The 115043-nt window shown below is 43.6% G+C and overlaps 2 long non-coding RNA genes across 2 annotated transcripts; both read right to left on the bottom strand.

Annotated features, from left to right (window-relative positions):
• Nucleotides 1-6771: 6771 nt before the first annotated feature.
• On the bottom strand, nucleotides 6772-14314 carry LOC110355256 (uncharacterized). Its single transcript, XR_010474618.1, has 2 exons — nucleotides 7636-14314; nucleotides 6772-6958 (listed from the first exon to the last, which is right to left on the bottom strand). It is a non-coding gene; the product is annotated as an uncharacterized LOC110355256 (long non-coding RNA).
• Nucleotides 14315-14543: 229 nt separating this feature from the next.
• On the bottom strand, nucleotides 14544-114831 carry LOC110355258 (uncharacterized). The gene is made up of 8 exons (XR_010474615.1): nucleotides 114704-114831; nucleotides 112337-112530; nucleotides 111468-111637; nucleotides 103279-103352; nucleotides 82539-82909; nucleotides 80013-80192; nucleotides 56020-56142; nucleotides 14544-34494 (listed from the first exon to the last, which is right to left on the bottom strand). It is a non-coding gene; the product is annotated as an uncharacterized LOC110355258 (long non-coding RNA).
• Nucleotides 114832-115043: the final 212 nt, after the last annotated feature.

Raw genomic sequence — 115043 nt, 5'->3', positions numbered from 1 at the left:
GGGTCAAATTTATCTCATCTTGCCAGTCCATCTGCTCACAGCCTGTCAATGGTAAACACTTGAGAGCCACAGAGCAAGCGAGGCGGCAGACAGCGGTGAAGGACAGCATCTTGGAGTCTAACTAGATAGTGATATGGGAGCAAAAATAGCTGCCATGCTCTCCCCCTCCCAGTCATCTTCCTCCCGCTGTGCTCCAGGGTCAGGGTCAGGCCAGGGAAGTGGTGTGCCACCCTGAATACAGAGCCTGGACGAGGCCACCAGACAGCTAATGAGAGACTTGTTTGTTCCCTAAGGCAACGAAGAAAAAGCCACCACGCACAACTCAACACTCTACTGTACTTGCTCATGTTTCAGATGCCCCAGGGGAGCAGTTCACACCCATGCTACCAGCTGGTGAATGGTCATTTCTTTCAGCAAGTCACTCCAGAGCCTCTTGGTCTTTGCTTGCAACCCCTGGGCAGTCCTGCCCACTTAGCACCAGCCCAGAGCAACACAGCAGGATCTGTGGGGATCTGGAAGCTACCAGGTAAGGCACAAGACAAATGTGCTTCTCACTTCCCAAGGAGTTTGTACCTTCGAGGACCTCCTTGCCCATGTCTCTAGGAAGGACACCTTTCTTCCAGAAAGCAATGAGCCTCACTGCAGACATTACTATAATTCTGCACAGGCACACACATACTCCTCTCCAAAGCACAAGCTCAAGAGCCCCAGATCACCTGGCAGCTTGTGAAAGCAACCAGGTGGGAAATGTACATGGCTTCCGCATCCAAGAGCGGAAAAATTGCAAGGATTCCTGGAGGCCAACTGGTGTGCAGGGAGTCACCTCACAATTAGGGTAATCTAGGAAAAGAAGATTAAGCTGTCCTTGATGTCAGCTGACCAGCAACAACCTCTGAAGATGCATTAACCTAATAGATTGCGATCTGGTAAACAGACTTTTTGGTTTAAAATGGGCAGACACAGCACAAAGGCGACAGTTTGTCCCACGAGTTACAAAGGCATGTTCATGGTTAAACAAGTGGTCTGTGCTGTTGGGTCTTGCTGCCACAGTGGTGATGTCCTGCAACTAGTGAGGATCAGTTTCAAGTCAGTCCTTTTCTATGCAATGAGAAATTTCTACCTTGAGTCACTCAAATTCTTTCACAACAGTGTCATAACACTGCACTGGCTATTGCATGGCACCTGCTTATGTCCCGATGCTCCCCAAAACATGGTGAGGAAACATCATCATGACTCCCATGAAGCAACAAGGCTGCTTAGCATGCTACAAATACCCTTGAAAAGAAAAAGCTCTTTCACCCTGCCAGTGCTATGCAATTACTCTAATGAGCCACACGACTATAAGAAAAGCATTTACCTTCTCCTTCACAACCTTCTCCATATCCCCAATTAACTACATTAACAGCATAACTAACCCCTTGTCCCTGGCGTGTGTTAGCAACTGGCAGAGCCCACGTTTCAAGACATGCTTGATGCATTACTGCACAGCGGATCAGGAGGCAGACATTCTTATGTGCGTCAGACACCACATTTCTCCATCCTTGAAACTGATCCTGCCGGAGTGTGCTCTCTGCAGAGCCAGGACTTTAACCCGAGAGCGCAGCTGCATTTTTAAGTATCATGTTAATATAGTGTTGTGGTGGGGATTTTCTTCAAGGGAGGATGGCTCTACTCTGACCTTTGGCTCCAGAGGCACGCTTTAAAATTAAAACCTTGCTTCTTGCGTGACCCAGCACTCATTTCTCTCCATTCATACAATAGTGGGACTTTAAGAACGGGTCACATTCTTGTCTGCTAGTGTGCATGACACTCTCTGTGTGCCAGCAGAGGCCAAGAGAAGAGCAGTGCGTACTCTAGTATTTTTAACTAAAGAAGTCTTTTATAGATATTTTAACTCAGAAAACAGAGAAAGACCTTAGTGTTGTCCATATGGACTGGTGGTATCCCAGCTCTGAGCTTGGGTCCAGAGCCACAGCTCAAGAAACTACACTAAGCCAACAGCAGAGCCAAGTCAAAAGGCTCCTTTGGAGTAGGGACGATGGTGGCCTGGAAGAGCAGGAGCAGCACTGGGAGCCTTGCTCTGCTGCTGCCACACACTACTGCTTCACCATGGCAAGTCCTCTCCTTGCCATGAGCTTCTGCTCCTGCCCTGCCTCATCCATCTGGCAGCAGGCAGCCTGGAGGCACTGTGTGTCCATGGGGTCCACAGAGATCTGACCTGCCTGCTGTGTGTCCCCCAGCACAGCCTGTCTGACTTCAAGAAATGAGACTTCCTTGTGCTTTTAGTTGTGCTACCCTCTAGTGGTCAATCCCATCCCCTTGAAGCTCCTGGCAGAGGAGAGGCATTGGGCTGCAAACCTTCAAGCCCAGAAACCAGCTTGGTGCTGTGCAAGAATGACTTGCACATTTGAAAGGAGGCAGAGACCTGGCAAGGTCGAGTGCTAGCTCAGGCAGAGTGCACTCCACCACTCCAGCTCTGCTTTGACCTTAGGAAGGGGAAGATCCCCCTGCTCAGGCTGAGAGGTCTTGGCAAGAGCAGGGTGAAGCCAGCTCAGTATCAGGTGCTTGTGACACAGCAAACACCACCAAATTTGGGCTTTTGGTGAGTGCTCCAAAAGAACATGATTCCTTCCTCCTCCCTGCTTGCTTCCCTCACTGTCTCACACCAGACACTTCAGCAGCTTAGATGCCGAGCAGAACCACTCAACAAGTCAATAAAAATGGGTTAGAATTCAAGGAACATCCTTGCAATTACCAAGATAATTGCTACACTTCAGAACCAAACATTGCTTAATGGCACTAAATTATCTTGTGGCAGGGCCTGCAATGGCAGTGACTAATTGCTTAACTAAAGACTTTCTTCTTTCCACCCTGTATCAACATGCACACATGCAATTAGGCCATTGGTGCAAGGAGTAGATACCTTTTGTGAAAAGAGGGGTCAAGTAGCAGCCACAGCCATGTCTCAAAGCTCAGAGGACAGTATAATGTCTTACCTGAGACATTATAAAGATATGAAGCAGAAATGGAAAAGCCCAGAAAGGGAGAAGGGCGAAGGGGTTTGCTCCCTGTCTCTGAACAGGGAGCTCAAATGACTACACAGTGTGACTAGTGCCACTTTTGCAACTCTATACAGCCCCCAGGCTCAGCTGCAAGTCAGTAGCCCTTTCATAGTTTGTCAGTCTGGAAAGTTCATGGATACTAGCCATTACCCTTGTGAAAACATCAGTCTTGGTTTCTACCCCTCACTGCTCATGTTTGTTCCTCTCAACGCAGAGCCAGCCCCAGTGTCTCCTGAACACTGGGTACCCTGGATCCAAGGGCTGTGCCTCTTCAGCCCTGCTCATCCTTTCCAGACTCACATTTTTCAGGCACGTATTCCCAAGGCCATTTTGTTGTTCAATCACCAGCTCAAGCCCCTCTCATTTAAACCCCTCTTTGATAGACTTAATGCCATTTTTTCCTACAGTTCATCGTAGTTTCCGCAGCACTAGTAAACAAACTAGGGCTGACAGCCTGGCTCAGAGACCTCCTTGGGGGCCTTCAGCTTTATGGAAAATTCTGGGTTCTCATAATGTTTTGTAGGTTTGACAGTTTCAAATCATAGAAATAGTTTACTCTTGTCCTTCAAGTTACAGAATGGCACTGTAAAGACCTGAGACAAAGGCTACAAGACTCCCCAATTATACCCTTCAAATATCCTTTTTCCTCTTTACTACATTAACGGCTCTTATAGACTAAAGAACATAGTTTCCTCTCCAGAATGCCATGCTAGTTTGTCCTCTGGTTTTTCTCCCTATCAATAAAGTCTCATGATTGCTTTTTGGACTTATATTCTAGTTACAAGCCTAGGAAGGGGACAGACTCCAGTGGACTGCTAGGTTTTGTGGACTCAGACTGGTCACTTTGAAAAATCATAACTCAGCAAAGAAATAGTTAACATTCCCTAAAATTGAGGGCAGTTTTATAGCAGACACTTCAGTTTGCTAGCAATGCACCCTCTCTTTTCACAGGCACTTACATGGGCTAATTGTTTCACAGTAGTAACCTCACCTGCAATTAGCCACTGCTTCAAGTCTTTGATCTTTATAACTCTCCAGTGGACAGCAAGATTCCCACATAAAAGCCTTTTATTATTTTATTCCACATGTGGGAGTGACCCTATGCTCCTGTATGTATTAAAAAGAAAAGTCCTTACCTGATCTCAGAGATTCCCATTTTGTTGAGTGAGGCTGTAGCAGGGCAGAAATCCCACTTTGGGGGATGGCTCTCCCAGGTGCTAATGATAAGCGATTATAGCCCCAGCTTGATGGCCTTCACCTGCTCCCTGAGGGGACTGCTGCTCTGCCAGCATCCTGAGCATCAAGCCCATCCTGGAGATGGATTTTTTGGGGATGTGCCTTACTGATTTATTATTATTATTATTATTATTATTATTATTATTATTATTATTATTATTGCTATAGTTCAATTCACAGTTAAGGACGAGCACACATTTTCCCTTTCCAAGGAGGTTATGGTAGCTGATAGAGCTCAGCTAGGCACTGTGGAGGAGGAGACATCTACATCTGCTCTCCTAGCACACGCCAAAGCAAGAGGGTACACATGGCTCCTGAAGACCTGCTTGTCAGATTTTACCTCGCTGTTTTTTTAGGGAAAGGGTTGAGGCAGAGCAGGTAGCTCAGAGGCCCAAGCAATCAGTCTGGTCCCAAAGAAAACAAAACATCAGGGCCTTGAGGCTCTTAATTAACTCTATTAGAGTGATAATCATGCCCTGCCCAACCCCAGGGGAATGGAAAAAAACCCTCCAGTGCAAAATGAGCATAAAGGTACTTGGCTGAAATATGACTATTTTTACCACTGTCAGTGGTTAGAAGGAAGTATAGGATGGGGGAAGGGGGAGAAGAAAGATCCTCAGCTCAAGGACCTCTGGTTTAGCACCAACACGTAGGAAGTAACCTAGAAATCAAAGAGATTTCTGTGACATGCTTTTGCTTTGGTTTTTCACAGGACTGCTTTCAAAACATCCGAAAAATTTAGACTCTCTATCCTTTACAGTTCATCAATGAATACTAAAACATGCCCTTAATTACTTCCTTTTTGTCCATTAAAAAAAAAAAAAAATTGATTTGGCTTAAAAATAAATCTCTTGTGCATTTCCTTATGAAGGAGCTGATAGGATAGTGCTTTAGGAGAGCCAGCACTGCTTCCCTGACTCTGTGCAAGAGCTGGACTCCGGCAATGAGGCTCTGTTCCTGTCGCAGGAACGTGCTTCCAGACACTGGTCTGAGATCCGAGAGCGCAGGAGAAGCACCTGGTTCCCACAGCCGTCAGAGTCCAGCCAGTCACTGGCACAGAAGTTTCAAACACCTTTCAGAAAATTCCCAGCCAGGCGGTGGAGGTGATTTGGCACTGGGGAAATAAAGCCATGCTGTCCTGCACAGTTTCCCACTGAACGAATAAGCAGAGGGTTCTGCATATAATGCAATAAGCATGATTTTGCATATCTGTGTCCCATGGGTCTAATAAGACCTTCTCCTGCTATAGGATGCACTTCTGTCCCTTGGGTGCCTCTTGCTCACTCTCTGGATGTGGAGAGATCTGACAGCAGTCAGGGTGAAGCCACTTCTCATGAGGAGCACTCCAGGGCTGATGCAAAAGGACACATCTGGCAAGCCCTAAGAGGTGGTAGCTACTCTTATTGCTCAAACTCTATGGTTTTGGGGCTTCAGAGATAGTGCTGGTGAAGATGCATAATTAAGATGCAAATGAAGATGCTGAAGTATGGTTTGCCCCAGTAATAAAAAATAAATAAATCAAATAATCTCAAATACTGTGTACTCAAAATCATCAGTTAAATATTTCATTTGCTTTCTGGTTTTTGCACTTTCAGGCAACACACACTTCACCCTTTCAAACTTTCCTTTGCTAATCTGGGAACTAGAAATTCACTTTGATCTTAATGAACACTAAGATGGGGGCAGAGAAGTGCAAGTGATTGTCTGGTCCCAGTTTAATGCATAACTGTTCCCCAGCTGAACCACAGGCTCACCACTCTCCCAGCCTGGCCACAACAGCTCAGTTCAGTTGATAGTGTAGCTACTCTGCACCAGGGAAAGCAAGTTACCCTGAGAGCCTGGATCCTCTGCTGTGCTGGAGCTGGCATGCTATGTTGGGGAAAAAAGGAAAGGGCAAGTAACATAAATTTCCCAATTAAAAATCACTGAAAGCTGACACTGGAACTCACAGTCAGACTTTATTTTCAGCTTTAACCCCAAAATGTCACTTGAATGCCAGCCCTTCTGTGTTGTTGCTGGTGTCGCTGCATCTCATGGAGGGCAGACACGTCAGCTGTCTCATCCGCTCTCTCGTCTCTCAAGCCCCTTACCTTCACATGACTGGAAAAAAACTGTATCAGCCAGAAAACATGGTCTATGCTCCCTGGTACCTGCGGGTAGCATTCAATAACAGGTGCTGCAAGCACAGGGTTGTTGCTGCTCTGACCCTCGTGCCAGAAGCCTGTCAAGCAGCTGCTCTGTCTAAACTGTACCCTGCTTAACAGAGCACAGTGCCTGCCTTTTTTTCTTCTCCTCCTCTGGGAGCTCATATTTCTCACCTCCCACTGAACACTTATTGGAAAGTATATCCTTCACCTCTGGCCTCAGTGTCCCCTTCCCCAGGCTGGAAAGTCACCGATGAAGGGGGTGGAGAGTGGCAGCTTGTTCTCAGCTCATCAATCTATCACACACATTGCAAATCTCTGCAGCAAGCGAGCTGGCTCAAATCATTTATTTGCAAGCACAGAGGATGTTTGTGTTTGGTCGGATATGCTGGCTAAATGATTTCAAGCTGTGGATTTCATCTCATCACTAATCACAGACATGGGTTGAAATCCTGTTCATGAAGTCAGCAGTTAAACTTCCATTGACTTCCCTGGCAAGGTGGGACACTGGTCACCCTGAAATAAATAATAATCTAAATTAAATCAAAGGGCTCCACAGGAAAGGGTTATGCAAGAAGACATCATTCATATAATCTTTAACTTTAGTCCTGGTCTGTGCATTCAGATATGAAAGGGATATGTGCTTTCCTCTGTTACTAATAGCTGTGAAGGAGAAACACATTATTAAGAAGTCTCACAATCACAGCTAAGATAAATCCCAAAAGATTCTAAACAAGCCCCAAGATGCTCTTATAACATCAATCAGATCTTTCAGCTTAGCTAATAGCTTTGTTGTCACTCTGGAAAAAGGATGCCTCTCTTCTGGGCACAGAGAAGTCTCCACATGCCTCCTGCAGAAAGCCTTCTCAGGAGGGTCCTGCTGTCCTGCTGGAAGTGGCACTGGACTCAGGGCTGGTGGCACAGATTTCTACTTCCAGCATCATTCACTTCCCTTTTCACTCCATGCCAGCACAGAAAATGACTCAGACTCTTTTTTCTTGAAGGGTTCCCCCTCCAAACTCATTCAGATGCTCAACATGGACTACCTTCCAGGAATCAGGAGAAGCACCAGAGCTGTTTCATTTCTTGCCTTTTTTTTTTCTTTTAAATTAAATGCTACTGATTGTGCAGTAGGAGCTATGCATGAATGCCCAAACCCCGAAGTTAGACCAGAGAATCAGTTATTAGAGTACCTCTCTGCACATCTGCTGCACCCAGGCAGAATAGACTGACAGTTGTTCAGTGTCTGGCATGAAATGAGCAGGTGAGTTCTCAGCTCAGCCCAGCAGTATAGCAGCCTCTTTGAACAAAGCCTCTGTATCACATATAAGCTCACAAAGGAGAGACAGAGGGAGCAAAAAATTGAGGTAAGTGGAGGAATAGAGAAGACAGCATAGCAAAGAAAGTTCGTGATCGGTGCTTGTACTGGTGCAGCAATACACATCTGCGTTTCACAGCTTCTAGCCTGTGCCTTGGAGCTGCTCTTTTAGACCCTTACCCGCTGCTGTGCCATGTGCTTCCCTGTGCACAATGGGGCCAGGAGGGAACTTTTAAAGAAAAGCTGCTTAGCATTAATTACCATGCCCGTGCTCAGCAGGGCAGTGTGGGCATCACCACCCCGTCTTAATGAGGAACAGCCTCAGTGTTGCAACTGCCACAAAAATGCACTTGCTCACATCTGTCCATGGCACCTCACCGGCCTCCAGAGCCTCATTCCTGAAATTAGGTACTAGGGCAGAGTCTTTTGGTTTCCAGAACAGACAATGAGCTGGAGAGTGGCCAGAAGCTGTGCATATACCAAGCAAGGGCAGATAATTTGGAGTGAGGCTTTTTGCCTACAGAGAGAGCAGAATGCACAATAGCAGGTCTGCAGAACTCAGCTGGAGCAAAATTACCAGCAGATCATCAGCTTGATAGCATGATTTAGTGCAGGGAGGACCAGGCAGGTAACCATGATGCTGCTGCCAGGTGCTGGGGCTGCTGATGGCTGTGATATCCCAAGGAGCACAGGCTGGAGACCAGGTCAGTTATGGAGCTGGGCACCCTCAAGGGTTGGCAGCTACTGCCTGTGTCCCTTTGCAGCTCCAGGTGCTGGGGAGGACAGAGCACAAGGCCCCAAGATGTGCCAGTTTTTCCCACTCATTATTCACGTGGGCTGCACCCTGTGCATGGTGCAGCCATTCCTCCCTCAGAAATTGGGTGAGGAAGCAGGTTTTGCCCCATTGTGAGCTCCTTCTCTGCGGTGCACATGAGGAGCTGAACTATGCTCAACCCCAGTGTGGTAACAGTTGAACTTTGCTCACTGAGCTATGGTCAAGCATCAGGGACCCAAACCTGTGGCCAAGCTTCTGGGCAAGCCCGGACCAAAACTCTAAAAGAACTAAAGCAGAGGTGGGGAATAAAAAAAACAACCAAACAAAAAACCACCATATCACAAACACCCAAAAGAAAAATAAAACAACACCCCAAGCCAAGAAACAGTCACTCTGGTCATCTTCAGGAGCAGCAGGCCCTGATGGTTCAGGTGGGTCTGGGCTCCGCTGTCTTCAGCTCCATCACTGCCACAGCAGACAAATGAGCTCAGGTACTTGCTTGTTACTTCAGACCTTGCATATCCAGCACACTCCAGCAGGTACTGTCACACCACTATCATTATGACGCAGTAGTATCCTACCCCTTCTTTGTGCAGGTTTAAATAGCACTGGGACAGGCTCCCAAACAGCCGAGCTCAGCCTGTTAATCAAGGATCACATCGCACCAGAGGGTGTGGAGAGGCCCTTGACACCAAAATGTTTTGACAATCAAACAAACATCCCCAAGCAACTCTAAGCATCAAGCACAGCTGATGCACGGGTAGCCAAAGCAGCTTTGAACTGTGTAGCTGTGCAGCCACATAACAGAGAGCTCATCAAATCTTTCCTGAGAAGCCGGGTAAACTCTTGGGTTACTGCTACACATGAAGCCAGCTGCCTTGTCCGCACATCCAGTGCTGCTTATGTGGGCTCCAGTATGTGCAAGCTGAAGCCCTGTTGCAGGGCAGTGCTGTTACCTGCCTGGTTTTAAGGAATCACATCCACCTAGGGAGTAAAGTAAAGTCATCACCCTCTGCATATCCCTCCACAGAGCCAGCACTACCCCCCCTGGCCTTCCCCATGGCAAAGAGAAACACAGATTGCAGATACATGCTGCTAAACAGTTATCTGCAAGCACAAAACTCCACAGACTCACCACTGTAACCAGTAAGGAAAGGAGAGTTCAGGTTCACTAGCTAACACTACTGCAACTCCTGTTTAAGAGCAGATATTAATAGTTACTGCCCCGAATTTCCAACCAGGGTTTCTGCTCCATGGATGCAAACTAAGTGCAAACACATCATCCACCCATTGCTGAGACTCCCCCTTTCCCTTTGCTCCAGGTGGAGGTGGTGACTGGATGTGATGAGGTGCTAGCCTGAAAAATCTGTAGGTGTTGCAATTTAGTACTCAAAGGCTGCAGCTGGACTAGATTAGGTTAGACTAGGCTAAGCAGAGGGATTTTTTGCTGGGTTTCTCCAGCACCATGTTAACCACAAATCATGAAGCAGCAAGAAGACCTCAGAAAATGTTCACATCTGAAATGCTTTCTCACAGAGCAGGTCCAAAAAATAAAAAAATCCCATGAGGTCAAAAGAGAAATGAAAAGTCCTTGTCAGGGTCTGAGCTTCTACAACACGCAGAGTATTGATTTGACTCACCTTTTCATAGTCAAGCTACCAGATTTCCTGTTTGCCCCAGTCTTCGCGTATTTTTCAGCAACTGGAACTATGAATTAAACTCCTACACTAGAAAACAGTTGGTGGCAATGGAGGTGGGGTAATTTCATGAGCTAACTTTGACACACCAATGTGAGAAGTCTTGTGATCCAATTTTGGTTTAGATGTGGAAGACTAAAGTTCACCTCGGTCCTTATTTTGTCCAAATGGCTTATTCAGCTCAAGAACTTATTTTGCATCCCCATTTCCCCTGCTGCCCAATGGAATATGATGCCATGTCATAGCTTAGATCCTGCCTTACATTTCTCTAATGCCTTTCATGCTGGAGAGTCTTAGCATGTTTCACAAGCTGCTGTATACATAGCCAGAATAAGAAATGCAGCCACTTCTGGGGTGGAAGACAGCAATAACTTAATGTGCTGCACTAGGAGGAATAAGATTCTGTCCCGGAAGAGATACTTGTGCATAACATGTCATTAATGTCAATCTCTGAACACCCAACAAGCTGCTAGCTACAAGTTTAGCTACATCTGAAGGACTGGAAATATTACTGCTGGGACGTGAAGGGATTCCAAGCAATCTATTTCTGCTTAACCTGCTAGGCTGTTGGTAGCTGTTTCCATCACTTAGATACACCATAGAGCAATAATAGACAAATATCAATGTAGAACACAACTTTCTGTGCCTCCTGGGTGGGGTAATGCCTTATCAAAGAATGACTTTGAGAAAGGATCCAACACCAAGTGGGAAAGCAATCAAATTGCCAGAAAAAGTCATCTTCTCTCTCCCACATCTCATCACCTGCAGGTCTCTCTTCTTCTCACTGACCCAAAATGTGGGGCTGCAGCTGGCAGAAGAGGTAGCAGTGCAAGAAGGAGGCAAGTTCTGCAGGTTGGGAGGGAAAAGGCAGGGCTACAAGGAGGGAGTTGTGTTCTGGGCTGTGATTCTCAACAAGTTGCATTAGCTGCAGAGATTGAGAAGCACATGGCAGTAAGGGTGTGACACCAGCTGTGTCCTCCCAGTGTCTTCTGCGGCCCTTAGGGTCCTGCACATCCCTCCCCTGGTTGAAGAGGTAGCAGTGTGACAACTCAATTGACTATCACAGTGCACATTTGGTGCCTAAAGCTAGTGTGTCCCCACTAGAGTGTCCCCATGCTTTAATTCATGCTCCCAGCCCACCTCCTGCATCAGATGCCAGGCTCCAAGCATCCTGCAGCTTATGTAACACCTACCTGGAGCCATCTTCCACAGCCTACCCCCTCATCTCCACCCCCTGTCACAAACGCCTGTGTGCCAAAAGCATGTCCTTCTGGAGGGCCAAAGGAGAGGTTCCAGCAAGGTTCTTGTTGAAGTACCTGCTAGTCTGTTGCCTTGCAGTACTTGGGATGGTGCCAGTGAAAAGGCAGGTGATGTTTAGCAGATAGGAAGTTGACCAAGGGCACCTATCACCTGGCCACAATGCTGATACCAGCTCCTTCCTCAACTGAGTTTTAGTTTACTTGTTCTGATTTTAGACAGACCTAAAACTGACTATTATTAGAGAAGCAGAAAGAGAGGCAGGGCTTGGGGGGGGGAAATCCCTTTCTCCATGCCAGCCTTTCTTAATGTTATCCTGGAGCTAAAGAAGGGAGAGTGATGTGTCTTTCTCCCACACTCTGAGAAGTGCCCTGAGCACTGCCTGGGGCAGTGGCTGGCAGCTGAAGACCACCTGGTTTCCAGCCACGCACCCAGATGCTGCGATGTGCATCCTACCTCAGCCTGAACCACAGCTGCTGGCAGGAGGGAACACCCGGCCTTGCAGGGGAACCCTGTCTTCAGCTGCACCCAGCTCTGCGTTCAGGAAACCACAGCCCTGGTTTAGTGGTCTATCTGGAACATGGGTGAGTGTCTTTAAGTGCACTCACAGTGGGCAGACTACAGCTATTTTTTAAAAGGCACTTGCATTTTGGTGGGGTAGAGAATACAAAGTGATTGCCTAAAAAACAGGATCTAGCATACTGAAAAAAGTTGTTGCTGCCAACACACAGTACCCCTGATCCAGTTAATCCATCTCTGGCTCCCAATGGCCATGTGGCCACAACAACCTCCCAAAGCAATCAACTAAAAGTTCTGCATGCAATGCAGCAGGGTGCTGGGTACCACACAACATCTGGAGTTTGCTAAAATGTTAACTTAGTGTCCTTGAGCATCTGTGCAGAAATAAAAGGCTGCCTAAAGGGAGCAGAGCCTCTGAATACCCCCTTACAAGTGAGATGGACAATTTGAACTCAATGTTCTGCATGCAGAGCAACTCCATATCACAAAGCAGGGGGGACTGGGCATTCTGTATCACCACCACCATCTGGTCCTGCAGGTCTGTTCTATGAAGCAGCACAAGCACATGCACAACATGGCCTCACTTGTGGATGCCGGGCACAGTACAGGGTGGGCAAAATGAAAAGGAGCTGCTGCAGTTCTGTATCACCAGTACAGCAGAGAATTCTGACGGAGTCCATTCAGCCAGCCACTGTGCAAGCCTTCCTGAAAACACAGAAATTGTGTTATATCAATCAACACGGGTCAGAAACAAGCATTTATTTTACTAGTCACTGGCTACTTAGAAGCTCTTCCTATTTCTCTCCAACCTTAAATCATAGTTGTACTCCTTGCTTTATTGAGGTAAAGACTTGTCTTTACACCAGGGCAAGGCTTGTACTGATATAGGAATGAGACATCCACTGGTGAGCCCATGTACTAGCCCATGTTCATAAAGTGCTGCAGCTGAAAGGGGCTGACGCCTCACCTTCGCCAAAGCTGGTGTCTGAATACTGAGCTTGAAATCAGCAGATAAAGAGAAGAAAATCAGACTCATTCCTGCCTCTGCCTTTCTTTGCCACCATGCACCATCCCAAATGCTTCCTGCTTCTCAACAGCATCTTCCACTTTGTGACACAGTATTTCCTTTCATCTTAAAAAGCAGTGTGTGGGGCAGAGAGACAGCAAAGCTGTTGCCTGATGTCTCACAGCCATGTCTCTGTCTTGCACATTTCTGTGCAGTGCCAAAAAGCAGCGGGGTGGGCAGCCCTGGGATAGCCCCTCTCTTCAGTCCTGACTCTTCTCCCGGGCCACTTACAAAGTCAATGCTGGTTCAGACCAGGATATCTGTACCAGCCTCCAACAATGTCATTTCTTCCATCCCATGGACCTGTTGTTTTCAAAGGAACAAAGGGCCAAGGGATATATTTGTTGATGTGGTGTATGTTGGTTACTACCAGGATTGGCAGTTTTAAGGAATTACCACCTATCGCGTGTCTCTCCACGTTGCAGTGCACTGACCCAGACACAACACTGACAGCTGCAGGGTAAATAAATAAAAACAGAGTATTTTGATCTTGGAGGGGGAGGTGGTTTGGAGGGGAAAGGGGAGGGCCAGGGATGTCAGCCAGACAGAACAGGGTGGCCACAGCTGTGATGGGAACAGATGCGGCACAGGGAGCGGGGAATAAAGTTCTGCAAATGTAAGCAATGCTGGAAAGTCTTGGAGAATGGCATGCATATTTGGGACAGGTGGGAAGTGTTTACATTGAAATAAGAAGGACGATGGCCCAAAAGAATGCTGGTCACGTTACCTGTGACCCAAACTGACCGACCACAGCTCCCATGAGCCCAGAACATCTCAGACCACCAGTTCTTTGAATGCACGTAGGGTCCCGCACGGTGCTGTTGGTGTCTGGTCTTGTATGGAGCTCGTAGATGTTTTGTCCCTCTCACAAGCAAGATGACATTGCTCTAAGCCAGCCTTTATTCCAGCAGGTCTTTGTAGCACCCCTATGTAAACCTTGGGCCAGTATGTAAGGCAATATTGGGACCAGGCTCATCAGAAACAGTAAATTTGCCATGGTCTCCAGCACAGGTGGCAATGCCCAAGAACACTCATCTGGCTGACCCCAAACAGTAGCTCTTCCATGGCTGGGTCCCAAGCTGGGTATGGTGGTTTTAGTTTTTGGGGTTTAAGTCTAGCAGAAGCTACTTGTCACCTGATATATAAATGGTGAAACAAATAGAGTTGCACACTTTTCTAATTCTCAGAAGTGGCCCTGCTGCCAGGAGGAGCTCAGCGAGGCTCTTGCGAGGCAGGTAACCCGCTGCTGGCTGACTGAACTGCCATTTTGGTACAATGCAGTTGTGCCATGTGCTCTCTCTGCTGATGGTCATTGGAGATAAAAGGTTGCGTGGCTTGTTGCAGGGGATCTTTGCAATGCTTCAGTAAATTGCTTTCATCCTAAAGACTCATCACAACTAATGACGTGAACAAAATCCTTCTTTTCTCCTGGCACGTTATATCCTTTCCATGAAACATTAAGGGCTGTTTTTTCAAGAACCCTAGAGGTATCTATGATGCCAATTAAAATTAATGGAGGGTTGAGAACCCATCTCCCTAAGGTGCTGTTGAAAACCTAAGCTAAATGAGTTGAGCTGAGCCCAGCAAAGCCATACAGTGCAGGCCTGGCATAGCTGCAGGAGAATGCCTGTGTCACACCTATGTTACCCAAGGGTGGCAAGGAGATTTGTCCAAGGTCATTTCTTGTGGCAGTGGTACACAGAAGAGAGACCAGGGGCTCCACCTCCTAAGCCTCCAGTTTGCCTCCAAGCTTCCCTTTTGCTCCTGGCTGATTTCTGCCTTGTGTGACCCATGGGAGAAGAAATCCTTCTTAACTGCAGCTATATCACTGGAGGATGCACCAAGGCAACTTGCAGTAAGGTCTGAGCATTCCTAATCAAGTTGAAGAAAGGCTTACAAGCACTAAGTCATGTTGAGAGACATTCTCTGCATTTATTCACACCCTAGCCCCTAGATAAAAATAGCTTTATATGTTAAGTTTAGGACCACAGAAAGCCCAGAGGATAGCAAGGGATTATCACAAAAGGGCAGCAAGGCAGTCAAAAAGAGCCTGGGGGACATCTTGTACAACTTCCATGAAGGGAATAATTAATTCAAACTGTATACAGACAGCTCTGGGAGCGTCCACTCTAGAGATGTTCAAAGAGTCCTTTGCTGCTTTGGGCTCACTTTAAAATGAGTGTCCTAAAAAAACACTTCAGCTATGCATTTCATTTCAGTTATACAGGGTGTTTAAATGCCAAGGGATCAGGGAAAACTTTGTTATTAAAGGGCTGCAAGACTTTAATAAGGTACACAGTTATTAGAAAGATGTTGAGTCATGAAAAACGTTCTCAATAATTTGAAATTAATGTTTAGTGTGTGCTGTACCATAAAATGCTTAGATGTTGTGGCCATGGATACTAAAGAAAAACCCTAAGGCCATGACTACACGAGCAAGTTACCGCAAGGTAAGCTAGGGTGTAATTTTAAAGCTTACAATACACTTACAATAAGGTAACTTCCCATTTGCCAGCTCTTCTCCCAGGACCAGAGGAGGCAGCTGAGTCCTTGCTGAGCATGGCACAGGCTTCCATTGAGCGCTGCTGGCCGAGGGCATGCACATGGCTGGGTACAGCAGAACAGATACAGTGCAATAGGTCTATGCAATAACTGACCTTTTAGTATAAGTTATTTAGTATAATAACTGACCTCTCCAGCACAGATGCAAGGATGGATGGACTATGTGTAGCAGCCAGTACACCATGGAAATGGACACAATTAGATAATCAAGAAGCTAAATGGAAAGACCTAGAACCTAATGTGGGCATTCTGTTTCATTAGAATATGTACATTTATAAATGCTTGCAAATAATAAACAGGGCTCTAACTTCCCTATACCAGTAGCTCTATTGAAGAAGTAGGGAAAAATGATAAACTACCAAGCTTTCCCTCTTCCCTCTCTTTTCCAGAAAAACACAACTATTTGAAATCAGACTGCTTCTGGTGATCTGCCCTTTATTTCTATGTCTAGATCCCATCAAGCAAAATTCATTGAGTTCCACTTACGACTTTAATAAGACCAGAATTTCTACATGTAGTTGTTGTATAGTGTGCTCCTGATAAATCATTTAAAATCAGGGCTGTAGGACTCCCACTGGTTCGTGAGCACCTTACCCAAAGCAAAACTATAAATATAACTTGCTTATATACCAAAAAAACAAGACAGAACTACAGTATCTTTGCAAAGCCTGGCTTATGCTACAGAAATTTGGCAGACTTTGCACACCACTTTGTGCTTTTTAGTTGGAGAAAGTGCAAGAAGTTGAATGGGAATAAAAAGAAAACGTGGGGCTTTTTCCCCACATCAATTATTTTCTTCCTCACACTCCTACAACCCTTCCCCTCCCAACATGACCTTTCTGACAAAGGGAAGAGGGATGTGTTCTGGAGCTGTCACACCTGATGCCACACAGGAATATGTTGTGGTGGGTGCTGCTCAGCATTCCTCATTCTCCTCAAGGAAGCAGGGGGCAAGATGCAGATTCTAGCCACCACACTGCCTGAAATTACACAGAAATTATGGTTCCTTTGCTAGTAAGAGTGACCCACGTTTCTACTGTTGCCCACCTCTACAATGAAGAAATATTGTTCTGATGGAGTTGCACAAAATAATCCAACTGCCCACCACTGCTGTGATTGTCTGTAGGCATCTGTCTTCTTCAGGTACTCACTGTATCAGTGTCTCAAGAGTTAAACTACCTGGAAGAAGGGGATTTTAGTAGAAGATCCGGAGCGGCAAACATTATCAGCAGTGTTAATCTGTCACATCTTTCTGGGACTGTACATGCCACGCTCCATCACTCTGGCATGTCATGGCCTGCATTGTTACAAGATGTACCGAAGCTGTAGCCAGCTATAGTTTGGCATCTCAGTGAACCTTCTGATCCAAGAACATACAGGAAGGAAAAAAAAAATCATAATGCCATTAAAAAAAAACCAAACAAACCTACACAAGCCAACCCATCTCTATAAAAAGCAACCAAAACTAACTCCAAAACTTCTAAGCAAGTACTAAAATAGAATTTTTCAAACGCAACTATAGAACAAGTCTGTTTGAATTAAAGGTGAGCTAGATCCTTGAATGCACACCACTAAGGGATGCCATATGGCTCAAAACCTAGAGTTTTTCTTTTTTGTGTTTCTCTCATATTCAGACACATACAAAGAAAAAAAAAAGCCTAAAAACATTAGTTTTCCTTGTTCCCATTTCCTGCTTTTGGCAAGAACTCGGGCAGCAGCCATGCTGGCCTGAATACATCCCGTGTTATCTGTGCTTGGAAACGCAGCAGACTCAAGCTGGATCAGTCCTTGGAGTTGACACCAGTGGAGCACCCAGAGCCCACACCCCAGAGCAGACAATGGACTGCGGACACCAGATGAGAGCGAAGGCTTTTGGCTCTATTATTGTTGTTGACCTCCTGGAAAGGAGCTAGGGGGAGGAAAAATATTCTGGATAGGAAAAAAAAAAAGTCTCAAAGGAATGGATGATCTCACTTGTCCACACACACACACACACCCAGATGTAGAAATATATGTAATTAACTGGAAAATACTGTGTGGTACAAAGGTTTCTTCAGCTTGGGTTCATCACAGTTGGGTTAGTCAAGGTTGGTACCAGCCATAACAAAGAGCACTTCCCACACATCTCCGGCTAAGAGCCCTTCTACCACATCACAGCACTTTAGTCTGCATTTATATCTGTTGATAGGCACCTCTATGATTTTCACATACAGAAAACTAGACATGTGATACAATTATTAAATGGAATATTCACCAACAGAACATACGGGGTCTATGTACACACTTGTGAATAAAACCTCCTAAGGGGCACATCAAAGAAAATGCTCCTCAAAGCACAGCTTTGACCCTTACCAGCACACAAAGCAGCAAAGTCATTTCCATGCATTGCTGTGATGCCATATTACATGATAAACAAGTGCTCACTCTATTCCAAAGAGATTTTTTGTTGTTGTTTGGGCTTGTTTATTTTAAATGAAGCACCTATGCCCCATTTGATTGGGTTTTGGGTTGTTTTGTTTTTTTTGGCGTGTGTTGCTGTTTGCTTTCGTTTGTGGGTTTTTTTGTGTTTTGTTTTGGTTTGGTTTTTTGTTTGGGAGGGAGGGGGGCGGGAAGGGGAACAGTATTGTGAGGTTTTGTTCTGTTGTAGGAAATAGTATTAAGCATTCCCACATACTTTCCACTCAACCTGCAGATGAAGCTGTGTCCCTGAATACAGCTGGTGGTGCCCCTCCTTTCCACACTGGAGGTGCACAGGTTTGCGACATGGGCATCCTCAGCTCTAACCAGGACATACATAATCCTCAGAAAAAACAGTCCAAGAGCAAAACCAAACCTTTTCCTTGCAAGAAGCCCCCCACATCATCTCCTAAAATCTTGCAAGAGTCAGGATTGTCTTAATAAAATCAAGGAATGAGAGGGAGGAGAGAGAGAGAGAGAGAGAGGAGCTGTGCTACTTCTGCTTAGACACCTCCAGAAGCCACTACATTTGTAGCATCAAATGGGAATAGCTCACTACTTCCACTGTCACGCTAGGGTGGGAACTGGTATGTTATTTGTCTTGCACTGAAGAAGTAGGCCAGTGTTTCTCAACACGAAAGTTTGTCTGGATCCCAGACAAAGAGAGCTCAGGATCACCAGCTTTCAAATAACCTAACCCTTCACTCATCCCAGTCCTTCACACATTAAGGAAAACTCACCACCGCAGCTGCAGATTTGCATCTGGCTTCCCTGCAGAACAGTTAACTTAATCCCTGAGCAGAGATACTAATGAGAGAAGCCAAGAATGGTTATTTTTTAGGTAACAAGAATGCCCTAATCTTTACTGGCCTTACATGACTTTCAGCTTCTTGTTCCAAGCTCCCAGCTACTGAAAAGCTTGTCTGTTTTTTAAGACTCCAAGTCATTCCTTTCTCTGTGTCCAAGCTGTTCTTCCAATATCTTTTTAAATTGTGTGCTTGTTTCCATTGAGTGGACTCCGAGTGACAGGGAAAACTCTGTAAGAGAGATTGTCTTCCTGCATATAAATCTTACTTTGAAAGGAGATGGTATTTTTGGAATTCAAGGGCTGGTGTTTTTTCCCTGCAATATTGTTTGTTCTGCCATTTACAGGAAACCCGTATCTCTAGAATGAAGATACTTTTTCAACTCTAACCTGAAACAAGAGGCACGAAGCAAAAATCTCCTTTCCTAAACACAGTTTCTAGATGAAGGAGGTATTTTCTTTTAGTTTGTTCAGGCCTTTCTTTGTTTGTCTACATCCAGGTGTGCAGGATTTATGGTAGAGGATGTGTCATCCCCCTAAACAGAATACAGCACAAATTTGTATTTTCTGTCTCGCTTTCAGATGCCATGTCTGCACTATGCTTCCCCTAACTGTAAATCAGGAGCAATGTTACTCATGATACAGACAACTCAGATAAGTTTTGAGGTTCAGCTACGCATTTTAAGAGCTTTGACCAAACAATTATTTATTACTGGTTACTCAACAACAACAGCAACAACAACAAACGTAAGCTTGCAGGAATGAGTTAGGAGTGTCAAAGGAAACAAAGTTATGCCCTAAAGGCTTATGCTTTATACAAGCATGATGGCCAGAAAGTGCACAACATAATTAAGAGAAAATCAGAAAACAGCTTAACATCACAGGTAGTGAAGAGGTTTCATACATGTGCAACCATACTCACTGAAGCCAGCTCTTCACCCCTGATGACTTCTTGCATCCATTCCCTGGTCTATGCACCACTGCTTGGACAGACTGGCTGGTAGAACCTCTGCTGAATGCCTGTGTCTGTCACCATAGTATGGAAGTGGCACAGAGCTGGAGAACAGCTCACAAGCCCCTGGCCATACACTTAAAAATCTCCCCCCTGTGACTGATTCCTGATTCTGTGGGCTTTCCTTCATCATGGGGCCCAACAACACCCCAGCACAATAAGTTGTTGCAGGGTCTCATGCTTGGGCAAAGGAGTTACCAAGAGATTTGGGGACTTTGTGTGTAACTGATGGTAGCTCTCAGTAGTGTCTGATATCCAATGAAGAGAAAAGACAATCATTGCTCAGCACTGTGCCCAGCTGGTTGCACTAACCGTTGAGGCACATCTTCAGTGTCCAGTTCATTGTAAGGCAAAGAAGGAGATTAAAAAATTCAAGATAGGGCACTAGCTAATAGCTGGCTGTTCCTTTCTCACCTCCAGAGACAGCAGAAGACCTGAAAGGCATGGACAAGGGTAGAACAAATTAGTTTTCTCATCTGTTATTGCTTACATGGCCACAGTCAATACGAGAACAGGGAGAGGGGTTCATCTTGCCTTACAATGCAGGTATCTCCATCTGACCTGAGCGCTCTGTGCTCATGCCATAACTGCTGGAGAAAAATAGGCATATTTTCAGGGAAAATTAGCCAGGCTTGTTTGGGACATCAGGTTAAGGTGACTCAGCCACTGGACACACCTTTCACTCTCTGCTAGGTGTCTAGACAGTTCAGGTGTAGGTGTTGCCTTGTCCACACTCAGTGGAATGAATCCCCCTTGAAAAACCACATGCTGTGCCAAGAAGACCATCTGACACCACCTCAGTAAGCAGGGCAGAGTTCTACAAACAGGGAAAGGACGTCTAAACCTCCATGAGGATTTAGTGTGGTCACTCCTGGCCAACTTGCAGAGTCATGCGTGGGCTGCATGAAAAAATTAGTGCCCAAACCCCAGCTCTCTTCTGTTCCTGGGGTGTTTTGGCAACTCCAGTCCTCTCCCCTTGGAGGTCTGCAGAGACAACAAGGGATGGTGCAGTGAGGGGGACAGGCGTTGATGAAGCTCCCAATTAACCTACCTGATGGATGGGCTTCTCCAGGCAACCCTCAACATCCAGATGCAAACAGGCATACCACCCTCACTGCTCCACAGTCTCCAGAGCAACATCCGTGGGTGTGTACACAACAGGACCATCAGGTAGCTGCTTGTGTGCCACTGAAAATTATCACCACCTTTTATTCCTGGCACGAGGTGCAGAGAGATGAATGAGGCTGATATGAAAAATGACACCACCCTGCTATAATGTGTCTAATTCTCCAGCGTCATTCTTGAAAGCTGACTATGTGTCTACATACATATACACACACACACCTCACTGCCCTTTGTCACAATACCTCTCAGTTGTACCAGCACCACTTAACTTAAAAGGAGTTAAGAAAGCCTAAAGTCTGTACCTAAAACATTTTGAAGATACCATAATATCTCTTTTTTTTGTTGTTGTCATTGGTGATTTTTACTACTCATCATCCAACCCTAATTGTAGAGATGGGAAATAATCATCACACTTGTCTTTGGGAGTGGTCTCATGTAGCTTATGAGTGAATAGTGGTAAGTGAATGGTCTAAATGCAAACAGATACCTAGAGTCCAGTCCTGCTTCCATTTTCAGTAAAATCCTTGAGAAGACAGGTCCCAATAAGAACTCTGGAGATACCTTGAGTGAGAGAACAAATGAGGTCTGGAAGATCCTGCAGACAAGTTGCCTGGCCAAATACAACAAGGACTCCAAAGAGAGGATCTAATTAATGAGATTTACTGCCTCACACAGTGGGCATTCATATGAAAAACTCCACTCTCTATGAACCAGATACAGTGATTTCACTTAGTGTTTTTGTCTGATGGCCTGTAGGTTGCCAGTTCTCCAGACCTTGGAAAGCACTGTTAAACAGCTTATTTTGCTCTAGCCATCAAAGTTCAAGTGGCTGCATCTCTTTTAGTAAATGGGTGTATGATGATGACCATTAACTTAATCAAAGGACTTTTCAACCGCTAGGAACCTTCCCAGAGACACGAAGAAAGGGCAGCCCTGGAAGTCAAGGGACAATGAATGTACTGACAAGTTGGTAGACACGGATTTGTACAGAAATATCTGCTTGTGCATGTATGAGGGGAAGAGACAAGATGAACTAATCCCTTTCCTTGAGGCTATGCCTTTACTCTTTCAGACTGGCACGTGTCTCCTTTGTTTTCAATAATAGGGGTAATTTTATCTGAAATGTTGAACTGTAAATCCATCATACAATTAAAGAAATTCAAACTGTTTGGAACTATGGGAACATTTAAGGATAGATTATGGACAGAGATTCAGAAAATCAGACTCCATGTTTTCCATCGCTTCACTCAAAGACTCAGGCAGCTTACTGCTTTCCCAACGACTATCTATCTTCCCACCACAAGATAAGAGACCCACACACTGATTCTAGTGAGAATCACCAGTGTGCTGTGGTGGAACAAAACAGCCTTCAGAGAGGGATTTATGGTTTGGGTTTCCTTTAATTTTTTTTTGTACCCCTTCTTATCACTAAACAAAAGCTTGTGGTCTTTCCTAGATAATCAATGGTTAAACTCTTACAAAAACATATGCCTGGACAAAGCTAGTCTTATGCAACTTGGATTAAGCTTTTTTCCCACTGTAATTATTACTAAAGAAATATATCATTATATTTTACAGGGAAGCCTAAAACGCAACACACTTAGTTAAAAATACAGATGAACTAGTGTATTTCCAAGTCCTCCCACACTCTATATTTGAAAACAAAAGAAGAAAGAAACAAGTGTACTGAAAGAGGAGATTCATTCTTTCCTCATGGGATCACCAGTGACACTCACCTTTTCTTGGTTAGTGAGGGAAGGGGTGCCTGGGATTACTTTACAGTCATCTGTGTGGCAGACTCTCCAGTTCAACGCTGCAGTGATGGTGCTGATGGAAGCCTGGGTCCAAGAGGAATACAGGCTCTGGCATCGTCTGTGCCTCTCCATATTGGTGGCTGCAGGCCCAAGGTATCAGTCCTTGCTTATGGAAGAGTGAGCTTGGAGTTTCTGCTGTGCACAGCTGGCCTGAGCTGCCACACTAAATGATGGGAAGGCACTGTGTGCTGCCCCTTGGGAAAGTGCTGCTATTTCAATACTTGCTTATAGGAAAGGAAGAAGAAGGTGGTTTGAGCACAGCAGCAAACATGGGCTTCACCAGCAAAACAGAGGCAAAGATCAGGAACTAAAGACTGTTCAGATCCTTCTGGGTCAGTATGGTTCTTGGTGCACAGGTGAGCTGTATTTGACATTAACAGCAGAAACAAGAATCATTCGCACCCTTCTTCACAACAGTTCTTTCCCATTTTTTTTTTTTGTGATCTTTGGGTAAGGAATGCAATTACTTACACCACAGTCACTTGGGATAATATTTATTACTGATAGCCTTTTGCAGGGCAAGCTCAGGCAAGAATGATCAAATCTTTGCTTCAGGGCATTCATTGACTTACAACTGCAGAAATGCCAACAACAAAAAAAATCAAACGCAAAATGGAACATGAGTGTACAGGGCTTGACTCAGAAACCGTAAGGTTTGGTGAGACGTTTTGTTTTGGGGTGTACTTGGGTCACATTCTACATAAGTGTAAGAGCTAGCAACACATTTTGGATGTGGGGTGGTTTTGGTTTTGTTTTGGTTTGGTTTTTTAAATGAGAATTGAATTTCTTAGATAATAACAGGTTATTTTTTCCAAAAGCATCACATTGTGAAATTCGGGATAAAATTATGAGAACTGGCTACATAGTAACTACTACTCTCACTTCTGCATGCCGTGTTGCCCAAATGTTAAGTTGATTGAAACCTAGACAACTTTCTTCCCCTTGCCACATTTGGATTGTTAAACAAACCAAATATCTTCATATTTTGAGTATCACCCAATCTTACTTGAAACCTTTTGCCTGGCCTCGGTTTACTTCTTTGCTGGAATGAATGGGACAAGTACTCCACCCCTCCTTTTAAATAGACTTAAGCTGTATCATTTCAGTTACTTGGAAGAGGGTGCAGGGACCATCAGGAAAGGATTAACTGTAACAAAATCTTTGTGAGGTTAAAAACTGGACAAGCTGGCCATTAAATTTCTGCGATGGGCCATTTGCCTGTAGCAAACAAACCTTCCAAAAACCAGCCTAATTACATGTGTCTGCCTTAAAGGTGATGCATGAAGGTTTCTGTTGTTACTGGACCATGCCCCAATGGAAATGCCTCCATAAAGCTTTTAAAGAAGTCGCCAACTTGGATGGAGTGGACAAGTGAACTACAGACTAGGATTTAATAAGTGAGAGGTGTGAAAAGCCAGCAATCTGGCCCAGCATTCCATGGATTTCATCTCTGGCAGAGGAAGGGTTTGCATGTTTCCCGCCTGTGGCTTCTATTTTAGCCAGTATTCATTGCTGAGATGCTTTGACACAGCTGTGCTGGTTCATTAACTGCCCAGCATGTCACTCAGCCTAGCAAATGGCTTTGGGGCAGTGTTTTCCAATGACCTGAGGGAGGGGTAGGCCTGTGGGAGGAAAGGAAGGTGTTGGTCTAGGAGATATTTGAGAATCTTATGAGATACATTAAAAGTTAAGACCAGAGAGGAAGACTCAAGCAGGAGCAAGGCAGCTTCCCACAGCAAAAAGGCTGGGGCTTAAGCAGAGATTTTAGGAATAATCCTCAGCTGTTGAAACCCTACTAAGACATCATTGACCAACAAACAAAGATTGTGTTTTAGCCAATACCTCTAGTAGAGAGGTCTCTGCTCCTGACACTTTTCCTGCAGGCTCAGAAACAAACATTTTTGGGGCACTAAGTGGACACCAAGACTGAGGGAAATGGATCCTCAGAATCCCCACCCTCTTTCGCTCCTTGCATCCTGCTGTCGGACAAGAGCCATTTGCAAAATTAGAGCATGCTCAAGCCTTGCCCTTGAATGCTTCAGTGAGGAAGGTGCCCTGCCCTATTCCAAGAGCTGCGTCAGAGATGTGCTGAGCCATGCAGCTGCTAGTTGGGCACCGTTTCCGAAGAAACAGGGTCCATATTGTGCCACAAGTGACTCATGCTCAGATCATCCCACTCAGGAAGAGACAGAAGGAGTGGCCTCACCTCTTCCTTCAGGGAGGGCTCATGGCATGGGGGAGCAAAGCAGGTGCTGCAAGTGGGGAGGTTTGGGGCTTCCCACTGCCTTTCTCCTTGGATCCCTGTGCAGAGGAGAGGGAGACAGGCCATGAGGAACACGCTTTCTGCCAGCCCACACTGTGGCATCCACCACTGTGACAGCCCTTGGCCATGGGCAGCACGGGAGGATGGTCCCCGGCATGCAGCCCCAGCATGCTGGCGTGCCTCCACTGCTCTCCTCTAGCCTTGCTGTAACCACTGTGCTGCCCCGCCATAAGCCAACCTCCTTGCTTCTGCCTCACCATGTGTGTTAATACAACCCTCTGTAACTGCTCACTTCATCCTTCACATGGGCAGTTTCTGGAGGACCACTGTGGGCCCAGGTAGAGTAAGGGATTGTGGAGAAAATTTAGGAAATCCACATGGCACCATGACAAGCACAAAGTCTCTGTGACAATTGCCATGCTGGTACCAACCTTATCTCAATAACCAGCCATGGGCTTACTCATCCAAAACATTTCCCAAGGCATCTAAAACCACTTTAGAAAACACTGGGTTTATTTTTAATATCTGATTCAGGCTCAGGCAGCTCAGCAAGATGTGAAAAGAGACCCTAGAACTGTGAGTCCAGTCCCCTAATGTAGCACACCGACTCTCAGCACAAATCATTAGTACGGCTATAATTTCTATGCCCACACCTACATCTCTATAAGCACAGTTGCTTAAGAAAATAAGGACTCTGTAATGCTACTTCAGAGTAGCATCCTGGTCTGCTTGCCACTGGGTTGTTCTAGCCTTTGACCTATGCCATTACAGTTCATCAGAAATAGGTTTCCCTGGTAGTCACCTCCCTCGCACATGCCTGCGCCATGCAAGTTGCTTACGCCTGCTCTTCCAGGCAGTCATTGCTGGTCAAATTGCCCATTAGAAACACAGCTTGGCCCAAAAAGTAGAGAGATTGACAAAAACACATTTTACTGCTCTTCCTGCAAAACTCTTGAACTCCTGAAAGTTGAACACATGAAAGCAATCTGAGGTTAGTGCGTAATACACAAACCACATAAAAGAGGTAATTTAGCATTAGAGACGTGTTACCAGAAGCAGGTTGAAACTAATACAGATTTTGCATTCAAGTCATAAACTATACTGCTTATATCATCTTGTGAGGCACCTCTACTTAGTGTGGATTCAAGTACAAGCTGAACACAAAAAAAACCACCCTTCTCCTGCCCTGTGAGAGAGATGCTCGCATCTACAGGGCAGTCTCTGAATGGTGACAGACAATTCAGGAGAGACAGACCAAAACTCTTTTATTCTTTTCTATTCCCATTCCAAACCTACTGAAAGGCTACACTACCAAACTGAATCCAAGCACTTTGGTAATCCGATAATACTATTTTTTAGCACCAGCATAATATGCCTTAAAAATCTGATGTCAACAATCCCATTGGAGCACTATCAGGGAGATCACACACTCACTGTGCTGCCTACTGAGTGTGCTTCTGGCACGGAGGGATGAGTACAGAGATCAGCCTCTAAGCAGTATCAAGGAAACCCTATGAGATCTCTCTTCTGATCCTGGGGGAAGCCACACACAACCTAGTGTTAGCAACTTCTGTCCATGGTTGACTCCTCTAGGTTCAACCATGACACTACTATTTTTACAGACTCCAAAGCCCAGCCTCTCACTTTAAGCCAGGAAAAAACCAACAAATTTGACATATTTCAAACAAGATAGAGATCTGAAAATAGAGCTGTGTTGCACCTTTAAAAAGTATGTTGGCAGAGGACATGGGTTTACTTTGAAAGCTAGTTTGGTACGAAAGAGCTACACAGCAAAATGCTAAATCCCTTTAGAGAACAGAACGAAATAAAAGCAGACATTTCTTCTCTTAACACCTTGTCAGCAAAATTCTCCTTCCTGGGCAAGATTTTTTTTCTTTTGCTAAATTATTGTGCTAGTTTGCCAATGATGCTTTTGTAAGAAAAACCACCTAAGCGGCATAGCTGCTTTCTCATCCTGCCTCTCCCAACAATTCAACACTCCCTCCTGCAGCCCAAGTAGAAAATTCTTTGCCTTGGGGCCTGCAATGAAACTCATACAAGTTACTGGGAGAAAATGCTGTAATGATGTAGAATCCACTTCCCTCTTTCCTCTGTCCTTGTTTTGACTTTTTTTTTAACTTTTAAGTTCCTGACCTGGACTTTTAACTGCTGTTCCAACTAGAGTCTAATAAATTAGTTTGATTAAAGATATTTCTATCAATGTATTTTAGACTCAAACCAACAAATTGAGGGGCACTACAAATGTGAAGACCTACTAAGTCCTAGAATTATTCTAAAAAAAATGCCAGTGTGGCCAATGGTCTAACTTCCCTTCTATTCCTAATGATGCCTTGGGCAAACATGACAATTCAATTTATTTTGTGGTCGGCATTCAACTTATTCAGACTTTTAAAGAAAAACCTGGATGGACATGTGAATATTAATCAAAACACACTACTGCTGGGAATGTTTAGTACCTTCTTATAGCGTGGATAATCACCAAAGACTAAGGAAGAGAGTCTATGTCCTATTTTTAACTCTTTATTCACCAGCCAAGAATAGCTGGAAAAATAGCAAAGATATAGCACGCTGACCTTAATTAGGATGGTGATTCACTCTTTGCTCTCTGAACACAAACAGAACAGCTTGGAGCTGGAAGGCTTATCAGCAAAGAGAGTGTGGGTGAAGAGGTAAAATTCACTGTGCAGGGCCTCTTTTGAGGGAGAATATAAGGTTTCTCAAAGACACATTATCCCAAGAAACAAGCACAGTCATTCATCTGTTTTTTTCTGGAAACCTAGAGAAATAAAAGTACGGAAGATAATGGCTTTTGAAAGCCCGGAAATCCCAAGTTAACACAGAACTCTGTTCCTTATAAAAACAAGGCCTTCTTCAATATAATGATACAATATGTCTATCTTACAAAAAAACATCCAGAAAATAGAAAATTTATTTATTCTTCCCCACCTAATTTTTTGTTCCAGGTGAAATGCTCTTCCAGAATACCTCCAGAAAGGACATTTGTCTTGTAAGATTTAGCACAATATTATTTTTTGCTTTGATTTAATCAGCAATCTTTTCCTTGACTAAGGAGACACAATATTGACAGTACATTGGAGAAGGGAAAATCTCTTTCCAGTTTAATCGTTTGTGTTGTTCTAGGGTTTTCCATATGATACAAACCATAGGCACTTCCTTAAAGAACAGGAGATGCTTTAAAAGATACCATTAATTATATTTGTACTGTTGATTCACAGATGTATTAAATGTAATCATGATACAATATACCTTGAATATTTATAAACTGCCAATAACTAAAATAATTATTATGATTTACACAGTAAATCTGCCTTCAGATGAACTAGGGAACTGCTTCTCTATTTACCACATTCATATAGCACTTCGGTTGGTAAATAACATTTCCTTACTGTATTACAAAGCTCCTGGGTTTTGACTTGGAAATAGATTTCAAAACAGAAAGAACTGGGAAGATGACATGGATAATTTGGTGTACAGCCCCGTTTTCGCAGCCCAAGAGCAAACGCTCTTACAATGCTGTTGTAGCAACAGCACAGACAGCTGACAGTGGGTTAGAGCAGCTAGCGCAAGCACAGAAACTGCAAACACCAAGTTCACAGGTGAACCGCTCCGAAACTTTGACACAGTATCTGCCCTGAACAGTTTCCCCATCAGTCTGGGGTCCTGGTTGGGACTAATTTCTATGAAGAAGAGATGAAGCTTTTACAGCTGACCAATACTTACATACATTAAGGACGAAAATCACATGAAAAAATGTGCTCCGAGAGTGAAATACAACACTGACCAGAGAACCAGCAATGAAAGCTCACCATGGCTGTTGTACAAATCCTTCCCAAAACAGACACAGGTGTGACCTCTGTGATGAAAAGGCTGCTTGCTGCCTCAAAAAGCAGTGTATTCCCTCCTTAATCATTCATAGAAATTATACTATATTGGGGATTTAAAGAGAAAAACATTAACAAGGATTATCCTTTAAAGTTCCCTTGGGGGTGAGATTTCAAAAGCCCAGGTTTGCACAGGCAATTGAGTAACCACACTAGTCCTGATTCCCAAAAAAGGCCAAGAGCCCTGTCTAGGTGTCAGCATGGAGTGTCTGGTGCAGGACCACAACCAGCACAGCCAAGTGCTGAGCCCTTGTTGTGGGTGGAGAAAAGGAGATAATATCCAAAATATCAAAAAATAATGTCCAATAAAAAGAGGGAAAACTAGGAGTACAAAGTCAGCTTCAAACATAGCAGAGCCTGGGGCTTATGAAGTAGCTTCTGGAGAAAGCATACTGACATAAAAGTAAAGAAAAAACCTTGAAATAAAACATTTCAGATCAAGGCTTCAACAAACTTACCTTGCTTCTTATCAACCTAGCAGTGATACCTTTCTGTAGAAGGAAGCAAAGTGGCCTTTCTTTGTTAAACTCAGGGCTCAGAAATCAAAGCAACCCAGTAAAGAAGGGGGAAAGCCACAGTTCTTCTTTGATTTGAAGACTTTTAAGCAGTCCTAGAGAAGCAGACCAGAAAGTAGTGTTTTGAAAATGGGAAGAACCCAAATCCAAGGCTTAGACATCCTCCAAACTTGAGGTCTGATCACATTCAAAGAATATTTGGATTCAATGCCAACCCAGTGAGCAGTGAGATGTACCATGCCCATTTCTGTTTTTAAGGGCTGAGGAAGATTTCAGGCAGATTTCCTTCTCTCAGGGCATGCACAGTGAGGGCAGCAGAAAGGCAGACATCGACATTGCTAATGTACTCCTTTGCTGCCCAGGAGAAAACCTCTCCTTAGAGAGGAAGGCAGAATAATGGTCAAGGCCACAGGTCACTTGCACAGGCAGCGTGGTAGTGAAAACCCAAGTTCAGGCTTTGTTAGAGGGAACATCAGGGGTAGGACCTGGCACCAGACTCATGGTTCTTCTCTTCCCTGCTCTCCCTGGTCTGTTTCACAAATGTTGGTGGATCCTTCTGCCAGACTATGACTTCAAGCCTTTGAGAAAAGCAGCCCGACTCTAACAGTTCATTCAAAACCTCCTGACCAGCCCACTGCCAAAGGCTATGTGCTGATACGGGAATTGGAAATATGGAGAAATGGTTTTAAAATTAACATCTAGTCCCTGAAGCTTTTCATCCAATCAAACAAAATCTCACATACAAATACTTCCACAAATCCTTGCTTTTCCTATCCAATCCTACAGTAAAGCTGGAGAATGGAGTTAAGGATCCAGATCAGACAGCAGAATTTGGATCTGGAGGATTTTAGTTATCTAGATTATTAACAATTTGGAGTGAGAACTCCGATTTATAAATTAACAAAGCCAGAGAGGACAGCCAGGGTCAGCTAGGTTTGACTTCTGAAAGGATGCCAGCAACAAGGCTGCTCTGAATCAATACCCACATGAACCAGAATGTAACTGATGGAAAAAGCATCCAATCTCTACTTGCCAATGACAGAATAAATCACAGTCCTGACTTGTGCTCCAAGAATGGTTTCCGCTGTTAAAAGTTGAAGACATATACAGTATGAACTCATCCAACTTCTGACTACTGATTCTTATTATACTATTGCCCAAAGGAGCTTCTGTTTCTGAATTTCTCTTCCTTATATAGCTCACTTGTGAATCAGACTTGAGCTTTTCTTAACTTGCTGTTTGGTAAGATGAGATGGGCTCCACTGTAAGGCGTGTTTTCCAATCCTTCAGTCATTCTTGTGGCTCTTCTCTGAAAGATCTCCAGTTTTTCAACATCCTTTTTTAATTGCGGGTACCACAGCTGGATGGAGCATTCCCAAAACATTTGCACCAATGCCAAACACAGCAGTAAAGTGATCCCTGGGTATATAAGCTGGGAATATCAAGTAGGTGTCAGAAAGGCTCCAAGGATTGTTTTAGCCCCTTTGGCCACAGCACTGGAGCAAGAGATGACATTCAGCCAACTATCCATTCAAACCCTCAATCCTTTTCCAGATTCCTGTTTCTCAACATAGCCTATTCCATCTGGAACATAAATCTCAGAGTTTTAATTTCCTTTACCTGTAGCATCCTGAAAAGAAAAATTATTTGCTATTTCCATTATATCAAGTGATCCAAACTATTCTAAGCCAGTCTTTCTGTCATCTGCTAATGTCAGTAGTGTGAAGTTAATGTCTCCTTCTAGTCACTGCCACATCAAGAAACTCAAAGCAATGACTGGATCCCACTAGGAACATTGCTATTTCATGTGTTCACATCTCAAACCTGTTTACAAATCCCACTTAGAGGTCTGTAACTGAAACTGTTGGAATCCACATAACATTTCCTATTTCTTACCGTATCATTTCAGTTTATGAAAGAATATGTATGGGAGCAAGTTAAGGTTTTATAAGAAATTCTTACATCAACATTAGCATAATAATCACTTTTTTTAAAATGTCTAACTGAAGCTGACCCAAATTATTTTCCAAAAATCGATACTAGATGCCTCTTAATGTGTTACATTTCTTTAGTATGTGATTCGTTGTACAATTCTCCTTGAATTCCCCTTGACTTAATTAATATTAATGTTAATTATTAATGAACATAGCAATCTATTTAACATATTGATCTAAAATTAGATTTCTTTTGTCTCTAGAACTTCCCCAGTGTTGTAGGGCTTATTAGAAATCAAAATAAAAGACACAGGGATCTCTTCAGCTTTGTAACTCTAGAATATGGAGTTAGAAAAAAACAATGATTTGCATAAGTAACTTTAGAACCTGATTGTTGATATACTCCCAAGTACCAACACAGTAAAAATTATTCCATTATCCAGAGAAAACATTAATCCTCCATGTACTCACAAGGTACTAAGAAGCCTCTTTTTGTTCCATTATTGCCAGTTCTATCACAAGGAGTCAATCAATTGAACTCCTATGAATTATTCAGTTTAAATTCTATTATTTTTTTCATTTATATGATTTTCTGAGTGATAATAGTCTGATCAGACCTTCTGCAGGGTACGAGAATTAAACTCTGATCGGACATTTGTGGGCAAAGGAGCAGAGGCAGTTTTCACGCTTATGAAAGCAAGGAATCCAAGCATCCTGAAAACGTCTATAATATACCGCTTTTTCAGGCCACAAACCTACTGTGAGTGTTCCTATGTTTCTTTACTCTCTAAAAACCTGCAAGTTACCTTCTGCCTCACTAAGAACAGAATCGCTCCGCACTGGTTTGACTGCCGCCTTCACGAAAACACAGACTTCAGATCACCAGCATCTAGCTGTTGAGGGAGATGCTGTTTCAGAATTGCTAAGTTTGCGATTTTACTGAAGGTCATTTTCTCCTCCTCTGCAGGCGAGCAGGGCCTGACTGCCTGGTGCATTAGAATAAACAGATGCTATCAGTACCAGCAACAAATTATCTTCTGAGGCTTTGTAATTTCTAGAGACTAGCAGGTTGTGGCAAGCCAATTTACATTTAGGATGGAGAGGGAGTGAAACAGAGGTTATGTTGGCATTAACAAGTAATTCAACATAAGGGAAAAGGAACAATAAATTGAAGCTGGACAACTACACTATGAAAAAAGCTGTTATCTGTGCACCCATATCCTTCCTAGTGAGGTACACAGCAAACCAGATGCACACATATGGAGGTCTGGCATCTGAAAATAATTTGTGTTTTATGTTCAAGTGGTAAAAGCCCAGGGAGAGCATGTGCATATACATGTAAATGCTCCCAGAGAGTCAACTGTTCACATGAAACGCTCCCTTGCACTAGGACTTGGGAGGGAGCTGCAGTTGGCACCTGAGGGGGGAGCGGACTTGTTTGCTTGTTGTTCCCAGAAAAACACCTTTCTACAGCTGAAATCGCAAGCCCAGAACCAGAGTGGTGGCGTAACTGAGTTCAGGAATCCTGTCACTGTTTCTCTGCAAGAGTAGGAGACCACATGTCCCTGTATATTCTCAGATGTACAAATAGTTTAGCCCACAGTGCTATGCATATATATCTGCGCATGAACTGGCAGAACCCTCTGAAACACACGGAAGAAACTTAAAATGAGGAATGGAAGCCTATTTTCCTAAAACCCAACTTGGGGTCCCAGTGAACAAGTCTTACTCTGCTTACTTGACCCAGGCTACGCCTCTGCTATATTCAGAGACAGTGAACATATCTATTTGTGCAAGGAACTTCAAGATATGCCTTTATTTCTCAAGTTTATCTAGTATATTTCAGCAAGGTACCCTTTAAAGGCAAGTCCTATACCTCCACTTTTAGCCATTGTATCTCTCCACCCATTTCACATTGGTGCAGTCTCTACACCACTTTTTCATAACAATTCCCTCAGTGTTTTAGGAAGAATTCATTTCTCTGACTGGACCTGGGGACCAATGAAAACATCTGGTTCAATCTTATTTGCAGAAGATAGCAAACACCCATTTCAAAACTAGAAGAGCTTTATTATCATGGTAAAATATGCTGTTTCAGCATTCCTACATCAGAATGGAAAAATAAATCTTCCATACAGCTCCATGCAGGTGGCTGTTCCTCTGTCTGAACACAACATGATCTACCTCCCTTCCCATATGGGCTGGCAAAAATGTTTATCCCAGCATGCTGGGGCTTTAGCCATGTCATTTTCTACCACTGTCAAGAAAATATCTGCAGATATTGATGACTTCTGATGTTTCACTCACAGCAGTCCAGAGCTGCCTATGCAATAAGGCATTCATTTTCTTTTCCCCAGCCCAGAAAGGAAAGTAATCTTAACAAGTCCTGAAATACTTTAGTACAAATATGAGTGGGTAAGCCACCCATGCAATTCAAAGATACAGAAATTCATTTAACTTTTCTATAATATCGCATATCTATTTTTATTTTAGAGGAATAAACGAGAGTTAGTAATCAGTGACCTTTGCAGGCTACATTAGAGGCAAAGATTTCCAATAAACCAGCCACTCACATAGCATTTCAAATATTACTCTGTGTTGCCTGTCAATTTTTATCCTTTTTTTGACATGACTGTTTTGAATATTACTCCATATCCCCTCTCAATTCTTCTCCTTTTCTTGACATGACTTTTGATCATGACTGCCAGGTTCATAAGGAAGCTGTCTCAGTTTCTGTCATGAAACAAGAAATTTTACACACGAGGCAATTTGGTAACTCAGATTCAAGACAGTACCATCACCCTTTAGGTACCTATGGGTTTCACCTGCTGTCCTGATTGATCATTTTCCTTGCCTGCCAGAGTGCTCTGAAACTTCCACCACAATTCTTTGCCAGTTGTTTGGTAAAGGTCTCATGGGGGTCATCTGTAGACCAAGGGTATCAGTGGAGTAGGACCAATCCTCTCTTCAAATAATTCCAGGGAATTCTCATGCCTTCTCCTTTCTCCTGCTAAATAACCAATTCAGACGAAAAGAAAACTCAGTAAGATGACTCAAAACTAAGAGTTCTCAACCATTTTGAGTCAGTAGCCTTTCAAAATCTAGGGCAGCTATTCATGAACAGCTGAAAGCAATAGGTACAAATACAGCTCATTCTGTGAAGAGCCTATTTGATGTCTCTTTTTCAAATTGCTGGGTGAGCTGTAGCACAAGCAAAATTAAGCTGACAATTCTATTATTTAATAGGATTCAACACTTGAAATCAATGAGTCCAGCCTTTGGTCTCATTTACATGCTTCTGGACAGCTATCCAACCTGGGGTGCAGCATCTCATCTTTCTTGCATAATACTTACAATATTCTGCTATTGCGCTCTCAAATACTACCGAGGTTCCTAGATTTTCTATTCAGCTCAAAACAAGGGCAGTAATTTTTCTTTCTCCTAATATCTGTTTATAGTTCACGGAAATCCACATGTAATGGCCTGTAATTAGCTTCCAAGGGGCAGACCTATAGATTTTACTACAGGTAAATCACTACATCTCTCAACACTTTAAATGATGCTGGAAAAAAACAAAAATATCTCACCAAAGGAAGAAGTCCAAATATACTCCCATGAAAACTGGGCTAGCACATTTAGAGCACAAAAGTTTCCATAGCCAAAAACATTCACATCTGGATGCTTTTAACATTGTCAGCATGGCCAGACACCCACTTGTATCTGGGTGTTGTGCAATTCCAGCATGAAACTCAAACTCACACCATGAATCCAGAAGAAGCAGCAAAAACCTCTGCCATCACACCCTTTCTTGTAAATCTTTGGTCCTAGAGAACTTCTTCCAGTTCTAGGGTTTGGAATAACTTGTTTTCAGACCAAAGCTCTCTTCTCCAAACCAAGTCCTGTATCCTGGCTGAGTTAGATGAAGTTAAATCAGCATAAAACTAAAATAGCACAATGGAAAGTCAGGCCTACTGTTAAATCATGCTTCTATTTTTATCTGGCAAAGCACTTAAACATGTGCCTGAGACCCACAGAACCTAAGCACATGCTATAAGTTAGTCCTGTGTTTACATGCATTGTTAGGTCAGGGTTTATAAATCAAACTGATTTTGTGAATCTGGCTGAAATTTTGTGATTTAAAAAAAAAAAAATACACAATTCTGATCTCCACATATCCAAAGGGATCCATGGGCTCAGGAAGCATAAATCTGCACATCAAGCAAGGAAAGCTGAGTACTCGCAGTTGGACCAAAAGCTCACATAAACCCAGAGAAAGGAAAAGAAATATTTCAAAGAGAACCATAAGATGGCACAAAGCAAGAAGCAAAATTTGGAGCCAAGAAGGTTCAAACTTAGTAGAAAGAAATACAAAAATGGTGGTGCAGGTAAAGCAAATATTTACCTAGTCTGGCAGTTCACCTGCAACACTGTCTGAAAGCAGATATTTAACAGACACAGAATTCAGGGCATGCACAGAATGGTCAGTCTTCCAGTTTCTGGCCATCAGCAATCCACGGACTTAAGGCAACCTCCAAGCCCACAGAGGCCATTGTATTTAGTAGCCTCTGATAACTGGATCCTACAGGATTTTGGCTGATCCTATCTTATATTTACTTCATTTTGAAATTTCTAGTATCCCTCATCACTTCCACAATATAATAGTGAAAATGTACTCCTTTTATTCTATGCTACTGTCCTTCTAATTTCTTTAGCACCCTTAGTTCTTGTGTTACAAGGAGGAGGAAATAACCAGTTTCCATTCACCTCTCCCATATCACTCATGATTTTATGGGCCTCTGTAGTTTTCAAGGTTGAGGACCACTACTTTATTTAGACTTCCCTATTAAAAAAAGACACATTTCACACCTCTAGCTACTCTCACTGCTCTTTTCTACGTCTTTTCTACTTCTAATACAGGAATATCAACATCTGTGTCTCTCTCTTGTATATAATGCAGTGGCATAGGCTGTTTCTTTTCTTCTCAGTTTTTCCAAATAACTCCAAAAATTTCTCATTGCCATTTATAGGACTTCTAGTATAAGTCTGATATTACTGGAAAATCAGCAACAATTATTTTATTAATCATGTCTCTGAATATAGAAACCACAGAAAACGTATCTACCAAGAGGCATGAATGGTCCTGATTGTTTTCCCCTGTATTATTTATGTATGTTGACATTGACTTTCATCTCCCACTGTACTGCCCAGTCTCAAGATCGTTCTGCAAAGGACCAAAAAGCTGCATGCCTTTACTTTACAAGGGACGTGTTAACACATTTGCAACATACTGTATTTATGTATAATTTAATCTCATTTTTTCCTGATACAGAAGCCAGACTTGAGTAAGCTATAATTTTTTTAATCCCTGCTGAAACCCTTTTTAAGATTGGTGCCACTTTATTTACCTCCTCTGGGACAAAGGCTGACTGAAGGAAAAAAGCTTAATTCCAGAGTAATTTAAAGCATTTGTGTGAATATAATTTATGCTGATGATTTGTTATTGTTCATTTCATTGATCTGGTTTAAAAGCTCTTCTATTAACCATTCAATTAGAGGCCATTCCCTGGGCTCAGACCTTGGAGGATTTCCCCTTTGCTCTGCAGCCAGCGCCTTCTGCTTTCTGCCGTGACGTGGTCTCACTGACCCCGCTTGCTCCTTTCACACCTTGGTCATTTGCTGAGCCCACCCTTTGCAGACAGACTGCCAGATCCTGTTGCCTTTGGAAGAGCTTTTGTTATTAGTTTTCATGTCTTTTGTGAGTCATTCCTCAAACTATTTTAGTATGTGTTGTTGTAGTTTTACATTTGATTTGTAAGAAATGACATTCCCCTCTGTTTTCTTTGTTTAGGCATGATCTACACTTTATAAGGGAAACCTTTTTATTTCTAATAATTCCCGTTACCACACTGTTTAACTGTACTAACTTCTTTTTGTGTGTGTCTTGGGTTTATTTTGGGAACAGATGACATATGCTTTTTGCAATTTACAGGGATGCTACTTAGACTCTTAGTTTCTTTAAACTGCTTTTTAAATAAAAATATTGCCATGGTCTTTGGTGTTTTCTTAATGTTTGTAATTCTACAAAAGTATTGAATTTGACTGTGCAATGGTCACTCCTGCAGAGCAACTCTTTAGTGCAACAGCTATAGTTTAAACCAGGTCTTAGTCAAGAGCGTCTTCCTCTTTAAAAACGCCTGTTTAAAAATGCCGACTAAAATCTGCTCTTTATGTCCTAACTAGGACAAATCTTCTCCAGCCTCTTTTCTCGTATACTATCTTTCCATTGCCTGTGATCTTTCTTAGCATTTCATGGATATTGTCACTGCCATGTCAGCTGTTTAAAAGAGCAAGCTTATTACAATGTTTTGCTTGATCTGGCGTGGCCGCTTCCAATCCATAGAGAGTGGGTGGTAAATGATGATACAGATAACTGATTTATCTTATTGGACTCTGATTTCCAACTGTGAGTCACTCCTCCAATGGCAAAAATCTATTCTTGCCATTTCCACATAATAAGTATTCTTCTAGTACAGCTTTAAAGTGATTAGTTTCATTCAATAGTATTTCTGGAAGGCCAACACATTACAATTCACCCATCTTCACTTTATATACATTTAATATTTATAGAAAAGCACAGATACTTTTGGTCTTGGTCTGACTGCCTACCTGCGTGTGTCTTGTTTAACTGTGGATTTGCTTAGACTGCTCTATTTTATTTATAACCTGAACTTCACTGTTGGCTGTACTATCCTGCCATGAGGACACAGAGATTCTTGTGCTGGCGTGAGTGTGTTCTCCAGGTCCTCATCTCAAATAATTTTAAAGACTCCCCCAGTATCTGTTTTCATTTCCAGTGCCACTAGTCTGGTCACCCCTAGTTCAGAAGGGACCAACCTCCCCATCCGTTCTTAGCATCTCTCCTGTTTCTAAGTCTTCGCACACCACTTCCTTAGACAAACATTATATCTCTGCCTGTCTGGGACAAGTATTTCTTGAAGACTGTAAGAGAGTTCCTTTTCTTTACCATTCTCTTCTATTAAAATATTACATTTCGCCTCCTGGAGCTCTGCCTTGTGTTTTCTTGGTGCTCATACAACCATGACCAGACATGACACACAAAGAAGGTCACCAGCTCCTTTCCAGTATTTTGTCAAAGACTGCCCAGACACCACAAGTTACAAAGCCTCCAGAGCTGAGGCAAACCACCACATGCCCCTTCATGGCCTCATAATCCCAGATATCAGTCCCAGGCAGCACTGCAGCCTGCCTCTTCTTACCCAGCCGGACTGTCGTCCTTTTGCCATGTGTCATATTTAAGTGGATGCACAAAGTCACCTTCCAGAGAGAAACAGGGGTCACATGGACAGTATCTTTTGCACACATGTTTACTCATTCAGTCTGAAACACAATTTTATGATTTGTCTTGTCATCTCCTAATTCAAACTGCAGGAGCAAATCGAGCCAATTCTGCCAACCAAATCATTGTATATTCAGCACCCAGAAACAGAAAGCTTCTTTTACTGCACATCTAAAACCAGCACAAAACCAGGTGGAAATCAGTTTTCCAGAGAAGAAATGCAGTGTTTAAAATTCCTATCACCACAGTCCTCACTCTCCAGTGTTTAGGAAAGTTTTCTTCTATTTAGAAGCCAGTCTTGGGGGAACATTATTGCGGTTTTCACATTTATTTTATTTTCTAAAGGCTGACATTGGGTTTAATTTGCAGAGACCACACGGCATAGAGCAGATCAGGGAGTCTGGCACAGAGACAGGAGGTACCTTCGTCCCTTGGGCAATTAAACGTGAAAAGTAAAACCTAACAAGTCTAGCATTTAATCCTCTTTGCACCCCTTAGCCCCTTGCCAAAGTTAAGAAATCCTTCTCCTCTTAAAAAGAATAAAATATTTCAGAACACATCATCAACTCCTCCCTTCAGCCCTCAATACTGACAGTTTTATCTCTATACACAAAGCTTCTCCTCCTTTCTCCAGCTTGGCAACAAAACCCAAGCTCAATGAATATTTTATATGTGTGTGGTTAATGGAGCATTCTGGCTCCAGTCCATTAGGAACCTTACACAACGGTGTATTAACTGCTTCTCAATGTAACATTTTGAGTCTATCCAAAAGGGATGTGTGTTTGCCAGTTGAGCCAACACACTATTGTCGTCTTGTCAACCTAGTTCCTGTCTTCAGTTCAAGAGCAGGGTCCCCTGTCACAGCGATTTGCTACCATCATGCTCCCAACAGCAACCCAAGAAGATTAGCTCAGCTCCAAGGTCTATTCTTCCCTCTGCATTTTGAGGTTTGTATCTTGTGTGGGGTGGGGAATGCCTGCAGTCTTTTTCCTTCAAAGATATACACAGGGATAAGCAATCACATCACAGATTAACACAAGAGTAAATATAAAGCAGTTAAGATGAGATCTTTAATTTTGGTGGAAACCAGACCTCCATATTTTTTTTATCAGCTCTGAAATTTTGGCCTTAAATTCCACCTGACTGACTGTAAAAACAATAGGAGAATAAAAACATTGGACAAAGTACTTATCACCTTCTCACTTTAAAAACCTCCTCTATTCCTCAGACCCACCATGGGCAGAACAGGGTCTCCATCAAAACCTGCACAAAATCATCTCAGACAGATGGGCACAGATCATTGCCCTTAAAAGAAGGGACAGTATAATTCTACCCTTCACATAGATAATATCCATGATAAATGATAAAAAGAAGAAAGCTTTTGGATTTCTGAGATGAAAAGCCCTGTGAGATTTGGGGGTCCAGGTCTAAATTCTCACCTACACCTCCCCGACAATCTATGGAGAGCACAGGAGCTTCCAAAGCATGAATCATCCCAGTTTGAGGTATATGCCTAGAATGGGTAAGATGAATCGCATGGGCTGTTTATCAATCCTCACCAACCAAACAGAGAGCCTAGATGACAATCTTAGACTTCAGGTCTAAGTTTTAGATAACTAAAATCAGGCGAAATGATTCCCAGCCCCAAGGTTTGCAGACTCATTTCCAGACGAGCCGCAGACTCCGACAGACTTCGGGCAGAAAACAAGATAAAGAAAAGTGCTGATGTGGAAGGACTGATCTCATTCCTTCCCTGTCTGAAAGCAGAAAGATCTTATTTTTCAGAAAGCAAAGCCCACTCTTTGCTCTCCTATCATTGCTGAAACACAGTGGAAGAAAGGGGACACCATCATTTCACATCAACAGACCCCGTGATGCTTTCTAGAACATCTACATAGGGTAGTCACCATCCATGAGGTGTTTGGGTACTACAGGTAAGTAAGCAAGGCCCAGAGGAGCCAGGAAGAGACTGTTGGCCAAAAAATAGATGAGGTGAAGGCTTTTGATAGGCAGGGATCACCTCTAGACAAACAGTGCCTCCTCACCCAGTAGTGCCTGCATACCCATGACTGGGCAGCAGTGGCAGGGTCTGGAGCTGAAGGATGCAGGGAGGGGACTCAAAGACGCACGATTAAGGGAAGCTACATGCAAACTTTGGAAGAATTTCCTCTTGCAAGGATTTGGAAGAATAAGCAATGGTTTCTCCAAGAAAACTGAAAGGATCACCATGTCTCATATCACAATTGAGCAAGGACAGGCACTGCAGAAACATAATCAAAAGCAAAAAATCTGACTGACCCAAAACTCAGCTGCTCTGAATACAGCTCTGAAGTCAGGCTGTTTCTCTCTCCTAGAGGCACACACAGCACATCAGGCATTCTACCAGTAGATAATCCAGTTTCCAGTCCACTTTCTTCTCCCTCCCAGATACCTCCGCTTCCCTCCATACTCCTCCCTCATCCCTGCTCCCCCCTTCAGAGCTATCATCAATGGAAAGTTTTGAGAATTAGCCGAAAACAACCAAAGTACATAATTGACTGAAGAAGGGAAATAGCAACTTCCATCATCTCAGAAAGCTGCACCTTTCTCCTACTCATCTCAAAGCTGAATAAAGGAATTAAAAACATAGCCTGGGGCAGCCAGCAGAGATTTACAAGAAGCAGACATTAGTTCTCACTCTAAAGGCAGGGCGTGTGCTGTAAGCCAGAAGGAGCAAACACAGAGAAAGGGAGCAGGAACGTACAAAGTCTTTACCTTTAAAGAGAAGGAAAGAGAAGGGGAAAAAAAAAATAATCAACAAACTTTAAACCCTTCCGAATAAAACAAAGATCATCCTGGCAATGTGAAATGCTACCCTACTTTGTTTATTTATCGACACAAAGAAAGAAGAAAGTTGGCACCTCAGAGGGTATTAAATGCTGGTTTTTGCTGACTGAATGACCTCAGACGAAATATTTTCCATGACAAGAGCCCAGAAGACGCTGGCACAGAGTCAGACAATAAGATTTTCAGAGTGTATTTACATTCTATCCATGGCCCCAGGCTGTTCCAAACCCATAGGCAGGTGCTGCCTTTATCTGTTCTTTGCTCACCTGGCTCCCTAGCAAAATGTTCTGAGGCTTGTGGCTCAGCTGCCTTAACTGTTTGCTGCCTGGTGCTCAGAAAGCTGAGGAGCTTCAGAGACATCTGGCATCCTGGCAAATGGAGATGGCAACTCCAGACACAGTTTAAAGCTGACCAGTGAGTGGTGCATAAGGAGTTTTTCCAACAAGCAGAGGGAAAACAGTGGTGATGCAATGGTAATAGACAACTAAAAACTAGACTAACTCGTGCTGAAAAAATATGCTTTTTAAAAGAGAAAGGGAAAAGTTGGTTCTTTCAGGGATGCTCTGCATTCTCCATCTGTTGGGATCTTTAAGGTACATCTGTAAGACAAAAACACTCAAGATCCTGCAGAAGATTAGAGGAGACAGTGACAGTTACAACTTCTTGCCTTGAGACCCGTGCAGGACAATATGCCACTGTCAGGCAGGGAATGCTCACCAACCCACATCCCTGCATCAGCAGACAAATGGGAGGGAGTCAGGCTAAGCCACAAAGAACCCCAGGGTTGTGTCTTCCAGCTCCATGGCACAAATTCTCTACACCACAGGCTTCCAGCTACATATTCTCCCAAAGACCAACTCCTGACCTGGTCTTCAGCAAAACGAACTGTTCCATCCCTGTGGTGGAAACAGCCTCCTCTTCGCTCAGTTTAATTTGGCTTGTAGTGCACAACTCTTCTCTCTTGTGTAATAAGCCTCCAGGAGATGCTGCAAGAGGATACGCCCTTAATACCGCGCAACCAGGAAGAATGATAATTGCACTTTTAACAGCACTATGTACAAGGCAGCCACCAAAGCAGAGGAAGCATGAATTAAAGCAGGGTAAAAAGGAGGGGCTTTACCATCTAACTAATAAGTTATTATTCATGTGTTTGGAAAGCTTTCTTGCAGAAAGATAAAGAGAGACATAATGGGTAGTCAGAAGGAACATCACCTTGAAAAGGAAAGGCCTGTCTGCCATCTCACAGCTCCCTTGTCAAGCTGGGCTCAGCTTCTACCTGCCCCACCTTCAGCTCCCCTCCTTTTCCTATTTTCTTACCATGCGTCCTTGTTTAACTCATTTTTAACCCATTTCTTACCCAAGTCTGCTGCTCCCTGCCCATGTGTATGGCTCAGGTCTGGCTCTCTCGCACACACCTCCACACCAGTTCCCTCCAACCCCATTACCTTCACCAAAACAAGGGACATTTTTATTTTCTTTCATCTTCTCTTTCTCTCATTGCCATCTTCCCTACACGGTTTTAAAACTCAAATTCACTCCAGGCTTACTGTGTGCAAAGTGTGTCCCTTTTCACATCCCTGCTCCAGCCCACACCTATGCACACATCTGCCAGCTGTGCTTCTAACCATATTTATGTATTTGTCTGGCCTCACTGTTCACCCAGGTCACAAAAATGTGACCTTACTCTCCAAATTTATCACAATAAAGTTTCACTCATGAGCCCAAAACAATGTGGAGTTTTAAACATCTTCCCAAAAGTAAATTAACCACCAATCACTTGCATAATCTACCACTGTCCTTTTCAATTCTGTCCAGTTGGTTATGATAGTTTATAAACATCTTGCAGCCTCTACCATTTCTGAAGCTGTTTCTATGTGTGCTCCACAATGGAGCTGCACAGAACTTGCCACACTGAGAAGTACACCTCCAGGAAGCCTTTCCTAACATGCAGAAAAACAAACCAAAAAAACCCTTTATCCACACAGATCACATTTCATAAGGCTTTTAGGGGCATGACACATGGACGCCTATGAGGAATTTCAAAGAATCCTGATAGGCAATTCAGATCCATCAAAGTCACAGCAATTTGGGTATCCAACAAGCTGAGGCCCTGTGGAAGCTCTGTATGCATCTTCAGGAACCAAAATGCCTTTGGAAATTGGAATGAGGTGTTAAATGTTCAACCAGGTCTGTGGGCAGCTGGGTGGTGCCTGTCCCTGGGTAGGATCAGATGCACTAGGTAAGACCGGGACAGAAGCAGATGTCTCAAAGCTGTCCCTTCTCTGGCTCTGCACTCACAACCAGCATCATTACAGACTGATTTAAGAACAAAACAAACAGAAACCAAACAACACAATCAGTAGATCTGCAGCAATCCTGGAATGAAATATATATGCTATGAAAAACTCCTGTCAGCTGGAACAGCGAGGATAAAAATGGGAGAAAAGATGAGACTAACCAGGTATCACACATGGTATCTGCTGCCTCCTATTCCCAGCAGGAACTCTTTGAGTAATGCCTGCACACAATGTTGCTGCTACTGTCCAACTCAAGGACATCTTTTAAACAATGCCTCACTGATAATCCTGTGAGGATTTTCAACTCTGTCCTGTATAGCATTTTAATTACTCACACAGTTTCGGGAGCTCAGACATTTATGGAAGGTATTTTCATCCCACTAATTGTAGGTTTCCCAAAGGACTCAGTACAGTATATTATGTCCTCAGTGCTATTAAATGCTTTAGGAAAACTTCCAGACAGTTTTTGTGTGTGTGCGTGCATATGGTTCTGGGGAGGAAGAGGGCAAAATCAGGAAAAGGAAGACTTTTAGACCTTAACAAAGAAATAAATTATGGCTGTTGACGTTCAGGGGAAAAAAAAAATCAAAAAGGGAATATTTAAAATAATATTATAACAGCCTCATCTAATTTAGCAGTTCTGGAACCTCTATTTCCAATGCTAAGAGCATGCAGCTATATCCCTCAATGAGTAAAGTAATTTCTTTAGCTAGTAGCTAAAGGTTACATCTGTATCACTAATGGCATCCACCCTAGGGAGTGATTCCCAGCCTCTCAGGACAGGTAGCACAGAACATCTCATGCTGACACCGGCCAGGGCCAGCCTGGCTCTAGAGCAGACTGGCCATGCCCATAGTGTGTGGCACTCGGCCTTGTGACGGTAAGACACAATAGTTGCTTGTGTGTGTGTGTGTGCTTGAAGTCAACATGCCTAAAATAATTTGAGAGTTGAGCTGCAGCCCACAAAGGCAATGTTATTACAGCATGATGCTGAAGGACTGTGTTCCATGTCCTGCAGAAGCAGGTGGTGGGTGAGGGGGCAGTATGGCCAAGAGCATAAGGTCTGAGATAGCATGGAAGGATTACAAGGGGCAGCAGGAAGCCAAACCAGGCACAGAGCTGTGCTGCCAGCTTCAAGCACTCTTGCGGGTCTTCTCTTAGTGGGGTCTAGCTGGTTCAACCCAACACCACATAAAAAATGGGCTGGGAGGCTGAGACGCCTTGCAGCATAGACATATTTACTGCAGGTTGTCACCCCTCTGAGCAGGCAAATCATCAGAGAGACACAGACCCATAGCCTCCAGATGCATTAACTAGAGCTATGTATTTTGAAGGAAGGAAAAAAAAATATGGAGATTTCCAAGTGTAACTGTATAGCATATCTGAAAAACAATCATGTGCTACTGCATTCCCTGGAGTGGTGGTAACATCATCCCTTCCCTCCATGCCAAAGAAATTTAGACACAGCCCAATTTAAAAAAAAACTTCCATTCTAGTGGAAAAAAGTCTGCAACCTGGCAAGTCCCTGGACCAGCCGTAGGAGAGGGATGGAGATGTAGTGGGTGGGGGTCTGTATCTCAAAGAAGAACCCCGTTTTCCAACCCTTTCCTACTGGGTACAAAGTCCTCTAAAGTGAAGATAATGTTCAGTCTTGTTTTCCATGCAAAAGACTCACAAGTTCTGTCCCACAAATGAAGACACTTCTGCATTAGCTGAGCAGTGGTAACCCTCCATGTACATGCTCCTAGTCATGTGAAAGTTAAGGTTTGGCACCCTGGCTTATAACAGGGGCTGTGAGCTGATCAGCAATAAATTATGAGATTTCTGTACCACACCTGTGACCTTGAGTCTTCAGAAAAAAAAAAAATCTCCATAATTATGATCTCTGGACTGTTGCAGTAGGATGATCCCAGGAGGCAAGTCTGGTTTACTCTGGCTCTTAAAGAAAAGAATCTGCGTCACAAAACCCACTATCACAGTTGGCATTAACCAGGAAGCATCTTGCTAATTATCGCTGCAAAAATACCCAGTTGAAATGGCCCAGGGAAGCCATAAGACTCCCTACCTCCATAAGAAATGTCCACACTGATGTGAATTGGCTGCTCAGGACGTCAGAACATGCAGCAGCTGGAGAATGGACTTCCTCCAGCAGTTACTTTTGTAGTTATTTATAAATATTTTCCTATGACAATTAAAGGTGATGGATCCAGCATTGGCTGGGAATTAAAGTGAATGGAGCTTCACTAACCAAAAACAGAAATAAGGACAAGATAATCCGTTGGTAATGACTTTGTTTCCATTCAAAAAGATGACATGGACTGCAAGGACAGGACCACTGAACCAATTACCTGAAACTGACTTATGGGTCCTGAAAGCAATCTTATCCTGAAAGAATTCACTGACACTACCTGCAGCCCTGTACCCCAGCACTTTCACCTGGCATATCTAACTGGGGAAGACAAAGAAATATTGAAAAAATGGAACTTCTACATCCCCCGCAGGGGTACAAAACACAGAGCAAATGGCATGACTCAGATACTGCCTGGAACATATAATGAGGATATTAAACTAGATAGTCATTTTATAGGTTACTTTATTTTTAATTGGGAAAAAAAAGGAAAAAAAAAAAAAAAAAAGAAAACACAGAAGCCAACCAACCTACATATTTGGCCTTCAGATAAATTTTTGGTTTTACGTGACAGCTTTTTCCCCTACTTAAAAATTTGCATGAATACTGTCAAGACAGGACACGCATGGTAAAGAATATGCAAAATCCAGAGCTAAGCCCAGCTGCCTGCCTCTCCCACTGTGCTCTGCCAGGACAGCGGAGATCAGCCGGGCCTGGAACTGGGAGCACTCCCCACTTCTGCATGGCACCAGGGCAGGGACCTGGTCTCGCCGTGCACAGCCTCCCTTTTAGTGAACCTTTCTTGCTTAGAAAGACCCTGCAGACCCCAGTTTCAGTTCACTTGGCCCTTTTGCTGCACAATCACGTGCATGGGGTGTGTGGGGTGGGGGTTCCTTATTTTCCTATGGGAAGTGGGAAGAATAAGTCATGATGTGGCCTCCTCATCAGGGAGAAGGGAGCAGAAGCAGCATAGCAGGGAAGAAAAAGGACACTAGAAGGAAGGTGTCAATGTGAGGTTGTGTTTACCCACACAAGGGCACCTTGTAAGATTTCACACAGATTCAATTCAGCTGGTGTAAACTCCCGTGCAGACACTTAGTTGGGGTTCAGGGAGGTTTATTTCTGCTAACAGGATTAGGAATGGTTTAAGCTAAACCAAAAGAGAAGAAAGCACGCAAGCGCTTTCACAGCTTAGAAAATAAACAAACACACAGCAAACCTGCTTTTAGACATGGCCAAAGCAACCAGAGTTCCCTTCCCAGAAGCTCTCCTCACAGAGAGGATTTTATCTAATGCCATCGTCTTGGCTGCTTTTCCTGCTGCAACCCTACCTTACCACCCACTCGGTACAGAAAACTGCCGCACTTTACACCTACATACTGCTAAATAACTTACATCACTTCAGAATTTGGCCCAAGTAGCCACACTGGCATATGAAGAAGTGTACAAAACAGCTAAGCAAATGTTTTTTGCCCGTCTAGGATGGCAGTGGGCAGCAGAACGTGCCTGTGCTGTGAGAGCTGGGCAATGCACTGCAGTAGGAAGAGCCAAAGGCAAAGTGGCGGGAGGGTCCAGCCACTGCATCACATTCAGCACAAGAAGGCTATTGCTCAAACCACATTCCACCAAAGCGTCCAAAATCTCTACTGCTGGGAAAACACCTTCCATTTAAACAGTCCCTTTCCAGTGAGGACACCACAAATTAATTGAAAGGGCATTTGCTGCCTGCCCAAGTAACACTGCTGCCATCTGTACTGAGCTCTGCAGCGGTTCAGCTGGAGGTACAACGTGACTGAGCAGTGAAAGTAAAGTTTACAGCATCCTCCTGAAAGGGCAGGGTGGATCTCCACCTGCAGGGTGTGGTTGCCTTGAGAAGGAATTTGGTTGGACTTGGGGGTAATCGCAGGAGTCCCGTGATGTTCACTCTTGAAAGGTGAGGATGTTGGTTTTACATTTTTTCCAAAAGGTTAGGAGTTGTGGTGAGCCTAATCATTCTGGCATGTCAGCTTGTGCTATCTCGGGGGAAGAGCACCACCTTCTGAATTACCAAGTCAAATTGACTGCAGCAATCAACTTTTCCTTCTAAGTCCCCATCCAAAAAACAAACAGGCCCAACCCTGCTTAACTTATGAGATCATAGCCCAAGGCCCTGTAGCTCTCTGGGACATCACTGCCTCACCCATCATCTGCAAACATGGATGGTACAGATCTCTCCCAGATTTTACATAGACAAAAGCCTGACCAGTGACATAAACCCACTAGAAAGTGCCTAAAGCACCTCTCCAAGGTGGTAGGTAACCAGCAAAGCCAGGGAAGTAAGGACAGAGTGGTGGAGTCATCAGGAACATATACCGCACAGAGCTCTAACCTCTCCTGGCTGGCTTCCAGCAAAAAGCTCTTGCCCAAGCTGGTGCATGTCATTCAAAGGCTGCCTTTCGTGAACCCTGCCACACCAAGGCTTTGCTGCTGCTCAGCTCCACTCTGAGTAGCATTTTCATCTTCCCATCATTACTTCAGAACCTATTTGCATTGTTAAATCGCTAAGATAAATTGTTTTTCCCTTGATATCTTCAAATCGAAGCTGCCTGAGCTAGAGATCTTTCTTTTGTTAAAGCATGTTACTACCCTTAATGGGTTTTTCAAATGCATAATCCATACCTTACACTTCAGAAGTTGTAAAGCCCTATAATTCAGGCCTGGCCAAACACCTCCTGAAGCAAAAGCAGAAAGTTCCCTTTTTCTTTTTCTTGGATCTGGTCTTTTCATAGCACTGGTTCTCTGACCTCAATGCAGAAACCTTCACCACTGCTTAAAGAAGTAATTTTATTCATCCATACCTTACATGTGACAAGACATGTGAGGTATGACAAACTGCAGAGATCCATGAAAGGTCAAGCTGTGACTCTGAGCTGAAAGCAGAAGGTCTGAACTCTGACACAAGATAGGTCTTTAACCACTACATACCACTTTCCATTAGGCGCTTTGCATCACAAAGAACTATGAAACAAAGAAAGAAAAGGAGAAAAGCAGCTATTGATCCTTTCCTAGCTAGGGCAAAAGTGCTGCTGCCTGAAGTACAGAACAGGTACCTCTGATGACCATTTCACAAGTCTCACCATCTTGGGCGTTATGCTTGACAGACTTGTACCTCGGAATTATTATAGTTCCATTCAATAGTTCCACAAACAAAACAAAATGAAATAATTGAGAATATGTATACTACTTTCTGCAGGTAACAAATCTAGAAAGAGGTGGCATTATGTACAGCAGAGGATCAGAAGTCAAAATGATCTTGATGTTCTGGAAAAATCAGAGGGGCGAGGTTTAATTTATTAAAAATCAGTGCAAGATACTATGCTTGTAGAGGTATCATTCCTCCCTGCTCAACATAGGTAAGGTCTAGACCGGTGTGTTGCCTCTAGCCTCAAACTCACCCTTCAAGGAAGATGTGGATGGACAGCAGAGTCCAGAGAAAAGCAGAGGGCTGGGAAATGAAATCCAGCAACTGTGTGAGCTGAGGTGTCAGGGCAAGGGGAGAGCTGGTTAAGGGGAGCAAGAGGGACACCTTCAACTGTGCAAAAAAGACATGCAAGAAATGGGTTGGACATCAGGGCTTCCAACCAGCCCTCCTTCAGTGGCTGTATGATGATTTCACTTTTGATTCCTGGTGCCATTTCTGTAATTATTGTATGCTTTATAGTTAAGAAAGAAGCTTGAAAATATAATTTACACGTAATCTGAAGGTTAAAGAAGTTGAAGCTAACAAAAAAAAAACCTTGAAAAAAGTGTCTTATGTCATGATTTGGCTCCTGTTGGATGAGAAGATCCAGAATTTTTGATCACCATTTGGCAATGCTTACTTGTTTCCCTAAAGGGTTTTTAAATGGCACCAACATTACATCAACTATGTTACCTCCTCCCATTGTCTCTGTTTTACTGACGTGGGTATCCTGAGCCTGATGCTGCTTTCCAAAACACCTAAACTGCACAGGGGTGTGGAGCCCCGCTCAATATTCAGTTGCAACTTAGTAGCAAATTATTCCTTATTTTTCTGCAGAATTTTCTAAATATCAATCTGATTTGCTTTGCACTGACCTATGTAGGTCTTGCAGCACTCTTCACCTCCCAAATTTCACTCCCTGTACCCTGCAAGCATTAACATTCAGAGTAAGTTTTCCCCCCAGCTATGAGCCTGTCTTTCTTTCAGAGCAGTCTAATTTTCCTACCTTCATGCACACTTGTATTTCCTTAAAGAGCTTGAACTCCCATTGAATAGGAGAATCTAAATGGCAAGTGTTAAAATACTTTTTTAACCTATTCTCATTCAGTAGGAACCTCTGAAAACTGGGCATCATCTTCAGCCTACTCAAAAAGTTCTGCCCTTACCAACACCAGCATCTCATTTTTATCCTCACTTTCAGATCCTTGTAGACAACAGAAAAAAAATAGCAGCTTGTGTGGATCACATCTAAAACCACGTGCATAAGTTCAAAGATAATTAGCCCTTTAGTTGCTAAGTGCTGTGCAAAGCACACATTTAACAGCTAAAACTGATTTTAATCTTTGCTTAATTCTTTTGCCAGAGAGTCCCATTCATAGTGAGGCAGCTGTCTAAATATCTCGGCCCCTTGGGGCGAGGAGACAAGGGAGCCTCTTGCAATGCTCTTGAGTGACCCCAGCTGGTGTCACCCCCTGCAGCACCCAAGAGCAGCTTCCAACTCATTTTGGGGCAGAGGATGCCAGTGGGGCTAGACCCCCCAAAAAACGATTTATTTGTGAACTGCAGTGCAAAAATTCTCACTTTCCTCAGCTTAGGTAACGCTTCTTAAGTACAAAACAGAAAGTCAGGTGATGAGAATAGTAAATTTAGTGCAAAGTAACGACCTATTAGCGAGGAAGTGCATGGATTTACACCCCACTGCTTTCACACTGGCTAGGCATGAAAACCAGTCACTGCATCCTTTGCTCCATAACAGGGTCTCTCCCTTGGGCCAAAAAGGCCCTCAAAGGCAGGACAGTTGCAGGTTTGTTGTGCCCAGAACCACAAGACTCTTTTATTTTTTAAATCATCTTAAACAACCTTCTGCAGAATGTGGTTAGACATAAGTGCTTTTTACAGCAAGGCAGTGTACGCATATCCAGAGAAAGATGTCAGAAGAACAGAACAGCAACAAAAAAATAATGAATCTGCTACCTGCAACAGGCAGTAGCCTATACCAAAGTTTATCTACTCCAGTGTCTTAATACACTCCAACATTTAGGGTACTAAGGCATTACTTCACAACCAGATTGTTACCTTCACATGAAGAATATGTAATGTACCAAGATGGGAAGGAGCTGAACTAAGAACATTTGTGCCTGTGGTGTGATAAGAAAATATGCTTTGCTCCTTCCTAAAAATGCTAATGCACTCCTCAGCTGCAGACCAAGTATGGCTATCATTTTAGTATTAAAATGCTCATTATAGAGCTTATTTTTGCTTGACCATTTTTGTCTCTTATTGGCGCATAGGTTCTAAAAGATAGGGAGCGGCATAAAAACTGCATTAACTTCAATATGTTCCTGATGTTTAATCAGGTAAGGCTTTTGGTTGCAACCACTTGCTAGTTTGTTCCTCAGACCCTAGGAGCCCAATGCCCTCCTTGAGGAATTGAGACAAGATCTAGGAAACCAAGCTGGAAGAGAAGAGGACCCAGGTTGCAAGAGAAGTTTGGAAAGTGAACAGCCACCACAAGATGACGTTTGACTTTTGGGCCCATGGTCAGACTGTCTAAATATCAGTCAGACCCCCTAAGGGCTTAGGGGGAGTTTGAATGCTCTCCAAATGGAAGGGAGTTTTCTTCACCTACTCATTTACCTAAGCTGTACAGTTAGCTAATAGCTTGCACAGCACTTTGAAGCGGGAGAGCTCTAGACAGAGGAACATTATAATTAGTCATATAAAAACTATCATGAAGAAAAGGCTTTTTTTGTTTTTTTTTTTTTTTTTTTTCCCCACCAGGTTTCCTATAACCAGTATCTTCAGGTCCAAAAGACTATTAGATCACACAAGAATGACAGAAGCCTGATTTTGAATAGAGAGCGAATGGTGCTCAGAAATCACACCTCAGAAATGACAGAAAGGCTTGCCTAGAAACTAAGATTTAAAAAATAACAACAAATCCATCTGGGATGCTTCAGACTTGCCTGCGAGCCTTACAGTCACCTTCATAATAGTTCACACCCACACTAGGATTATACAAGCCCTCTTTTGCAAAATCAAGCAGAAAACAGAGTCTATCACAAGACAGGTAATAAAAACATGAGACCGACATTTTGACCCTCAAGATTGCTACCATTCCCAGTTTGAGACACCTTTTATCAGATTTATCATCCAGGATATTCTACTCATTCCTTCTCGTGTGAGGTTGATGGGTGCCGAGGGCCTCCTACAGCTCACTGATGGGCTTGGCACTTGCAGGATACAGCTTCAGATCAACGTTCTCGGGTGAGTGGATAAGAATACAAAATAAATCAAACCACAACCAAAAAAAAAAAAAAAAAACTGCAACCCTCTGGCGACCCAGAAGAAAGCTAATAGTCATTACATTCATCTGCAGGATGTGAACTTTCCCTGTCCTTAGTGATTTTTCTTATTAAGCAATCATCAAGCACTGATATGAACTTTTTGCAGGAAATGGGAGTACAATGCGTTCGTAAGAAAAACACCAATAGAGCAGGTAGACAATATGAGCCACTTGACATTTCAGGAAATTAAGTTATACTGTGATCCCAGCTTATGAGTTCAGCAAGACCCATGAGGGAACTCTTTGGAGACCTGCTGTGCTTTCATTTCAGACATGATGGCCACATATGGGCTAATTGAGGGCAGCAGCCACATATGCTCTGTCACAGCCATCCTGCTGCCCCTTCCTCTCTCCCTGCAACTCCTATGCTGCTCAGAGCCTGCGTGCACCAGCCAGCTTTGTCCTTTAGATGCTGAGCGTGCTGTTCTGGGAGTGAGAAAACAAAAACAAAACAAAAAGGATTCGGAAGGTCAAAAAAAACACAGTGAAAACAATAATAGAGTTTCAGAGAAAGCCTTTGAGATCTCTGCCAAACAGAGCTGAATGGTTTTTCTGGGATGCAAAGTTCAAAGCCTGAAGCGTCTCACTCCTGGATGACAGATCACTGGGAGTTACAGGTATTGCAAGTACAAGCTGAGGAGTCAGGGTCAAGCACTGAAGCTCAGAAGCTGAACATATTTATAGGCTGCTTTTGTCTGCATCATTGCCAAGAAGGCAAAAAGGAGGAGGTTGAGTAACGGCAGTATTTCAGCCAGCTGTGTGGGAGATGGAGAGACAACCATCCTGAAACGAAGGGAGCAGCCACCAAGGCTGGTGTTTGCTCAGCTATATTCCTGGGGGAGCTCCTACTGATAGGCACAGGGACAGGTGACAGTGAGCCACCTCACAGACACATCCACTTCTCCATTTGAGACAAGGCTGAGGCAAGGTGAGGAGGCTGTAAGCTTCCACCATTGGGCCTGAGTCCTGACAGGCTCTCGCCTGATAAGGTGGCAAGAGAAAGAGAGCTGCAGCAAAGACAAAACACCCTTCCTTTGTGAGAAACACAGAGAGAAGAGGGAACCCTGGAAGCTCCCAGGGACTGTGCCCAGGCAGCCCCTCTCCCACGCAAGCGTCATGCACTCTCTGCCAGCCTAAATCTGCTTTGGAAGACTAAGGGCTGCATGGGTACAAACACAATTCAGGTCCCCCAGGATCCTGGCTGCTGTCTGGGTTTTCCCATCTGAAATTCTTGGACCATCTTGGAAAGCTTACAGGATTGCAGCCAGTACTGCTACTATTCCCAGTTAAAGGTACTTCTAAGATTTTGCATAGGAAGCTACTACTTCCTCCTCTTGTTAATTTGGTGGGTGCTGAGGGTATCCCTTTCGGCCCACAGTAATGGTCAGCACTTGCAGGATATGGCTTTGGACTGATTTGGAAAGGGTGCCAGCCCTGCTGCTGCCTCACCATTGCCCTGTAGGCACAGCCTGGCTAAGAAGGGCTTCAATATCCAGCTCAGGCTTAAATCTGCTGTGTGACAACAGGTGAGGAGACAAAGCAGAGGCCGGAGGAGCTGCTTGAGATCACCCAGCTGGACAAGAGAGGATGAAGAAGCAATCAGTGCCTTCCAGCCCCCATCCTCCCAGCATAGCCCTGCTCCTGAAAGAGGAGCAGCCAGGGATGAATCAAACCCAAACTTCACCCAGTGAAGCATTGAGACTGTGAAACAACTCAGCTACAGACCAGCCAAAACCTTTTTTGGGAAGAGGCATTGAGAAACTCATCATCTTCCATCCCCTGTAACACCTGCTCCATCATTTGCAATGGGCTTATACAGGGAAGTCACACGAAGGTAAAATGCTTAATTAAAACAGTAATGCTGCAAACATTCATGTCCATGTAGGCATGGAAACCTTCAAGTTTCCTTTTTATTGTACAATGGGATACTGCTTTTCATTGGCACAATAGAAAATAGCCACAAAAATTCCACACACACAGCATCAGACCCCACGACCAGCCTCGACATGCAGAGCGTCAGTAATAAAACACACCCCTACAGGGATTTAGCACTTTGGCTTGTGCTCAGCTGGGGGACCTTGGGCAGGACTTTCACTCTTCAGACACTAAAAAAATATTAATTATAATCAGCTCTGTCATTATTTCTACCCCCGCATCCCCACTTCCCTGTCAGCAAAGGGGAAAGGAGCCATGTGTTGAAGGGATTGTGGGTTTTGCATGAACGAGATGGGGCCAACTGTATATGTGTGTGTGTACTGCATCTGCCCTGGAAATCAAACAGCAGCTTTAGAAAGGGCATCCTGGGAAGGGCCCTCAGGTGACAAAGAAATTCAGGGAAATATTCTTTTATTAAAACAATTACAAGAGCTGCTGCATGTACTTTATACACACACTCAGGCATACCCCCCTTCTTCTCCATTGCACACATCCCCTCTGGCCCAGACGCTCTTGCACAAACAGTGAGAAAGTAACTTTCAACTTAAATCTGTGCGACAGCCGAGGTCCTTCTCTTACCAACACACAATACATCCCTAATATACCTGTCCCCCTCACACTTACGGTTCCCAATTAATGTCCTGCCCTGTCCCACAAGAAGGCAAGTCTTCAAAGTGTGCCCTCAGGGGAGGTTTTGTGCTGGCACCGCCACAGGCACTGCCCACAAGAGGGCAGGTTGGAGAGAGCAGAGCGTCTGAAATGGCCAGCCAAGGCAAAGACTTCCCAGGGATTCCTTAAACTGTGTCCCTTACTATAGACTCCCTTTCCCTCCCTTTCTAACTGCCTTTTCCCACGAACTGAAACAGTGGTGTCCTGCAGCACCCTCTAATCAATGGTTAAGCGATGGGTAATGCACTAAAATATGACACTTAGCTCTCTGCCGATGAACGAGCTCTGTGCTCATTCATATGCATGGAAAAACAAAACAACAACAACATCCAACTCCCCATAAAAATTTGCAAAGCTTCTTCCACAATGCCTGGAAACCTCTCCCCTAGGGTCCTGGTTAGACTAGTTGCAAGGTACAATTCCTGATTTTCCACTATACCCTTCCACTGCATTATCACTTTCTCCTTCCAGCTCTACTCCACCCACATGTCTGAGCTATCTCGCTTTGGTCTTTTATCTGGCATCTAGTCTGGAAGCTTGACGGGGATGGTCTCCTTGTTAGCTGCCTATGTACCATCCACTGATGCAGAGCACTGATCCACATCTGAAGGTTTTAAAGGGGAATCTGTGAACCTGTAATACCAAGGGGACTTGCAACTGCTGTCTTTCATTGAAAAGCCTGCAGAGAGACAGGAAAATTGAGGTGCACTGGTCTCCCTTCCCCCTCTTACATATGCCCCCCTACTTCCCAGTTTACCTGCAATGCAAACAGAGTTTGGGAAGAGCTCCAGGTGGGACCGCTGATTGAGCCAGGCCATCCCTGGATGTGCTGCTTGGTGACACATTTCTGTGCTTCCCACAGGTGGCTGCAGGGCTTAACCTGCAAATTGATCCAGATGGACAATTACTAGAAAGACAGAGCTGCATGATGGAGTGGGACAGAAAGGAATATTGCAGAGGTACAAAGCTGGAGCCTAATAGAAAACCTAAGACTGTTAGCTTCATTTTCACCTTCGGTGCTGCTGGTTACACTTTCACCTGGCCCTGCAACCTGCCATGGACAAATAGGTACCAGAGGCTGCTCTTCAGGTCTGTTAGCATGACACCTTTGCTTTGTGCAGGTGCTGGCAACCACACTTGCATACAAAGCAGGGCAAAATCTACCTAGGCTGGAGAGCAACGCTCCAAGGTGATCACTGGAGGCTACATTTCAGCTCGTATCCCGCACTAGGGCATTGTGATGCTACAGAATTTATGGAAAACACTATCTTGCTCAAAGAAGGTACTTTCTTTATCCTTCAAAACTGGTCTGTCCATGAGAAAATGGTCCTGTCCTGCTCCAGCCAACTTTTTGTTCATTTGGGGTGTGCTGGGAGAAGCAATAAGGCATGCTCCTGGCTATTGCTGTTTGCCTCTGGACAGGATGCCTTCTTTCTTCACACAGACACACTCTATCCCTTCCAAGCAGGCTCTAACACCAGAAACAGAAGGACATTATGATCAAGGTCTAGCCTGAGTAACAAAAAGTTTGGAGTTTAAGCACTTTTCTAGTTAGACTTTATTGGGACAAACTGCTGCAACTCACTATGTCTCAACTTGTCCATCTAGAAACTGGAGGGATATAAGACTTCCAAAGCTCAAAAAAATCTAAAAGGGACAAGGGTTAAATAGCTGAGAGTTGCCAATAAACCCTAGTAACTCCTCACTTGCCTCATCAGCACCTGTCCACATGCAACTCATATCTACTAGCCTTGGTAAAAAGGGGTCAATAAGCAGACAGAAAACCTTTCAACCTGCAAGACAGCCATCATTCTGCCAGTGGAGGCTTGCAAAATACTCAGGCACTTTTAACAGCAGCACTTCGGCTCTGAGATTTGAAGAAGGCTAAGAGCATCTGCAATGGGTTCATAGTGGGTTGCATAAAGGTCTCCCAGAAACACGACACCTAGATGGGCAAAGCATTAATGTCTGTGAAATGTTTCTTTAGGGGCAGAAAACTGGCTGAAGCTGTAAAATATCTAGCTCAGCAGCCCAATCCATCGCCCAAAATAACAGGGTGGTGGCATCCGGGATCCTCCCCCACCAAGCCTGCCAGCAAATGCCCCAGCAATCCCAGCATGCGTTCACCCCTGTCATCACGCCTTGCTGGGCATTAGTAGTGGACAGCACCCCACCCCAAGAAAACATGGGGCATTCTTGGCACTTCACCCTGAAGGCAAGGTCATCAGACACGATGATGAATTCTTTGCCTGCCATATCCACAGTGGTATGCAGGGGAACACAACCCTCCCCCAAGCAAGAGCCAAGTTCAATTAGGGGTTGATTACTCCACGATCCTTCCTGAGGGGATCTTTCAAAGAGGGAGTTACTGGCCATGTGAACGAGCCCAGATACAAGAACATGAAGGCTTGTGGGGAGTTTGGCCAAGTGTCCCAAAAATATAAAGCAGAGTGGCATAGCCCATGAGAACAGATGCTCTTTCTGGTCAGAAGTACAGTGGAAAGTGGCACTTCTGATGCCCTACAACCCAGCATGCACAAGTCATCACCAATAATGGACACAGCAGAGCCTTCTGGGCATCCTTTCCAACTTGATGCTGACTTGACCATTGGAACAGAGAAACTCTGACCTTTTCCAAGATGATCCACCTGACACAAGGTTCAAATACGTGGCTGAGCAGAGCCGGGATCCATCTTCATTCTCCTTTGGGCACCCTCCATGGGACTTTGTATGGGTCCTGTCTTCTCTACACTTTAGTTCTCCATTGAAGACCACAGCCCTTTCTCATCCCAACAGAGGGTTATGCCTAAACTCAATAACACTAGGAGGACACTGATAGCACAGTGATGTCCTCATCCCAGCCAGCTCTGGGAAACGACCCTGCTCATTGCAGGGATGTTGGACTAGATGACCCAAAGTATTCCAGGATCCTATTATTGTTGATATCTGGTGAAGATTCCCCTCCTTATGCTCTGCAGCAGCACAGCAATACCATCACATGTGCTTCACAGATCTGCTGAGGTCCACAGGGCTCTGAGGAAGTCAAGAGGGCAGGACCAAGACAATGTGCAAGGCCTCCATGGTGCCTCTGTACCTCCATGAGCCTCAGGAAGCCAGGGTCCCACCTTGGCAAAGACACCCAAAAATGACACTACAGGTCCAAATGATATTTCCCTAGTGTGCAAAATGCATCTCAGTCTTATGTGCTGTCTGTCTTCTCCCTGTAATGGAAACTCACCCTGCTTCAGCCAGCAAACAACAAAAGAAACTGCAGAGGCAGCAAACATTAAGAAAACCCTGTCCTAAAGACTCCCGTCACAACATTTTCCCCACTGCTCTCTGGTTTGCAAATGAAACAAACTAAACTAAGCAACCCACAGTAGCTAAATTCCTTGCATCTCAGAAAGTGCATGCATCCCTGTGCCAAAATTAACAATCTCATGGCTAATTTACATTAAAAAAAGTGCACTAATTTCATTGTAAGCAAAGGAACAACCCCACAGCTGAGACAGGAGTAAAATGACCATAGTGGGACCTTCAGTGCACACTCAGCCTGGCACTCTCACCTTCAAAACTGCTAAGGAAGTACAAACATAGTCTTTCTGCAGCTGTCACACAGGTTATACACTAACCAGCTTCCCACTATCACTGCAGGCTTAGTGGCAGTGCAGTGCTAGAGGTAGCCTGGTAGCCTGGCTTTGGCTCTGACGATTCCAGAGCTGGGGGGATCATCTCCTTCAGGAAGAGTCTTAGAGCCACAGCTCCAGCTGGAGTCACAGGTTTGGCAGCATGCAGGCCAAGGACAAGCCCACTTTGACTAGGTCAGAAATCTCACCTGGAGTTTGGCTTCAGGGGCTCAGGATTTGAGGCCAAATCTTTTAGAACACCAGCCACTAAATACAGCCCTTTATAAGGATAGGCTTCAATGTGTCCTAAGGAAATGCAGAAGAAAATCCAGCCTTACAGGGAGGGAGGAGTATTCAGATAGACTTTTCCAGCAGTTGAGAAACAGACTCTAGTTAACCTGTACAGTTTTCCCAAAGAGGCAACACTGTGCTGGTTGAACTCAGCAGCTCCTGCCAGAGCCCAAAGCTGGGAGATTTATGCAGGTCACTCTTAACCGGCTCTAGTAACAACTTCTTTCAAGTCATCCATGGTCATGGCACGTTTCAGCTACCAAGACCCATTAAAAGAGGCTTTTCAATCTGGACTATAAAGAGCTGCAACCTAAAAGCATGTCCCAGAGCGTTAGCTCACCCATGTCACTCTCACTCCCATATCAGTATGGTGCTTCTCAAAAGCTACTAAAAAAAAGTAAAGTCCTCCTTATAATCACATCAAAGCATATTGATTTGGAATCAGGATGCTGAGAACAGATTATTCTCACATGCCCTAGCTCCTGCAGAGACCCATGTAAACCCACACGGCACCCCAGGGCTAGTGCAGAGACTTGGGAAACAGTCTGAATCCCAGGGGCCTTGCTAACTATCATAGACCATTCTCTCTGGTATCAGTTACAGCAAATGAATCAGGGAAGATGACACGTTAAAGAAGGGTAATTAAAAAAAAAAAATAGAAGTTTTTTTTTTTTTTCCTCTCATTACACATTCCTGGAGGTGGCATACTGCAGAGAGCCACTGAATTAAGCAAATGCATTCCAATGTTTTATATGTATTGATTATTTGACAGTCTCCTGTTAAATCAGTAGCTTTAAAAGCTCTTATGTAAAGGACATAGCTGAAATACATAGAGCTTGAGTCTGGATATAATCTATGCTGCCATAAATCAAAACCATGTCCACAGATAAGAACAGAATTAGAGTGAATACAATGAGTACACGAAAAATAGTCAAACCAATATACAGATCTAATGCATTCTGCTGATAGTGGTGGTGGGGAGGTTGTCTATTTAATCCACAGAGGTTTTGAGCATACAGAAAAACAGAAGTAGGTAATGTTAAACTAGATCCCACTGCAACTTGGGGAGGTTTGCCTATCAATTTATATGGCTCGGAGAATTTGCTTCTGAAGGAAATGTTCAAATGAGTATTGCCCAGGTGGCACTGTACAGTCCCCACTCTGCTAATCTTCAGGCTGGAGCAGCCAACAAATTGGCAAAACTAGTTTGGAGGACAGTCAGGGGAGAGACAGAAGCAGCACACGGTTACCTTGGAGTTATCCAGGGTTATCTACACATCATGCTGTACGCTCCCTGCTTCTCATAATTAGAGTGTCTAGACAGGAGATGATGCTGGTGAAGCAGCAAGTAAAAAGGTTTTGCAGAGTTTTTCAGAGGAGCCCAGCTAAAGCAGTGATTACAACAGAATGACAGACACAAGGCTTGCAGAACCCAGCTGAGATTAGAGCAAATTTTGACCTGAGTAAAGGTCCTTTCATAAACCTTCACATCCCCGAAAAGCTGCTGAATCAGAGTGTTGATGGCTCAAGCATACAGGAGGGCTCAGAGCTTCTGAACCGGCCTCAGACTGGAGGTTTCTGCAAAAGTAATTGCAGCTGTTTCTCAGCTTCATCCAGATGCTGGCATTTAGCAGCCTCAACTTGTGTAAACCAGCTTCACTCCACTGAAGTCAACAACAACTGACACCAGCTGAGAATCTGGCTCTTGGTGTGGTTTAAAAATAGTCTAAAGAAAGAGAACTTACAGAAGGATTGCCCAATTCCTCATGTCCATTTTCCCCTTGGGGTAGGACTGAATAAGATTTTTTTTTTCTTTTTAATTTAGCTCTGGTTATTTTTAACAGCAGCATTATGAACTCACATTTATTACAGCACCTTCCATCCTCCTGGAGCCAACCTGCCTTTCAGGCTTCACGAGGAATCACAGAGAACACGGACAGAGTGCTCTGCACAGAACAAGGATGGAGCCACCTCTGGATACAACACAGAGGATGCTCAGCACACATGGAAGTCTCACCACAAACACAACAAATCATCAAGGGGACTGAAACAATTCAGCTTCAGCATCGCAAGAGCAAGCCTCAGCCATTTGCACAAGGCAACAATCCAAGCAGCAGTTTCAAATCCTCCCTTGAACTGGCTAGGAGATGGACATGATGTTTTTACAGCCTTGCAGGGTGTTATGATCACACACTGTGGCCCTACATGCAAAGCACAAGGCCAGATTACCACATGTACTGCTGGGGGAAGGCAAATATGAATGACCTTTGAGAAAGGAAAAGTAGCCTGATCATTCCTACTGTGACAAACCAGGTCTCTGCTGGCACTTCCCCATCTCTTTAGCTCAAACATCCCTGCAAAGCCAAGGGATGTGGCTCTGAAGTCAATTATATGGCAAGTTCTGTGTGCAGCATCACCAGGCTGCGATTCTCCAAGACTTCAGCCTCACTGCAATGACACATACCAATTGCTAACCAGGGCAGGGGGTCATTGCTGCCACCAGCAGGAGAGAATTTTGCTTCAGAGGACCTTCAAAAAGCTCAAAGGTCTGAAATCTCTGTTTGGGAGCAGGTAGTATAGTCATCAACTTTTTTCAATACATGAGAGAAACTGGGAAGGTAGAACAGGAAAAATAAGTTGTCTCACAGGTTAAATCTATGCAGTCATGGCAGAGGTAGAGGGACACCAAGTTCTGTCAACACTGGTGCGTTCCATTTTTTCTGGACTCAGACTAGGAAACTAGGGCCTGCTCAGACACTACCATATGGGAACTGCTCGGAAGTGGCATCTTCCAGACAGTTCCCCTCAAGCCACCACAGAGCAATGGAAATGCAGCAAATAAAAGCTGTGGCCACCACCCATATGCTCCATGAAAGACGTGCACTCTGGCCTCTTAAAAAGAAAAAGAGAAAAAGAAAACCAGCACAAACAACAAAACAGATCCGTTAATGAAAAATAAAGCACAAGGCAAGGGGTGATGAAAACAAATAAAACTAAGGCTGTAAAATGCCTGGTATGTAAGATGTGTTGAAACTTGCTGCTGACAGCAGCTTGAGCAGACATTCACATGCAGCCATTCATAAGATGCGCAGTAATTACCTTCTCCGCGAGGCTGTATTATGACGATGTCTTTAAGCAAAGCACAATATCTCCAGCAACAGGACATAATTACAGCAAAGGATATGCCCCTTAACCTCCTTCCACTCCCTCAGCCAGCTCAGGGAGAAAGTTGGAAACCAGGGGCTCCATGGGGTGGGTGAAAGTCCTTTACCCTGTGCTACTGTACCCATCACCTAGAGCAAAGCACACTTTTGATGGGACAATGTGGTGGCATTGCAGGAACCTGACCTCTCTCCCCCTCAGCTTAGGGTGGAGACACTCCCAGCACTGTGGGACTATGACAGAGCTGGCAGCGGCCACCAGGCCACCGGAGGAGTTCGGCACAGCCAGCCCTGCTCTGAGCCGACACCTCGGTGGTAGATAAATAAATACCGAAAATAAACATGCGAGGGAATGACTCAGAACTGGAACGTCCTGGCAGGACTGTGAGGCAGCAGGACTTCCCACTTCCAGAGCGAGACCTTTCTGGTCCCAAATACCCCACCGCAGAGCCCTTTGGAAAGTTAGCATGCCCTAGGGAAAAAACAAAAAGGAAAAAGTTCTCAGATAAGGACTGGCACCATGCCCAGCATGGGCCATAGTGTCTCCAGGGGATGGATGCCATCTCCTGGTGATTACTTGGCCCACCTGCAGCAGTCAAAATGGTCCACCCAGCTCAGGTCCCCGGGACTGGCTATGCTTCTCTACTTCCACAGCCCTCCTGCAGAGAGGGACAGGAAATCTTATTACTGCAGCTGTTGGATTAACTCTTGTTAGGTCCAGAATTAGAGAAATATGGTGGCAATGACAGAGCCCTAGCAGCTGTGTGCTCAGACAATGGATCCAGTCTCTCATATTGCCTCCATCCACTCCTGGTACTCACTTCTCCAGATTTCTCTGGGACAGTGAAGTGGTCAGTGCAGGACAGTAAGAATTGTTGCACTGGGAGGCAGCTCAGTGTAGTAAAGTCCCATTTGCAGACCAGCAGATAGGGGGTTGTGAACACCACAACTTGCTCCTTCTAATTATTTCTATCATCAGTTCTAGAGGGCAAGCAGAGAGTTAATCCCTGGCTCTATGCCTTGCCACCCCAAACCTAAAGGGTAGGGCTGCCTCTCAGACAAGGCTCTGTTGTTTCTAGCCCACACATTGATTATCTGAAAATTATTATAAAAGAGGAGCTCAGCCTTCATTTCCCAAAAGCATCCAGAGTAGCAGTGCTCAGTGGCTTGTGCTGTCCATGCCAGATATTGAGACCAGGGAGTGTGAGAGGTTTTCAGAGCCCCTTTTCAAGAGCCAAACAAGTTTACTCCTATTCCAGGGTAGAGGATGTTTGTTTTTGTAGATGAGAGACTGGAAAGGTTCTTTCTCTTATATGAAACAACTAAAATTAAAGAATAACCAACATTTTCCTCACTGGTCTGGAAATTGCATTACAAGTGAGAGTCAGCTTGGTGCAAGTTTGCAAGCTGTGATATCAGGAGGAGAATTTCCCTTCCCATTTACAAAAGGAAATTAATTTTGCAACCACCGGATGGCAGTGTAGGGAGAGCAATCACAGAGCGTAGTGTTATTATTTTCCTTTTAAGCGTTCCAAAAGTGATTGCAGACACAGCAATTCATTGCTTATTAAGATCTCCCTGCATTACAACCAGGGAAAGGATCTAGGTCTTATTAATAAACCATGTTCTAGGATCTCTATAAGAAGACAGGCTCTGATTAGCCAAGATTGTTCAATAAATGATTTGGCTTGTCTGACAAAAAGAAATGATTGATTGGAAGGGAGAGTGCTTTAAATAGTTCACTTTTTATAGTAAAAACAAAGACTTTAGGTAGAAATACAAATAGTAAAAGGCAGTATTTCAGATTCAAAGGAAAATACTTCATGCACCAGACTGGCAGTATACACAAAGTTCAGTTCAGAGTTCAGATTCTGCAGGACTGAATTATAATAAGCTTGAAATTGCAGCAGTTTCTGCAGTTCCTGTTGTCAAAACATTTTGATAAGCAGGAAAATCCATTCTACTCTTGGACATGGCAGGACATGAGTTATTGACTGCAAAGAGAAAATTTTTGTTTCCTTTATAGCATAAGGTTCTAAATAATTGAGCTGAGTGTTAAAATCTAGGTAAACAATGTTATCGAAATCCACCGTATCAAGAAGACGATTGCCCCAGGCTAATAAGCGCTGGAAAAATCATCAGAAAACAGAAGTTGGGGAGCCAAGACACAGACTTGTCCCGTTGCCACTAGAGGGCAATAGCAAACAAGCGACAAAAAGCCAAAACAAAACAAAAACCAAACCAACCAACCAACCAACCAAAACGAACCAACTCGAGGTGAGAAGTTGATTGCGAGAAGCTGTAAAAAATCGTCAAGTTGTGTTTACGGAGGCGGGAGCCGCGGCCCCCGCGGTGCGCCCCGTCCCGGGTGGCCCCGCAGGGACCCGGGTGGCCCCGCAGGGAGCGGCGGGCACAGCCCGGCCCCGGGGCTCTCGGACCCCGGGCAGCAGAGGCAGGTAGCGCCTGCCACCGGCTCCGGGTGTTGGTTTTTCTGGGTGAGTCGGTGGAAAATATTCACAGATGGTTTTGGTCTAGAATACAGCCCCAAGTAGAAGAAGTGCTTCTCACGGCATGTGTTTAAGCATCAAATAGGTGGTCAAATGCCACTCTGGACAGATGACTGATCCAATATAACACAGCATTCAATTCCAGATGTTGCGGAGAGTGAGAAATATAGATGGAGACACTCCAGCAGCCTGATCTATTTGACTTACTGAAAGAAAAGTTTGGAGGCGATTCGATGTAAATCTATTAACATTTCTCAGGGGCAGGGGAGACTCTCAGAGATGCTAAAAGGCTCCAAAAAACTAACAAACAAAACCATAACTAGATCCAGAAGCTTAAAGTTAAAGCTGGAGAAAATCAAACTGGAAATAATATGAGCCTTTGAAAATTAAAATTTGCAATAATGCCAGTAGTTAACCACTTGAACAAATAATGTAGTGAAAAGTTTTATTCTCCACCCTTGGAGCTCTTAAACCAAGATTTGCTGTCTTCCTAAAACATGTGCTGTAGCTTAATAGTGAATTATTAGCCTTGATGCAGACCTTACAGGTAGAGGTCTCACCTGAATGAGGAAGAAGGTCTCTTCTTGTAATTGCAGTTTACAGACCCCAAGGTTCTTGTCGCAGAGAATTGTCTTTCAGCTGTAGGGGCTGACTCCCACCTTTGCAAACTCACTTCAAAGGCTGCGTCTATGCAGTAGTGACAGCACCTCCAAGGACTCTACCACACAAGGAGCAGAGGGGGTCTTTGGCTAATGTGGCAGTTTCTGTTGCCCAATTATTACCTGTCTCTTCAAAGAAAAAAGAGCATAAGCCAAAAGAAACTGTTCTTTATACCATACCTGACTGTTCAAGGCTAACAGCCAGATCATTCTGTAATGCAGCTGTGGTACTGGTTCCTGGGCTGTGGCACCAGCTGGGAAAAGACTTGGGTAGGAACTGATATGCGAGAATGATGAAGAAGAATTGTGGGCCAGTTTCAATGTTTTGAGCTTCCAGAGATGTTAGTGACACAGAGGTCATGTAGCACAGAAAGTAATGTCTGCAGCGCCTACCCTTTTCCTTCCCAGTCCTGGGCCACAGGGAGAGCTTTAGTGAAGGAAAAGTCATTTCTAGTGGATACAGCTCCTTGGAAGTTGCATGTTACACAGACACAGACCTGTGACTCAAGCATCCAAAAGCATTGTACCACTGAAACAGCCTCAGCCCAGCCCTTGTGTGCTGCAGGACAGACACCACCAACATAAATAAAAGCTCAGCCTTTCCAACCCAAGACACAGAGCAGTGCTATGCCAGCTGCAAACTGTTTCCAACCTAACCAAATGTCAGCATTTTACAAGACCGGGCAGTTTCAAACCAGGCAGCATGTGATGACAGTGCATTGGCCTTTCCAATAACTTGGGGGCACTTCTCTGCAGAAGCAGCATGGGGCAGTGCAGGAACAAGGCAGGTAGAAAGCAGAAGCACGCAGCACTTGGTGCTTACGCTCCTCTGCAGAGGAAAGGCTGGCAGATACTTCTGAGTGTCCTGTCAAGGCTGAAAGGTGCTGTCAGTAACCTGAGAGAGCTCACTGGGAACAGCGCAGGCACAACAGATGTGGCACGCTGCACCAAGCAGGGGATGATGGCCACATGTTCTGAAGTGAACGTGCTGGCCCAGGTGACTACCCTTGCCACACCTCCAAAAGCCTGGCTGCTGCAGTGAGGGGGAGCTCAACATGCTGGGCTGATGGCTCAGTTTTCTGAACTGGGGAAAAAAAAAATAAAGAAAGAGGGTTTGCTGTGAAAAGGAAGGTGATAAGAACATGTTTGGACATTGCACTGTTTTGTAGGGCACGATGTGCCCTGGTCCAACCTCCTCCAAGCATTCCCCCCATTTCACCACCTCTCTTCCAGTAACCTATGTAAGACCCCCATAGGTGTCTCTCCTGCTTGGACTCTCACATGTCTGCAGCCTACCCCAATAGTCACATCTGAGGGAGACTCCTGTTTAGCCAAAGTGATGAGCAATTACAACCCATCTTAGGATCAGCCTTTCTTCTTCTAGCATGTAACTGGAGCAGTTCTACAAATCAACAAGTTGCACTATTTTTCTGGGCAGCTCATCTCCAAAATAGAAGGCCTGGAGTGACATCAGCTCTCCCCCTTTCCACAGTCAATGACATACAGGGTGCACCTTTATGCACACTCACATAGATGCACAAAGCAAACACCATGACCTTAAAAGTAAATACTGGAGCCAAGACCATGTTTCTATACTCTCCTACTCAATTTGCAGAACAGGAGAGTGAAGGTTATGGGGCAGCAAGTCTGATACAAGCAGCTGTCAGACTGACAGCGCTCGTGGATGTAGGAAAGTGAAAGCATCTAGGTGGGAGTGCACAGCCAAATTAGGGGTCAAAGGGTTAAGAGAAGAGAGCCCATTATTCATCACTACCACTGTGTTCCAGGCATAAGAAACATTTGGAGCTAATTAGAGGGAGAGCAGAACAATGCACTAGAGAAAGCAACAATGCCCTGGTTCAACCCGGCAGATGAGCTCTGTGCTCAAAGCAAATTGGTCTAAAATGAGTATTGCTACATCTCAAAACCAGAAAGGTGTGACCTACTTCTCTGACCCTGGCATCAGCTGGCAGGAAGAGAATTGACAGAATGATTCTTCGTTCCCATCATGTGGAGACTGAGCATATTCAGTTCCATTTCAGAAATAAAAGCCAGCAGCATTTCCAGATGATTTGGGGTAACTAATAACACAGAACAGCACTCATTAACTAAGCTGGCTTGTATTATAAAGAATTCCAAGCCAACAACTAAATGGACTTGATATAAACACCCATGACAGTGTCTATGTGACTTAGGAGCCTCAACTAACAGCCTTAATATTTTCAAATGCAACGTATATTCAGCTTTTAAATTATTTTAGTGGGCTTTTGTTAAGACTTTTGCTCTTGAATGGCAGTTATTTTCAAAACTGAGACTACAGTACCTGAATGCTAAGCTCTATGCAAGATCCAGGAAGCACTTGGGACCCTCTCAGATGAACACTCCCAGGGAATCAGAAATAATTAGCTGTAGTTCTGGAAGTTATTTTCTAAAGCCACTTAGAAATTGCAGTGTCAAACCAGCTTGATTTTATTGTGAGCAGATTATTTGGGTGTTGTCTTTTAGTGAAGCCACTCTCAGACATTCAGCTTCCTGATCATAGGGTTTCTGCTCTGAGGGAGAAATGAATACTTCAAGTTTTGTTGTCTGGTAAAGGAGGGAAAATGTTGAAGGCTCAAAAGAAAATCATCTATTAGTGGACTTGGGGCTACAATTAGGTACCTTCAGGTACCCTGATTCCCTGGTGTTTGTCAACAAACAAATCTTGAAAACTCCTGAGTCCCAGAGTGTTCCAGTGAAAACTGCATGGGTGCTGCCTATATTAGGTAGCCACGAGACAGACAACTTCAAAAACTGCTGTCTACAGGTGGAAGTTAAGGCATCAACATTTAACAAATGACAACTACTCTTTATAAGAAATGCCCACCAAACATTTTCAAATCTTATACAAATCATCACTTCAGCTGAACTTGCTTGAAAGCCACTTCGACATATCTTCACAACATGCAACAAAGAGCAAGACCTGGAGGATGGTGGTAAGCTGTCCCAGGGAAGGGAAAATAATCACATGAGCCAGACTGACAGCCTCAGCGACTCAGCTATAATACAATTCACTTAAGAAAGAACAGGTCACATTTCGTCTATGTCACCCTCCTTTGCTAGATGGGCTATTTAAAAAGTAAAGCAAATATGCATGATCGCCAGGACAGACAAGTGCTAACTTGAGTATCATTGCTGAAAGGAGGTATTATCTCCAATGATCCAGGAAGAATGTAGATGGGCTTGACAGCATCAGAGGATCACAGCACCATTCCCTACCCACAAGGGACCTGCACTTACTGTTGTTTCTAGTTGGCACTTAGCCTCTCATTAGGCTAAGCAACCTGCAGTACATGCTGTATAATTACACTGCCATGGCACTACGCACCCAGCCATTACAAGATAATTTCACTGTAGTTACCAGGATGCTAAAGGCTTCAGTGTATGGATGGTAGTGCCAGGGCTGCCACTTACCAGACCAAATGCCACTATGATAATGTAGAGTTGCTGCCTAAAGAATTGTATCCTTATAAAAGCTAGCATCCCCCACCCCAAGAAGAGTAAGAAATGAAAGCAGGAGGCAAAAGTCAATGGCAGGGATAAAATGCCAAGCAAGAGAGAAGAAAGCTAGTCCTTGTGTTTCGGGAACTCCACAGATGTGAATTCCCAACTTTCTGCCAGAAACTCTTTGCATCTCAGAGTCTATCTGGTACAACGTTATAGACCCTGGGGAGCAGACATTTGAAGAGATACCTATATTGAGGATACTGTACCGACAAAGGAGGTGGAAAAAGTCTGTTGACAGTGTAACTTCTTGTTGTTAAACAACCAAATCAGCTATTGCAGGAATCTGAGTATATTTTCTCTGCTGTCCACAACAACTGGGTAATAGCAATGTTTTTGAGTACAGATTCCCTTGTGCCCATACCAGCTTAAATCTGGCTTCAGAAAAAGAGCTTCTTCATCCCTGCTTTGTCTGGTCTGCTCCAGCCATAAATTCTTGGGAGAGAGGACTGGCTGAGGCTCAGGGAGTGTGCAAACATGACCCAGCACTAGGAAATGATGCAGTTCAGGCATCTTGCAGCAAGACCACGTAAAAGGCAGAATTGGCACCTTCAACCTGGCATTTAGCAACAAGAAGGTATTTTAGTGACATCTGGAAAGAAAGGTCTCCGGCATGTAGTAGTGGCTGTCTGCTGGGTTGGAAGATTTTAATATTGTTTTAGTAAGACCAGTCTCTACAAGTGAGAAAAGCATGTACCAATTTCCTCTACTGTATTCTGCCTTCAGCTGCTCCACTAAGAACAGTTGATGCATCTTGTGTGAACTGCCACTTCCTGCAAAGGCAGAAAGTGATTTTAGGTTATGGACTTGGTCTGAGCATCAATCAGCTGTGAAAGGGGTTGGCCCTTAGTTCAGATCCAGCATTGGAGAAGAGTGGAAAGCATTCACTGCCACAACACTGTCACGGAAATGGATGCCTTGCTGTAATTCTAACCTAAGGTATCTTGTCCTTTCAACAGTCTTTTCAGGCACGTTGAATAACAACAGCATGAGAGTGAGACAGTGGCTGGTTCTAGCAGTGGTGCTGGCTCCTCCAGCAGCTATCCATTCTCTCACCTTCCAGCCACATTAACCTTCACTAACTCGCTATCAGGTAGAGACTTATTTTCTGTTCCTTTTTATCATGACAACTAGAAACATAACAAGTTTTTCAGAAAGTATCAAGAGGGGAAGCAGTATTTAAGACTTGGAAAAAAGGCCTTCTCTCAAAAGAAGACATTTCATGGGCAATGACTTGGGCTGATATACAGCCATTTAGCACAAAGTGGCTTTCCAGAGCACCTAAACCTGATCCTGACAGCATCTACTTCTGCACTTCTCAAATTGCTTTGGGAGACCTGAGAACTGTCAGGAATGGCAATAGACGTTATTCTTGTCTCCACTAAATCTAGGGTGCCACCTGCAAAGATTCTTAAGTACAGAACGTTTACACTCCCAGACAGGAGCAATGTGCCACCTATTAGACTGAAGAGTTGTCATTTGCCAGCTGATATAAATTTCTTAACTAGAAATAGGCACTGCAGAAAAGCACCAAGTTCCAGCAAAAAGAAGAACTCTGGCATCAACCCTTATTGTTTCCTTTAAAGAAACTGCTAGCGGAGACCTTTAAAGTGAAATCAGTAATGATTCAAGTTCCCATATTCCCTTGCCAGTTCTCAGCAAATCACAGATTTACTGACGTTGATGTGTCTGTTACTATTATTATCTTGTCTAAATAAATAAAACAGTAATAACTTCAAAAATGTATCCAGAACTTGTGATCAGTAGGTCTCCAAGTACTTTTCAAAAAGGGCAGTGTAATTATCTCATTTTTATGCGTGATTATTTGTATTTTAATAGTAGAATAATTAAGGAACAGAGAGAGGAATTAACTTGCTCAGCTGGCCAATGAAATACCAAGGAACAGAGCCAGATATCCTGAATCCCCATCAAATACCCTCCAGATAATGCTCTTGCTAATATAATCAATTAGAAACATATCACCCATCTTCAAAGAATTTCACAAACACTGAACAGACATCAGTGTTAAACCACACTGTGCATCTCGGTATCCCATTGCACCACCTGCTTTGATCATCTTTGCTCTGTGCCTATAATTCATGTAGTTAATAATTCCCATTCTAAGAGGACTGAGATAACTGACTTATCCAGCAATCACTTCAGAAAGAATATCATTGGAAATAGGTTTGAATTCTAAATATACACCTAACTCTGGATGAGCTAGACCAAATACCATCTCCATGTGAAGTGGTGCTAGCACCAAGGGCAGCATAAACCAGCTGCTTGGGCATTTGTCCTGCATCCATGCAACTCATATGCACCCCTGTGCCCCATATGTCTCCCAGCCTTCCCATGCTTTCTTTCTAACAACCAATCACCCACACCACAGCCAGAGCCCATATGTACCTTCATGACATCTCAGTCAAAATCCAGAAGCCTGAGAAGTTTTCTCTGTACTCCGGACAACATGGACTTTCTACGGCTTGGTCAAACACTCCTGTCTAAAATAAGGGCATGCTGCAAAAGCATAGTAAAATAAACCTGACAATAAAAGACCACAGCTAAAATATAACTACTTCTGCTTAATTTCCTGATCATCAGATCAGTGTCAAATGTGTAGCCTTCATAGAAAGCCATTCACATTAGCTTGCTTTACATCTTGTACTCTGTAGTAACTGAGTCAAAATGGCAACAAGGCAACTGTGACATCCTCACCATCTGTCACAGGACTACTCGTCACAAGGGAAGGCCTGCTAGGTCTGAGCATCAAAAATAAAATGGTCTTAGTCACCAAAAACAAAATGTTGAAAGCTACCAAAAGTGATCTCAAAGGTCTTGAGCTGTTATAACAGAACTCGATGTGAAAGCACAGGGAGCCTTGTGGGTTACTACCATCATCTGTTGTTTTATAGAAGCTTCTAGCACGTTTAAGTGGATTCCTTGTTGGACACATGTTACTTCAGCAGCTTTCTTGAAACTACATCAAATTAGAAGCAGTGTTATACAAAGAAGAAAAAAAAATGGCTGATTCTGTATGAAGCATTAGTATCAATAGCTGACACAAAAAACAGAGATGGAGGGGAAAAGTGTGGAGCTACTGGTAGTCTCTCCCAAGCTATTAGAAGGTGTGAGAGTTGTGTGAAGACCCCAGACCTCACATATTCCACTGCTCTGAAAGCCCACAAACTTTAACACGAGTAGCTTTTCATGTCAACAGCAAAATGCAAACCCAAGAGCATTTCACATGGTTTCAGCCTCCCTAATATTCCTCTTGCACAGCTCTGATTTGACTGTATTGATCATCTTTGCTCAGAGGAGATAAAGCTGCTTTCCACAGAGAAATGCAGAACAAAAGAATTAGACAGAAAGGACCGTAATTAACAAAACCAAATATCTAATAGCAAGTAGGATTCAGCTCTGCAAGTTACTGTCTTTACCTTTAGCCCGCAAAGCATCTCAGATCTGCCTCCCAGCATTGGATTCAAAGCCAGTAAATAAGGGTTTTATCATATAATCATTACACTTGGGGTTTTAACCATCTGAATATTAACCTCTAAAATGAAGGCTCAGTTATGAATGTGCTTATATGTTTGATTTCATACATTCATGTGATTTGACTGATAGAGGTGGAATATTATGTGGCTGAAACCTTCAGATTAGTTTTTGGGAGTATGTAGCAAGCTGGAATTGGCAAGATCCAAATCTGAGCACAGGGAACTTGCCTATCAGAACATTGCTGCTCACAGCACTGCGCAGGCTACAGTACAGCAACAAAGAGTCCTTAATTAGACAGTAATGATCCCATGGTCTTAGCTCCATTCCTCTATACATCACATATTCTTTACAGATTAGTGGCTTTCAATGTTGCCTTTTTGCTTCCAGAAAGCCTCTCTGCCCATCCCTTAGGCTGGTACAGAAACTAAGGACACAGCCTTGAAAGGTGTCAAGCAACTTCTGCCTCAGTGAAGGCAGCAGGAGTTTAAAATGCTTAGAATTGAGCCCTTGCAATAAATGATTGACACAATGAATGGCAGTGATTGACCAAGCACACCCTAATACCATCCTTGTACAATCCCATATTACATTTACCACCATCAAAGAAGGTGTTGCAGCTGGTCACTGTAAGGTAATTTCAGTCGCCTCACCTCTGCTCTGATTCCTAAGCATTAGGGAATAAACCACCAATATAGCAAATTAGAAAGCAACATACGTTAGGAATTTGCTGCAACTCCAGCCCTCAGTGACTAGCACAGCTTCAAGTGTAAACAAACAAAAGCTGCAATTCGCGCCAACTGTTTACTCTGTTTTTAAGTCAGGGTTAGCTTTGCCAGTACAAATTATGCTTCCCTTTGTCTTCAAGAAAGCTGGCCACAGACTAGAGGAATTGAGACAAATTTTTTTGTATTAAATAGGCTGTCTGATTAGATAGATCCTTTTACACCAGCTTTTTCTTCTCCATTAATGACCAGGGATTTTACAGTATTTATTATATCCCTTGTCTTCCACCATTACTCAAATATAGACTTAGCCTGTATTCTTACTTGAAGCTGGGGGAAGAGAGATTCAGCTGCTGGTGCAAAATCACAGCATGAATGTCAGTGAATGAGATCAAACTACTGGGCAATTCTTCACCCTGTTAATGTAAGTCATGAAACTCCCATTCAAATCCGGGGTCATTAAAGCAGAGTGTTTATCGTTTTCTTGGCTGTACACAAGTTGAGTATCCCAGATGAGTTTCCATCTCCCAAGCAATTCCCAGCATCAATGGACTAGTGAATGGTGAAAATAAACTGTTAATGGTTTTCCTTACCCTGGCAATGAAGAACTTCTTCATGGGATGTTGCTTTGCACAAGGGCTTGCACAGAGAGTGGGTTTGGATTCACATGCAAGGGCATGGGACTCCCAGTCAAGTGAGAATCTGAAGCTTTTCCATGACCATCTTGGTCATGTTTCTCTTCCAGTTGCCCCATCTGGAACTCTTGCTTGTTTTTACCATCTAACATTTCAACAGCCTAAAAACAAGTAAAACAACCCCTTTAAACAAGCAAAATGTTTGATCAGATCTTTTATATAAATGAAATGCTAGTGTATGCCAGGCATCTGAACTTGGTAAAAATAAATGAGTGCTTCAAACCCACTATTGTTCTCAAGGTCCCTGACCTTCAAAACATCATTCTATTCTATTTGTAAACAACATAGACATGACAGAACATGTGAACACCACTTCACCCTTTGGAAGCAGCATCTATCCCAAGACCTCAGAGTGTTCTGCAAATATTAGCTAAGACTCTCATGCCTCTAAAGAACTCCTACTCTTCTGCAAATATTAGCTGAATCTCACCCCACGCCACTCAGTTCGTAGAAGGTTAGTGCTATTCTCCAAGTTAAGAAAGGTTGAATGCTCTGGTGAAGGTTATTCAAGAGTTGTGTAAAAGGCTCAGGCAACAGGAATTCAAGTTTCTAAGACTTTCATGTATGCCTGAACTTTTGGAAACTTTTCCAGAGTATCATCCAAACCGCTTTTGGTAACTCTAATAACACCAGACTCAAATCTAAACCAATCCAGGTTTAATTTATACAAGAGAAAGTAACCAAGAAAGCTAAAACACTAGGTAAACCCCTCAGCTCCTCTCCCCCACAACTTTTTAAGTGCCATAGTCATTTAGCCTTTTGTGCATAACCAGGTAAACCAAGGAACAGGAGGCCTGAACTTGAGCTTAGCAAGGAACAAAAAGTAGCACGGGGCCTGAGAGCAATACACCACACAGCTTAAGTGAGCGGTGATGAATGTCAGTTGAACTCACTCAGGTTTCAAGCAAATACCAGTTTAGCAAAGGTGCACTGGTACAGCTGGACCGGTTGCTAGCTGCCAAAGATAATAGCATGGTCAATTCCATGTGGTAAACAGCCTAAACTTCCTAGGAGGACTCATTGGAGGCAATTCATTTCCAAGGCACAGAAAACGTGCTTGGCTTTCGCTAATGCCTCTCTTTTGCATATTTTGTAAAACTAGCCATGGATATTTATTTAATGGAAGTTTTCAACACATCTTGTCAAAGGGCATCACTCCAAGCTCTGGATGAAACTGCAGTCTACATTGATTTTGATTCCCTCTGAGCTATGCCTCCATCAGAGGGTAGGGACACCTTCTCTCTGTGTAGCTTTGGGTCACTCAGACTTCCCAAACAGCCCATCTACTTCATGATTATCACAAGAAGTAAGTCTCACAAAGCTGGAGACCCACAGCATGCATGTTACAGAGTTGAAATACAAAGTAAATTTTCCAAATATGCTTTTCTTGCCTGTAAATCACAGTCCGTTTCTATTAAGGAATCAGCTAAGAAGAATATCTTCTTAAAGGAGTAATACTACTCCACAGCTATAAAATCATACCCAGTATAAGATGACAAATACAATACCCAATCTGTAATTATAGACGATGTGTTAGAGTTCCTCCCCCAAATCCCCTGAATTTTCTAATTTTTGTGCAGTCTTCAGTCTGCATCGAACCTAAACTGAAAGACCTGAGTGATGTTGACACTGGAGAAGGCAACGATGTGAGATTAAAGTTCTCCAGATGGTTAGTTTATTGTTAGATAGAAGGAGCCAGTCCACATGGGTGTTGGCTTTTGGCCTTTTTACAAGGTATTGTTGACTTTTGTGACCATTACACAACAATGATAATGAGCATCCCCAGAGCTTTCCAAGCACTGCAGGAGCAAAAAGAGAAGGCCAGCAAACAACTTCATGACAGCCTACAGGTATTACCTATTTCCCTCAGTAGGATGGAAGCGTACTTAAAGCCACAGGTAAAATGCAGAGCAAAAAGTAAGAGGTAGGAGCCTGAGCCAGCCAGCCAAATCCAGAAGGAAAAGAAAACCTTAATCAATAACTTGGGGTTGGGTGGGAAGGTCCAATGCAAGTGGAGTGATGGATTGTTTCCTTGAATGTCTTTGGCTCAAGACTGGGTATTTTCTGGAGGTAAAACAGAGGTCCCAGCTTTTGGTTGAAGGGTAACCATACAGATTTTGGTGGCACAACTTATGGAGTTAATCAGACTAGAACAGCCAGTCTCAGTTTTTGATACAGCAGAAGTGGGGAAGAAAAAAAAAAAAATAAGAGGTCTGAAACCCACTTTCCCACTTATTCTATGACTCAAATTGCTAGAAGAAAGAAAGAGTTCTTCAATCAATAGAAGTGATTTTTCAATCAGCAGAACTGATGCACAAGCCAAAAGGGCTGAGAAACACTCCTGCTCTTCATAAGAAGCCTGCAGGACTGTCCTCAGAATGGCAGCCAGATTCCGTCTCCCAAGAGGTCTACTGGAGGTCGTGCTCTCTGACCGGTAGCATGCTCACTTCCCAGGCACTTTGACCTTGCCTCTTGGCTATTACGTGTCCTGCTCCCATCCCCTCACCACCTCTCTCCTGAAGCTGGGTTTGCAGTTAAACACAACGCAACCCTGAATATGGTTACCAGTTTTCATAATTTCTGGAGGCTTGAAATGCTTCTGAGGCAATACAGTGGGGCAGGATCCCATGATCCTACAGTTTCCTTTTCTCCAGAAATAAATTATAAAAGCTGTTAAAATGGAAAGTCTTAATATCCTTGCACTGCCCTGCTGCAGATGGTGCAGAGAGGTGCTCAGCTGGAGCTGTCCTAGCAAAAGGCATATGCAGAAGGACAGACAACATGGTTGCTGTATCGCTCCCCCTTCATCGCACAGAGCCCCAAAGGCTCCTCATGTGACTCCCTGAGCTGAAACTGTATCTGTGGGCTCCAAACTCCCTTGGCAAGTCCCTTACCCTCCCATTCACACAGGTTACAAACAGCACTGCCAAGAGGCCACAGTAGCACAGGCAGGTTCCCATTCTGCAGGATACCATACAAATGTGAGCTAAGACACTCCCTGCCCTGAAACACTTTACGTTTAAGCAGAAAAGAAAACCAAATGATAACAAAATAAAGGGATAGCCTTAACGAGCACACACAGTTAATTCAAGAACCTGAGCTTTTGTTGCAGAGCAATGCAAGGTTTACTACTGATGCTGCTGTTGATATTTCTAACAGACCAGCGGAGGCACAACACACCTGGTGTGGCTGGTACTTCCCACAGGCTCTGCAAACATCCGGCGAGCACTTGGAACTCAGCAACCTTGTCTTTGATGTTGGATGTCAGGATGAACAGAGGATGAATCTATCTTCGAAGCGATGTCTTCATCCCTATCAACTTATGCCGCACAACAGACTTCTTTTGAAGTCTGTGCAGCTACATACCATTCTCATTTTTGCTTTCCTGCTGCCCCAGCCAACTGTCCATGAGGAGGTCACATCCCCTCTAACAACTTCTTTGCTTTGCAGCTTGCTTCTGCTCATTTCAAAGGAGCTGCCAGTGTTATGTTCCTTTCATAGAACCCCAGGCAATTTCTAACCTCAAAATTAAGCAAAACAAAGACCTTTGAATGTTTTCCAATTAACCTGAGATTGACACTAACATTTGTCTTTCGATCTTCCCACTATTTGAACAATTAGATTTTTCCTGCATGCCCCAGTTGCCTGGCCTTTTGCAGCATCAAAGATCTAAGCAATTCCTTTCTCAAAGATCACTCTGGTTTTAAAAACAGAGGCCCTTTTCTGCTAAGTTCACTTCTACGTTGCTCTTCTAGGTTGTGTCATTTAGCAGCCGAGATCAGAGAAGCCTTGCAGCAGCACAAATCCAGGGAAGATATCAAAGAAGAGACAGCATGGCAGGTTTCTCATATACTAGCATTGGGGGTGAGTTAACACTGCTGAAAGCCTTCAGGGTTGCATTCTGCTCCTAGTCTCACAGCATAAATATCCAGAGAAATGCCTTGCTGTCATGACAGAGGGTTAGTTCTAAATGTCCAGAGCCAGCAGAGAGCATAATTGCAATGCCATAAAAAATGTCAACATTTGTAATTCATGTAAGAGGCTGGAGGTAGCAGGCACTGTCCCAGTCTGGTGCTTGCAGGAGCACAGTGGCCTTTGAGAGCTTGCAGGCACCATGGCCCATTAGCCAAACTTCATTTGGGCTGGTGGTGATGCTGCAACACGCAAACCCTCTCAGTCAGCTAAAAGAGCAGTTCTGCCAGTAAAGTCGCAGGAGGTTTCTGCGCACCCTGGAGCAAAGGGCAGAGGAGGCTCCCAACACATAGTGAAATAGCAGCACTCCCTGCAGATACACAGACCACACAGCACCAAGGGAATGGTCAGCACATTAGAGACAATGTTTTTATACCTTTTATCACCCACTGTTGCTTAGGTAAGGCACATCTAAAAGCTATTGGGCAGATTGCCAGTGTGTCCCAACTGCCGAGGTGGGGAGTTTCCAAGCACTTTCTGTCCATTAGCTTGCAAACGTCCCTTTAAAGAAGGTAAAATATTGTCACCCACACTTTATAGATAGGAAAAGTGAGGCACAGAGTGCCAAGTACCCCAGTTCTCCCTCCTTTATAAAACATAAACAACAATAATCCTTCCCCCAGTTACTGGAGCCAAAAGGCTATTTCAGAAAAAGCGAAGCTGCCTTTTGCCTGGAAACAAGTAGCCAAGAGTAGCTGCAGGTAGAAGCCTGAAGCTTCCTGCAGTGCCTGACACGGTTTTTCTCTGAGATCGTTTCCTCCAGCACATCTCTGGGGTCCTTGTTTGTACTCAGGAAAACATGCTGTGCTCTGTATGCTCAAGGAGTTCACCTTCAATAAATAATCCAAACAAAGGGAGCCAGTGCTGGCACAGTTGCACGGGTTGCTGCAGGGAGAGTTTGCAGCAAAGTCAAACTCACGTTTGCTGGTGGCTGCTGCCACTTGCTGGGAAGGAATCCAGCCCCCAAAGGGGAACACTTAGGGATATCAAGAGCAATTTCACCCCCATTAGTTAATATCAAATATAAAGGACACTTTCCAGCACATAGCAGGCATTGTCTCCTTCAAAGACAGTTAAGAAAGATCTAGGTTTTAGGATCCTTAAATGATAAAACAGGAGTCTACCATAGATGCTCCACCTGGCCTTTTGCTAAACAACAGCCTACCTCCTCCAGACTCTCCTCTGCAAAGCCTTATGTTTCTCTACCTGGAAAAACCCAGGAATAAAAGAAGTTTCCTCTCTTCCATGAGTCAAATATGCCAGCGACAGCAAAGCATATAACAGAAGTTATAATTGCCTAGAAGAGACAAAAGAAATTCTCCCTTAAGGTCTCCACCACCACTGTGCTCCTACTACAGTTTCCAAATGCCAGAATTTCTGACAAAACCTGGATCAGAAAACAACTTCACTGCTAAATAAGTGCTAGCAGAAATAGGAAAACAGTCCTGCACACCGTCAGACTCCCTGAAAGACTGAGCATGCCAGCAAAGGCAGCACAGACTCTCAGAGCAGTAAATAACCAAGTAGGCAGAGCAAACAAACATTTGAAATTCCATATGGCAGAAAACCTCTCTTTGGAAGGAGGGGGTGAAAACAGTTTTGTCAGAAAGGAGGAAGTTTTCTCCCCTTCCCTTTTCCCCACTTCCCCAGCCCTTCCTTCTCTTGTTTACTTTGTTTCCCTGTTTCTAACCAAGTAAAAGAAAATCTAGTATTTGTGGAACTGGGCTCTTTCTGTTTAACTCCAGCTGTGCCCACAGCCCACATACTGGCTTGGTAAAATTTGCCCAGTCTGACAGAGTGGTTTCTCAAGCTTGAAATAAAACCATAGTGACTTTTACACTACTAAAATGACTGGCCCTTGGTGGGACTAGCAATTATCTATGAATTCCAAAGAAAAAGCTTGTTGCATGGCACAGCACCATGTCTGAGGATGCAGGGGATTTCTGAGCTTTTTGCTCTAGCTCTTCAGTCTCTTTTGAAATATGGCAGCAAGGGGAGCTCCACAGCAAAAAAAACCCACCTAAAAATAAAAAATAAAAATAAAAAAAATCCACAGAAAACAGCTCAAAGGATTTTTACCTGTCACAGGTGTGGGGTTGGAGGGACCTCACTGTTAGTCTCAGGACAAGGAAGAAGCAGCATCCAAATTCAAAGAAAAGCTCCTGCCAGGAACACCAGCCATTAGGTTTCTTGAGGGAGGTGTGCTCTGCTGTGGTCCCCAGCACAGGGTAGCCGTACCACTTTCTTGATGGGGAATACCTGCATGCATAGACCCAGAGATGAAGAAGGCGGCAGTTGGTTTCCTTATGTTCGATATGGGAGGGGTGGCTGCTTTGGGATCTAACACCCAGCTCTTGTCAGAGAGGGTCTAGGGCCTGCAATTTTGTTATCTAGTATCAGAAAGTCCCCTTGTGCAGGGACCATAGGAGCAGATGCTGACCACAGCCAGGCAGCATGAAAACAAACCTCAGCACAGAAAGGCAGGACACCATGAAATAAGAGTCCTTGGGAAAGGAAATACAGAGAAACCAAAGCTGAAATCTTGGTGCTTCTAGGAGATGTAGAGAGGCATAACTGAACAGGATGAGACATGGCCAGCATAGGGTTGCACAAGGGCAGGCTGAGGGTCTGAGCAGGGCCAGCAGCCTGGGCCAGCTGGGGAAGGAGCAGCAACACCTCTCTGCAACCAAGGGCTGCTTCCAGGCCGGCAAGCAAAACCTGTCAGTGCCAGCCACGCTGCTGCTTTCTATTCGTCTGCTCTCTGAGGTCTGGCAGACAGACTCGCCCTTCGATGTCCTCCTGGTCAGCGCCCAGTATAACACCAAGGGCTTCTCAGTCCTGCTTGAAGGGAGAGAACAAACCTTTGCCCAGGAGAGCAGGGATGAGGCAGACAAGCCTGCCTTGCTTTCATGTGTTTTCAGACTGAACATTTTGGAAGCAGTTTGCCTCGGACTGAGTCTCTGTCTGGGATTAATTCAGCTCAAATTTGTAGTCACCGCAGGCAGCAGGGAAGCTGCAATAGCTATTAGAGAACAAGCCAAAGAAGTAAAAGCATGCAGGGACAAAAGAGTAGCCCTTGCCTTTACCTAAAAACAGAAAGGAGGCACCAAGATCCAAATTAAAAAGCAACTACTAGTCACCAGAACTAGCAAGTCACTGCGGGCTGGCCAGCAGCAGGACAGCCGCCCCAGCCACAGCCTGTCTGCCAGCAAACGGCTCTGGCACCGCAAGCGCGGCACACCCTGCTCCGGCACTCAAGCCCCAGCCGAGCAGCCCAGAGCCGACTGGTAAGGCCAGCAGAGCTGCGAGCAGCCGTGAACTGTGGGGATGGAGAGAAGCGGCCAGTTTGCCTCCTCCTGCAGTCATTGCCGGTGAGTGCTTCTGAGATGTTGGTGTTGGTCTTTCTTTGGCTGGTGGACTTGAATGGCCAAGAAACGCAGAAAGAACAAACTGCAAAAAGAAATGAAGCCATTGCATGGTGGAGACAGGAAAAAAAATGCAATGAGACAGTTCAGCACCCAGCAATATCACCCAAGACGACTGACAGCCTTTCTACCCTTGCACACACAGACACCACTGTCAAAGCCTCAACGTGGTGGCAATTTTCCACCTGAAGGCTGGAGGTGGTTTCCCATCCACTCATCTTGTCTCCTTTGGCTTCGTGCAGGCACCAGGCAGCGCCGAGCCCCCGTGGTCCCTGCCCACATGCCATCGCCTGCTCGAACAGGAGGTGGCAGCAGATGGTCACCTATAGCACCCGGGAGCATCTCCCGGAGACACCGTGGTACCCGGGAGAGAAATCCTCCCCGGCGCCCAGGGACGGGGCAAGGAAGGCAGGAGGTGTTCCCTGAGAGCATCAATCCTCCCTGGGGTGCATCTTCTCCCCATCCCTGCCCGCCGGCTCTGCAGCCCCCATCCAGTTTCACACACCACACCCTGGAAGCACTTTGTCACAAACTGAGATTTTTTTAAAAACAACACCATATTGAGAAAACAGATGGCAGCAGCTAGGAAGCTCTGATTATTATTGATTAATTCGGGATTATGGTTGGCAATAGGAGATATTGGGAGCAGCAGAAATTAATGCAGATGTTACCACTGGAAGGGGAAAAAAAATCCCATGAATCAAAAACACAAGGAAGGAGAGAGGCTCAGGTGTCCTCTTGCTTTCAACAATCAGGATTCATGCTCAGATAACATCACAATCTGAAAATGTTCGTCCCTGACATCATCTGTCAGACTTCACTAGAATAAAACTTTTTGTGAAGTATTTATTTATTAATATTATTATTATTTAAAATAGCAACTAGAATTATTTTCCAACATTTTGAAATTTCCATGTCCATCTGCCAGCTAAGAAAACACCAACAGACAATGAGACCAGCTCAGATGAAACAGGGAGTCCCTAGGGCTACCTTCCTAAAACCTCTAAAGCCTGAAAAACTGCTGGGTTTTAGAGTTCCTACAAGTCATCTTTCCAGAGCTGCAAAGGAAATTTGAGGGTTTGGTAATAGTGTACTGAATCAATGACACAAAACAGCATGGACACCAGTGCAAGGAATGGACTGGGACACCCGGTTGTCCAGCCACCAGCTTGGCCCCTACCTTCCATCCCACCTCCGCAGTCGGGTGCCTGGGTCACTCCAGACTGTGTCCCCATCCAGATGTCCATTTCACACAACCATCCTCCCGGCAGGGTGCTGCAGGCTTAGTTTGCTCCTCTAGCGCCAAAGGAAACTTGATCTTTCAGGGAAAGCAGCTGTGACAATTGAAGTTGCTCCTTCAATCAGTGGGTTTTTTTTTTTCTAATTTTTGTGTGCTGGACCTTGCATTTTTCACGTAATATCTGCCCTTCCAACAGGAGAGGTTCACGCACTTCACATCTGCCAGAAGTATCACCACACAGAAACCAGCAAGCAGTCTTCATATCCTTCTCCCAGAAAACAAACAACAGACTTGCTTCTTCAGAGAAACCCCTAGGAAACATAACGGATCACAGAATGCAGTACTGAATGGCAACTCAAAAAGCCATTGACACCATCCCCAGCATCCTAGGACATAGTCATCTCCACTTAAAAAATTTCTGGGTTATTTTGGGCATTGACTTTGGGGTTTTTTTGGCAGGTAAAGGGCATGTTTGTGTTTGTTTTGTTTGTTTTTCACAGTCTCCAACAAGGAAAACTGTATAACCTTGTTCAGAAATCCGTTAAAGATTAACTCCTGTTACCCTCTGAAAATACTGTCTCATGTCTAGTCTTGATCACATTTTCTGTTTCAAAGTAAGCCCAAGACTTGTGGCCCTATCCACAGGCAATGTGAATATTTCTACTTTACAGTATCTGTTTATGTGTTTGAAGGCTATTCACAGTTCCCCATCTCTTCACCCTTTGGAACCCTTCAGGTAGAGACAACTTGATGTAATGGCAACTCACATCTGTTCAAATTTATTTACTTTCTTAGAACACTTCAAATATAACAAATAACAGGAAATAGAGGGACAGATCTTGAACGCAGCAGCTCTTCAGTAGTAATCCAAAAGTGGCATTGTTTGTTTGGGTTTTGGGGTTTTCTTCTGTTTGATTTTGGCATTTTGTTGATGTTTTGGTTTTTTTTTTTTTTTTTGTTTTTGTTTTTTTAAACTAGATGTACAATCTGTTTACCAAAGACTGTATCAAAGAAGATGTAGACTTGCCTGCTTTACAGGTTACTATGGAGACATCCTTTCTTCATTATTCTGTAAACAGACAATGTTACATGGAATTGAATAGCTTTTATTTTTGGTCATTCAAAAATTGCCCATGATTAGAGCATTTCACATGTTATAAACTAGTAAACACCTCTGGTGAATTGGTTTGTTTTATCCCAAGTTTGGCCAAGGGGAACTCAACTGACCAAGAGATGAAGGTCAGAGGTATATATTTTACAGCCTTATAATTCTTTTGAAGTCCTATGAGAGAGCTGATGGCTTCAAAGTTCTGGAAAACTTTGATATCTGTCCCCAGAATAACACAGGCAAATTCTATCAAACATTAATAATCACACCCCTTTCTCCTCAAGCATGTTTCAAAGGAATTATTGTAAATTACTTTGCACAGCGTCAGAGTAGGAGAACTGAGAGTATCAAATATTTGATATCAGTAGCACTGTTGATTCCCAATGGCCTTCAGGTCACGACTACTACACATTTTTATTTTAGATCGTTACAAGTAAGCTGACAGCCCTTTTCTGTAATAAACACCATGGCAACACCATTATCTACAACTTATGTGTCTCTAAAAATATGCCTTCAAGTTTCCCTTTTTAATTTCACGAGCACTCTCCAAATGCCCAAGGTGGAGCATCTCTTAATCTTGGCCCTTAGTCCTGCTTCCTTTGTAACAACTTCTTGACGGTTCACCACAGTTTGCAGAAGATACAAGAACTTCCATCTATTTCTGTTGTTTATAGTGCAGTTTTCTTCCTATAAAGGTTTCCCAGAAATCAGGTCTAGAAATAAGACAGTCAAAGATGCAGTAACGAGTCAGGATACAAACCAAATGAAAAATGGGCAGCAAAAGAATAGCAAGTGATAAGTAAAAGCAGGATACGTAACCCATCAAGAGAAGTGGCTCTGTCAGGAAAATCTTCAATCAACCAAAATCTGGGTCCCAAGCCACATATACAATATCCCTGTTGGGCAACATCCTTTTGGAGAGATGGACACAAACAGCACTCCCACGTAACCAGGGCTCACTGATGTCAAAGGCACACAAAGCCCAAGCACTTGGGTTCTTCAGAAGTGCTAAGGTCACCAAGCTGACCAGCAGTGACAGGACAGAGGAGGTTTTCATCAGACACCATGAGCGCATTATACCTCTGCAAACCAGACCTCTCACTTTTCAAAGCAGGAATAGCATTTAGGGCAGGTAGCTAAGTCATCTGAAATTAACTCTACCAGACTAAATCCACAAGTATTTGAGGGCTGAGAGCTGTAGGTATTTCCCCAGCACACAGTGGTATCAGTGCCAACAAAACCTTGAGCAGAACCTCGGAGTCTTTGTCTGTCGTTGTCACAAGACACCAAAACACAGGAGCATAGAGGGGTGTAGCACAGCATAAGGTGATGGAACCTGAGGATACAGGTTAAAAAGAAAGAAAACACCCCCTCAAAAAAGAATATTCCCTTCTTCCCTTTCCAGTGGCAAAGAGTTTCTGCTCAGTTATTTACTTTGCAAAACCACAGTTATTCCAATGCTATTTTTTTTCTTGCATGGAAATATGGATGATTACCAGAAAAACAAATAATTGGGATGGAGCCCAGTTGGATATCACTGAGGCAACTGAGTATGCCTTGTGGAGGAGGAGAAGAGAGAGTTACACAGTTAGGAACTGTCTGTTGTCACATTTAGGATAAACATGACAAGCAAGAGCTGCTTGTCCTCCTGCTACTGAGGACAAACGAACCACTCACAGTCAGGAAAAAATTGTCATCCACTTTTTCTCAGGAATGAGGTTTAAGAATCTGACTCAGGAAGTTACTTGGAAATACCCCCTTTTCTACCCAAATTCACGTAAGCATATAAACACACATGCTTTTTCTTAAATTCCATCATATTTTTCAGAATTTAAACCTGTGCTAAAATACTTTCTTGAACTGCTTTTTTATCTTCCTGGATTAAATTCGGATTAGTCACCTCCTGGGGGAGATGAGATGTCTCTTGGTCTACCCACTTCTCACAACAGAGCTTACCCTCATTTTCAGTAGCCACAATAAAAAAAAATACTGCAGTAGCTCAAACTCAAAAATGAGACCCTCCTAGGTCAATCCTCACATTTTTAATTGAAATACATAAGGAAGAAAGATGAGGTTGTGTTGAGGCTGCCATAAGCACACCTATTTTCTGTCCCCATGTAGAGTTTTCTCCGTGTGAGCACACATTAAATTTTCTGGTCATCTGGAATTGAAGAAGGTCCAAAGTCTACCTCATCAGCTCTCTGGTCGAGGGCCTTCTCCTATCTACAACAATTCTTTAAGAAAAAAAACTTCATTAGCCAACAGCTTGTTTCTGTTTTTCTCACAAATCTGCCTATAGCTGTCCCCTTCTAAGTCTGTCACAGCATTATGGGTCAAGACGCTAAAATATTCACAAAGTGATATTGCAGATATGAAAACCAATGACAGAACCAGAATCCAAGCTAGGTAGTAACACAGTTTCCTATGTCTTAGCTCTACCAAGAAGTATAGAGAAGTGTAATAAAGAAGGAAGCAGCAATATACAACAGGCACATTATTCTTACTCAAAAATAATATTGCCAAGGACCTTGGCATGCTACAGTCACCCATAGCTTCAACCATACAGGGTTGAACCTTGCAGGGTGGACCTTTCCCTCCACCTCAGAATTCCTGAACTACTGCCACTACTTCTGTCTCCAGCTCTTCTCAACAGCCAGATACAGCCCTACGTTGAAATAACTTCCACTCGTAAGAAACTGTCAGAGAAAAGTCTAAGAAAAAGCAGTTAAGATCAAATGCACTCAGTGACTTTTACTTCTGACATTAGCCTGCAACCCTAACTCTGGAATTCTTCACACATCAAAGGCTCAGGGCACTAAGCACAAATTGATGGTTTTACAAGTAACAAATAGCACGAGTGTGTATGAGTAGAACAGATGCTTGTGGTCCTCAGGGTGGCACTGACCAAAGAGATCTATGAATAAGCCAGCACTGTGAGCTCATAACTCAGATGCCCCATGTCTCAGCTGGGCCAGAGCAATATATTTCTTGCCTCAAACACCAGTCTCTTCAGATCCAGCTTGTATCTTTTTCACTAAGGCTGTAGCCCTGAGTGCCTCAGGGAAGAAGAGCCAAGGACATCCATCAGAGCCAACAGTGAGAAAACACTCTGAATTATTCATAACACTCAAATAGCAAAATTAAAATTAAACTACCTTACATGACAATGGGAGATATGCTAACACTGAAGAAATTCCAGGGTTACTTTTATGTGCTGTACGGTGAGCTAAAGCTGGAATGAAATACTTAAAGGCTAAAAGGCTTGCCCGTTTGTTATCTCTGTGGATGGATATATTTCTTGTTTCGTTTACATTTATATCAAGTCTTTACGTAACTGTCAGCTTCATACCCAAGGCTATCTTCCTGAATCAAAATCTCTCCCATACTGGTAGCAGAAGAATAGACTGCTTCTAGCTTTTTAGCTTGTTAATAATGAACTTGCTCTTGTTTGATTCTCCTTGTCCCCTTCTCCCTGTGAGATATCTGCCTTGGGAAGTACATGGCTTTTGCATCAGTGTTCAAGTCAGTTTTCTGTACTTGCTTAGATGGCTGTCAGGGCTAGTTTTTGAGGTACGGTCTCCCTTTGATAGCTCCCGACAAGCTCTGCTAGAGGAAAGCCAGTTCCCAAAATATATTTCTCTCACACTTGTTTTTCAGGGTTCTCCACTCTGCAAGGACTGACAGTGTGGTAACGAGAGGCACTCCAGACTGGATTTAATGCTACCATATGCTAGACAGAATGAGAATCCATACTGCAGGAGAGCAGCCGGTACATTTCCACATTGACAGAAGCCTGATTGCAAATTGCATTCAGTCTCAACAGCTCAGTTCACTGCACACAGATGCCATGGGGGACTGTAAAGTTCGCAAGATGTGGGGGAGTATGGCTGAATTTTTCAAAAAGAGCCTTGGCTGATCAGATGCCACAGATATTTGGAGCTGATGCCATGGAAGAATGTTGCTGCTGCATTTGTTCTGCCAGAAATAAATAATAAGAATGATGTCATGAGCTGTTAGTCAAATTACAAACTCTTGCTAGGCTGATGGTTGTCTGCTGATACAAATGGCAGTATCGGCACTGTCAGATGCTGCTCTTATAACTTGACAGCAAGCACATAAATGAAGTCAGATAAGAGGAATTCACTCTTTCAAAATAGGTCAGCATGCGATGAGATGGGTTTCCAGTCAGAGCGTGCTGGGTGTCCCTGGGCTGGCTGCAAAGTGCATCTCCTAGATGTTAAAACAGACTTCATGAAGCTGAAGGTACAATGAGACTAAATGACTCAGGCAGGTTTTTCTCTCAGCTGATGTATCCACTCAGAGCTGGTAGAGAAAGAAAGCTCTTCTCTGCTTACTTGGGCATGATCAACCATATTGACTCTGTTGCCCCTGTCCAGGGCCTGTGCCATAGAAGTACTCAGCTCATCCTAATGGGCATTTTGAAGAACAGGCTGAACAGGGAGACCAAGGACTCTCTACTCCTGTCCAGAGCCTCTGGGGCACAGATGCAGGACAGGGTGGTATGGAGGGTTTCATTCTCCGAAGCTCCCAGACCAGCACCAATGCACAGATAAGTGGAGCACTTTTAAATATGACATGAAGCCATAGTTGCAGAAGTAGTTACTACATGTAAACACAGCCCTTGTACTGCAGGATAAATGCTCTTCTCCATGTGAATAGAGCAAGATCTCTTCCTCCTCTGCCCTGTTCATTGAAAACCATCACAGAGTTAGGCTGCTTAGATCAGTATTGGTAAATGAAGTAGACAATCTTCTCAAGGCCCCTTTTCCACTCTGACATCTCTATGAAACATTCCCACACTCCTGAAAAATAAGCATGAGCTTTCTTCACCCCCACTGTAGAGCCAGCCTGCAAAATTCACTGTTACAGATAGTCAACAAGTCAAACACTGCAGCTGGGTCATTTTATAACTGTTAATAATCCCTGTAGCTTGGAGACTAAAGAGAAGTGTGATCTAAATCCTGCTCTCTAGGACATGAGCCAATCTTCACCAGGGTCAGGAAGGAATTGCTCCCTCCCCACATCGCATAAGGGATTGCACTGTCTGCCAGCAGCACAGCAGTGTCCTGGGGTTCATTTTCCCCCGTCTCCCCCACCATGTGCTACCAGAAACCACAGGGGCAGACAGGAGTGTGCTCCACACCACGCTTCTGGAGTTTCACAGATGAGTGACCCTCAGACAGAAGATCCAGGGCTCCAGGCCACTCAGACATGAAAGCATTTGCATAATTTCCTAAAGCCCCATATCAGTGAGGTGGCAACAGCTCCCATGTGCTGCAAGCTGCATCATACAGTTCCAGGAATAAAGTGTTATGGCTCAGCAGTCCCCTGTGGCATTAGCTTTACATTTCTGAGCAACAGCTTCACTTCTAGGCAAAAGGCATTTTTCAGACTCTTCCTCTAAACACATTCTCTGGGATCAAGCATGTAAATGAAGAAAGAGACTAGCCAGTTTCCCACAAGGTCTCTTAGTAAAGCCCAAATAAACAAAAAAAAAGAGATCATAGAAGAGCTTGGGATTTCAGACAGTAAGAAAAGGAGAAGCATTCTCCAGCTCTGCCCACACCACAAGCAGGGTGGGCACTACAGACTGATTGGCAGAGGGCTCTATGTCTAGGGAACTAGGAGGTTTTCATGGGGAGCAAGAACTTTCTACACAGGTTTATCGAACATCAGGCTTCTCCAAGGAAGTCCTCTTTTCCTATCTGCAAAACATTCAAAGTGCATTAGTCACTTGTCTAGGGATGTCCAAGAGACCAGGACAAGGCTCTTAGTGAGAGCTCAGCTCTCAATCCCAAGCCATAATACAGCAATAGGAATTGCTTGGAGAATGCAGCCAAGTGCCTCGAGTTGTTTGAACAATCAGCAAGAAGCTTTACAAAGAAAGGAAACCCACTGGACAGGGTAGCTGCTGAGCTAGCTGGTAGTGAGCCATGGAGCTGGCGTCCTCTTGGGTGTCCATGCAGCTGAGCAAATCAATTTAGACCTGCAAAGCAGACATGAAAGTTGCATCTGGTTCCCAGATGGAGCTGGATGATCCCATGAAACTTGTTCTATGCTTCCAGGCATCTAAGTTTCATCCCATGAAGGCAGAAAATCCCCATGCTTTTGTGCAGCTCTTGGTTTTAATTTTCACTTTTTTGTTATATAAATTGTTGATTCAGGGTTTCCTTCCATTGCTTGGACTTCTCTATGAGGCAACTAATTCCCTTTTGCATGCCAACATGGCTGGTTTTGTTGTGCTCATGCAGCACCCTCTCTTGTGTGCTGAGCAAGCCAAGAACTAGAATGATACCAGTACTAGGTGTGTGCAATATTGAATTTAGTGGTCAATTCTCATCATCAGGTCTTTGACTCAGTCATGCCTCAATGCTCAACCATAATCACAGCTATCAGAGCTCCAACAATGCACTCAGAAGTATCACCCTAAGGAATACCAGCATTTCCAAGAGCAGGAGCCTGTCCTGAATTCCAGAGGCATGAGGGAATAGTAATTGTATTGATGAAGGTTGTAAAAGAATTGTTGCTCAAAGCAAAGTTATGAAGCTGTAATGATCTATGTCAGAGAGAGTGCAAGATTGACTCTTTTCTTATGGATATGATCAGAGAAAGCCAGGGCACTAGTAGCATGATCTGCAGTAAGAAGACCTCCTTTAGTTTATGCATTAACAGAAAATAAAGAAGCTGAAGAGTCTGATCTCCAACATGGAAACTCTCCTAGTGATGGGATCCATAATTATTTCCTGCAATGAGCCATGCTTCCTCTTCCCTGCCCCACTCATCAGTCTTCCCTGTGTTTATGTCAAGCCTTCCTCTGTCTTCTCCTGTGAAGGACTTCCCTCAAGACCTTCAATTGCTCCTGTAGATCTTACAGGCTTGGTCTGAGCAGCCAAACCATGGAGAAGAGCAAATGGCCTTGACCTGTTCATACCACTACAAGCAGCATAACTCTTGTTTCTGTCAGAACAGGAGCCTACAAAAGGGCTTTCTCTAGACTTAAGAAAGATGTGTCTAACAATCATATAAGGGTGTTTTTTTGGTAATGCATCTACTAGAAATATGAGAACTGTGTAGCCTATATTCAACTTTTCAAGAAAGATATTAAGATATGGATTTTCCACACTTCAGAAGAAGGCTCTGAAATCTAACTCAAGTGCTGTGGTTGAGAATATCTACCAGGTCCTAGCCATGTCTGTCTGATTGACACATCCCCATTCCTAGAGCCTGGCCTTGCAATAACCCCCTTTGGCTGGAAGAAACACCAAAACCAGACCTGTCCAGCCTCATCCATATTCACATCCCAGCAGAGGAAATATCAGGAAGCAGACACTGAACACACCAAAACTGCTTTGGTGGTTGGTTTTGGGTTTAGGTTGTTTGTTTGGTTTGGTTGTTTTTGTTGTTCAGGGTTTTTTTCCTTTTCTTAGCTTTTTTGTTCGTGATGGTTTTGTTTGTTTTATTTTTCCTCTTCTCCAGTTTTTGAAAAGAGATGTATAATTTGGCAATACATTGCTTCCTATAGACATGTCATGCAAGGCATCTCTTTAACACAACAGGGACCTTGTAAGCCTTTTCTCCTCTAAAGCCCAAGATCCTACTCTAAAATATGAAACTTGAAGAGAAAAATTAAGTTAATTTTTGTTATTAGCAAACAATTTTCAGTTTCATTCTCCAAAACAGCTGAACCACTTTAACTCAGACTTTCCAAAACAAAAAGAAAGAAAACAAAACCAAGACCAAAATCAGAGAGAAGAATGACCTTTGGACAGTAAACATCAGCTGGATCAGTTAATTCTGTAACCTGTGAGCCCCTGCAAATAGCGGCTTCTGACAGAAAAGCATTAACCTCGTTGGTAATTCTAACACCACTACCTGTGATGCAGATGTGCAAAGACTGGCACTGCTCTCTGCTGAATGGCCTGCACAACAGGGGAGAACTCACATACTCCTGCTGCATAAAAGTAAAGTCTTGGGCCCTTTAGCATTCAACAGTTATTTTGGTTGCAGATGCAAGGTGTGAGTCAAACAACAGCAAATCACGGAGAAAAGTCACCCTAAAGATTACAGTATGACAGGTCTGGGTACCAGCCAAGCTTCCTCAGCAAAACATAGCTTTTCTTCAGAATTAAAAGAAAAACAAACAAAGCCCAGAAGTGCTGTAGTTGCTGCCACTGTAGAGTCATCTCCCCACAACCCTGTTACTGAGCAGGCAGCATGCAAGATCCAGGCCTCAACTTGTTATCCTGACCATTTGCTTGGCCTCTTCACCTCACCTTTAAAAGTTCTTTGAATTTCTTGGATACCAAAACTTTCCCTCTGAGTTGTACTCAAGCTCCAAAGGAAAAAAAAAAATAACAAACACTAGGAACCACCTACAAAGCACTTATATCATCCAACAAACAAAGTCTGTCTGCTTTGAGGTCTTCCTGTTTGGTACCTACAGGCAGCAGCTGCGTCTCCCTTTGCCTCATTCTTTCCACACACAGACATACGGGTGGATCACAGTTATGAAAAACAGAGCACAAATGGAGAATGACAAGTGGTACCTGGTTAGCTAGCAGAGATCAAATCAAACTGGATCTTTTCCATGACTTAAGGGCTATGTGTCTGCCATGCTTCAACAGGACAGCTTCTTGACATCCATTCTGGGAGCTTTTTCAATACTGAGAATGATGGAGAGGGGAAAAAAAAACCAAACAAATAACCCACAATGCAGAAGTCATTAGATATTGTCCTGATTTAAGGGACTGAATAGCTCAGTTTCAATTCAGGTCCCATCTACACCACTAGTAAATCACTCACTGTTCAATCTTCCCTTGGTGAGTTTTGTGACCTGCAGCTTTGCTCTTAGCTTACTCCTGGCTGAGCAGGTTACCAGGTACCACCCCATCTTTCTGAGAGCACCAGGAACTATTTTCCTGCAGAAAACAGACAATTCCTGTTGCTCTGTGAGTGATTCCCTGGTGTAAGTTCTCCCTTGTCGCTTCTCTAACATCTAATAATGAACAAGCAAAGTTTCCGCCTTTCCCCCCTCTTTGGAGCTACTCAGACAGTGTTTCTTTTTGTCTCTGGCAACCCCTTTATTTGAAAACTTGCAGGAATGTAACACCTTAGTTGAAGGTTCAAGAGTTGTGCAATATAGGACTGGGAATGCGCTCTATATTTTCTTCCTTTTATATCAATCCCAAGTCACCCCCATAAATACATGCTTGCCAAGGTGCAAGCTGGCTGATCATGCTCCATCTCCTGAGCACACCGCACACCTGTATGGAAAGTCATGTGCCATCCTAACAAAAAAGCACAGAGCTTGTATCTCCTGTATGGGCTCAGCTCACCTGTAGGTGGAAGAGGATAGCTCTCCTGGAAGAGTTTCTGACAATATATCAAGACAGATGTATGCTGCCCTTCACTGCACTGTGAACACATTGCAAGGTCCAGACATAATAGCAGGTAGCTACAAATTCAATGGACAACTAAAGGTTAATCTGCACTTCTTTGATTGTCAAGCACCTGAGGTACGATGACAACACATTGGCGCACTGTAATTGCAACATACTATTAAGTACCTTCAGTCCCCAAAGGCTAAGACACTTTTAAAAAATAATAAAGCTAATGCACATAATAGCCCGTGTCTCGTTATTTAAGAAACCTCTTCCCGGCATCGGACGTGGACAGTACGTGTAAATGCACTTTCTCCAATAACTGTGCACAAGGAGCAGTTTGATGGAGTGCCAGAAAGCACAATGACTGTTCTACCATAGCAATGTACAGAAGGTGACATGTTCCCTTTAGAACTAATTGCTTTATTCAAAAAAAAACCAAAAAAACAAAAAAACAAAAAACCAAACCCCATTTACTAAATTCTAGCCTGGTCTCTTCCCTTGATGAGCAATTTCAGACTCCACATCAGAGCTTTTGTTTGTTGTTAAAAGACAGGGACAGAAAAGTGTTTTGTTAAGTCTTTTCCATTAAACATGAAAATTAAAATTAGTTCAGAAGGGTATTTTTCATTATATTATTTGAACATTTGCATTATATATTCTGCTGGGCTTTCTCTTACGCGACTCAAGGCTGACAAGGTCAGGCTGTCAAACGCAACCCTTTGCATCAAATAAATTACTCTGCACCAAAGATCCAGTTATAACTACTGACACAGACCAAGCTACACAACTGAAAGGCAGAAAATATTATTAATTGTGTTATTATCCTTGTTCTGCATTCTCACATGCATAACATGAAAGGACTTCCCGAACTGCTTCCAAAATTCACTTCTTATTCTCAGACTTCTCTTCACCAAACTGCATTAAAAAAAAAAAGTCAGGAATTCCTCTTGTTGTGCCTTCAAGAGAGAAACATCTGTAATGACTTCACAGACAAATCAATGCCGTTTCAAACAGAATTATTTCATTTTTTTCCTCCCTACTTTGAAAAATTAGAACAATTTCACAATAAGCCCTAGGGAATGAGCTTATGAAAATGCACAGAGCAGACAGCATGAAGAAAAGTCTTTGGTTATATATTTCAGGAGGCAACAAATGGGCCTATCTGCTGCTCTGTGAGCAGTGAGAATAATTATGTATGCATTTGCTGCATCCCATAATCATCATCATCACAGAGATGACATTTCATAGCCAAGTTGGGAATCTGCCTTTCCCAAAATTATTTTCTGTTTGGAAGGAGAAATTATTCTAAATAATGCCTGGGGAGGATAGATATAGGAAAGCATAGATTTGAGAGTCAGACACTCTAGAGTCATAATCCTATCACCAGCTCTCTAAATAATTCTATTGTATCGTTAAGTTAACTCCACATTTGAAAAATGGTAACACATCTGTCTATGGCAGAGTCCCAGGCTACTGGGAATTTCCATGAGATATTTTAAACCAGTGTGTTAATGTGAATTAGACTGTGCTTGCATGGAGGAACTCCTGTGAGCTTTATAAAGCCTTGACCAGGTGTAGAGGTGGGGGGGGACACATGACTCTCTTCATTGTTTAATCCTGGAAGAAGTGCTCCATGAGCCAAATCATCGCCTTGCCATAGAAAAACAAGCACTAAGGATGGGGACCATCATGAAGACTTGTATTTGTTGGGTGCACCTCTTTTTCCCTCAGATGTCCCAGAAGGAAAAAGCTTAGCTTGGTGATGAAGGACACCACAAGAGGAAGAAGGACCAGCTTGAGACACAGCAGACTCAGTGAACATCCTCTCCCCACGACTACTGTTCATGGCTGGTGCTGTCAAGGATGCACCAAAGCCCTGTTATCAAGATCCAAACCAAGAGAAGGACTCACCCCATTGCTCTCGGTGAACACACTGCTGGATCCCCACAGCACAGAGGGGAGGCCCCAGGTGCCACAGAGCCAGCCAGGCTCATATACCTACCCATGCCTTTCCCAGGTATCCTGACCTACTTTCAAAAGAAAACCAGACTCTTTCTGATTCCACATTAATTGATCACAGAGCCACATCTCATCACTTCTTCTTACTGGGATGGTGCTAAACCTAACCTTGTTCCTTACTGACTCTCCAGCTCAGGTGGAATGAAGATCAGGACATAGTTGGACCTTTAGCAGCTCCTCCATGCAATAAACTGTATTGTTATGAATGAAGTCATGGCTTCTAACCAAAAGACTTTAGATGAAACATTTCACTCATCTCTCTTCTTCTGGTGGTGGTCCTAAAATCTGGATGTTGCCTTCAAGGGTGCAGAACTCCAAACATGCTTTTAAAAAACTAATTTCCACTGTCACTGGTGTGGCAAGGCAACAAGGACTTATTTACGACACAGATGCTAGAACAGTTTAAAGAAGCCTGAGTACGAATGAGACCCTCACCTCTGAGAAGCATGAGGACCTTACAGGCACACTGGGTTAACATCACAGAACTCTTCTGCCAGTATTCCAGTGGGACTTCAACTTTCTGATCCACACTAGTTTTTCACATCCAAGAGGTTTGGACAAGCTGACTGGACAGGTGTGCAACAGTTCAGACCAAACTGGGCTTGACTGAATGTAACATTGGTTTGAAAAGTGTTCCTTGGAAGTACATAGTGCTTCAATCTTGATGCTGCAAACAAGTATCTGCAAAAATGTAGTCTTCAATGAAATGCGAGCTTAAGCATTACATTAGTCATGAGCCTGCCTTTGCCTGCCTAACATGCAGATCAGCAATCTTTGCTTCTCTGCTACGTAAATATGTAGCAACTACTTGCAAATGCAAAGCATATTCTCCAGGTGTCCTGTACAGGACACACTGTGCAGAAAACTGCTACCAGATTTCAAGCCAGGACAAATTGCTGGCTGGACAAGAAAGCAGCATTTACCCAACAACATGATGTCACTTGTGCATATGCTGGAGGAGGAGAAAATCTTGATTTGTTCTGGTCATAGACGAGGGCACAGCTTGAAATTAATTGATCATGAGTGCATTCAAAGTAACAGCTTGATCCAATTCCAGTAAAATCCAATGGCAACACTCTGGTGCACAATCCTGAATGTGCCAGACTTTCTTCCCAAAGACTTTAGCTCATACTTCTCTGTGTAGAAGTAATCAGATTCTCTCTGTCACCTTACATGGGGGAGCTCTGATAAGGCATTTCGACCTGAGCTCACTTTGGGGAAAAAAGATAGGCTGTGTAAAAGTTTTCATTGTTAAAAGAATATTTAAAGTAGATAATCAAAATAATGAAGATGAAACTTGCATTAAGATCCTTCTTCAGCTAGGAATCGAGTTCACACCTTGTTCATTCTTTCTTTCTGTATAATCTTTACTACTACAGTGTCTCAGCATTTTGCAAGCTCACTTTCTAACTACTTTTCCAGGCAAGATATGTTTGCTGTCCCCTTTCAACAGATATATCTCTCCAGAATTTGTGGAAGTGTCCTAGCAGGGTTATTCTGCAGGATAAAGCTTTCCTCTTGCATGTCCAGTCTTCATTTGCTGTAACACACTTTTCCCTACTGGTTGCTTTTCCCCACTGATGCCTTGCACTCAGTTTGGGAAGCAAAGCTCAGCCAATCTGCTTTACTCCAATTTAGAGTCAATTTAGCTTCCTGGCTCTGGGGTACCTTTTGCTGTGCTCAAGACCACTTCCACACAGTTCTGTCTAAATCCAGAATAATTTGCTGAGACAGAAATTAAACATTGTTCTTCTGATGCCAATAAACTGAAGCATTGACAATTGAAATAATCATTCCAGCAAAATGGTCAGGAGTGTCCACATTTATCATCTTTTGACAACTCCAGATCAAGACTGCTCAATTCATAAGAAGCCAAAAGATGAGTTTTCTAAGTATCCATGTCACAAAATTGGAATCTCAAAGTGTTTTCTTAGAGCTATTTAATAGAGAAACATATTTATTTAGCACCTGTCAATTCAAGTGTCCAAAATGCCTCTCAAAAATTAAGTTTCCTTTTAAGCTTCCTAGCTGTACATCGGGCTCCAATTTATAAGGGGTAAACTTGCTTAAGGTCACCCAGCATGGGAAAGAAGAGCTGGGAAGCAGCTCCTGGCATCTGGAGGACCACACCCCTCACTAGCCACTAGACCACACAACTGTCCCTGTTTCACTCGGGTCATTATTAAGCTGTATAGAAGAACAGTGTGGTTTTATTTTATGTTAGCTAAACTCCTGCATTAACGTTTTACTGCCCCACTGATGTTTTGCCTAGAACATTCTGTAATCCACAAATTAATATGTGAAGAACATCCAGTACAGTTTGGAGAAATAAAAAAAAAAAAACAAAACACACAAATGGCAAAGGAGTTTTGATTTCCATCAGTTTCATAAATCAGAAGAGCTGGAGAAAGAAGGTTCCTTATTTTATCACACAGAGTCTTGTGTAATGCCAGCAAAACTGCTGCCCTTCCCAAAACCAAGCAGAAACCCTATTGTTGCGGCAAACCCCATCTAGTCACATGGAGAACTTAAAACCTCATAGTATTCTGTTTCACATGGACAGAAAGAGAGTTTTGCTCCAAATACATGACAAGGGCCAAAAATAAATGTGCTCTACCTATGCACAGTATCTGAAGTTTGTTGCCTGCTCTTACTCGTCACTTCATGTTTTCTGTGATCTTGCCATTAGCTTCTAGGATAAGGGTTTCTCTATCCTATAAATCCTTCTCTATTCTTATTTTTTGTTATATAACTTTGTTAAAGGATTCTTCTAGGCGGAAGCAGATCCTCCGCTTTTAAAGATAGGTCTGTTCTGCACTCAACACAGTGAAGCACAAGTTTAAGGCAAAACCCCATCCCTATTCAGAAAATCTTTGATCAGAGTAGCATGGAACCTGCCCATAATAATGAGGTTTGGATCAGGCATAGGCCCTGCTTACTTAGACTGCAGAAGCAGCTGGGGTGGATGCATCTGACCACAGAGGTGTGCCCCCACCAAGAAAAATCACCACTATCACCAATCAAAATCCAACACTCCACCCTGATTCAGAAACTCAGTATGGAGCCAGGCAGAGCATAAACCCTAATCCAAACATAATTATTTAAAATCTGTTTAAGGCAAACTAATTAGTAAACATCTCCCACTTGACAGATAACATCAGATGTTTCGCATCAACACCGCCTGAAGTCGCAATCCCCGCAGACCTGGCGCTGTCGCCTGCTGGAGCTCTCCCAGTGCTGAAGGCCCCTCTCCCCAGCCAGCCCTGCAGCCTGAACCAGAGCACCGGTACATGTTCAGTTTTAGCGAAGCTGCAGGGAAAAAACGCAACTACAGGGCTGAAACAGGGTTTAGTAAGGTCAGCTGATATTAAAAGAAGGGGAAATGCTAGCAGGGAACATTTGTGTTGCTGGCATAATCTGGGTGGAGGAGAATGAGAGTGTGCCACATGTCAAGGTTTTGAGAAAAATGCCTCCTTTCTGCCCTCCAGGAGCCTCCACTTAATAAGATGCTGCTCTCCCTTTACCTCTCCTTGCAAACTTAAGAACAGCATAAAAAGCCTCATGATGGTAACAGTTTAAGAGAAACAAAGCTAAGTTCATCTCATCATTAAAGATATTATACCACTTCAACCAAAAGCAGGACTGTTAACCTTAGTGCCCTTGGCCAACTTCCAGTTTGGGTCAGTCTGTGCACCTAAATTTAGCTCTCAGTAGTAACCAGAGAGGCTGTCCTGCTTTATCCCTCACAAGTGAACATTATTCTGTACCATAATTCCACACATGATCCTGGACATCCAGCACTTTCAGTGTGCTTTGGGCACATCTAGAATGGAAGAAGATAAAAATACAGATCAGAAGGTCAAGGAGAGACAGTTTTAATACTCCTATGATAAGCATGAGCACAACACAGCTGTCTTGGCCTTAGCCAAGAAATAGAGAAAGGATGTGAATCTCCTCTTTAAGTCAACTGGAATAACAAAACTGAACTTTGATGTCCTAGTCTGAGGCAGTAACTCCATTAGAATGCACAAGATAAAATTTATTTGCTCTGTCAGCATAGCTTCTTGATCCTTTACAGCCATTCACAGACTGATGCAGAAGTGATTCCCCTCACACCAGCTCTCATTCCTTGCTCTGGTTTGTATTTTCCCCAGTGATATCATCTACCTCAGGATACTTCAGGCATCCAGCAGCTGTTGCATGCTCAGTGTTGAGCTGCTGCAAGTGTGGATTTTGCCAAACTGTATATCATTCCAGAACCAATGTTGGTAAATAGAGTAGCCAGTGGCTAATGCTGGATTTGTACTGCACAGAGTAAAACAGAGTAGCAGGTATTTATGTTGCTCTTTTACTAAGAAACCTGAAAAGCAATAGTCTGTGGAAACAAGTTTTAGCACTCTTGGGACCGTAACAGGATACCTACTGTAGGATCAGGAGAGTGTAAACCAGTTTTATAAGGAATTGCACCCGTAATCACTTCTCCAAATGGGAAATCTCATAATAGAAGCAATTTTAATAGGGCAAGCACACTGCAGACATTCCCATTGCATCTATCAAAATATGCACTCAGGGAAAGCCAAAATATGACCTGCTCTACCTCTGGTTATTATGAGGTCTCAGAACATATGCAGCTACCCAAATTATTATGCATATTACAGTTGTGCTTAGAGGCTGCACCTGAGATATTAGCTGCCCTATAATTAGATTTGCCTGATATAATCAGACCTGTCTTGTGAGTGAAGGTTTAGGGGTTATTTCCCACCAAGTGACAAGCTATGACTGGTTATAGCAGGAGTAACACGGGAAACCCCTTTTTCCAAGGTTCACAGTCAAGAGAGACAGAAATAAAGACAGATTGTCAGAACAAGGTAGACTGGAAGAACAGTTTTAAAGAAACGTAGCATAAGTGATAGTAATACTGCAAGTTGCTGGGGACAAGCAGTAGAGACCTATAAGGACACAATTCAGGGGAATCAGCATCAGGAGAGAATCAGTATTGTGGAGAGCATTACTGCTTGGTGTCACCGCAACCCATTGAGATGACAGAGGGAATCTGGCACAGAGGTAAAACCCACTGCCAGGGAAATTTGTGCCAATGACTCTGTAAGGACAGAATGCAATTACCTAGATGAGCAACAACTGCTTTTCTTACGACAGTGGCAAAAGGCAGCCAGCACTGGCCATGCACATTAAAAGAAAGGGCACAAATACTTAAAAGATAACGGGATGCAGCCTGTCAGCTTCACTGCCGATGTCTAGGCACACAGTCCTTCCAAACATGCAGCTGGTGAAACTATGGCAAAGGAAGCTTCAGCAGAGGTTATGGATTTCTGCAGACTAGTGACACAGTTGAAAAAGGTGAGCATGACCTACTGCTTGTATAACAGCAGTGTCCAAAGTTTTGGCCCAGAAAGCAGGTTCACCGCACAACACTCTGCAAACAGTCAACAGGGCCATAAACACGTTTAATGGCTTGCTTGTTGTTGTATATGTCATTGGTAGCCGACTCAAAAATCCAACTAACATCTCATGAGTCCCAGTCTAGCATCCTGTCCAAACACCCCACCTGCTATTTAGCCAAGACTTCTTTCTCTTAAATAAAGCAGGCCACAGAGAAAACACTTTGAACTACAGTACACCTTTAAAGAGGGCAACAACTATGTTTCCCTATCTTCAATTGACTCATTTACTAGTTTTTTCCAAATGTTTCTGTTTGCAAATCAAACCTCCAAAAGTGCTGAAAATACCAGCCTCTCCTTCCACACACTAACATGTTGCTTACTCATGGGACAAGATCCATCTCCAACACAGTGATGAAAAGCCACTTCTGTAGAAGCTCAAAATTACTATTCTTCCTGCTCTTGTTAGTGGTAATCGGTAAGGTCACTGCAGCATGAGCTCCCATTGAATATCTAAAGCCATTCAATTAATCTTAGTTTGCTCAGAACTCAGAGAATTTAAGTAAGGTTAAAGAGTTAAAAGAGATCAGGATACTCTACACCTCCACTGACACAGAAGAGCTGACACAGACATAAGTTACTTCACTGACAAAAAAGAGCTTTCTGCAATTAACACCCTAAGCATATATACATTTTACTTTGAAAGACATCAAAACATCTGGACAATCCATCTTTGCTTGCTGCCCCCCATCATTATAGTGGCAAGCTGTCTTTCTGCAAGAAAAGGTTCTGTTTCTTTTTTAGTTTACAGATCCATTTGTTCTGTAGTTATCATAGGGTAACCCAGACATGGTTATCTGCTTCCTCAGGTGAAAACTGGCCAGTCATGGGTCAGCTGCTCAAGTCCTGGAGACACCATCAGCCCAAAATTCCATTTTTTAATCTACTAGGTGTGAAGTAGAGCTCTTGAAGAGCTGGACACTGTTCTCACACACAAGAAAGCAATATATGAAAACAGAAGCAGTAGGAAGGGCACTGATCATAATGCTGAAGAAAAAGGGAAGCCATGTAAAGAGCTCTAAGCCCATGGAAACAGCCATGCAAAGTCAACCCAGATGTTCCACAGATGCCACACAACTGAATTCTGTGCAGGCACATTAAAGGACAAGAGGTCTGAAAATGTTTTCCCTTTATCCAGCCTCTGATCCTCAAGGAAGCCCACCAGCATAACCCCTGACCCTCCATGCAAGGAACAGACCACAAAGCTAAGGAGCTGGGAAGAGCAGCAGCAGGACAAGTATTCCCAAGGGGAACTGCAAGTGAGAAACAGTAGGTGCCACTTTGAGAAAGAGCTACAGAAGTCATGGTTTGTGTCCAGACACAGGCAGGTAAAAAGACATGAAAGTGGCCTCAGAGATGCACCAAACCCAGGCGGCCCCAGAGCCCTAATCATAATTGGTTCCTTGAGACGAGCAGTACTCATGCATGGCTCAACTACATGCACATGCTTAAGCAAGTCCCTGAACAGGCATGTCCTCAAACTAAGCTCAAAACTAGTGGCCCTTACCACAGTACTAGGGGCAACATTTGGGAATAGTGCTGAAGATATGATCTACAGTCAGCATCACACTTGATGAACAGCTCAGCCAAGCATGCCTGTCAACTAGCCCAAGCAGGGCTGGTAACGGTGCATGCAGGGACCTGCAGTCCCCACACAGGTCAGACCTCAGTGTACAAGAGCTAAGCAGGCCAGCAATCAACCCAACTTAAATCACCACACTCTAGCTAAAAGGATCTTGACAGCCTTCTATCAGGCTAGCTTTCATTATCACTGCTTGGACCATCTCCATCATTTGCTAATACAGAACAGATTACAAAGTCTATTGATATATTATGAGATTCTTCCTGCTGATGCAGGAAGGCATTTCAGTAGTTATATTGTGTGTCAGCCACAGAAACTTAGCTTTCCTGATCATTTTCATCCTTGTAAACAACTAGACAGATGTTGCTCTGATCATTGACAATGGGAAAACAGCTTCTAAATGCCACATTGAACACAAAGCTGTGCTTGTATCACCCCCACAGTTGCATATGTGGTAGGGGATTTCTGGCAGCTTTCCTAACAGAAAGAGGGCAAGCCAGGGCACAGAAGAGAAGCGGCAGGAGTGTAATTTTGCCAGCAGTGTTAAGATAGAGCAGCCTTCAGGCTGCTCTAGGATGAGGAAGCAAGGAGTCATGATTCATCATCAATCTTTGCCCAAACTCCTGTTTCCTCTCTCTTCAGCTACATAGAATAGCTGGGTGAAAGACAAGATTCTCATATTCCTGGGGATAAAGCAGGAAGACATCTGGGGAGGTAATGCCTCTGTCTTCTCTACAGAGTGGCTGGGAGAGCTGTTAGTCTTCCAAAATAAGTATACAGGGCATGTTTATAACACTGATTGCTACAAACAACATCCTCTTCTCTCTCCTGGTCTAAAAAAGGACTACGCAGATGGGAAGGTTGGAAGGTGACAGTAGATGAAATGGTCATGGGAAAACAGCCCACTGAAAATATTTACAAGGGAAAACATTCATAGCTTTGGAGGCAGTCAGTGCTGTCAGCAGACCAACCAGAATGAATCCTTGCCATCAAGATGACTGCTAGGGTTTATGAGCCCTTTGCAAGGAAATGCTGGCATGCGTAATGTATGGATTCACACAAGTTACCTCTTACAAGTATAGAGCACCATGAACACCATCCCACGTACCTGCCTGCTCTGCTGGGATAGCTGCATTTCCTTGGTCTCCAGCATCATTAGCTAGGTACTGCTCCCCGTCTTTCCTGGTAGGAAACAAGGACAGCTTTATTCAGGAAAGAAATGCAAAAATGAAACACCATTTTGGGAAGACACAGCAATAATTTATCTGCTTAAATGATAAATAAAATACTTTCCCATGTAACCTTGGCAGTCATCTGTCAGCAGCGTTCCACAACCAGTAGTGGTCTAATGGGCAAACATCCCTCTTCCACATTACCTCCCTCTCACATCCACTAAACCCCACTCCGGGTTTGGCATTAGTGGGTAGCAGTGACCCAACACAGAGAGGTCACTCAGGGAACAGCTCTGTATGGAGTCTTGCAAAGTATTTCTTGATTTGTTGTGAGAATTCACCACTGATCCCAACTACACGCCACAGTGTTGGGAAGGGATTTGTTGGAAATAACATGGCTCATTCTTCTGCAATCTTATCCAACACTTCTGTTCAGAAAGCTGTCTCTGTTTCAGCTTTTGTTGAAGACTGCCATCGAATGTGAAGTCTTGAGGGAGAAAGGGTTACTATTACACTAGAGCAGAAACCTTGCTACAAAGAATCTAGATTCTGATAGAAACTAAAAGCCACTTCCCCACTCTGTAATAATTTAGCTCCCACTACCCAAATACTTTTAAGGCTGTGTCATGCTATGGTGTCTCCCCAGGCATTACTGGAAGATTTTTGAGCACCTTAACTCCCAGAGCTTGTCTTTAAAGTGTTCTGTTTGAAAAGCTTCTGTAGAAGAAGCAATTCTGTGCTCATCCTTCTTGCTATTCAACAACACAAGCAGAAAGCTCATTGCCTTCTTTTGCACCATCAGACTGAAGATGACTGCATGGCCACACCATCTTATGGAGGGTCAAAGACTGAATATGAGTTTTCTCATTGACTTTCATACCACTGTTTCTAATATCCCACATTTTTTGAAATGTGTTATCAGTTTTTATCAGTTTTCCCAAACTGAAAAATCCCATTTGTTATCCAGAAATACAACATTTCCCATCTTCACCTTACAGCCAGATAAACCGAGTCAGTTATTTAAAAAACTTCCATTTCTCCAAAGGAAGGAATGGGAACTTAGAGGACCCTCCTCTCAAGACAGCTCAAACACATATAAAAGTTGACATGGACTCAGCTCTGATACTGCTAGAGCAAAAAGTCTCCAAGAAGGGAAATCACTTCTCTTATGCCAACACTGTGCAGTGTCAAAATTAAAGATGCTTGTGTCCATGGGTACTCCTTGGGGTACTGCAAGGAGGCAACACCTTGCAAATGCAAGGGCTGCAGTTCAAGCATGGGATTCATTTCAAGCATGACCTTCATGCCCATTTAACAAGAAAGCTCCAGTCTGGCAGCCTGCTCAGAGAGGAGGAGCTGGTGTGTGGTAGCTGGTGATGCAGCTCGCATATTATCTGTTCTGCTCTAGGCAAACTAAATCCCTAAATGCAAGCAGAGAAACAGCCTCTTCCACCCCAGGCATAGCCAGTGGACTCCTACACGAGAGATTCTGCCGTCCAGCTACCTGCTACACCATTGCCAAGAGGCACATGCAGGTCCCCAGCAGAAATACAGATCCAGACCCTCAATGTCTTCTATGCGACTCAGGCTTGGCAGCAAATCTCCTCCTCCCACATGTTTTGTGGCTTTTGTTGTTGTTGTTGGTTTGTTTTTTATAGCTCACCTCACTTCACACCTGCCTCTTCAGCCTGAGAGCTGGGGCCAAGATGGCAAAAGCTGAAGTTCAGAAGAGAACGTACCTGATAAACAGACCTCCATTCTCCCACCAAACAAACCAAGCTTAAGGCAATTTCCACCTCACAGGCATCACACCCAAAGGACAACACAAATAGAAACAACTTGGCAAGCAACAGCAAACATCCACGATTGAAAGGATTGTGACTTGGCTTTCTTCAGCAGAAACATTAACCTCCTCTAAGGTCAGATCCCACATGAACATGAGCTTATTATCAAGGAACTGAAAAGAGGCATTGAAGAACCACCAACACCTGACAAAAAGGTCTCATAGCCCAAACCACACTCATACTTGGCTCTGTGTATCCACTTGTCCCTAGCTCTCTTCCCAGTCCCAACATTCCTATATGTCTACAAGCACCACCAGCCTCCTGGCAGGCAGCTGCCCCCTCTACATTACAGGTGCTCTTTGTTCCAGGAAATAAGCAGTGGGTTATTTACCCTGTTGATTCATTAATTTGTGCCTGATGGTTTTGGAAACAGCAGGCTTAGCTTGGCTTCTGGCAACTCCCACAAGAAACAAACCATGACACTAAGAAGGATGCTTGTACTTACTGCACAAATTCAGAACTTTGCTCATGAGCTGTTGATACAATGCCTATGAGGTGTCATACAATATTAGCATCAAGCTACAGGATCATTTGCTTCTGAAATGTTATTCAAAGCCTTGAAGCTCTCCCCAAATCCTATGGTGTGTAGGTTAAAATCACAGTAAAGCTTGCAGCTGGGAAAAATGTAATGGTACTGTTTTATACAGCATATGTCTCATTAATAATAAGTAATGTATTTGGCAGTTAGAAGAAAAATATCTACCCTGTGTATACTGAGCTAACAAGGTCACATTCAGATGTTATTATTGGTACGGTGTTCATGCTGAGCTAGAAAAAATGTCCTGGAGATTCTTCTATCCCTGCATTACAGATTTGTAAGAAAGACAGCTGAAAGGTGCAAGACTGTAAGGATTGATTAGACCCAAATCAAAGACTAATGAAGCTGTGAGAAGCTAGAATAAAAAAAAAAAAAAAAAAAAAAAAAAAAAAAAAAAAAAAAGAAAAAAGCCCAAACCAGGCAAAATAAATTAAATACCCAGTAGCACTGGATCTGCAAGCACAGGAAACAACAGAAAAAGACTCTGGTGGGTTTCATGGCTTTGCCTTTCCCAAATGGGAACACTAGAATAAATCAGGTTACTGCTTTTCAGAGTCACTTCAGATCCATTCACATTTTATTCCCAGCCATATGTAAAGGAAATCCCACCATCAGCCTAAATTCTGACCTCTGATTTTGAGCAACCGATTCAGGAGTATTTGGAGTGTTACAAAACTTTTTTCTGATATATGTACCTAGACCCTGGTTTACATGTCTTCAGAACTTGAGTACATTTGGGTACAGACTCAGAAATCAAGGCAAGCCTGCAGTCCTGCTCCTAGCTGCAATCTGGAAAGGACATACTCACACCAAAGTAAGTGGTGTTGCTTGGTTAGCCAAGACAATAATCAAAACAGTACGCTTCAGGGTGTAGTATTCTACATGAGAATAATAAGCATCATAAAAAAAAAAATCCCCAACCAATTTTAAGCTATTCTCTGAAAAACATTAAAAATGGAGCCAGATCATACCAGACTGCATGCTGCCTTTGTCACTTGGAAAAACTTTCTTGGAGCAGGAGTCTGGGTAAGCTTTTGGAGAGATATAAGTCTTTTGCAATACCTACAGAAATATAGTATTTCTATATTTCTAGTATTTCTATAGGTAATGCAAAAGACCAGGCATTACTACCTTCTGAGCAAACAGGAGTTTGAGATCAGCTTCAGGCTAATATACAAGTCACCATTGTCATTATACTGCTGCCTCTTCTATGGCTGCATGGTGAAAATAACCCCCTATACAGCTGTTACAGATGCCATGCTGCCTTCTAAAAGCAAAACAGCAGGGAACCAGCTGACATATAAGCACTTTGCCAAAGCACCTGAGACTAATTGCTGGCTCACCGTTTTGTTAAAGACTTGAACTACTAACTTTCAAGCACAGGTATTTATGTGCTGAAGTCTATTGCTTTAGCACCACTACTGCTTAATTGCAAGCACACAGAGTATCTGAAATACTGGCTTGAGACTAGAAAGCAGGAGTAGAACTAGGTCTGATGCTGCTTCAGACCCTACAGTCAGAGTGTATCAGCACTTCTTGCTCTCCTCAATGGCAGATCTCAAAATAAAATCAACATAAGCGCACAATAAATCAGTGAAAAAATAGGAAACAGAACCCAGTTTGAATGCCCTGATTGTACGTAACTTGTTGTCTCTAAAGTGTACAGGACTCTGCATTTTCCAGCACTGTGTCCAATTCACTTATAAATATCTCCCAGAGAGAAAAAATATTTCATGGTGCAATAAGCATCAATGTTGGGAAAACCAGCTAATATTTCCCTCTGGGGCTGAGAAGAACTGAACACCATGAGAATTACATTCTGACTAAGTAACTCTGCTTTCTCTTACATGATTTCAAAGCATCCATCCCATCTCAGGTCTCAGGCATCAACTCCCCAGGTATCTGTGCCTGGTTTTCTCTCTCTCTGTCGTATCAGCAAACATAATCCAAAATTTGCTCAAGTCAATAAAGGCAACTACTGTAGTTGCTACTGCAACTACATAGCAACTCCAGATGTTATCTTCTGTTCTTTAAGATCTGGAGCAAGCAGGAAAAGATCTTCAAAACTACACTAAGGGAAGTTAAAAAGAATCCAAATTTAAAATAGGGTTTCACTAGAAGCCATCATCCTTTCATTAACTTATCTGTACTCTCTGTGCCAGTTTAGTTTAAAATAAAGCTTTTTCTCCTACTCTAGGACTTAAGGTTTGCAAAGATAGTGTGGATATGTTTCCCATGACTGCAAAAGTTTGAAGGATGCATTAGACAGTTATTAGAAAGCATCCTAAGCAAGAATTGGTCAATTCTGGTAGCTGTTGTTTTTAAGGTTTGACTAACCTAGTTTTAAAAAAAAACTCTAGCGACCAGAAATCCTATCACATTTCCAGATACTTTAAACTGCTGCATCAACATCTTTACCACTGCAAAGTGCCCTGCCTGGCTCTTTCTTGTTACAATGTAAGTGTATTATTCCCCATGCTATCTCCAGTACTATAGAGAGACAGTGTCTTTCCCACCTGTTTGCATGAGTCTTTCTACATATTTTGAAAATTCTGTTGTACTTGCTTTATTTTAATTCCAGGTTAGTCAGGCTTTTTTTCTTCTCCTTGTTTTGATGTTATGCTCTGAAGATCTACAGTTGTTCTCCCTGTTTTCCTTTGGCATCTTCCCCATTGTCAATCTCTTCCCTATGTACCCAGCGAACTGTACACAATGGTCCAGCTGTTTCCCCAGAACTGTGTAGAGTAAAAGAATTATAGCTGGCTCTCCTGACACTACATGAGTACTCATAGTTCTTCATAAGTCTAGTATTTGTTCATTCAACTGCAACTACATAGCAACTCCAGATGTTATCTTCTGTTCTTTAAGATCTGGAGCAAGCAGGAAAAGATCTTCAAAACTACAGTAAGGGAAGTTAAAAAGAATCCAAATTTAAAATAGGGTTTCACTAGAAGCCATCATCCTTTCATTAACTTATCTGTACTCTCTGTGCCAGGTCTTTTTAAAAGTACATTGAAGGCCGACAATACCACTGGAAGAGAAAAAGAAACAAACTATTCTCTGGAGACATTAGTATGAATAGCATGTGTTCTTGGTGGTTTCCTCTGGGTCTATTTTATGAATCGGTTCCCAAAAGCAAACAAGTCATTCAACAGTCTCACCGTAGGGTCACTCATGAGCTCAGGTTTTTATTTTAGCAGGACAGCAACTAACTTAAAAGTTCTAGGATACTCAAAATTTCAACACCACGCTGACAGAGTGATGCTACTGAAACAGAGGGAAGCTCTTTTCCATACTACAGAGATGGCAGCATTGTTTTCTGGTTTGTGCTGGGGTAGTTGTCAGAGGAGCTGTCTCTAAGCCCAGACTCCATATTTAGCAGCCTTTTGTTCTTTCCACATCAGCACACAAGTAGTGGCCTCAGACTCATCCCAACACTGACAAAGTACTACCACGGGACCTGCACCACTTCTGCAGGAAAAGGCAACAGTTAAGCTGCTGTCTAGAGAAAAAAAGTACAGAATAATTGCCATGCACTTCACAACTGGGAGAGTCAAAACAGGTAATCAAAACAATCTAGTATGGGCTAAAATACAAAAGGTAAAAAAGGATTGTTGGCAAGTCCCATGAGGCATGTATTGCCACCTTCCTCAACCACTTTGGTTCTGCAGGTTTGGGAAGACATGCTGTTCCCTCACAGGTTGTAATGCTCTTTCATCATAGGCTTCATCGGCCTTTGAGGTGGCTCATAATAGATTTTGAATGGGAAAGGCTAGTACTGGACTGTTGTTATTCAATAGAACTAGAAGATAAAGGGAAATGAATTTCATTTTTTTTTTTTTGGGTGCAACACCCAGAATTATGATCTAGATTCATCTAATTGTACTTGGATCCAGAGAATTAGTTCCACCCATTGTAATAAATGGAACTGTTACCATTTAGCCCTGGGCTGCAGCTAAAACAGTAAACAGCTGCTCTCTTGCCCTTCCTTCCCTGAGGGGAAGGAAGAGAAAAGGAGGAAAGACTCGTGGGTTGAAATAGAAACAGATTTAATAGAACAATAATAAGAGAAGTGATACAAAACAATACTTAGCTGCTGGAACATGCACTCCCAGCAATGAACTCCAGAGGGTGGACATTGCAAGCACAGTGAGTCCAGTAAAAAAAAAAATGTGAAGATCATGGCAGGCACAGTGAAGTCATGGGAGAAAGACCCTTCACAGATGGTGACCAAAGAAGAAGGGACATCTCCAGCGACTTCCTGTTTATACATGGAGCGTGATGTTCATAGTATGGAATACTTCATTGACCAGCCTGGATGTCAGTCTAAGATGCTGTCTCATTCTGTTCCCTCCCAAGCACTATTTTGGACCTGGCAGCTGGACAGTTGAAAAGTCCTTCATCCCCTTGGCAACAGCCAAGGTATCAATGAGTTCTTACATTCTTTTTGTGTAGAATCACAATCACTGGAAAGCTACTGGAATAAAACACTAACCTTATCCCAGGTTTCTATCCTACTGTTCTCAAAGAAAATCTAAACCAAAAGACCATGATAGCTACTAAGAAGAAAATTTACTAACTGTATGGAAAATTACCTCAATTCAGCCAAACCAACACATGAACCAATTGCAAAATTTGAATGTGGGTCATTATTTAGAATCCAATCCAACAGCTGATGGCAGGCTTTGTTGCAACTCCTAACATTTAAAGAGTAAGAGAAGAAAGAAATTAGTAGAGAGGGCAAATTCGGCACAAGAGCCCTCTGAAGTGCTGAAGCCCTGAATATTAGGAGAATTCCTGATCACTAGGAACAGTAGATTGGAAACAAAGTGGCATCAACCAGTCTTTTAAATTTATTGGATTAATAATTGAAGGTACTAGGATGAACATTAAACCACAGTTCTTGGTTCTGGGTAAACCTTTTCAGTATCCTGATTGGAACAACCACATAACCATGCTGTGCTTCTAAACACTGCAAGTCAGGATATTCTGCTTGCAAAATACACACATAGGTTCTGGAAACTCCAGTTGAGCTAATGCATTTCAAAGTCCATTTTATGCTTCTGTTTCAAACTATTTTCCAAGCTCACGCCCAGTGGGCAGGAGAAGTAACAGCAGCCTATGAAGGTGAGCACCATGTGCTGATCCAGTTTCCTCTAATAAATCAGGCTGGTAACTCAAGGGCAAGTGGGGACATTATGAGGGGAGGTACAAAGCTGTCACATGCATCAAGCACAGCAGCAGAAGCCAGGAATGCCAGCATGGGGACAGAGATGGGCAGTTACATCTCCTCACCCCTCGCGTCCCCTTTCGCTTAAGTAAGTTTAATCCTATTTACCAAGCAGCCTCCTAGGAGCATCATCAAGTCTTGTTAATGCCCACAGAGTATTAAAAGATCCTTGGAACCAAGATCTTTTAAAAACACAGGCTAAAGCTGAAACTTTAAGTCAGTTCAAACAGTAAACAGGACACTTATTTTTAACAGGGAAGGGATAATTGGTCCTTGACACTGCTGAGACTCTCACCCCAAATCGCAAAGCTTTCTGTGTGCTGTGGTTCAGCCCAACCACCAGACCCAGGCTGACTGCAGATCTCTGGCCTGTGCATATTAGCTAATGCCATCCTCCTGAACTCTGCTCTTTCTAGGCAGAACTATTTTAAAACTAATCCGAAAATCTCTTCTACAGCACCAGCAGCAGGAGAAAACCCTGGTTAGACGGAGACTACTGCTTCCATCACTCACCAGCATTCCTAAGCATCTGCAGAAATAAACTGGCTGAAGAAAGGAGAAGATGGAGCTGTCAAGGATCTTTTAGACATAGGACTTTAGCACTAGTTTCTGTACAGCTCAGGCAGCAGATGCTGACAACACCAGGAAGCTGCTCAACTGTGCTCCACCAGCCTGCTTGCTACCTGGAAAGAGTGAAAAAAAGAAGATTTCAGCTTGACCAACTTGACAGCTGACTCCCCCAACCCCTGGGTACAACAAGATGTTTACTTCAAGTTACCAAAGAGGCTTTTACAGTCACTGTATGAAGGCTACGAGCAGGATTTAAAAGCGAGCACTCTAGAAAAACATACCCAACACACATACATTGGGTTCCTGTGGACAGGACTAGAGAAACAATCATGCCCTTCAAATTCAAAAAGAACCCTCATTTCTAGGCTTCAAAAGCTTAAGCTTTGTTAAGCCAGGGTCACCTCCTCCCAGTGTGCTCCCACCACAGTTCCGAGGTTGAGAGTTTTGACTTGGTGAAGAGGTAATCGGTCATATCCTTGCAGCATGTGCTTTGGAGGACTGGCAGCGCTGCAGCACGTGTTGACCCAGGACAAATTAAAAGTGAATTTGTTTTGAGTTGTAATAGCAATGCCATAAACAGGCTTGTGAAAATGAAGACAACAACTGTGCCTACAGGAGTACAGCAAGAAGACTAGCACCCAAAAAAAATCTCTCAGCAGGCATTGTTGTGAAATGCTTTTGTCCTATGAGGTTGCCCCTACGCCCTCTCCCCTTTTTTTTTTTAAATAGGTTGATATTCTGAATTAGCCAAGCAGAGGAGATCACCATCCACACCAAATTATAAACAGTACCCCAAATTTAGGGGTGCTTACAAAGATAAGACACATCTCCAGACTTGTATCTCTCTCTCTCCTTAAGCACTAGGGTGGCTTGAAATCCTGCCTCAGAGATAAGGCCCAGCTTGCATCCATCTTTCACACAGATCTATTCCAGGCTCAGTAAGTAATGCTGGGTGAGAGTCAAGAGAGCTGGAGGATATGAAACCTCTTCCTTTTTCATGTTAATTCTGCAAAGAGTGAAATAGAAATTAAATAAATCACAGGATTCATAAATCTATAAAATTCAGGGTGTAAAAAGTAAAATTAAAAAAAAATGCAATGAAGGATTTTTGGACTTCTGAGAGTGATTTTCCATGCACATCTCATGCTTTCTATGTTGGCTGTTTGGGGTGAACTGTAGGAAGAGGGAGATAAGACATTAAATATACATATATATATATATGTATATATATATAAAACCCACAAACACCATCAATGCTCGACAGAGCAAAGAAAGCTTTTCAGGATGGGAAGGATTAAGACTCACCTGTGCCAGGCGAGGGCGTGTTGAGCAGCCGCAGGAGCCCGCAGCCCCGCTCGCCGCCCTGGGCTCCTGCTCTCCCCAGCAATTCCTTCATCCCTGGTTATCCCGCACAGCTGGTCATTCATCTTACCCAGCCCGACAGTCTTTTTGCTCCACTCGCCTACCTCCCTGTTAATGCTGCGCTGCCTTACGTGACACCATGACCTAATTTTTTTTTTCCCCTCCTGGAGAATAGCAAAGCTTCAGTGTGGCTTGCACAGAGGAAAGAAAGGCAAAATTAAGGAGTGCTGGCAAGGCAAGGCAGGGCCCTTTTCAAAAATCTGTGGCTGTTCGCAAGAGGTTAGGAAAGGAGAGGCTGGCCCAGGATCTGCAAACTGCGCAGCTGAAAAGGAGGTGGTAACAGGAAAAATAAGAGAAGGGTCTTGCATTTTGCATCTGAAAGGAGAAACTTGTAATAAGTTTACCAAAATCAGAGTATTTTCCCACCTGGCTCCCACAAAGCTTATCAGCAGATTCGGAGGCAAGGGTAAGAAACACCATCATGGGCAGTGGCAGTGACTCAGACAAGGGAAGATTGTGGCTCTGGAGACACTGGCTAATTTCCATCCTGCCCTACAGACATGATCTAAGGAAAGTGCTTAAACCCAGAGCCTCCAAGATAATCAATTACATGCCTATATACCAGAAAAGTCAATCAGCTTAACCCTAACCTTAGGGAAATCCTGCTATCTTCACCAGTTTCCAGTGCAAATTACAAATCTACATTCCTTTGAGACTGTGGGTTTTAGTTTCCCTGTGCCTCACCTCCCTGGTGTTTGAGAATAGATAAAATTTCCTTAATTCTGCAAGGTATTTTGAGCAGCAGACTGTCAGGCATGCTTAATAACTCACTGAAGGGGTACCTAAAAGAATAAATTGGAAATATCTGCATCCAAAATTAACTAGAATTTAGTCAGTTCTGTAAAGCCAAATAATCCTTCAAGGATTTTTGATTCTCTTGTCCATCCAGACCTCTTTAGTTCCTGAGCTTTCAAAAGCTTGTCTAGCATGATTTCAAAGGTACATTGCTCCAGATTACCATGGTTTTCTTGAAATATATGGATGGTTTTCTTTGATAGCAAGCTCAGAGCAAAACTGCAGCAAGGCAAGCAGTATTAGTCTGCACTCTAGTAAGACCAAGAATCAAGACAAGCTATTTCCAGGATGGTATTTGCTTTTTTTCATTGCCAGAGAGCTTGCAGGACAAACAATCCATTCCTGTGCTTACAGATCATTTCCAAAAGGGTCCTCACGATTCTTGCTGTTTTCATTTCAGGACTTAGTTTGCAATGGAGCCAATACAGACATGGTTTGGCAAGACTAGCACAGCTGACAGACTTGATCTTCACTACAGGATGTATTTGTGAATGGAAAATAGGGCTCACAATCTCACTGCTCCCTGCCCCTCTAGCGGTTCCTAAAAATGCATCTCAACTCCCCTCCCCACCATCCCCCCAGCTGGAATCTACCCCCAAATGCAGAAGACAATGTTCCCTTCTGAGCATCTTGTTTTCCAGAGCCCTTCTGGAACCCACCTTGTTTGCTGAATCTCTACTCAGGGACAACAGCCCAGCATAAGCTGCTCTCAGTTCTCCACTCCAATTAGCATAGGTGTTACTCATCTCATTTATGAGCGACCTGGCTCCTCTGGGGAAAGCCCTTGTCTCCAGTTCCCTAGAAAGACACAGCAATTGCTTCTCTCCTCTTGGCATGAAACGACCTTGCAAATGGTTTGGGATGGATGAGTATAGGGTAAATGAGAGTCACCACCACCTAGGCACTGAGTATGCACGGGCTCACCACTAAAGAGCTGGAATCCCACCCCAGAATCCACATACAATTCTCAGTGGCCACGTCAAAGGCTCAGGGAGCTGCTTTCCAAAATTCACAGATTCCCCATATTCCCCACAGACTGTCCACAGTTTGCAGATGGAAGAGTCAAACAATCTTCTCTCAAATGACCTGCATACAAAAAACAAAAACACAGTAGAGAATTGGTAGCATCAAGGTGCCCTGCACCTCCTCAGCCCAAACACATGCTCTTGGGCTTTAGAGATATGTAGCTGTACTGTGCTCTCACCCAACTGCTTTCACCTGCTCCTTTTCTCCTGGTGCTTAGATGATCAGTCCTCAGAGATGATGCCTCAGCTTTTATTGCATAAAATTGCAACAGCTATT

The sequence above is a fragment of the Columba livia genome, chromosome 9, assembly GCF_036013475.1.
Source record: "Columba livia isolate bColLiv1 breed racing homer chromosome 9, bColLiv1.pat.W.v2, whole genome shotgun sequence".
NCBI classification, from domain to species: Eukaryota; Metazoa; Chordata; class Aves; order Columbiformes; family Columbidae; genus Columba; species Columba livia.
The sequence above is the reverse complement of the archived record's forward strand: the minus strand, read 5'-3'. Positions and strand labels throughout refer to the sequence as shown.